This window comes from Asparagus officinalis, chromosome 4 (assembly GCF_001876935.1).
Source record: "Asparagus officinalis chromosome 4, Aspof.V1, whole genome shotgun sequence".
NCBI classification, from domain to species: Eukaryota; Viridiplantae; Streptophyta; class Magnoliopsida; order Asparagales; family Asparagaceae; genus Asparagus; species Asparagus officinalis.
The window spans coordinates 44825066-44969244 of NC_033797.1; the positions used below are offsets into that span (position 1 = coordinate 44825066).

General features: G+C 40.0%; 2 protein-coding genes and 1 pseudogene across 2 annotated transcripts; 2 read left to right on the forward strand and 1 right to left on the reverse strand.

Annotated features, from left to right (window-relative positions):
* LOC109838606 lies at window positions 35110-109476 on the forward strand. Its single transcript, XM_020407038.1, has 9 exons — window positions 35110-35390; window positions 35673-35925; window positions 87517-87654; window positions 87761-87829; window positions 87912-87983; window positions 88114-88199; window positions 88382-88477; window positions 88869-89091; window positions 109369-109476. Exons 1-9 carry the CDS (start codon window positions 35110-35112, stop codon window positions 109411-109413), a joined length of 1263 nt encoding a protein of 420 aa, XP_020262627.1. The 3' UTR covers window positions 109414-109476.
* Window positions 110495-111043, forward strand: LOC109838607. The gene has a single exon (XM_020407039.1). The coding sequence runs from the start codon at window positions 110495-110497 to the stop codon at window positions 111041-111043; it is 549 nt and encodes a 182-aa protein (XP_020262628.1).
* The window catches only part of LOC109838610, a 35790-nt pseudogene continuing 15025 nt past the window's right edge, over window positions 123415-144179 (reverse strand).

A 144179-nucleotide genomic window follows, 5' to 3' on the forward strand; every position in this document is an offset into this window, starting at 1 on the left:
CCTTATTCTGGAAGCGCTTGACGAAGTTGTCGACCGTCTCTTCGTCTTCCTGTTTCTCCTCAAAGAGCGTCCTGATTGATACCTCAGTGTCATCAACAAAGAAATAGTCGATGAATGAGCTTTCCATATCGTCCCAACTATTGATGCTTGCAGGCTTGAGAAGATGGTACCAATCGAAGGCAGGCCCGCGAAGGGTGCTAACAAATGACCGGACCATCAAAGGTTCGTTGCTAGAGATCACTCCCAAATGGGACTTAAAATAAATCAAGTGTTGAGTAGGGGAATCCTTCCTATTGAAAGGCGTGAAGTTGACCAGGTTGAACTTCACCGGATACGGGATCAACTCCCACTCTCTTGGATAGAGACATGGAATGCCAGTCTTCTTCACCTCCTGAATGGACATCAAGGCATTGATTTTACCCTCGAGGTCCTTCATCTTCTCATCCTCGCTCATATCCTTCCTTGGTTGATTTTGAGGAGGAACATCGCAGCCACCCCCGACATTTTCATCATCGATGGGTGATACGAGTCGCCGTGCGAGCACCCTTTGGTCGCGAAATTACCAAAAGGTGGGTTAAGAAGAGGATGACCAAAACACAAGAATAATTCAGTATAAGGCGAAGGAAAATACCTTCTCTAGATTATGAAGAACAAAAGATTACAATCTCTCCCTCACAATCTCACTAGAATCGATAACAACCTCTCAACTCTCTCTCTAAACCCTAATACGATTATTAGAATTTCTCTTGATCACTTCTCTCTGAGATCTGATCGTTTAGAACCCTAAAACAATCCTATTTATATGTGTGCAAACATGGATGTCAATCTTGTAAATAAACAAGCCCAAAAGAATCAGGAATCCCTGTCAAAACAGAATACAAAACGAAACAGGAAACCCAAAAATCACGATCCGGTCGACCGCCAGGCTTGGTCCGGTCGACCGGCCAGAGAGTTTTCTCAAACCCTGCATTGTGCAGGTTTTCCGGTCGACCGGCCAGAGATCTGCCAGTTTACCCTGTCCTTTTGTGTTTTGCTCCTGCTGACTTCTTTTACCGTCTTCTTTGGCTCCATCCATGCTCCTATTCCCAAGATATGAGAATCTCAATTCCTCAAGCTCCCATGAGGATCGCTAAGCTCCTGAAGAGAAGATACACTTGTATCATGGGTCCCCCCTTTAAGAACTTGAAGTCCCGTTCAAGTTAGAACTGAAACTGAGGGAACTCGCGAGCCCCTCTTCCTTTTCTGAACCACCTAGCCTTGCTAGGAATCTGATCTCGACGTCCGATCGGAAATAACTCATTCATCCCGCGTCTCGTCGTAGTCACTTCTCGCTCCAAGTTGCAATCCTTAATCGATGGCTTTTCTGGAAGTCTAATGCATAGCGAGACAAACTTCTTTCTTGCATTCACTAACCTCTTTGCTCGCGTCACCGTTCCCAAGCTTGTCTCCCTCGGAAGAGATGCCGAACGAAATATGAACTTTTCACCACCCTTGGTGAATGTATACTTCTGAGCCCGCCTCTCGTAGATTGCATATCTATCCCATAAGTACGGATTGCCCAGTATAATCTGACAAACATCCAATGGAACTACGTCGCATGTGACCTCGTCAATATACGACTCATGGAGCGCAAATCTTACAGTGCATTGATCAACTACACATAGCTTCTCCTCCTTCTGAATCCACCCCAATGGATAGGGCTTCGGATGCTTGACCGTCTTCAGACCCAGCTTCTGAACCAAGGCCTCGGATATCAAATTCTTCTCGCTGCCCGAATCAACTATGGTATCAACCAAACTGGTCTTCACTTGCAACTTAAGAACAAAGAGCTGCTCTCTCGGGTCGTCGTCCTCTTTCGTGGCCTGTTTCCCCATCATAAGATTGAGACTGCTATTAGGATCTGTCATCCCCGTGACTTCTTTCGGACCTTGAGCTATCATGTATGCCTTTTTCTCCTCCTTCTTCTTCAACCCTCTTGGTTTGAGATGAGGGCACTTCTCCCCGCACCGATCAGCTTCATGTCCTGTCTTCTCGCAGTGACTGCAAATCAGCCCTGCTTTCCCTGGATCACCCTTCTTCTTCTCCTCCTTAAACTGAGAACCACTAGACTTGCCTCCAACTTGCTTTGCATCCCCCTTTACTTCATTGCTCTTCTTTTGCTTGCCCTCAATGGCAATGGCCTTCACGCTCGCATCTGCAATAGTCTCGACCGTGAATAACCTCATCTCCTTTCGGATGTAATCGCTCAATCCCGCCATATACCATTGCCTGCTGTTGGAACTCCGTAGTGTATTCTTGAACGGTTTGATTGACCCTTTGGCGCAAGTCATACCACTTGTACCAACGCTCTTCAAGGAATCCCACCGGATAGAACTACTTTCTCAGTAACTCATTGAACTTGTTTCACGACACCACCTTCTTTTCCTGCTTGCAATAGGATTTCCACCACGTCAACGCATGTCCTGAAAGCTTCAAAGTCGCGAACACAATCTTCTCTTTTGACGAATAGCCATAAAGAGTAAAATACGTCTCCATCCGCTCAATCCAGTCATCAAGACTCTCGACATCAACACTCACATCATAAATAGGAATCTCCACTCTGAAATCAATCTTCAGATTCTGGTAAGAATTCTTACCCCCTTGATGCGGTGCAGCCTTGACGGTCTCGTCCTCCTCGTCGGAGCCTGAAAGCTCGCTCTCTCCACCGGACTCTATAGGTTTCTTCTTAGACCTAGAAGAAGATTCCCCCTTTTCGTTCCCTCCTTGGATGAGACCGACGAGTTTTGTGAGCATCGACCCTATCGTCTCGATCTGCTTCTCTAATGTATCAATCCTCGCTGAATTATCTCATTCAGCCATCTTCTCCTTCCTTAAATCCTGGACTCCTTCCAATGAAATAAGGATCTCGCCAAGCTTCTTGTATGAGGAATGAGTAAGGATCATACACAGGATGCCCCTTCACCGGATCTAGGGCTCTGATACCAACTTGATACGAGTCGCCGTGCGAGCACCCTTTGGTCGCGGAATTATCAAAAGGTGGGTTGAGAAGAGGATGACCAAAACACAAGAACAATTTAGTATAAGGCGAAGGAAAATACCTTCTCTAGATTACGAAGAACAAAAGATTACAATCTCTCCCTCACAATCTCACTAGAATCGAGAACAACCTCTCAACTCTCTCTCTAAACCCTAATACGATTATTAGAATTTCTCTTGATCACTTCTCTCTGAGATCTGATCGTTTAGAACCCTATAACAATCTTATTTATATGTGTGCAAACATGGATGGCATTCTTGTAAATAAACAAGCCCAAAAGAATCAGGAATCCCTGTCAAAACAGAATCCAAAACGAAACAGGAAACCCAGAAATCGCGATCCGGTCGACCGCCAGGCTTGGTCCGGTCGACCGGCCAGAGAGTTTTCTCAAACCCTGCATTGTGCAGGTTTTTCGGTCGATCGGCATGTGTGCTGCGGTCGACCGGCCGAGATCTGCCAGTTTACCCTGTCCTTTTGCGTTTTGCTCCTGCTGACTTCTTTCACCGTCTTCTTTGGCTCCATCCATGCTCCTATTCCCAAGATATGAGAATCTCCTATCCTCAAGCTCCCATGAGGATCGCTAAGCTCCTAAAAAGAAGATACACCCATATCAATGGGACTACCCCTAGTGTTTGGTCAACGGAAGGGTTATCTACATCGAGGTGTTCATCCATGTCTGGATCACCATTTGCCCGGTAGGCATTGTTGTGACGACTAGATTCGCTAATCTGATTAGACAAAGCCCAAATATGTTGGTCACACATTTCCCTCATCTGCTGTATAGCCATTTTCATTTCAATTTTGAATGTTTCTTTTTGCTTGGCTAGAGCATCCTCGAGAATTTTGGCCATTTGCTCGGTGTTGATCATAAATGCCTCACGGAATTGTCCTGGACCAGATACCATATTATCAGAAGTAACTACAGAGTTGGCATCTGATGCTTCATCATCCGAGGATAATACTCTATTCATCCTCTGATAGTCCCTACATCTATTAGTCCCTGCGCGTAGCTGAGTTAGACGATGTGATATGAGGGGGTCAGAACAAGAAGGTCGAGTCGACTTTCCCTTATCAGTCATGTTAATTGTGACTTCTGAAAGTTTGTCATCTTGAACGGCTGATCATTTCTTGCGAAAACACCTTGGCCTGGTTTTTGACGCTTCAGAGGAAAGCCTTTGGAATATCGAGACCCTCTGTAGAGTGGTCTTGGGGCAGCTACATACTAATAATACCGCCCTGATAAGTTTGGTACACGGACAGTGAGAGTTTGCTTCCTGGGTACTTCTCTTTCGAGATTTATTCGTACCCCCAGCCCGATAGTACAACTCATCGGTATGATTGCCAGAGCAACCTATCGTGTGCTGGCACAACTTTCTAGGTATTACGTTATCATCGTCAGACGAACATGTTTCCCCCTGAGGATGCAACGCCTTGTTGGCGTTCTCAAGAGTCACACGTTTGGAACCACGCTTTCGTGAATGCGGGACCTCAACGAGCTCTTGGACAATGACTTATAGTCTGAGGCGGTCAGTTATAGAAGCTTTCCCATTATAAGAAGGCTTCAAGTTATTGCGAGAGCGTGTGCGACCCCCAGCTCGATGAGTTGCAAGGGGTTCATTCACTAGGCCTAAGCGTTCTTTAACGGGAGCTTTGCCTCAATCCTCGTGCAAAGAACCAAGGTAATCCACTATTGCTTTCTTACCTCTGGATAAGTCCACACTACCGCGGGGCTTGACCGGAGATGCGGGATTGATTAGAGCGGAGACGGAACTCGACGAAATCAAAAAAATAGGCGCGGGGGCATGTCTAGCTCGGCCTAGGGCGGTTACCTTAGGTGACCGCCAATCGCCCGGGTCACCTCGTGGTGACCGGGGGGTGGTCGGCGTCGGCTGTACCGCGGTCACCTGGGTGTGACTCATATTTTTTTGATGCTTTTGGCCGTTGTTTTGAGCTTCGGCCTCCAGACTTGGCGCGGTTTTGCTGGTTCCTTGACCACCTCTTGCTTCTGCAACTCTCAGGCCTTCTGCACAAGAATTTGCACATGTACAAGGAGTACGCAACACTTTTGGATGCGCTCCTCAAGGGTTGAATGGGTCCTTTTGACTTGGATCAACTCATTTGTTGTTGGTTTGGAGGAGAGGTCGTTTGCTCGCTGTTGAGGCGCTCGAAGCTCCTTGAATTTTAGATCCGCCTCGTAACGGATCCCATCTATCGGCTCCAAATCCTTAGCATGCTGGCGCGTGAGGCGTTGGCGTTGCCTTTGTCATGATCTCTTTAATAGAATTAGCACGCCTTCAGTACTCAACTCCTTGATTAAGGAGGAGTTCAAATCTGAAGATCCAGCATCGTTGGAGGCCGGAGGGGCGTTGCGAGGTGCATCTACTACAACAACGGGGGCGTTGATCTTCCTACGCTTGCGAGAGAGGACGATCTAGAGGAGGAGGATGACAGATACTCCTCGAACTTCTGTTGGTCGAACTCGTACTCGACCTCTTCTTCAACCGGGATCTGAATTTGAGGTTGCGACACTACAGCCTTTGTAGAGAGGCTGTTGCCTCCCACTGTGGTTGCCAGTGTGTTTGGTTCAAAAGTTATCCTTTTCATTTTCATTGAACCTATTACAATCGTTTATCTATTACAAGTTCAAAAAATAGAAAAGAGGTGATCTTTTTTATAAGATCTTCTTACACAATAAAAAATAAAAGATTACAACTTTATCAAACAACACACAACAGATGTTTATCGCCTGTTGTTGTTTGTGTGGGATCTTTGCATGTGCTAGGGTTTAGTCGTGGACCGCCGTGGATCAGATCCGGTTAATTGGAAGGCTAGAAGTTTGTTGATTCATAAAGGAAACAAGAACAGAAGTGATAATCTCGACCAAGCGAGATTATAACTCTTATTAAGATCAAGTCCAAGCCTGATCTCAAGAATGGGGGAAATAGGCCTCAGATCTCTCGAATTGCTCCTTCTTTATGCCGGAGTTTACCAAGATCTGCTAGCCTTTGCTAAAATTTGTGTCTCTTAGCTTTGCAATTTGACAACACCTCGCCCTCTTGATTAAAATTCGCGCCCCTCAGAAAGAAGGCCCTAGGCTTGTATTTATAGGGCTTCGGATGCAGGGTATTTGGATAAGAACCAGTGATTCTGCCTTATCTTCAGTCAATAATAGCCTAACCGCACTTAGATATGATATCAAGTCGGTTGGGAATCTTAGGAACGAAGAAATCCTGAGAAAACACCCAAAAACGCATTTTGGAATGTCGGCGTGCGAGTCTGGCCGTCGTGACCCGTGCCTATATGGGTCACCTCGTGGTGACCCACCCTCGTGCGGGTCACCTCGTGGTGACCCATACCTGTGCGGGTCACCTCGGGTGAGCCGTACGTATGCGGGTCACTTCGTGGTGACCCGCATAAGCGCGGGTCATTTCGAGACCTAGCCTTTTTTTGGCTTTTCCGGACTTCCGTTTTCTAGCATTTTGCGTATCTTGTCGTTTTGTTAACTTGTAAGCCTCGCCAACTTGCTTCATGTGCTCGTTAGATTCTTTACGGCCTTGGATGATCCTCTTTGGTTCAGATAATCCTCTCCGACTTAGATAATGACATTCATCGTCTTCACTTCGTCTTGAACTGTATTCAGACACCTATAGGCATTTTTAGACGCCTACACCATCAATCCAGCTATCTTATATAAAATAGGTGGCACTATCTATTTTAGTCTACTGGTTCCATTGTACATAAAATACTTGGCATCCTTATGCGAGATATAACTAGATAATAAAATTTAACAAACCATATCCTTTGTGGCATCAGATAAGCTAAAAAAATATTATCCAAGTTATATCTCTATAATGGAAGACCTTTAGATTTATATTTCTTAAAAAATTAATCTATCTACACTTCTATACAACTTTTATTATTTATTATAACTGAGACAACATGAGAAAAAATAATAATAGTTAATTTCTAATAAATTCTAAACTGTTTTATTTAATAAAAGAAATTCAGAATAATTATGGATTTATTAGTAATTTTCCATGTATTACTCTAATCTCATGAATAATTAAAATTAAACAATCTAAAACAATACAACTATGTCACATGTATAATTTAAACAAGTATTTCAAAAATACAATGATACATTATCAATCAACAAGAGGTAAATAATCTTTTCAACACAAGAAAATAAATTATACATATATATGGACTTCAGAACAAATTTTGCAACTGTTAAGGGTTAATTAGAAAATAATCATTACTTTTAGATGGGCTTTAGAACATTTTCTGGTTTAAATAGAGGGCTGAAACTAATTTTACAGCAAAAAAATCAACACTGGTGGACTTCAGAACAGTTTCTGTGTCAAATAGGGGTCTGATAATAATTTTCTAGTAAAATTCAAATTATCAGGGTTTTGGGTTTGGGTTTTGTTTGCAGGTCAGACCTGTTTTACTTAAATTTAAGTCTTAATAGGTTTGGGTTCATAGCCGTTTATGAAAATAAACCCACTAAGAGTTCATCTTGTTCAAAGAAGATCTAGGGTTTGGGCTAGGATTGTGGGATGGCCCGCCACCACCCTTGGTTAGGCAGCGGCGGCTCGCCCACTGTGACCGACAGAGTAGCTGCACCGGCAGCGACCAATCTACGACGTGTCCAACGCGCCGGTGATCACCCTAAATTTTTTTTGATGTTGTTGTGAGATCAAATCTCAACTCCTACCACCGTCTCCTCCGCTGCCCATCCTATAGGCCACAACTCTCTTGATAAAAAAGGTAATTATAAAAATTGAAAAAAAACTCTATTTAGATCAAATCTAATCAAGAATCTATATGCTTACAACAATTGAAAAAGAACAATACAAAAACTCAATTTTTTTTGATCTAATAATAAATTTTTTTCTCATGAACAGTAACTGAAGCCTATAAACAATTAAATTCAGTTTAACAAATAAAACTGTTGATGTTAAATGACCACACAATCTATTAAATGGGTTGGAAGGGGCGACCACTTCTAGTTCGAAATCTGATCTTCTAAGATATATTTGCAAATTATACTACATAAGAACTCTGACAGTTCTTCACTTTCCCCACTCAAGTTCACCAGCTGACTTGATCATCTAAGGAACAACGGGGGAGCCAGTCCCCATCCTCACACGGGTTTTTATATGTGCAGGCTTCAGCCACTCAACTCAGAACCGGGTATTAGGGGAAGGAAGCGGCCTCTCCGATGAGTCGTGAAGGCTATCAGGGCTAGAGGCATGATGGTGCCTGCCAAGTATTAAATGCGATGCTGACACATTGTCAGTGGGAGAGGCTCGAGGCTGAAGTCGTCCTCTAGCTTCGCCAAAAAGTAACGCCTTTCGAGTCATCCTCGTGAGGCATCAAATAATTGGTCGGGTGGGCTCAATGTGAGTCATCTTCGACAAGAGGGCCGACAAGTACCGCCATGCCTCAGATCGCTTCACATTCAAATCTGAGGTGATCTCTCCTTCACTGGCCGAGCGATGTGTGTAAAGTAGCTGCTGACGCATCCTCTAGCTTCGCCAAAAAGTAACGCCTTTCGAGTCATCCTCGTGAGGCATCAAATAATTGGTCGGGTGGGCTCAATGTGAGTCATCTTCGACAAGAGGGCCGACAAGTACCGCCATGCCTCAGATCGCTTCACATTCAAATCTGAGGTGATCTCTCCTTCACTGGCCGAGCGATGTGTGTAAAGTAGCTGCTGACGCAATGTGTGTAAAGTAGGTGCTGACGCAGCCGCCAGCCCATATTTCTTCACCGTCATGCTGTGCTCTGTCGAAGTGTGCAGTCTATCCTTATACCATCAGTATAAATAAGAGATACTATTTTAAATAAATGGGACGACCACTTCTGGTTTGAAATCTGATCTTCTAAGATATATCTGCAAATTATACTGCACAAGAACTCTGACAGTTCTTTACTTTCCCCACTCAAGTTCACTAGCTGACTTGATCATCGGAGGAGCCACGGGAGAACCAGTTCCTGTCCTCTCACAGGTTTCTATATGTGCAGGCTTCAGCCACTCAACTCAGAACCGGGTATTCGGGGAAGAAAGTGGCCCCTCATCAACTTCACCCCCATCCAACCCATTTAATTGACTATGTGATCATTTAACATCAACAAAAACCACACAATAATTCGGTGACAAACATTAACCCCGGGCTGTGAACAGTAATTTCGGCCGATGACCAGTGACATAAATTATCTTAATCAAAATTTTAATTTAATTCAATTAAATAATTTGAAAAAAAGATCAAAAAAAGATAATTTAATCTGATTAAATTATTATAGATTGGATTCTAAACCTACTCTGATACCATCTCTAGGAAACATAATATACAATGCAGTGAAAATTGCATATTATGTAGATTGATCAAAATTAATTAAAATATAAAAGAATACCTGAAATGCTTTTTGAATTTCTGCGATAATCTATCCCAAGATTAATATGAAATAGCTTCCTCAAGAGAAAAAGTCTCCAACTAAAATTCATTCGTCACCGAAGAGAAGCAATACTGAGAGATAAATTCTCAAAATCTATTTTTTTTATATCTTATTATTTCATAAGACTTCATATGAATCATATATATAGGATTGGACCTGCCTTATAGATTTCAATTTCAAAATAATTCTTAATTGTTTAAAACTTTATCCATAACATTTAAAGATAGAATATTATTTCCATAATAATTAGGATAGAAATAGAATGGTATTGCATGTAAACATCTTCTAATGATATTAGTGAGACCAATTGGGTCCCCATATTGAGAAACAATTATTAATCAAATTAATAATTTTAATTTAAGGGTGTGTTTGGTAATCGAGGTGTTTGTTTTTGTTGTGTTTTTTAGAAAAACACCATGCCATGGTGTTTTGTCAAACATGTTTTGAAAATACCATTTAAGTTATTATTTATAAAGCTGTGGTGGTGTGGCGGGGCGGGTTCGCGGGCGCGTGGCGGACGACGACCGTCGGCGTGCGGCCGGGTGGGGGACAGGCGGGCGATTGGCGGGTGAGCTGACGGCCCGTGTGGTTCGGGGCCAGCGGGCGGGTGTGCCGGCGACGGGCTGGCGGGCGACAGGTGGCCGGACGACATCCCGACGGGCAGCGGGCACGGGCAAACGACCGTCGGCGGCTGGTGGCCGTGCGGTACCAGGACGTGGCGGTGGCAGGGCAAGCGGGCGGTGCGGAGTTGGCAAGGCGGTATATCACTCCCCGTGGGTGGCGGCGGACGACAGGAGCGGGTGGTGGACGGCCGGAAGAACAGACCACGCCCTGAGTGGTGGCGGAGGCAACGATGAGCCGTGTGGCAGACGGGCCGGGCAGCAGTCGGACGACGGCGCGGACACTTATCTGTGAGTGGCATAGGCGAGTGACGGGTGCGCAGTGGCGGCGACGGGCGGGACCACATTGCTGAGCGACGGTGACGGTGCGGAGCGGGCGGGTCTGCGGGAGGTGACCGGACGACGGACCCGGCGAGCGGCAGTGTGGTTGGCGGGCCTGCGGGCGGCGTCGGCTTAGATGAAAAAATGGAATCTCAAAACACCTTTTTGGTATTTTGATAAAAGTGTTTATTTTTTAGATTTTGTAAAGGGTCAAGTCAAAAAAACGCCACGGTTGCCAAACGCGTTTTATTGTTTTTATTGAAAACAAAAACAGAAACGGCAAAAACGTCACGGTTGCCAAGCGCTCACTTAACAATCAAATCTCTATCCGACCAATTGTTCATAAAACCTCTTTTATAATATAGGATTAAATATTCGTGAAAAATATTATCTTACATTCAATCCCCTCTAGTATAAATTTATTTTAGGCAACTTTATTGAGCAGGATAAATCACTTATTTGCTCATTCCTAAAAATTACAATACCATGAACATAAATAAATATTATTTTAAAATATTAAAATATTTTACTTTATAAGAAAATAAACTTTGAAAAATAATTTAAAAAAACTGCCCGTCTACAGGTATTTAATATCTTCATGGGATATGCATAATAAATTAACTCATAAAAATGAGTATAATGGATCCTATTTAGATATCCATCATTTCCCTAAATGAAATCTAATAACCCAACATTTCAGGTTGTATATATAGCACTTGTAAAACAAGCTTATCCACCATATCAAATTAAGTATACTAAATTATCAAATTGAAAATAATAATATCATCAAGTCTAAGGGACCACATAACAATTAGAATTCTCTATTTCTTAGGTGACTCGTCCTAGAGAATCCAAATAAAGTCTTGTGCTACACATATCAAATATACACTTATGACATACACCTGGAGAATATTCATTCCCGGTAGCTGAGATTAACTATCACATTTCATATATCGTTGTCATTCATAATAACCTGCTATAACAAATCTATACTTTACTGGTTAGAGGTTAAGCATAAATTTAAGAAACCTCGGAATTAGATCATATCTTCAAGCAAGTGACCATCACAGTATATGATCTAACAAAATAATTTCTAAGGATAATATAACAATTATATAAAAGATACCCAAACAATATGTGCAACAATAAAACTTAATTAATATTCAATAAAAATGTATTGGATGTTTAAGGGATACCCAAACAATATGTGCAACAATAAAACTTAATTAATATTCAATAAAAATGTATTGGATGTTTAAGGACATATAACACTACTCTAGCAGTTGGTTCTCGTTGTATTAGAGGAAATATTAAGATTTCTATGCTCTATCATGCCTAAATTCCCATTATCACTGTTGTTCCTCCGTTTGCTACTGTTTGGGAATCTTTGGATTGCCCAAAACACTCCTTTGTTCTTTGGCTTGCTATTCATGTTCGCCTCCTCGCCCAAGATGGGTTGCGCTATATCGATTTGCTTGCTTTGAGCTCTGTGTTCTATGATCTAATGGTGTGATGGAAAGTCACCAACGCCTCTTCTTTGACTGTCGATACTCTATGAAAGTTTAGAACAGAGTCGTGGATTGGTTGTTGTTAGTCTAAGGGATGTAGACTCAAAGCTGGAATCAAACAAATTATTGGATAGCTGGTTTCCTAATCTGTTTTGGTAACAGGTTTCCTAATCTGTTTTGGTAACAAGATTCTTAATCTATTTTGGTAACATGATTCTTAATATATTTTGGTAATATGTTATTAGGATTCCTAATCTGTTTTATTTTTTGGTTTTAGAATTCCTAGTCTGTTTTGGTTTTAGGTTTTCTATATATATATATGGAACACCTTAGAAGAGATTAGACATCAGAAAAAGAGGGTTTTGAGAGAATTCTTCAAAGAGATCTCAGAGAGATTAGATCCTATTTGTGGGCATTATAATCTTCTTCAATATTAATCAAAGAATTGTGTGGTGTGGCTCCCGAAGACGTAGGTACGATTGCCGAACCTTGTTAAATCTGGTGTGTTATTTCTTGTTTACTTTCCTGTAAGTTTTTTATCTTTTATTTGCTGTGATTTTTCCTACTTTTCTACTCTCAAACACAAAGTCTGGAAGGGTAAGGGTTTGATTTGATTATTTCGAATCCCTAATAGCTGGTATCAGAGCTTTGTTCATAAGGATTGTGAGAGAGTCATGGCAGAGGAAAGCAAATCTAAGATCGAGAAGTTTGACGGTTCAGACTTCACCTACTAGAAGTCACAGATGGAGGACTATCTATACCAGAAGGACTTGTATCGCCCGTTTATGGGCAAGGCTAAGGGAAAGAAGAAAGAAGATTCAGACGAGAATTGGAAGATACTGGATAGGAAGGCTCTAGGGTAAATCCGGTTGTCGCTCTCCAAGACAGTCGCACACAACATATTGAAGGAGAAGACGATGGTGGGGTTTATGAAAACGCTCGCAAAGATGTACGAGCAACCGTCTACCGCAAACAAGATGCATCTCGTCAAGACACTCTTCAATCTCAAGATGGCAGAAGGACGCTCCTTCACAATGCACCTCAGCGAGTTCAATACATTGTTGATCAACTCATCTCTGTAGACATCACATTGGATGATGAAGTGTAGGCCCTATTGATTTTATCGCAGTTGCCAGCTAGTTGGGTAGGTTGTGTGACGGTAATCAGCAATTTAGCGGGAAAGGACAAGTTAAAGTTGGGCGAGGTTGTTAGCATGATTCTATCCGAGGAGGTTAGAAGAAAATCATCCGAATCAGAACGTTCAGGTTCAGCCCTAAATTTTGAGCAAAGAGGTAGAAGCCAGAAGAAGGGGAATCAGAACAGAAATCGGTCGAAGTCAAATAAGAAGAGGTCAAACTCGAAAGTTAGGCCTATCAAAGGGAAGTGTTGGAACTGTGGTCAGGAGGCCATATGTCTTCATCTTGTAAAACACAAAAGAAGGATATGAATGAGTAGGAGGCTCATATCGTGTAGGATGCCTTGCTCCTAGCTATGGACAGCGATTCTGATTCTAGGTCATCGACTCAGGAGCCTCGTTTCACGCCACTGCTAATAGGAAGCTTCTTCATAATTATATAGCAGGGGACTTTGGGAAAGTATACTTGAGGGATAATGAACCCTGTAGTATTATTGGAAGAGGAGATGTGCAAATACAGTTGAAGGGCTCCAAGTGAAATCTGAAGAATATGAGGCACGTACCGATGCTGAAGAGGAATCTTATTTTGGTTAGCCAGCTTAAAGCAGAAGGTTATATTTTGACATTCACTGGGGATTCGTGGAGGATCTCAAACGGTACTATGGTTGTTACCCGAGGTAACAAAACATGAACTTTCTACCTCACCTCACATGCGAGTGACACCCTCACAATTGCAGCTAGAAAAGAGAGTACAGATCTGTGGTATAATAGATTAGGACACATAAGCGAGAAGGGGATGAAGAACCTACATTCACAGGGAAGCTAACCGGCATCGATTCCGTAAAAGTTGGTATTTGTGAGGACTGCATCTTTAGGAAGCAGAAGAGGGTTAGTTTCTAGAAGGATGGAAGGCCACCTAAAGCTCAGAATCTAGAGTTAGTTCATACTGACATATGGAGTCCAGGTAGCGTGTCTTCTCTTGGTGGTTCAGAATACTATGTCACCTTCATCGACGATCACTCGAGGAAGGTGTGTGTATACTTTATGAAGCACAAGTTAGAGGTGTTCGGGATCTTTAAGAAGTGGAAGGCCATGGTGGAGAACGAGACAGATCTGAAGGTGAAGTGTCTGAGATCAGATAATAATGGAGAATACGAGCTGGAGGAGTTCAAGAGGTTCTGTGCTCTAAATGAGATTCGTTTGGAGAGAACTACTCTAGGGACGCTGTAACAAAATAGCGTTGCAGAGATCAGTCGTGAAGGGGTTCCAACAGTGGGAATGAGTAGACTATACGGAGATATTTTTCCCCGTTGTGAAGCTCACCACCATCAGAGTGGTGTTGACCTTAGTAGCTGCAGAAGATCTCTACCTTGAGAAGTTAGATATGAAGACTGCCTTTCTTCATGGTGACTTGGATAAAAAAAATCTACATGAAGCAACATGTTGGCTTCATTGAAGAAGGAAAGGAAGAGATGGTGTGTAAGCTCAAGAAGAGCTTGTACGGATTGAAACAAGCCCCGAGACAGTGGTACAAGAAGTTCGATAACTTCATGCAGAACAATGACTACAGAAGTTGCAATTTAGATCATTGTTGCTAATTCAAGAGGTTTGAGTTTAGTTTTATCATATTGTTGTCTGTTGATGATATGTTAGTTACAAGACCGAGTTTAGAGGAGATAAATAACTTGAAGAAGCAGTTAGCAAATGAGTTTGCTATGAAGGATCTGGGTGCAACGAAGCAGATTCTAGAAATACGAATCAGTAGAGATAAAGCTGAAGGGACGTTGAGGTTGAGTCAAGCTGAATACATCGATAAGGTACTTCAGAGGTTCAATATGCAAAACGCTAAGGTTGTTAGCACGCCCCTTGGAAGCAAATTCAAGTTATCTGAAGAGCAATCGCCAAAGACAGATGCAGATAGAGATCATATGAGCAGGGTGCCATATTCTTCGATCATTGGGAGTCTCATGTACATGATGGTTTGCACGAGGCCGGACATTGCCCATGTAATGGGAGTTGTGAGTAGGTTTGCAAGCAATCTAGGGAATAGCATTGGGAGGCCGTGAAGTGTATATTGCTCTACTTGAGAGGGACTACAGACAAGCCACTATGTTTTAGGAGTAAGGAGTTAATACTGCAGGGATACGTGAATGCGAACTTCGTCGGTGATCATGATACGAGGCAGAGCACCACGGGGTATGTTTATACCTTGGCGTCGATAGCACTGAGTTGGGTTTTATGTCTGAAGAAGATTGTAACTTTGTCTACAACTGAAGCTGAGTATGTCGCGGTGACTGAAGCAAGCAAGGAGATGATTTGGTTGAATGGGTTCCTGGAAGAGTTGGATCTGAAGCAAGAGAGATGAGTTCTTTATTGTGACAGCCAGAACGTTATACATCTTGCCAAGAATCTAGTATATCATGCCAGAATGAAGCACATCGATGTACGATATCATTTTATACGTTGATTGAGGACGGAAAGTTACATCTAGAGAAGATTTTGAGGAGTTAAAATCCTACAGATATGTTAACGAATGCAGTGACCATTAACAAACTGGAGTTGTGCGCAACTTTAGTTGGCCTTCACGTATAGGAGATGAATGCGGAGCCATACCAGGAGGATCTCCGGGATCACCGGGTTGATGATGATTGAAGAATGGATTTTTTCCGTGTAGGAGGATGCTTATGAAGAAGGGAGAGTTTGGGTGAGCTCGTTGATTGTGCTTTGGTCTCCAAGTGGGAGATTGTTAGTCTAAGGGATGTAGACTCAAAGCTGAAATCAAACAAATTATTGGATAGCAGGTTTCCTAATCTGTTTTAGTAACAGGATTCTTAATTTATTTTGGTAACAGGATTCTTAATCTGTTTTGGTAACATGTTATTAGGATTCCTAATTTGTTTTGTTTTTTGGTTTTTGAATTCTTAGTCTGTTTTGGTTTTAGGTTTTCTATATATATGGAACGTCTTAGAAGAGATTAGACATCAGAAAAAGAAGGCTTTGAGAGAATTCTTCAGAGAGATCTCAGAGAGATTAGATCCTATTTGTGGGTATTATAATCTTCTTCAATATTAATCAAAGAATTATGTGGTGTGGCTCCTGAGGACGTAGGCACAATTGCCGAACCTTGTTAAAACTGGTGTATTCTTTCTTGTTTACTTTCCTATAAGTTTTTTATCTTTTATTTGCTGTGATTTTTCTTACTTTCCTACTCTCAAACAAAAGGTCCGGAAGGGCAAGTGTTCGATTTGATTGTTTAGAATCCCCAACAGTTGTGCTTTCGATGGAGGTCCTGCAGTTAAAATTCTGTTGTTAACTGTTTCTCTGATTTTTTGAGATATCAAGGTTGCAGTGCTAACTGTATGTAGTGCTTAACAAGCCTATTAGCATTAACTTTGACTGTTGTATTTGTTGTTTGTGATTATTATGTAAAGTTTAAACCCTGTTTTTGGGCTAAAAACTCTCTTGTTTTTTTTTTGTATTCTCAGATTTCGGCATTCTGAGTATCATGATGCACATGCGCTCTAAAATCTTCCTATTTGGTGAATGAACAAAAGCTCTTTTATATTAGGTAGAAAAAGAAAAAAAATCTACACTGTAGTACTGGAGATCAGTATACTTTTTTAGGCTTCGTTTGGATACCATGGTATTTTTCTTATTGTGTTTTTATAAAAAAAATATCATAGTGTTGTGTTTTTCCCTTAAAGTGTTTTCAAAACACCATGTTGAGTGTTCTTGGTCAACACTAGTTTAACCCATTACAACATTAGTATTAAACATATTATTAATATATTATACATTAATTATAATAAAATCTATTATATTATATATAATATATATTATTTTAAATAATTATATATTTAATTATGTTGGTATATCAATTTGTTATTGTTCTATATTATATTACTATTTTTATAATAATGTTATTTTATTATTAATATAATGTTATACTATTATTAATATAATATAATAAAATAATATTATTCATATAATATAATATTATTAATAATGTTAATATTATGAATAAATTGATACATTTATAATTATTTTTAATATTATATATACATTATAGTTTCTAATATGTTAGAGTTTGTTAATAATACTTTAATAATATATTAATAATTTATGATATAAATAAATATTATTACATTATCAATATATTATTTTTACATTAAAATTTGTTAACAATAAATTATTTTAGTATTAAAATCATTTTTACTTTATAATATTATATAATATATTAATATTTTATATAATATATTACATTTACTACAGATATATATTATTAAATATGTTAGTATTATATAATATTTATAATTATTTAGTATTAAAAAGTATTTTACTTTTATAATATATTATATTATTTATTATATAATATATTAACTTTACATATTATATTACAATTTACTATACAATATATTAATATAAAATTATTATTATATTATTATTAAATATGTTACTATTATATAATATTTATCATTATTAACTTATTATAATTTATTTATAAAAAAGTTAATAATTTATAGTGAATATAATATTGCTATAGTATTTATTATATCATTATTATTATTATTATTTATCATCTCTAACTTTATTATTATTTTTTATTAGTTTATTTATATATTATTATTAATTATTATTATATAATACATTGCCAACATATTAAATACTAGTATTTAATATGTTGTTATATTATTATATAAGATATTTTAGTTATTATATTCTTATATTATTTTATAAATATTACTAATGTATTAAATTAACTATAATATAATATAGTATGGTATAGTATAATATAATAAGCATGTTGATAATAACTATATATTAATTATATTTAATATATTATGTTAGATATCATATTAACACCTCCTTAAACTCAAAACTAAAACACCAAACTTAAAACACCTAAAATGTATTTTGAAATAAGTGTTGTGCTTTTAGTTTGAGAATGATTTAGCTCAAAAACACCATGGTTTCTAAACGCATGGTGTTTTGTTTTTGGCAAGAACATCATGAAAACAAGTAAAACGCCATGGTATCCTAGCTTGCACTCAGTTGTAGTGTATTTATATATCTTGTGCGAATGTCGTATATATTATTGTTTCCGGTCTTTGGCAGGGGTGCCATGCCCCCCCCCACCCCTCCACCCCACAAGATTTATTTTTTTAATTTTAAAAAAAAATCAAAGAGGCTAGGTGAAATCCATTAACTTTGTTTGCTTGTGCCCCCTTATGACATTTGTTTAGTTTGAGTGTAGAACAAACCTACAGGTGAGCTTGAGATGACGGTGACCTGTCACGGAGAGCTCGTGGTAGGCGAACTCGTGGTGGCTGAGCTCCACTCCTGTCGAGCCAGACCCAGGCGAGCTCGAGAACCCCACGTAGGTGAGGTCGTGGCTTCAGGCGAGGTCTCGACGAGATCTGCAGGCGGGCTTCGGGCGAGGAACGACGTCAGGCGAGCTTAACGCAAAGCAGGCGAGGGCGAGCTCATGGATCTGCTGGCGAGCCCAAAGTTAAGCGTAGGCGAGCTCGAGAACTTTCCGGCGAGCTCCTCGAGTGTAGGTGAGCTTCTCACAGGCTGTCGACAACCTGTCGACAACTCAACGCTAGGGTTTCCCTATAAAAGGGAAACCCAGAGTCCTAGCCCCCATTGCTTCTTCTCTCTCTCCTTGATGTGTTCTCTCTGGCGGTGGAAATTTCTCTCTCTCTCTCTCCGCTCTTCTCTTTTTCTCTCCAGCACTCAGGGATTTAAGAGGGGAGGGATTTAAGAAGGGGGATTTAAGAGAGGAGTTGACACTATAGCTACAATGTTGGTATTGTATTTATTAAAAGATCTCAAGTTTGAGATCTGCTCTTGCATTGTAATTTCTTGTTAATTAATACGAAATTAATTGTGTGGCTCCCGAGGACGTAGACAAGTTTGCCGAACCTCATAAATCTTGATGTATTTTTCTCTATACTATATTTCTTGCTGTTAAAGGGGTTTAGCGTAGCCCCGGGTATTCCCTAACAACTAGTATCAGAGCCTAAAACGATCTAGAGAAAGTCAGATTCAAGTTAGAGTCATGGCCGCAGATGAAGAAAATGTGAGATTAGAGAAGTTTGATGGATCGGATTTCGTATTCTAGAAAATGCAGATAGAGTGTTATCAGTATCAGAAAAATTTGTATCAACCTCTCTCAGGGAAGAAGCCGGAGGGTATGAAGGAAGAAGATTGGAATCTTCTAGACAGAAAGGCCCTCGGGGTTATTCGTTTGACGTTAACCCGCAATGTTGTTTTTAACATTACAAAGGAAAAGACCATGGCGGGTCTTATGATAGCACTCTAAAATATGTATGAGAAGGCATCAGCCTCAAACAAAGTTCATTTGATGAGGTGGTTATTCAATCTGCGAATGACGGAAGGTGCATCGGTAGCACATCATCTCAATAAACTCAATACAATCACGACCCAATTGAGTTCAGTATTGAATTTGATGAAAAAGTACGAGCGTTGATCCTTTTGTCTTTCCTACCAGAAAGCTAGAATTCTACAGTCACAGCTGTGAGTAGCCCGTCGGGAAGCAACAAGTTGAAGTTCGATGACGTTTGTGATCTAGTTCTCAGTGAGGAGATCCGACGGAGAGAGTCGGGTAAATCAGTGCAAGAGTGCATAGAAGGAGTAGTAGGCAAAGGCAGATGCAAATGTTTCTTCCACCTCAGGATGAGATGATGCATTGATATGCTCTTTGGAGAGCAAGGAGGAGTCTTGGGTGTTGGACTCTGGAGCATCATTCCCTACTACTTCTCAAAAAGAATTCCTCGAGAAGTATATTCCCAGAAACCTTAGAAATATATACTTTGGTGATGACCAACCATGTGCCATTTTTGGCAAAGGTATAGTGAAGATTAAGTTAAATGGGTCAATATGGGAGTTGAAGGATGTCAGGTATATTCCCAACCTGAAAAGGAACTTAATTTCAGTAAGCCAGCTGGCTAGTGAAGGCTGCACTATGACTTTCCATGATGATGATTGGAGGATTTTAAAAGGCGCAATGATAATTACCCGAGGCAGGAAGACTGGTACCCTGTATATGACAGCATGTGCATATTATTTGATCTCAGTTGTAGCAGACAATGAGACTTCAAAGCTGTGGTATCAGAGACTCGATCATATGAGTAAAAATGGGATGAAGATTATGCACACAAAGGAAAAACTCCCAGGTTTACGATCAGTAGAGATTGATATGTGTGAAGAATGCATACTTGAAAAGCAGAAGAGATCCAGCTTTCAGACAAGCGGTAGAACCCCCTATGAAAGAGAAGCTAGAGCTCGTTCACTCAGATATTTGGGGACCAACCACCACCATGTTCATTGGTGGGAAACACTACTTCATGACTTTTGTTGATGATCACTCTCGGAAAGTATGGGTCTACTTTCTGAAGCATAAGTCAGAAGTATTTGAGGCTTTCAGGAGAAGGAAAGTCATGGTCGAGAATGAGACTGGTCTGAGAATAAGGAACTTAGAACAGACAATGATGATGAGTATGAAGACACCAAATTCAAGAAGTTTTGCTATGAGCACGAGATCAGAATGGAGAGGACCGTGCCCGGCACGCCTCATCACAATAGTGTAGCCGAGCGGATGAATAGAACATTGACAGAGAGAACCAGAAACATCCGTATGCAGTCAGGTCTACCGAAGTAGTTCTGGGCAGAAGCAGTCAACATAACAGCTTACTTGATCAACCGAGATCCATCGGTTCTATTATAGCACAGAATACCAGAGGAGGTATAGTGCGGAAAGGAGGTAAGCCTCTCACATCTCAAAGTTTTCGGTTGTGTACCTTATATGCATATTAGTGATCAATGTAGGAATAAACTTGATCCCAAGTCCAAGAAATGCACGTTCATCGAATATGGTGAAGATGAGTTCGGCTACCACATTTGGGATAACGAAAACAAGAATGTGATTAGGAGCAGAGATGTGATATTCGATAAGAAGGTGATGTACAAGGACATGCACAAGACAGATGACTCAGAGAATGAGTCAACATTTGTAGATGCAGATGATGTCTCGAGTAACCTTTTGGAAGAACCCAATACAGAAGGTCCTCAGCCAGAAGAGCCTATTGGACAAAATGGCGCGTAGGAAGCCGACGCACCAGCTCCGATATTGAGAAGATCTTCTCATCCTCCTGTGCCTAACAATAGATAATTGAATTATATATTACTGATAGATGGAGGGAAGCCTAAAAGCTATGATGAAGCTTGTCAGAGTGGAGATGTGAGCAAGTGGGAGCTTGCCATGAAAGAAGAGATGAAATCTCTGATCTCCAACCAGACATGGGAACTAGCTAAGTTGCCCATGGGGAAGAAGGCACATCACAACAAGTGAGTGTATCGAGTGAAAACGGAATAGGATGGTTTCAGAAGATACAGAACCCGACAAGTTGTCAAAGGATTTCAACAGAAGATCCAAGAAAGGAAGAATCCAACAGATATGTTGACAAAGGCAATGACCTTTCAAAAACTGGAGTTGTGCATAACTTTAGTTGGCCTTCATACATAGGTGATGAAGGCGGAGACACACAGGAGGAGGTGTTTGTTGGAATAGCCTGCTGACGGCGGTTTGGTCTCCAACTGGGAGATTGTTAGTTTGAGTGTAGACCAAACCTGCAGGCGAGCTTGAGACGACGGCGACCTTTAGATGAGCTCATGGCGGACGAGCTCTACTCTAGTCGATCCAAGACCCAGGCGAGCGTGGGCGAGTCAAGCAAGATCGAGAGCCCCATGCAGGCAAGGTCGCGGCTTCAGGCGAGATCTCGATGAGATCTGCAGGTGGGTTTCGGGCGAGGAAGGACGCCAGGCGAGCTCAACGCAAAGTAGGCGAGGGTGAGCTCATGGATCTGCTGGCGAGCCCAAAGTTGAGCGTATGCGAGCTCGAGAACTTTCAGGTGAGCTCCTTGAGCGCATGTGAGCTTCTCATAGGCAGTCGACAGCCTGTCGACAACTCAGCGCTAGGGTTTCCCTATAAAAGGGAAACCCAGAGCCCTAGCCGCCATTGCTTCTTCTCTCTCTCCTTGACGCGTTCTCTCTGGTGGTAGAAATTTCTCTCTCTGCTCTTCTCTTTTTCTCTTCAGCACTCAGGGATTTAAGAGGGGAGGGATTTAAGAGAGGAATTAACACTATAGCTACAGTGTTGGTATTGTATTTATTGAGAGATCTCAAGTTTGAGATCTGTTCTTGTATTGTAATTTCTTGTTAATTAATAAGAAATTAATTGTGTGGTTCCTGAGGATGTAGGCAAGTTTGTCGATCCTCGTAAATCTTGGTGTATTTTTCTCTATACTACGTTTCTTACTGTTAAAGGGGTTTAGCGTAGCCCCGGGTATTCCCCAACAACATTAACTTTGTTAACTTGGCCCCCCAACCATCAGATTTTGGAAAAAAAAACTTCACCTACCTAAATCAAATCACATTCAATATTTCAATAAACAAAAATAAAACAAACTTTTAGGCTAGAAGAAGAAAAAAATTAGAGGCACAGGGCATTCTTATGTTTCCTCTTTCTGTAATTCCCTATCATAGCCCTCACCCAAAATCAATCCTAACTGATACGGGTGTATCTTCTCTTCGGAAAAACGATCCTCATGGAAGCTTGAGGATAGGTGATTCTCTTGATATCTTGAGAATCGAGGCATGGTTGGAGCCATAGAAGATGGGAAAGAAGTTAGAAGGAGCGAAACGCAGAAGATCAGGAAAACATGGTTTGGTTCTGGCCGGTCGACCGCAACACCCATGCCGGTCGATCGGAATCCTGCACATGGCAGGGTTTTGGAAACGAGCTCTGGTCGGTCGACCGGACCATGCTTGGCAGTCGACCGAATCGCGATAATTGGGTTTTCCTGGTTCATTTTGGATTCTGTTTTGACAGGGACTCCTGTTTCTTTTGGGTTTGTTTATTTACAAGATTGCCACCACGTTGTAAACCCTATAAATAGGGATTGTTTAGGGTTTCTAAACAAGAGGTTAGAGGCCAGATGTAGATCTAAAGGGTTTTAGGTCTAAGTGAGATCCTGATCGAAAGGATTAGGGTTTAGATGTGAGGACCTTAAAGGGGACCTTAGAAGGAGAGAAATTCTAATAATTGTATTAGGGTTTAGAGAGGATTGAGAGATTGTTCTCGATTCTAGTGAGATTGTGAGAGAGGGATTGTAATCTTTTTCATACTCATAATCTAGAGAAGGTATTTTCCTTCACCATATACTGAATTGTGCTTGTGTTTATGTCATCTTCTTCTTAACCCACTCTTGATAATTTCGCGATCAAGAGTGCTCGCACGGCGACTCGTATCAAGTACGGGTGTATCTTCTCTTCGGAAAAACGATCCTCATAGGAGCTTGAGGATAGGTGATTCTCATGATATCTTGAGAATCGAGGCGTGGTTGGAGCCATAGAAGATGGGAAAGAAGTCAGAAGGAGCAAAACGCAGAAGATCAGGAAAATAGGGTTTGGTTCTGGCCGGTCGACCACGGCACCCATGTCGGTCGACCAGAATCCTGCACAGGGCAGGGTTTTGGAAATGAGCTTTGGCCGGTCGACCGGACCATGCTTGGCGGTCGACCGGATCGCGATAATTAGGTTTTCCTGGTTCGTTTTGGATTCTGCTTTGATAGGTACTCCTGTTTCTTTTGGGCTTATTTATTTATAAGATTGTCACCACGTTGTAAACCCTATAAATAGGGATTGTTTAGGGTTTCTAAACAAGAGGTTATAGGCCAGATGTAGATCTAAAGGGTTTTTAGGTCTAAGTGAGATCCTAATCAAAGGATTAGGGTTTAGATATGAGGGTTTCGAAAGGGACCTGAAAAGAAGAAAAATTCTAATAATTGTATTAGGGTTTAGAAAGGATTTAGAGGTTGTTCTTGATTCTAGTGAGATTGTGATGGAGAGATTGTAATCTTTTGTTCTTCATAATCTAGAGAAGGTATTTTCCTTCGCCAAAACTGAATTGTGCTTGTGTTTCTGTCATCCTCTTCTCAACCCACTCTTGATAATTCCGCGATCAAGAGTGCTCGCACGGCGACTCGTATCAAGTTGGTATCAGAGTAAACAGATCCTGCGAGGGGGGCATCCTGTGTATGGTCCTTACTCTATCGCAATACAAGAAGCTTGGCGAGATCCTTATTTTTCTTTGGAAGGAGTTCAGAGATTAAGGAAGAAGAAGATGACTGAAGTCAACAAAGATGGAGGGGCTCGAGAGTTTCCTCAGCTAAAGTTCTAACTTGAATGGGACTTCAAGTTTTCTAAGGAGGGACCCATGATACGGGTGTATCTTATCTTCGAAAAAACTATCCTCATGGGAGCTTGAGGATAGGTGATTCTCATGATATCTTAAGAATGGAGGCGTGGTTGGAGCCATAGAAGATGAGAAAGAAGTCAGAAGGAGCGAAACGTAGAAGATCAGGAAAACAGGGTATGGTTCTGGCCGGTCGATCGCGGCACCCATGCCGGTCGACCGGAATCCTGCACAGGGCAGGGTTTTGGAAACGAGCTCTGGCCGGTCGACCAGACCATGCTTGGCGGTCGACCGGATCGCGATAATTGGGTTTTCCTGGTTCGTTTTGGATTCTGTTTTGACAGGGACTCCTGTTTCTTTTGGGCTTGTTTATTTACAAGATTGCTACCACGTTGTAAACCCTATAAATTGGGACTGTTTAGGTTTCTAAACAAGAGGTTAGAGGCCAGATGTAGATCTAAAGGGTTTTAGGTCTAAGTGAGATCCTAATCAAAGGATTAGGGTTTAGATATGAGGGTTTCGAAAGGGACCTGAGAAGGAGAGAAATTCTAATAATTGTATTAGGGTTTAGAGAGGATTGAGAGGTTGTTCTCGATTCTAGTGAGATTGTGAGGAAGAGATTATAATCTTTTGTTCTTCATAATCTAGAGAATGTATTTTCCTTCGCCAAAACTGAATTGTGCTTGTGTTTCTGTCATCCTTTTCTCAACCCATTCTTGATAATTCCGCGATCAAGAGTGCTCGCACGGCGACTCGTATCACTAACTCTCCCCGTTTCTCATGGTTTGTGCGTCCCAACCAACATTCTGTTTAATTTTGTCAGCATTGAGAAACAAACGCCCTAATATAGTGTCAAACCAAGTTTTTTGTATTCTCGTATTTCTTTTTTCCCCTCTTTTTGATAGATGCTTTATTCTACTTGTTGTGATGTATTAATATAATGATGGAGAATTTTATTTAAACCCTAAGTTTTATTCTTTGTTCATCATCATCAAAATTATTTGTGGTCTTTTGTTCAACATTTTTTAAAAAATTTGAAGTCTATCCTATCCAGTGGATTTAAAACTTTGGACAATTGATATATTTTCTTCTTCTCGCTTGATTATTCACTGTGATGTTGTTGTCGTGATGAAACATGTACTTTCATGTATATCTTTGTTATGTGTTGCTGTGTGATGTATAACAAAATAAGTTACATCGTATTTGTAGAATACTTTATATTCTATAAATATTATGCCTACTAAGTCACCACCTGTGAGCCGAGTGTGACATATTTATACTTTTTCTAGTAGTTACTACTCGATATAATCTTTTATACATTTGTCACCCCCTGTTGTGCACAGCGGAACTCGAATCACACAAATAGTGCATGAACAAGAATGAAGAAGATCACAACTAAACACAAGCAAAACACAATCACCGCAACAAGACAACGAATTTTTACGTGGTTCGGCAAGTTGCCTACGTCCACGGGAAAGGAGGGGGGAGTTCTTACTATTAGAAATTAAGAGAATACAAATAGGATTACAAATCTCATCAAAAACCCTCAAACAAAGCTCTCTAGATCTCTCACAAATCCTCCCACAAATGTTACACAATACTCTCTCAAAAGGCTGCTCAAATCGTGCTCAATTAACCCTAATTAATCATGTTTAGGGTATTATACAAACAACAAACGAAATGGGTCAAAAACCCAAAGCCAACTGCAGACCCGACTCGTGGTCGACCGACGCATCCAACGATCGAGACCAAAAACCACTACAGGGTTTGACCGGTCGACCGCAGAACTCATCACGGTCGACCACGAAAAGTCTAGAGAATTTTTTCTGTTGCGTGCACGTTTGCGGTCGACCACCGCGCCATGCGCGATCGATCATGAAACTTCCAGGTTGCCTCCTGCTTGTTTTCTCCTGAACTTCGTCGATGTTTCTATAATTCTCCACCTCGACGAACATTTTACCAAAACTGAGCTGACACCAAAACATCCAAATGTCCCACTTGTTGCGTCCAGGATAAAGTGAAAATAACCCATGATAACGGACTCAATCCACAACAAGTCGGGAACCCAAACGAGAGCTCAAACAATCTCTCCCCATCAAAATCAACAAATCCAACCGGCTACATTGAAAAGACTGCCTACATATCCTCTTGCCCAAGGAATCAAGCCGAACGTAGTTCACCCAAATGGCCTCCAAAGGCCCTCAACAATGAAGAATGTTCAATAGCTTCAAACAATGACCAAATTTCACACCTGAAATAACTTTGGTCAACATATCTGTAGGGTTGTCCTTCGTGTGGATCTTCTCTAATATGACGTCTCCATCATCCAAAACATCACGAACAAAGTGGAATCTGTCATCAATATGCTTCATGTGTGCATGATAAACCTGGTTTTTTGCCAAATAGATAACCGACATGCTATCACAATATACCTGAAGGGTCTCCTGTGCAATCCCTAAGTCCTCTAATAATCCACGCAACCACAAAGCCTCATTCATAGCTTCAGTCACCGCCATATACTCCTCCTTTGTAGTAGAGAGAGCCACTGTAGACTGAAATGTACATCTTCAACAAACTGGTTCTCCCACCAATGTAAAAACATATCCTGTAATAGACCGACGCTTGTCAAGATCCCCCACATAATCTGAATCTATATAACCAATACAATCCTGCTCATTCTTCTCACTCTTTTGAAAAATCAATTAAACATCCACGATGCCTTTAACATACCGTAGAATCCACTTCACGGCCTCCCAATGATCATTCTCGGGGTGACATATTAGCTGAAAGCTTGAAGTGGGAAGCCAATGGAGTGCTAACTGCTTTTGCATTACCATCAAAGCTGAATTTCTTCAACATCTTCTGTAAGTAACTCCTTTGTGAAAGCTTCAATCTCCCCTTCACCATGTCTCTCTCGATCTCCATACCCAATATCTTCTTACCTTTTCCAAGATCCTTCATCTTAAACTCAGATGATAGCTCCTCTTTTGACCTTCGAATAGCCGAAGAATTGCTGGAAGCAATAAGCATATCATCAACATATAATAGAAAATATATGTACTCACCATCCTGTAGCTTGTGCATGTAAACACATAGGTCATATGGGCTCCTCGTGTATCCATGGCCAATCATGAAGCTGCCGAATCTCTTGTACCACTGTCGCGGCGATTACTTCAAACCATGAAGAGACTTCTTCAGTACACAAAATCTTTATTTCCTGCAGCTTTGAATCCCAATGGTTGTGTCATATAGATTTTCTCATCTAAATCTCCGTGTAGAAAGGCTATCTTAACATCTATCTGGACCAAATCCAAATCCATCTATGCCACCAATGCTAATAAAATTTGAATCAATGAATGCTTCACAACGGGTGAAAATACCTTATTGTAATCAATGCCCTCAAGCTGTACATATCCCTTGGCAACCAATCTGGGTTTGTACCTAGTGTCCCCAATAGAAGATCCCTCTTTCTTTGCATATACCCACTGCAACCAATAACTTTCTTATCCTTAGGTAGCTTTGTAAGTTCCCAAGTATCGTTCTTCTGAAGAGACCACACCTTCTTCTCCATAACTTCCCTCCACCTGATTGAATCAGAGCTAGACTCCGCCTTCCTGAATGTAGAAGGAACCACAGCATCAACGATCTTTACTGATAATGCATATGTGACCATGATATTATTATATCTGGTTGACCGACGAATCATCCTTCTAGGTCTATTTGCTATAATGGACTCCTGAACATAACCCTACTCCTGAGTCTCACAATCCACTGTATCCTCTATATGGCCGGCTATCATCTTATCTCCTCCCAGTATCATCTCTGTAAGAGTCTTAATGGATACAATGCTATCTGGAGTGGGTGGAGTCACATCATCCTCCACCTACTGCGATATCTCTTGTATCTAGTCTTCCTCCACCTACTGAGGAACTTGATGCCTCATCATGTACGCCTCATTAAATGTGACATCACTGTTAATAACTATCTTCTTGTCCTGTGGATCTTATAACTTGAAGCCTTTAACTCCTTCTCTAAATCCCACAAACACTGCTTTCCTCGTCCTCGGATTCAATTTGCCATCACTGACATGATAATAAGGAGGACACCTAAATATCCAAAGTGACTTATAGTCACTAGCCACCAAACCAGACCAACGCTCCAAAGGAGTCTTTCCCTGTATCGCAGTGCACGACAACCTATTCACGAGATGGCTCGCATAAACTAACGCCTTGGCCCAAAAAGATCTAGGCAATCCACTCTGTGTCATCATATATCACATCTTCTCCAGCAAGGTACAACTCAATCTTTCAGCCACCCCGTTATGTTGTGATGTCTCTCGAACTGTGAAGTATCACCTAATGCCGTGATCCCGACAAAACTACAGAAATGGATCACTCTTATACTCTCCATCATTATCTGAACTAAGAGTCTTTACCTTTTTATATGTCTGCAGCTCCACTTTCTTCTTCCACTCCATAAAAATATCCATGACCTCATATTTATGCTTCATAGGGTATACCCAATTCCTCCTAGAATAGTCATTAATAAAAATGATAAAATAGTTAGCCCCACCAAGTGATGTGTGTTTGGAAGGGCCCTAAACATCTGTGTGAATATAATCCAATATATTTTGGGTGTTATGAATAGCGGTGCCAAACATCACTCTAGTCTTCTTTCCAAGTACACAATGCTCACACAGCTCCATCTTGCAGGTCTTAGCATCTTTTAATAGCCCCTATTTCGCCAATGGCTGTAGGGACTTATCACATGTGTGTCCTAGTCTCATGTACCATAGGGTGGTAGTATCCTTCTCTGTAGTGATAGAAGCTACCAGACCCCTTATAACTATATTGCCCTTCAAGTAGTATAGGTTATTTTTCCTGACACCTTGCATCACCATCATAGAACCCTTTGTGACCTTCACTAAAACATCCTCTAAGGTCACCCGATAATCTGCTGCCTCCAAAGTACTAAGAGAAATGATGTTCTTCGTTAACTATGTCACGAACCTCACTTCTTTCAACTCCCTAACCACATCGTCATGCATTCTGATCCGGACTGAACCAATGCCACCAATAGGGTATACATGATCATTACCCATAAGTACGACATCCCCTTTTTCCAGCTCCTCAAAGCTGGAGAACCAATCCCTCCTAGGGTAAATATAATATATGGCTCCCGAGTCCAACATCCACTCTGTAGAGTCGGCATAGCAAATCGACGGTGGTACAGGACACGAATAGCCTGAAGACTCTGAATCCGAATGTTCACCAACAGCTTTTGCAACATTCACTTCTGAAACTTGTACAACTTTCCATTTGTTCTTCTCGGCTTTATCCTTCAACTTTGGGCAGTCAATCTTTCAATGTCCCTCTTGTTTACAAAAACGATATTGATTTCTACCAACACTCTTATAGGAACCTCTATTCTTCGATTTTGAGCGGTTGACTTGGCGACGCTTTGGACTACGGCCTCGAACTGCTAATGCATCTCTCGATACCTTCTCGAAGGGTTCGCCATCACTCTTCCTCAATTCATAATTCACCAACGCTGAGGTCACCTCCTTGTAACTAACAATAGTTCTTCCATTAATTATAGTGAGAACAAACGTACCATAATCATCCTCCGGCAACGAACACAATAGTAGCATCGCCTTGTCTTCATCCTCAACCATAATATCTACATTGGCCATATCTGAAAGTAGCTTAGCGAAGTTGTTTACATGCTCCCTAATAAAAACTCTCATCTTCATCTTGAACTGGTAAAACCTCTTCTTCAAGTGAAGCCGGTTCTCAATGCTCTTTGTAAGATACTTCTCATTGAGCGTTTCCCACAATCTCTTCGCCGACGTCTTGTTCATCACATCATAAATAAGATCCGGCGTCAAGCATGACCGAATAACTCCACAAGCTCTACTATTCATCTTCTTCCAAACCTTGTCCTCCATATCAACGGGTTTCTCTTGTAACTCAAGAGTCTCCTCTAAATTCTGTGTATCCAATGCATCTATCATCTGGCACCTCCACAAACCGAAATTGATCTTGCCATCAAACTTTGGAATATCAATCTTCGTATTATTGATGCTCAGACCTTGTATCGCCTTCGTAAGAGACGAACCTGATGTGCTTGTTTGTCCCATGTTGTCGATCTATCTCTCCAAATAAGAATCCTACAACGAATCCTTCGATCAAGCTCCAAGCCAAACCCAAAGCTCTGATACCACTTGTTGTGAGCAGCGGAACTCGAATCACACAAATAGTGCACAAACAAGAACGAAGAAAATCACAACCAAACACAAGCAAAACACAATCATCACAGCAAGACAACGAATTTTTACGTGGTTCGGTAAGCTGCCTACGTCCACAGAGCAAGGAGGGGGAAGTTCTTACTGTTAGAAATCAAGAGAATACAAATAGGATTACAAATCTCACCAAAAACCGTCAAACAAAGCTCTCTAGATCTCTCACAAATCTTCCCACAAAGGTTGCACAATACTCTCTCAAAAGGCTGCTCAAATCATGCTCAATTAACCCTAATTAATCATGTTTAGGGTATTATACAAACAATAAATGAAACGGGTCAAAAACCCAAAGCCAACTGCAGACCCGACTCGCGGTCGACCACCGCGACACGTGCGGTCGACCGGATCCAACGATCGAGACCAAAAACCACTACAGTGTTTGGCCAGTCGACCGCAGAACTCATCACGGTCGACTGCGAAAAGTCCAGAGACTTTTCCCTGTTGTGTGCACATTTGCGGTCGACCGCCGCTCCATGTGCGGTCGACCGTGAAACTTTCAACCGCTCCATGCGCGGTCGACCGTGAAACTTTCAAACTGCCTCCTGCTTGTTTTTTCCTAAACTTCGTCGTCGTTTCTACACCCCCTCCCAAAACTTGAAATCCTGGCTCTGCCACCGATTGTTTATCTTTGCTTCGTGGTAGATATATTTAGGTTTTTGAACGTATGAGGCCGATTGATAAGGTTTGACCTTGTGCATTTTATACATCAAGTCTAGTCACATGCGTGTGTACATATTTTGGGATACGTGACGGGAAAACCGGTATGTTAAATGAGAGCGATATTGATCATAGGATTATATATGTTGCCTTGTGCCATAGGAATATGTAGAAAGTAAAGCGTGTTTGGCAAATTGTATAAAATTGGGCCAACATTGATCTTGGCCCAGGCTTAAGCTAAGCTGGTTCTATTTTGAGCCAGGAAAAGATGATTTAGAACCATTTTACCAGCCCATTTTAACATAAGAAAAATTGGGGCGCCAGTTTCGACCAAGTTTTTCCCAATCAAATTTCTTCTTAAAATTGAACTAAACTTGGGCCAAATTTAAGTGACTGCCAAACAAGCCCTAAGGCATTATTGTACTGGCTTTTGGGATGCTCATCCTAAGGTGAATCAAGAACCAAGTCAGCGGTTTGCAAGAATGAAGAAGAAATAAAGATGCTTGAGAGACTTGGGTAATGACTTAAGTTAATCTAGAGTCCTTCGCTTATCTATGCTACTGCCATAAAGGGGCAAGATGATATCATAAGCTAATTTTCAACGAAGGACAATTTTACACATGCTCACAATTTGACCTGATTGTCTTAATGCATTGAATATATTGTACCAGCTTATATCGATTTAGATGCAGTTGGTGCAAGGCAGAAGCTATTTTTCAACGAGAGACAACGCCAAATTTGATGGAGGGTCCATGCCCTATATCTCTAGTGGGTGCTTTTGCTCAGAGCAAACTTGCCTCTCTGATGTATAATCTCAATTATTAGTTCTGGGACTCAGCACGTATTATATTTGGTTCCTTGGTCGTCGCAAGGCTGGAGGCACGTGCACTTGAGAGGGCACGTGCTCCTCCCTACAAGCTCGTGTTTTGTCTTATTTTCACAGTCAACTCTTAATTAGCTGTAATTTGATGATCCTGTACCCACCTCCGAGACTACTTAGCGCTAAACAACCAACAACCACGATTCGATACCAAAGCCAAACACTCTAGCCAAAACATCTTCGACGTACCCTTTCTCCGGCAACCCAACTCCCTTCAACTCAAAGCCCAAAACATGAATTGGGTCCTGACACTGGTACAAATGGTGGCATTCCAGACGGAATATTCCGTCTGGAATAGTTAAAAAACTGTCTGCAATAGCTATTCCAGACGGAATTCTGTCTGGAATAGCCGTCTAGTTAGTTTCCGTCTGGAAAAGTTTAATCCAGACGGAAATTCCGTCTAGAATACATTCTAGACGGATTATTCTAGACGGAATTAAAAACCGTCTAGAATACATCCTAGACGGATTATTCTAGACGGAATTTCCGTCTAGAATAATACATCCTAGACGGAAAAAATTTCCGTCTAGGATGAGTATTCTAGACGGAAATTTCCGTCTAGAATAGTCATCCTAGACGGAAATTTCCGTCTAGATGTTTTTTAATTTTTTTAATTTTTTTTTCAAAAAAACAAGTATCCTAGACGGAATTTGAGCATCCTAGACGGAATTTCCGTCTAGGATGCTATGCTACAGTGGTTTTTTTTTTTTTTTTTCATCCTGAGTGTAACATAAGGACACAAGCAATGCATCAATATATGTACAAACTGATCAATATATGTACAAACTGATCCATAAGGACACAAGCAATGCATATATATAAAAGAGATACCAATAGTTGAGTACTAATTAGAACAAGCAAAATATGACTCATAGCCTATATTGAATCTTCGCGCAAAAAAATCTACCTCAGGTTTGAGATCGCGATGAATGATTCGGTGAGCATGTAGCACCTCCAGTCCCTCTCCTGAAATAGCAGATCTCATAACAAAGTAAAAAAATTTCACAGGTATTATAAGCAACCGTAAGTGGTTGTTACTTAGGAACTTGCATGATCTAATAATTGACAAATAAAGTATGGAATATGTTGCACATATGACAATATTAATATGGATGCAAGCTAAACAAGAAATGCTATCATAAGTACGAGTAAACTGTTGAAATCTGAATTATTTCCCAACAAAATGGATAATATGGCTAGAATTTGAGAAAACTCCAGTCAATATAAACAACTTAACAATGATGAGCCATCAAATCTTCATGAAATGGTAGGAATTCTCCAGCCAGGGAAACTTACGAAAAAGGAAATGAGTTAACATTAATCATAATGGAGGACAGGTAATGACACAAAACCACGGTATATGATAATTTATGTAAGAAACTCAAGAATAGACACGAAACCACGGTTTATGACAACAAAATGGATTTTTTTTTGTGGATACATAAGCACATTTGTTTGTAGTTATTAGAATAACTAGATACATCAAGATAATTATTATGGAGTCAAATTTGTGAACCATATAATTATGCTTCAGAATAAAGCAATCGAGCAAACACCAAAGAGGAACAATATATGAATCTATTTCTCTTCGTACATTTATGGAATACCTTACTACACATGTTTCAGAAGGTAGCTCCAAAATGTACGACGTTAAGAAATTAATCGAGTTGTCGCAATTAGAGAAGTTGTAATCTCTTAATCAATTAACTAATTAGCAGCTTCAGAATCTTAAGGATTATAATTCAAACATGGCAGACTGAAACATACAAAGAGTCGCTTCAGCAAAAGGTATAATAAAACAGAGAGAGGAACCGCATACAACACAACCCGATTTGTTTAATTTTTAATTCTCATATTAAGACTCCAAGATAACTTTAATCAACCACACGTAATCTTTACAGCTGATGATGCGATCCTAAGCCAATTTTATCATCTAGTAATGCTTTTTTTTAGCATCTGAGAACGTTCTTTTGTCAGATTGCTCCGTAGATTATATAGAGAATAGAGTTACAGGAGTGTGTGATCCCACTCGGCTATGAGTCATATTTTGCACCAGGAAACAGAGATTCAATATAGGCTATATATGAAACCTCATCGTTAAAATTTTGGATTATTTGATGATACATCCCCCCAAATCAACAAGTAAATATCTACTGGATATAACTGTCAATTAGTTGCTAACCAGAAGATTTTCTCCACAAAATTAAATATCTACTGAATATTTGCATCATTACTCCACAAAATTAGTTGCTAACCAGAAGATTTTCTCCACAAAATTAAATATCCACTAAACCAAGTACTGTATCCAGAGAACTAACCCGGTTTATCTGGTTTCAAACATGTTTGTCAGGATTCAAAGCTCTTTTCCTGTAAAAATATGGAGCTGAAGTTTAGTATCAGATCAGTTGTACTGATTGCACTTACTTGGTAGAACACCATGTCTCTATGAGTATCCACAATTCACTAGAACGGAATAAATAATCACGTTTTCTTTTGAAATTATCTCTGTTAAACCCCACTCCTTTTATTCAACCAGGATCCAAATTATTGTTCTTTTAGGTTTATAATTCTACTCCTGCTTCCCAATTTCTTCGTCATTACCACCCCCCCCCCCGTCCACGGCCACGACACCACTCTCCCCATCTCCCTCGACGAGATGCTCGTTCACTGCCGTGTCGTTGCCCGCAGCGCTACCCGCCCTCTGCTCGTTGGGGATCTCTAGCGCTCGGCGAGGTGGCCGGCGATGGAGGAGGAGGAGGGGGCCAGGCGGCCGCCATGGTCGTCCACGGCCACGACACCACTCTCCCCATCTCCCTCGACGAGATGCTCGTTCACTGCCGTGCCGTTGCCCGCAGCGCTACCCGCCCTCTGCTCGTTGGGGATCTCTAGCGCTCGGCGAGGTGGCCGGCGATGGAGGAGGCGGAGCGCGCCAGGAGGGGGGTGGGCTCCAGGGAGAAGGTGGAGAAGGCGGTGATGATTTGGTGGGGTTGTAGGGGTCCTCGTCTCCGTCGCCGGAGCGTTGCGCTTGCCGTAGCCTGTGAAGGGGACGAGAGGGAGGAGCCAGAGGTTGAAGAAGAGGGAGAGGATTTCGATTTGGGGGGGGATTTCAATTTTGGAGGGTTTCTTAATGTTATTTTGGGCGGAACTTTTGGGTTGGGAGGGGGAATTTCGATTTTGGAGGGAGGGAACTGGTGTTTATTTCTTTTAATACGAGCCAAAGTATTTTAGACGGAAATTTCCGTCTAGGAGTTATTCTAGACGGAAATTTCCGTCTAGAATGCTTAGTTATATTAAAAAAAAAATTAAAAATATAAAAACCGTCTAGAATATTATCCTAGACGGAAATTTCCGTCTAGAATGTTTTATTCTAGACGGAATATTCTAGACGGAAATTTTCCGTCTAATTTAATACAAACTAGACGGAAAATTTTCCGTCTAGAATATTCCGTCTAGAATAAACGATTTTCTACTAGTGTGAAGACGAGCTTAAGTGAAGAAAGCCAGAGCCAGGGCCGGGACTTGAAGTTGAACGGGCTGGTTGATTTCTTGTATAATGATCTCCAACACTTCTTCGACGACCGAGGGATTGACCCCTCGATCTATGATGACCGGGTCAAGTTCCGCGATCCCATCACCAAGTTTGATAGCATTGGCGGCTACCTTTTCAACCTTCGGCTATTGAAGTTTTTTTTCGACCCGAAATTTATGCTTCACAGTGTCAGTCAGGTGATTTTTTTTCCGCTACCGTACTTACTTAGTTGTCTCTTTTTGTTCTTTAATTTATTAGTTTCCGTAAGCTTTGTTAGTTTCTGTGTGAGAGATCCAGAAACAATCCCCCCGGCCCCATCCCCAAAAGCATGTATTCTCCCCGGTACAAATTAAACGCAAAAAAAGAAAATCAAATGCAACCTATATAATAAGTTATACAGGGTGTTGAGAAAAGAAACATCTTGCATGTTATTCTGATCATTGAGGAGGAATATCCTTTACGTTACGAATATTGTTCGTAGGACATGCATAGAAGGTGGTATGAAATTAAAAGAAACCTCTATAACAAGGGGCCGGGGAAAGTTTGTAGTGATGGGATGGATCAGATGGCGCAGCGTTCGACGGGCAATGGATGTGGGCAAACACTGCGGCGAGCGACGAGATCAACAGCATAGGGTAGGAATCCATTGACGTTAATGGAGAAAACTCGCGCGGTGGAGATGATGAGCGTATTGTAAGAAACCAGTGGCAATGTTGATGGAGAAAACTCAACAAGGACTATATCAATGGCGTGTGAGAGAAATCTATGGGCATCGATATATGGAGAAAAAAACTCAGCAACGACAAGATAGGTGGTGAAGGATAGCAATTCAGAAACATCAATGCACGAAAATCTAAACGGTTAATGTCGCCACTGTGGAGAAGCTGAGCTCATCACCAAAGCCTACGCGCGCAGGAGTTGCACTGAAATAGTTCTGTGTATGGGTGCAAGGGACTTTTAAGAAGTCACCGACATCAAAGGGGTTCAATGTCACAATAGAGAAGGCGTGAGGGGGAGGACATTTTCCAGAGGATGCCGATAAGGATGCGTGAACCTCGTACTGGCGTCCGCGACAGGGACAGATAGTATAAGGCCGACTCACAGGCGGAAATTAATTTATCCGTGGGGGATAATCCATCGCGACCAAACTGTTTATTTTCTATTAGTGGCTAGTAGACTGTATCGATCTAGTATATAAAGAGTGGGTCAGGTAAAAGATTTTAGGAGAATTTTTTTTGGAATAGGGCGGTTTTGACAAATATTTAGCAAAAACGTCTGTTTTGCTAAATGTTTAGCAAAAACGTCTGTTTTGCTAAATGTTTAGCAAAACTGACCTTTTTTTGTCATGCTCGCCAAGACTGGCCAAAAAGAGGTCGGTTTTGCTAAAAATGGGTTTCGAAACACGCTGGACTACTAGTCTCATGTGTTTAATGGCCGCTAATCGGCCCCCTAAATGAGAATCAGATAACCCACGGGGCTAATAGTCATGTGGGTTTTCTGTTGCTTACCAGAATATCCACGGGACTACTAGTCCCACGGATTTTCTTTGCACAGTAGAAAATCCACTGGACTACTAGTCCCGTGGATTTTGCAGAAACCCAAAAACCTACACAAAACATACACAGATTCATACCGACATATGTCCTGCATATATACAATATTTTATATGTGCAAAAAATATAAATCAACCTCATATATATTGCTAAACAATATAATTCTTATATAAGTTAAAAATAAGAAATAAACATAAATTAAAACACACTTAATCAATTTACAACATCATAGCACAATAGATAAATCTACCTCCTATACATTTCCATACGCCAAAATATTTCAAACAAATCCAAATGGATCAAGTATATTTATTTACAAATAGAGTTTAAGTAGAAAATCCAATAAACTATCACATACAACCTAAAACTCCTTCCCTCTCCCGTTGTCATCCTCTTTGCACCCGCTTAGATCATCGGCATCCTCCTTCAACTTGAGCTTGTACGTGCTCGCTCTCTGATTGCGTGTGGGGCTGTGACGGCCCAGCTTCATTGTCGTGCGAGCAAGATTCACCTTGTCTTCATCGGCATGCATATAAGACATCCTCCTCATGCACCATCTGCTCATGACCATCATGCCGATCCTCATGAGTTTGATGAAGAGCTATATAAACTCTCTGCATTATCTGCTGCAATACTGATACATGTACAAAATCTCCTCTTGTAGTAGCTATGCCCTCATTTGCAGTGCCCTTTATATCATCCATAGCGTCTATCTGCAACTATGTAAAAAGGTATATATAAGCGACCAAAAGCTAACAAGGGATTAAAAACTAAAAATGGATGGAAAGTTATTTGAAATTTTGTAATTTACTTACCTATTCTCTATCATCTACACCCCTTGGTACGTATCTTGCTTGTTGGAAACGTATCTCGAGTTTGTCGACTAGATGTGTGGTTTGAGTGATTATCCATCTTCTCGTAATCCCTAAATAACAGTTTATATAATTTGTTTCCTCCATCAGAGGATAAAGCTGCTCGACGATACTGAAATGCCGATCATTCCATCTAGCGATGTATTGACGATGCGCATTTGCCCAATCTATTTGTTGCCCACCATTGGATGTCTTTCTCTCTATTTTTTCTACTTCTTGTGGAGTGCAATGTGCCAAACTAAGCTGCCTAAGAATGTGATCCGGCACATGCATCTCCATACTTTCAAAGCCAATGAGAGGAACTCTTGCTCTCCATATACGGTGCCCCTCCATGCAAATCAGTGGTAGACGAGGTAGGTGAGTCCTGTATGGCTGTCACTCAAACTGCAAAATATTTCACATATTAGTAACTCTATGAAATAGATCGATAGCTTAAATTTTCTTAAATTAAAATTCAGTACCTAATATATTTTCATTCAGTTGAGTTCTCCTTTGTAAAAATCTAACTGTCTTGCCAGGGTCCTATCATACCATTTTTAGATATTCCATCTACGTTAACGATAAAAGGTTAGCATATAATACCATAAATAAAATTCAAAATCAAGTTTGCTTTAATTAGATTTGAAATTATTTACTTGCAGCCTAGTGGAATCTGTCCATCTAAAACTCGTGTCTCACATAATCTTGGTTTCAAAACCAATCTCTCCCACGCCCAAACTTATAATAATGTCAAACAACCATTGATCTCTTTATTTTGCCTAAAAGTAACTTTCGACATTTCCCTATACAGGTATGCTAAAACAGCACACCCCATGATAATGTACAACATGTGTCAAAGTTTCGGAGAACTGGTAACCACCTATCATATTAAAAATGCATTTAGTTCTATTAAATTAATTATTATGAAATCAAATAGTGAAAAAACTCTTTTATCATTAACATAAACTAGCAAAGATGACCAAAAAAGTGCATTATATGAATAACAAGGTCTATTCAATTAATATTTCCATATGTCGTAAAAGGATATTTTAGATGAATAATTTCTGGAAATAGTTAAATGTTGGGAATAATTGCATTACCTCAAATACATTTTATCTTTACTTTAATCAGAGAATGGAAACGTCCTAAGCATGTGCAAAATATATACAGGAGTGTGTTGCTGGATTGTGATTTGGGATGCATCTTTTGGCAATGGGTGTGAGAAATTTTTTTTAAGACGGTCTCGGTAACGAGACCGTTGGCTCCCACTGTGGTCGCCAGCTTGTTTGCGTCAAAAGTTGACTTTGTCATGGAATTCATTATATCTTCGGTCGATTACAACAAATTCAAAAGAGATAGTCTTTTTATAAGACTTCTTTTACACAACAAAAGGAAAATTATAACTTTTTAGAAACCAACGCAGGATCGTTGTTTGGATCGCTGCTTGCGTGGGATCTTTGCCTGTGCCGGGAGCGCTTTGACTCGTGGACCACCAAATCACAGATTCTGATTGAATCGTGAAGGGTTTAATGATTCTTCCTTTGTTTATCGAAGTGAGAATTTGAAATGATATCTTATCAAGGTAAGATAGTCGTTCTTCTTAAGATCAAGTCAAAGCTCGAATCTCAAGGGATGGCCAGAAGCTCAGGAACTCTGCTCTCTCTGCTCCAAATTGTTCAAAACGATCAGCCCCCTTTTGTAACCATTGTCCCACTACCTAAATACCATCCTTTTATGATGTTAGTGGGTCTCCTTTCAGTTTGTAATCATCTCCCCACGTTTATGGTTGATCTCAAGTAGTTATGAAGCCAAAAAACCGTCAAAAAACATGTTGTAACCAACTCTATGACCGAGACAGTGAAGTCTGTCTCGCACTTCCGAGACAGTTTGTACTATCTCGGGTATTTTGGCTCTAACTCCCTCGTATGATATCGGAATGAGATGATCCAAGATGCGTTGGAAAGCTGACGAAGAGATCTACAACTTTTGTCTTTTGACCTTCCTCAGATTTGGTGCGAGACAGTCATGACTGTCTCTCATTCCGAGACAGTGAAGTCTGTCTCGCACTTCCGAGATAGTTTGTATTGTCTCAGGTATTTTAGCTCTAACTCCCTCGTACGATCTCGGAATGAGATGATCCAAGATGAGTTGGAAAGCTGACGAAGAGATCTACAACCTTTGTCTTTTGACATTCTTCAGATTTGGTGCGAGACAGTCATGACTGTCTCGCATTCCGAGACAGTGAAGACTGTCTCGCACTTCCGAGACAGTTTATGTTGTCTCGGGTATTTTGGCTCTAACTCCCTCGTCCGATCTCGGAATGAGATGATCCAAGATGCGTTGAAAATATGATAAAAAGATCTACAACTTTTGTCTTTTGACCTTCTTCAGATTTGGTGCGAGACAGTCATGACTGTCTCGCATTCCGAGACAGTGAAGTTTGTCTCGCATTTCCGAGACAGTTTGTGTTGTCTCGGGTATTTTGGCTCTAACTCCCTCGTCCGATCTCGGAATGAGATGATCTAAGATACGTTGGAAAGCTGATGAAGAGATATACAACTTTCCATAAGAAAAACACTCATAGAGTAGATGAGACATACATGGTACTTCGCCATTTTGTGGATAAAGCACAACTCCTGGTTGAGTTGTTCCTTTATCGTTTAGCATGTTTCACAGACTCGTACGCTTCGCCGACTTATTTCGTGTGCTTTTTAGCTTCTCTATAATATCCGATGATCTCATTTGACTCAGATAATTCTCTTTGACTCGGATAGTAACATTCATCGTCTTTTTTTATCTCGAGCTATATGCGAGAACCTATAGGCAATTTTTTATGCCTACAACTGCTACGTCTTTGAGAGTAATAGTTGACTCGCCGACACGTAGATGAAAAGTGTTAGTCTCTGGCCTCCATCTACCCATCAATGCATTGAGTAGTTCCCAAGCGAGTTTTATTCATCGTAGCCTTGAGCATGTGAAAAAATCATCTTGGGCTACTGAGGCAACCATACACTCATCCTCAAGTGGCCAATGCGTATGTTCGAGGCTATGATCAACCATAACTAGCTCTGGTCCTCTCTGCACAACAATGATAAAAAATATTAGCATATAGCAATGAAAAATAATATGGGAGTATAAAAGAAAAAAAATTATGACTTATAAAACTTATTCATGCATGTATGCCTCAAGAATCGTTACCTTTGTAAATGACATAATCTTCAAATGGTGCCGTGACTGATCTTAGAAGACGTCATCACTAACCAGCCTGGGAAGCAAAGAGTATATACTTGCACATATAATTAGTACGATATTAGTATTACATGCACATATAATTAGTAAGCATAGAGGTCGTGTCGCTTGTCTTTTGTACTGAGGTGGTAATAGACATTGTCCATTATAAGCTGGCCAATAACGACTATCATCAAGAGGATGAAAACCCTCCTTATAAGCCTTTCGATAATGATTCTTTGAATACCAAGTTGAGTAATACCGATCATAAGGCAATCTAGCACCATCATCCTGATTAGAACTAGCCGCTACAACATGTTCACATGGTAATTTTTATAACTGTGGTATATTACAATTACAACTGCACTCCCAGTCATAGAGATAAACAGTGTAAGTACCTTCACAATATTTAATCTCACATTTATTATCACTGAATAGACTAATTCTACTTGATTTTACGACCACAATCCTTTTCTACAGAATACTCTCATTTTTTGGAGTGTAACCCGTCGTCCACCTTGCACAATCACCACATCTCTTATTAAAGTATACATTTAATCTATAAAACATCATTGCAACCAAGGCTTGAATTGGTATAGCTCGAGCACCCTTGAGTATGCCATTGAAACTTTCAGAGCAATTAGTTGTCATCATACAATAGCACACTCCACCATCTTTACATAATGTAGGCTGTCTAAAAATCATGATAGATAGTTGATCCCCCATCAAACACCGATGATGGAAGTTACAATCTGACGACTTCCAGAAGGCTACAATTTAAGGACTTTCACGTAGAAGGCTACAATCTGACGACCTTCACGACAACAGATGAAAGCTCTAATTCAACAGCATTCACAATCAACATCGGGAGTTACAATCTGACGACTCTCATATTTTTAAGGAGCCAAGACGACGATTATAAGAGGACGACCTGTGCGTTTTCAGCCTTTAAACAGGCTCAACTCTGCGTTTTCAGTCTAAAACGCAGAGTTCATCTCAAAAACAGCACGACCTGTGAGTTTTCAGCCTTTAAACAGGCCCAACTCTGCGTTTTCAGCCTAAAACGCAGAGTTCATCTCTAAAACAGCACGACCTGTGCGTTTTCAGCCTTTAAACAGGCCCAACTGTGCGTTTTCAGGCCTAACTCTGCGTTTCAGGTCCAGAAACGCACAGTTCGGGCCCAGAACGCTGTTTTCAGCATTTTGACTCGTTCAAAGCACTAACAGAACGGTTTCAAAATCGTTTTCCCCACGATTTGGGGAGCTGTTTAAGAGGGGGCGGTTACACCCCACTCAACCCATTGAGGAGCAAATTAAGGGGGCAGTTACCACCCGTAACCCCCTATAAATATCAAAAACTCAACTGAGTTCAGATCCTTCTTTTTGGGGGGCAGCAAAGAAGAGATCTTCGGCTAGCTTCTGATCGGATTTTATCTCATCAACAGAGGGAGATTTGGTCAAGGGCTTTTGGGATCTAAGACTTAGCAGCAAAGGGGGAATTTCTTGGAGATCGGATCATTCTCCAACAGAGATCATCTTCAAGATTGGCAACAGGAGCATTCCCTTAGCTTATAACCGATTTTCGGTTCAAATCAACTCTTTTTTAAGAAGTCAAACTCGTTCAGAGTTATCAACTCGATCAGAGTTCAAAACTTGCTCTGCAAGTTCTTCTAAAACTCGTTCAGAGTTATCAACTCGATCAGAGTTCAAAACTTACTCTGCAAGTTCTTCTAAAACTCGTTCAGAGTTATCAACTCGCTAAGAGTTATTTTCAAACTTGCCACGCAAGTTCTACACAGCGTCGAATCGTGAGGAGAAGACTATGTTCCAGTGAATCAAGACGGTTGGATCGTCAACGGAGAGCAAGTTCGACACAATCAATAGAAGGAGACACTCCATCGCTACCAAGAAGAACCCAGTTTTAAACAAAGGGGAGAATCAAATTCATTCTCCTCTCTTTTGTAATCGGAATCCGAATTGTAATCGATTTTGAGAGAAATACAAGTCAATTTTTCTTTCTTTGTCTTTTTACTGCAAATTTCCAACAAACAAAAAATAGCGACTCCGCTGGGGACTAGCTTCTCTGACGAAGAAGTGGTGGCGCAATTCGACGTTCATCTCACTGGAACGACCGTTGAAACTCTGATCATCGAGTTTGATCAAGCCAAGTACGAGGAGGCCCTCTCCTCCGGATCCCTTAGCCCCAAGGTTATGCGCAAGATCCACAAAGTTTCCGAGGAGACTAAAGCTCCAGATGTAGCCAACTCATCTAAAGACTATCTCCCATGGGGGTTGCACTGTTCATACAGTCCCCTCCCTAAAGGAGAAGACTCGACTTCGGCACGACTCCAAAGCCGATCCTCCAATCAACGCGAACTCCGCGTTTATGAGCCTCAACATGAGCTCTGCAAAAGCCCAGCTAAACGCAACTCTCAGGAGTGCGTTTCAGAACTCAAACGCAACTCTCAGGAGTGCGTTCTATCATTTAAACGCAGACATCAAACCTGCGTTGATCTGGCTGAACGCAACTCTCAAGAGTGCGTCCCAGAACCAAAACGCAACTCTCAGGAGTGCGTTTCACAAACTGAACGCAACTCTTAGGAGTGCGTTTCAGAATCCGAACGCAGATCGCAGGACTGCGTTTCACTAGCAAAACGCAGACTTTGGTCTTGCGTTAATCAAGCTAAACATGACCCTCGTGTTCCTTCTTTGGAACATGATGTGATTCGTCGTGTTCAAAATGATCAACATGGATTTAAAATTCATGTTTTCCAAGAACCAGTCTCATCCTTTAACGGACAGGGGGTTCCATCTTTACCCTCACACTCCGTGAGAGGTTCATCCCAAGTCTCTGACTTGCGGGAATTGCTGTCGATGTTCAATCGACCGACGAATGTAGTTTTGCTCAATAATCGACGACATCCTCACAGGAAAAAGACTTTAGAGGATGAATACCTTGGAGTCACTTCTAACATGGTTGGTAGAGGGAGATCATCAACCCTTAGTTCTGACGAATCAGAGACAGATCGTTCTCCAAGCGTCAGAGAAATCACTAACGAGTTTGAAGGAGTCTACCAACGCACTCGGACGCGAACAGGAGCCATTCCCCCTGTCAACTATCAGAGTTTATCCAGAGGAACTAATTCCGATGGTGAACACTCAGCCATTGCGGAGTCCCAATCATCAAGCTCTTTCGTTGGGCATGAGAGCTTCGCCCACATGGCAGAACATTCTGAAGACCTTTCAAAGAGACTTGATGAACAGGAGGCCATGCTCAAATCTCAGCAGGAGGCCATCAATGAACTCATGACCATGTTGACTCAAATCGTCGCAGACAATGCCAAATCTCAGGAGACAGATTCGCCGCTTAGGCAAGAATCTTCCAGGAGAGGAAAAGCATCTTCATCCCGACCTCACACAAGCAAAGGGAAGAGAAAAGTGGTTGATGATGCGGCTTCTAACCAAGAAGCCCACAGCCTGGAGTCTTCTTCTGATGAAGGAAGAGAGACTGAGAACGAGCAGAATCTTCAGTTTGTCAAAATGGAAGAATTGGAAGCCCGCCTCAAAGCCATTGTTAACAGAAGCGAGCTCCAAGATGAGGGAGTTATTAGGCCCTATCCTACCGAATGGGATGCAGCCCCTTATCCTCCAAAGTTCGAGGTCCCGACGCTACAAATTTTTGACGGCACGGGATCACCAAACCAACATATTTATCATTTCAAGTCACAGACTGGAAATATGATATCAAACGACGCCATACTGGTTCGATTGTTCATTGGCACCCTCAAGGGAATTGCCTTTGAATGGTTCAGGAAACTGTCTGCGGGCTGTATCCAAAAGTGGGCGGATCTAGAGAGACTCTTCCTGTCAAGATTTTTTGAAGAGGATGCAGAAGTCTCCATCCATACCCTTCTCGCTACTAAGCAGAAGAAGAGGGAATCAGTCAAAGCCTTCGTCAAAAGGTTTCGAAATATGGCTCTGCGTTGTCCGACAGGTATGACACAATCTACCCTAGTACAAACCTGTCGACACAACTTGCAAACCGACCTCCTAGCTCGAATAGGAGTTGCAGAATGCCGTTCCTGGAGATAACTAATCTCTCAAGGCGAGCAGGCTCAAAAAATCATTGCCAGGATCAAAGCTGAAGAACAAAGTAGGCATGATCAGCCCGAGCAATCAGACCAAGCCCAATCTTCTCCTGAGCAACTGGACCAGGCTCACTCTTCCCAGCCACTGAAGCGTCAATCCTCTTCAGTAGGATGGCGGGTCCAACAACTATCACGTTAACAGTTACCTCTGATAGTCAAACTCATCAGATAATGGCCTACCTGGTGATGTAACTCTATTCCGACTTCATGGATAGTGCCTCACTAGGTGATGTGCCTTGTCTACCTCTGTTTATTCCCCTGCTAAGTCTTAATCAAGACTGGGGGTTGATTACTTGGAATCCACTGGATTAAGAGTAACGAATCTTTCACATCGTCGAGTTAACATTACACTTCTGACGATCATAATCCCCACAGAGTATGCATTCAGTTTGCATCCCTCCCAATTTGTCACGTTAACAATACACCTCTGACAAAACCTACTTATCAATCCTCGTCAATAGGATGATAAGTCCCCAAGGTTGCTCCAATCGCAACACAAATTCTTGTCACGTTAACAATACACCTCTGACAACCCACTTATCAATTCTCGTCAATAGGATGATAAGTCCCCAAAGTTGCTCTAATCGCAACACAAATTCTTGTCACGTTAACAATACACCTCTGACAAAACCCACTTATCAATCATCATCAATAGGATGATAAGTCCCCAAAGTTGCTCCAATCGCAACACAAATCCTGTCACGTTAACACTACACCTCTGACAAGATCAACTTATCGACTCTCATCAATAGAGCGATAAGTCCTCAAAATTGCCCGATCGCAAATTCTTCTTGTCACGTTAATATCACACCTCTGACAAAATTCACTAATCGACTCTCTTCAATGGAGCGATAGGTCCACAATCCACAAACCCGTCAAGTTAACACCACACCTCTGACGACCAAATCAACTTATCGACTCTCTTCAATAGAGCGATAGGTCCATAAAATACTGTTAGGTTAACATAACACCTCTAACAGTCACCCCCCCTAATGAACTTGTTAATCCTTTTTTTTTAACAAGAATAGCAAGTTTTCATTATAAAATCCCCAGCGGATTAAAGATTTTCTAGAATTATCCTAGTGATAATAAAGAAAATTTTTGAATTTCACTTTAAGTGAAAAATCATGCCAAGTTAATACTACATCTCTGGCACTTCCAACTTTCTTTCAGTGTTTCAAGTAACATGGGAAGAAACAGCACCAAAAATCCATGCCTTCACGCAGGGGGGACTTTATCTCGATCCCTAATTAGAGATAAGTCTACGCCTAACACGCGTTGCCGGTTAATCTTTCGCCTAAAAAAGACACCAGGATTCATGCCTGGGGGAACCTATCTCGACCCCTAAACAGAGATAAGCCTGCATCTAACACATGCCGCCGGGTGGTTCGTTCCCGCGAAAATGACCAAGTCTACGTATTCAACATCGTAGCACCAAAATCCATACCTTTCACGTATGGGGGACTCTATCTCGACTCCTAATTAGAGATAAGTCTACATCTAACACATGCTGCCGGGTAGCCTATTCCCGCAATAATAGCAAAGCCTACGTATTCAATATCGTAGCAGGTCGTTATTAATAACGCCAAAATCCATGCCTTACACGCATGGGGAATTTTATCCTGAATCCTAAGTAGGGATAAGTCAATGTCTAACACACGTTGCCGGTTAGTCTTTTACCGTGAAAAGGACATCAAAATCCATGCCTCACACGCATGGGGGACTTTATCTCGATCCCTAATTAGAGATAAGCCTACGCCTAATACGCGTTGCCCCGTGAAAATGACAAAGTCTATGTATTCGAAATCATAGCATCAAGTCTAAGAGGATTCATTCTCTTAGCACAACGTTACATGTGGAACGGACCTAGATAATTCACATGCTAGCCCGACTCAAACGGTAGTCGGTAAAGGCTTATCAAATCCGTTGATGGCTGAGGGTTTGCCAAAAATCCTACGCACGTTTGCAGGCCCATCAGCTTAATGGATGTGAGTCGAAACTTAAAACAGATGCGCCAAAGACAAGTCTCAAAGACTTAGTCAAAAATGCACGGAAGCCACTTCCATGTCTTAAGTCAAAACGTTGAGATCAGACCCGTGATGCAAAAACCGAAAGCCGAGGGTCCACCCCCACATTCCAGAAGCAGGATTATGGCGCATACCTTCACACAGGTCCTGCGTGGAAAATCCCTTCAACCAAGCTGCCTTCGAAGCGAGTGCAGAGAACAACTCCTTTGTGACAAGAAATCAACAGCTCCAAGATCAGAGTTGAGATCCAAAGTATTCCGAAAATTCGTCCCAGTCAACCGTGAACTTTCAAAAACTTTGGAGGGGGTTCTGTAGGCTATCTAAAAATCATGATAGATAGTTGATCCCCCATTAAACACCGATGATGGAAGTTACAATCTGACGACTTCCAGAAGGTTACAATTTGAGGACTTTCACGTAGAAGGCTACAATCTGACGACCTTCACGACAACTGATAAAAGCTCTAATTCAACAGCATTCACAATCAACATCGGGAGTTACAATCTGACGACTCTCATATTTTCAAGGAGCCAAGACGAAGATTACAAGAGGACGATCTGTGCAAAGCTCTAGCAAAAGAGACTACAAATTGACGGTCTCTTCATATTAGAATGCAGATATCTCTCAAACCGTAAGGAATTTGGCAAAACAGAGAAAGCGAACCGAAGCCTTCGGCTAGGTTCGGATGGCCCCGTCTCGTCGAGATAGCCGATTTTCATATATAATTCGTCTAATTCCGACTTACGGTTTGAAAGTTATGACATGTTCTTCGCAGCAAGTTATGTTCTGAAGTCCGTCTGCAAGACTGGACTTTATAACATCAAAACGCAGAGTTACGGCCCAACTCTGCGTTTTCAGCCTAAAACGCAGAGTTCATCTCTAAAACAGCACGACCTATGCGTTTTCAGCCTTTAAACAGGCCCAACTCTGCGTTTTCAGCCTAAAACGCAGAGTTCATCTCTAAAACAGCACGACCTGTGCGTTTTCAGCCTTTAAACAGGCCCAACTGTGCGTTTTCAGACCTAACTCTGCGTTTCAGGTCCAGAAACGCACAGTTCGAGCCCAGAACGCTGTTTTCAGCGTTTTGACTCGTTCAAAGCACTAACAGAATGGTTTCAAAACCTTTTTCCCCACGATTTGGGGAGCTGTTTAAGAGGGGGCGGTTACACCCCACTCAGCCCATTGAGGAGCAAATTAAGGGGGCAGTTACCACCCGTAACCCCCTATAAATATCAAAAACTCAACTGAGTTCAGATCCTTCTTTTTGGGGGGGCAGCAAAGAAGAGATCTTCGGCTAGCTTCTGATCGGATTTTATCTCATCAACAGAGGGAGATTCGGTCAAGGGCTTTTGGGATCTGAGACTTGGCAACAAAGGGGGAATTTCTTGGAGATTGGATCATTCTCCAACAGAGATCATCTTCAAGATTGGCAACAGGAGCATTCCCTTGGCTTATAACCGACTTTCGGTTCAAATCAACTCTTTTTCAAGAAGTCAAACTCATTCAGAGTTATCAACTCGATCAGAGTTCAAAACTTGCTCTGCAAGTTCTTCTAAAACTCGTTCAGAGTTATCAACTCGTTAAGAGTTATTTTCAAACTTGCCACGCAAGTTCTCCGCAGCGTCGAATCGTGAGGAGAAGACTACGTTCCAGTGAATCAAGACGGTCGGATCGTCAACGGAGAGCAAGTTCGACACAATCAATCGAAGGAGGCACTCCATCGCTACCAAGAAGAACCCAGTTTTAAACAAAGGGGAGAATCAAATTCATTCTCCTCTCTTTTGTAATCGGAATCCGAATTGTAATCGATTTTGAGAGAAATGCAAGTCAATTTTTCTTTCTTTGTCTTTTTACTGCAAATTTCCAACAAACACATAACATCCATCGATCTTCGTATTTTGGCTTCAAGTTTTGTTCAATCAAGTTGTGTGTTTCAACTAATAGGGACTTACTTTTATCCCTACAATACTTATATACTAGTATGTCGGCTGCATACCTGGCTTGCCACAATAGATTTGTTAAATTGATCTCTCCGTGTTTTTTCTTAAAATTATCTCTTATATGCCTCAAGCAATACCGTTGATGATGTGGTTCTCCAAACCCCTCGTGCAAGGCCAGTGGAATTTCCTTCATCCGGTCAGAAATAAAAGTAATTGTTCTACGACTTTGAACAATAGGGATGGATATGCTAATACATTAAAAAACCACTTCCAACTCGATGTGTCCTCTACCTCAATCACTACAAAGGCCAATAGAAATAGCCCACCATTTGCATTTACACAGGTCACAACCAAAAGCACTCCTTAGTACTGTTGGCGTCAGGAATAATTTTTGTTGTAAAATTCATTATAACTATTTATCGATTATAATGAATACAAAAGAGTGAGCTTCGTACTTTATAAAAGTACTCTTTATAACAAAAATCAAATTACAAGCTCCTTAGAAACAAACGCAGGATCGTTATTTGGATCGCTACTTGCGCGGGATCTTTGCCTGTGCCGGGGGTGTGTTAGCCTGTGGACCACCAAATCACAGATTCTGATTGAATCGTGAAGGCTTTGGGGATTCTTTCTTCGTTTAGAAGCAAGAATAGAGTCAGTGAATATCTAATCAAGGTAAGATTAACACTTTTCTCAAGATCAAGTCAAAGCTTAGATCTTAAGGAACCTCCCAATTGTTTAAAGGAGATGAACTCTCCTCAATGCCCTTCAAATGCTCTTCTCATCCATCACCCTTTTATAACCGCCGTCCCACTACTTAAATACTATATTTTTATGAGGTTAGTGGGCCTATTTTCAGTTTGTAACTATCTCTCCACGTTTATGATTGATCTCAAGCAGTTATGAAGCCAAAAAAACCGTCAAAAAACGTGTTGTAAGCAACTCTGTGGCCGAGACAGGGCTGTGTGTCTCGCACTTCCGAGACAGTTTGTATTGTCTCGGGTATTTTGGCTCTAACTCCCTCGTCCGATATCGGAATGAGATAATCCAAGATGCGTTGGAAAGCTGACGAAGAGATCTACAACTTTTGTTTCTTGAGCTTCTTCAGATTTAGTACGAGACAGTCATAACTATCTCGCAGTTCCGAGACAGTTGTGACTGTCTCGCACTTCCGAGACAGTTTGTGTTGTCTCAGGTATTTTGGCTCTAACCCCCTCGTCCGATATCGGAATGAGATGATCCAAGATGCGTTAGAAAGATGATGAAGAGATCTACAACTTTTGTTTCTTGAGCTTCTTCAGATTTGATGTGAGATAGTTATAACTGTCTCGCAGTTTCGAGACAGTTGCGACTGTCTCGCACTTCCGAGACAGTTTTTATTGTCTCGGGTATTTTGGCTCTAACTCACTCGTCCGATCTCGGAATGAGGTGGTCCAAGATGCGTTGGAAAGATAGCAAAGATCTCTACAACCTCCCATAGGCAATACACTCATGGAGTAGGCAAAACACACATAGTACTTCGCCCTTTTGTAGGCGAAGCACAACTCCCTGTTGAGTTGTTCCTTTATCGTTTAGCGTGTTTCACAGACTCGTACGCTTCGCCGACTTACTTCATGTGCTTTTTAGCTTCTCTACAGTATCAGATGATCTCCTTTGACTCAGATAATCCTTCTTGACTCGGATAGTAACATTCATCGTCTTTTCTTCATCTCGAGCTGTGTGCGAGAACCTATAGGTAATTTTTTATGCCTACAGATACCCCCTCCAAAGTGTTTCAATCTCATTCTTTTAAAAAAGGCTGGAATACTTTAGATATAATATGCCTGGCAGTTAATTTGTTAACTTCTTTAATTTTTAGTCTATTCAGTATTTTTTTATCGCATAGCTGAAATTTTTTCGGTATTGCATTTATCACTTGATCGTTGTCAAAATCTTGAACTGAATCTGGCGTGTTGATTTTTGAATTAGCTCGTTGTAGGCATCTAAAAATGCCTATAGGTATCCACACACACAGCTCGAGACAGAGAGAATGTGATGAACTCCATTATCTAAGTCAAAGAGGATTATCCAACGCCGACCAGCCAATCAACGAACTATTGATGACGTGGCCCGCATGCTCAAAAGAGGATTATCCAACGCCGACCAGCCAATCAACGAACTATTGATGACGTGGCCCGCATGCTCACCGGTCACCACCAAGTGGCCTGCGCGCTCATCGGCCATCAAATCAGCGAACCAAGTGGCCCGCACGCTCATCGGCCACCGTCAAGCTATCCATGCGTTCACGAAATGAATCGGGAAAGCGTACGAATCAATGAAATGACGAAATATGTGTACCGACGGAACAAGTCAAAGTCCAGAAGACCAAGAAAACCGCTAGCAGTCGAGTCGCATCAAAACGGCTCGGCCGCGGCCTATAGCCCAGTCACCAAAGGTGGCTCGGCCAAGGCCGAGCCATCAGATGGCTCACGGCCAGTTTTGATCCAAAATCGGTTTCTTTCGGTTTTCGCAGTTTATTTCGGGATTTGTTTGTTCATGGGCATTCCAACTGATCTGATACAATGGTTAGGCTGTTTTTAACTGAAGATAGAGGGGATCCCTCATTTTGATTTAAGAAAACCACCAACCAAGCCTATAAATAGGAGCTCGGGTGTTCATTTTTGAGGGGGAGATCAAGAGAGCGAGATGCTGCCAAATTGGAGAGTGAAGCCATGAATTTACAGCAAGGGTTAGCAGATCTTGGCGATCTCCTGTGCATAAAGAGTGGAGTTCGAGAGATCCGAGACCCGTCCCCCCATTCCTCCGGATTTAAGCTTAGTCTTAAATCTCGAGAAGAGTCGTGATCTCGCTTGGTCGAGATCACCGCTGCAGCTATTACTTCCTTCGTAAAGTAAGGGCTTTGATTCCATAATCTGTCAACAGGATCTGATCTGCGGCGGTCCACGGATATTAACGTCCCCGGCAAAGGCAAAGATCCCACGCAAGCAGCGGGTGATAAACGTCCGTTGCGCTGTTTGACAAGAGTTGTAATCTTTATTTTTATTGTACAAAAGAGATCTTATAAAAAGATCGACTTTCTTTCTTTTTGAACTTATTGTAATGGCTGAAATTGTAATGAGTTCGTCACCAATGAAAATATCAACTTTTGACCCAAACAAGCTGGCGACCACAGTGGGAGCCAATAGCTTCGCTACAGAAGCTATCGTGCCACAACCACGGATCCAGATCCCGGTTGAAGAAGTGGTCGAGTACGAATTCGACCAACTGAAGTTTGAGGAGTATCTGTCGTCCTCCTCCTCCAGATCCTCTGCCCCTCACAAGCGCAGGAAGATCAAAGCCCCCGTTGCTGCAATGGATGCACCTTGCAATGCCCCTCAGGACTCCAACGAAGCCGGATCTACAGATCTGGACTCCTCCTCAATCAAGGAGATAGTTGCTGAAGGCGCGCCAACCCTATCAAAGAGGGCACACCAAAGACAACGCCAACGACTTGCACGCCGACTTGGTAAGGCTTTGGAGCCATTTGGCGGGATCGGCTATGAGGCGAATCTGAAATGCAGAAGGCACCGAGTGGCCAAGCAGCAAATGAATAGCGTATCCTCCAAGCCAACAGCGAATGAATGGATCCAAGTCAAACGGACCTGCCTAACCCTCGAGGAGCGCATTCAGAAGCGTCGTACCTTGATTGCGCACGCCCGAATCCTCGTGCAGGAAACGCAAAAGTTAAAACAGGAAGAGGTGACCAAGAAGCCACTAAAACCACGCCAAGTATGGAGACCAAAGTCCGAAACGGCGCCGAAAAAAAGTCAAACAGCCTCCGAAAATTATGAACCAGCCTTGGCTGGATCGGCCAAAACCGAGCTACCAAATGGTGGCTCGGCCAGGGCCGAGCCACCATTGGGTGGTTCGCATCTGAACCACTCCGGTTCGGTTCGCCTTACGTTCAGGTCACCTTCCGCGGATTGTTTTGAGTTTCCGACGGCCCCTATTCCTATCCTAATGGATCCCGCACTTCCGGTGGAGCCCCACGGCAATGTGGACTTATCCTGTTTCGAGATGAAGATGGCGGATCGCATGGGTCCTTTGCACGAGGATCAAGGTAAAGTTCCGATCAAAGAACACTTAGGTCCGGTGACTGAACCCCGAGCGACTCATCGAGCTGGGGGTCGCACACGCCCTCGTAACAATTTCAAGCCTTCTCATAAAGGGAAAACTCTAGTTTCCACTCGCCTAGAGGTGTGTATCCAAGACCAGGAGCCCGTTGAGATCCCGCGCTCCCAAAAGCGTGGTTCCAAACGCGTGACTCTTGAGAACGCTAATAAAGTGAAAAACTCCCTGAAAGAAATGTATTCATCTGACGATGACAACGTTATATCAAGGGAGTCGTGCTAATACACGATAGATTTCTCCGGTCGTCTGACCGACGAGTTGTAGTATCGAGTTGGGAGTACGAACAAGTCTCGGAAGAGAAATACCCGAGAAACAAAATCTCACTGCCTGTGCGCCAAATTTATCAGGGCAGTATTATCAACATGTAGCTGCCCCAGGACCGCTCCGCAGAGGGTTTCGGTACGCGAGAGGATCTCTAATGGAACGACCGAGTCCAAACAAAGGCGTTTCCGCAAGAAATGATCGGCTGTTCGCGATGACGAATTCTCAGGAGTTACCGTCAATATGGTAAACAAGGGAAAGTCCCCGATGGTTCCAAATGGTTCTAACCCCAACTTTTCTCCAGGAAGAAGATTTAATTCGAGAATAGCCCAACTGATGTCTCGACTCCAGCTGGAAGCAGTCGAACCTAAACAATCTGCAGTCACAGTTAATATGGCTGATAGAGGAAAGTCAATTCTGTTAGACCCTAGAGGGGGGTTGATTAGGGTCTTATGCTAATCTAATCCGATTTTATGCCAATTAAAACTAATAACAAGTTATCCTAGCAAGTATGAAATACAACAAGATATATGAGCTAGGATAAGCAATATGAACAACAAGAAATATCCTAGCAATGAGATATAAGCAATATATGTGCAAGGATATATAAACTAATCCTAGCAATGAGATATAAGCAATATATGTGCAAGGATATATAAACTAACACAAAGGTGATATAATCAAGCTACAAATATGATAGGGCAATATGAAGTGCAATACACACAGGCATTATAAGATATGCATACAAGAACAAGAACGGCAATGCAAAAACAAACAAAACGATATGATTACGGAGTTTGGTCTAACCACTTGACCTACGTCTCCGCTCCTCACCTCGAGGAGATCTCCACTATCATAACCGGGTTTTCTACGTTCACCCGAATAACGTTTACACCACACAATACGATTTTCTAGTTTACCAAAAACTCTATAATCAACACTCTTGCAATCCTACTCTACACCCTCTCAAGTGTTGAAGTAGACGTGTCTCCCTCAAGTGCTCGGTTACAACCTCTTCCTAGGTTCGTCAACCGATGTCACTCCTCTTGGGATGATCCCCGACTCTCACCACACACTTCTCTCGGTGTACAAGTGTATTACAAAGTGAATCTCACAATATGGCTCAATACAGTAAATGTTTGTTCTCTAATATGAATGAGAACACAATGAAAGCTCACACTCAATTATTACAACTCCCCATAACCCAAATTATACTATGAATGTAAATACAATAAGCTCAATGGTTGTGCGTGTAAGCAATGAGATAATAAAATCAAATCTAAACTCAATATAAAAACTAGCTTTAAAGAATGATAATCAGCAATGAGATAATAAAATCAAATCTAAACTCAATATAAAAACTAGCTTTAAAGAATGATAATCAAATAACTAAGCAAATGTAAAGCTAGATAAGAGTTTAGAAAACTTCTCAATAGAACAAGAGTGGTGGGAGAAGAGTTGGATGCTCAAACACTAATAGATGATCTCCTTAAGCTCTTGTGAAATTGATTTCTCAAGATCAAACTCTCAAATGCTTAAAAGCTTCTTAAAACATACAAAAACTTAAACCCTTCTTTGAAACTTTTTTAAACTTGTTTAAAACACTCTCTTGGTAGTAGAAAATAGTTATGGCAAAGGGTTATATATAGGTTTGAAGAAACCAACCCCAAAAACCCAAAAAATCCACTAAAAATCAAAAATCAGCAAGTTACCGTTACTGTGCAACGGTAACATTGGCGGTCGACCGCGAGAAGAAAATTACAAAAACTGCTCTCTGGACTGTGTACGGTTGACCATCACGGTCGACCGCACTGTATCACGGTCAACCGTGGCGATCGACCGACCGCACTGTAGCAACAGTGCACAATCATTTTCCAGTTTTTGACAGTTCTGGAATTTTACGTATCTGACTTTTTAAAATCAATTAAAAATAGTAAATCAACTCCAAAAATCATGAAATTTTGAGAGACGGTTCTAGACATGTAGATGAACATGTTAGAGAAAGAATTTATGGAAAATCACTTCCCAATTGAGATAAATAAATATTTGAACATAGATAAACAGTTTCTAAAAAACTGCTGAAAATACGGTTTTGTAAATTCAATTGGGCACAGTAAATCAACTCCAAAAATAGTAAAATTTTGAGGGAAGTTTTTAAACATGTAGATAAACATGTCAAAGAAAGAAATTCTTGAATATCACTTCCCATTTATGAAAACTCATCTGTTTTGTAAAACATGCACGAACATGTGCACGAACAAAAACATGATTTTGTAAATTCCATTAAACATAACAAATCAATTCCAAACTTGATGAAACTTTGCGAGATGGTTATAAACATGAAAACAAACATGTTAGAAAAAAAATTTCTCAAATTGAATTTCCATTTGTGAAAACTCATGTATTTTACAAGTGTGTCCAAAGCATGAAAACCCAAAACCATGCATGTATATATATAACTATATATATACATAGAAACCAAATACGTGTGTGCATATGATATTGAGCTTAAGGTACTTAACACACATAATATAAAATCTAATCTTCATTGTAGCTCAACTTGGTACACGTGCGGATGAAGCTTGAACTTGAATCTTTAACTTTGAATAACGTTGCTTCACTCCACAATTCCGCCAACCTCCATTGGATATGATCGTTGAATGCTCTATTACATCCATCCTCCAACTCGTTGTTTGTCTAGAATAAATACGAAAACACAAACACTAGACAAACAACATTAGAAGTAAATTGTTTGTTAAACATCATCAAAACAAGAAGGCCAACAAATTCAACCCTCTGGTTCTGACCATCTCATATCGCACCATCTAACCCGTTTATGATCGGGAACCGTTAGACAAAGAGACTGTCAGAGGATGAATCAAGAATTATCCTCGGATGACGAAACGTCAGATGCCAACTCTGCAGTTGCTTCTGACAATACGGTATCCAGCCCTGGTCAATCCCGCGAAGCATTCATGATCAATACTGAGCAAATAGCCAAAATCATCAAGGATGCTTTGACTAAGCAAAAAGAGAACTTCAAGTTCGAATTGAAAATGACCATGATGTGGATGAAGGAGGAGCATGACCAACAGATCCGAGCCTTATCGAATCAACTTGGTGAATCCAACCGTCACAATGTTGCTAACCAAGCAAATAGCGATCCAGACGTGGATGAATACATTAATGCTGATGACCCTCCCGTTGACCAGAACGCTGGGGGTGGTCCCACTAAAAACAACAACGTTGGGGATGGTCCCACCGAAAACAACAACACTGGGGTAGCCCCACTGTTCCTCTTAAGAATCGTCCAAAGCCCGATACGAGTGATGATAAGAAAATAAAAGATCTCGAGAGCAAAATCAACGCTCTGATGTCTGCTCGAGAGGTGAAAAGGACCGGCATTCCATGTCCCTATCCAAAAGAGTGGGATTCAATAGCGTGCCCGGTGAAGTTCAACCTAATTAACTTCACGCCGTTTGGCGGGAAGGGTTCACCCACACAACATCTGATCTACTTCAAGTCCCACTTGGGTATGATATTCGGCAATGAAGCCTTGATGGTTCGGTCATTCGTCGGCACCCTTCGCGGGCCTGCCTTTGATTGGTATCGTGAAGCCTTGATGGTTCGGTCATTCGTCGGCACCCTTCGCGGGCCTGCCTTTGATTGGTATCGCCGTCTTAAGCCTGGAAGTATCAACAGCTGGGACGATATGGAGAGCTCATTCCTCTGTAACTTCTTTAATGATGACACCGAGATATCCATCAGAACACTCTTTGAGGAGAAACAGGAAGACGACGAGACGGTCGACGACTTCGTCAAGCACTTCCTGAATAAGGCGATGAACTGCTGAGATCCGATCATAGAGGAATTCATCCTACAAACTTGCCATAACAACCTCTCTTTGATGTGTTGGAAGTTATGGGAATAGCACCCTCCAATACCTGGAAAGATTTGAAGACGCGCGGAGAGCGGGCTGAACGATTCCTCAGAAGGAAAAAGACCGAAAGAAGCCAACAGTCAATGCCTGTGGTTGCTAGTGATAATAATCAGACGTCACAACAACAACCTCAAAAGCAGCAAAGGGCTCCAGATCCGAGACTCCAAAAAGAGTACTCTTTTAAGGATGAGGAAGTTCCAGATATTTTCGAGTACCTCCTGAATAACGGGGAGATTGAATTACCACCTATTAAAGATCAGGAGGGAGTTGAGAGGATTACAAACCCAAACTACTATGCGTATCACAGGAGGGTTCTCCATCCTACTGAGGTTTGTTTTGGTCTAAAGAACAAGATTCAAGCTTTAATTGACTCTGGCGCCGTAAAGCTAGAATAAGCCGAATGACGGCGCAACACTCCGAAGAGTATACGAGTATAAACTGCTTCTCAACACTCCGAAGAGTATACAAGTATAAACTGCTTCTCAACACTCCGAAGAGTATACGAGTATAAACTTCTTCTCAAAACTCCAACAGGTATATGAGTCTAAACTATTTCCTTTCTTTCACGGAAAGTTCCTGGAGAATTTTTATACATAATATTCTTAAGGATAACCCGGTCATGTAACTGAGTACAATGTCGAACCCAGTTTGCAAAGAAAGCTGGGGGTGGATAATTCATGTAACGAAAAGTTTCCAGAAGAATGTTAAATATAATATTCTTAGGGATAATCTGATCATTACGAATAAAGTGATAAACACTAAACTCCTACTGTGATTTCCGAACACTTTTTTGCTGAGACGATATTCGATCACTTCATTGGATCAATCTTCCCTCACAAAACTCCCATTGGTGTTCGATGACTCACAGTCTTCCACCATAAAATCCCTCACTGATTAAATTTATTGACAGTGGGTCCACTAAAATTCTTTCTGGTTTAATCCATTCAAACTTCCGCCATGTTCGTGTACTCAACACTTTCATTATTAGAGTCCGGATATAATGCTTGGAATTTTGATCTGTCCATCCTTGACGAATTATCAAATCCCTTCGTGTTAAGTCCTTATCACTTAACACCAGGAACCCCCTTTGAGTGATTTGTACGAATCAACACTTCCATTGTGATTTGTACTCCCACTCCATCTTGGTCAAACCTTTAAACAGTTAGGCCACAACCAAAATCCCCTCTCGATTCCTTCTATGAACGAGAGATCCACAAATTGAACGATCAAACCTTTAAACAGTCAGGATCGTCTCAAATTTCCATCTTGGTCAAACCTTTAAACAGTTAGGGCCTCAACCAAAACCCCTCTCGATTCCTTCCATGAACGAGAGGTCCATTTTCAAATTGAGCAATCAAACCTATAAAAGTTAGGATTGTCTCCAACCTCACTTGATCAAACTTGCATATAGTTAGGACCAAGATCGAGTCATCACTTTTGATAAACGAAAGACTTTAACCTTTTCCTTTTCAGCCAAACCTATAAAAGTTAGGGCCGAAATCGGAACTTCACCTCAATAAATGAGGAACTCTTTTCTTGGATCAAACAACCAATCCTATAAAATTTAGGGTTGCTTGAATCCTTCCGATTCTCGGAGTGGAGATCCCACTTCTAGTTTCATCTTTCCGGATTTTGGGGGTGGAGATCCCACCTCGAGTCTCTTTTGCAACTAGAAATAGAATATAAAATTCTTTCTTTTTAGTATTGGGAGATAGAATATAAAATTCTTCCTCTCTTATTTTTGGGTTCGTCTTTACCCTAAACAAGACCTGGGGACAGAATGTAAAATTCTTCCTCTCCAGCATTGGGTTTGTCTTTACCTTGAGAAAAGACACAATTCTCAACTTTAAATCCATGCACTTCATGCATGGGGAATTTTATCCCGAATCCTAAGTAGGGATAAGTCAACGTCTGACACGCGTTGTCGGTTTAGTCTTTCACCGATTGAAAAAAACACCAAAATCTAAGTCTGGGGACTTTCATCCCGAAGCCTAAGTAGGGATAAGTCAGCGTCTAATAGCGTTGCCGGTTAGTTCTTAACCATAAAAAGAATAAAAGCCCACATATTCGACATTGTGACAGTTGTTATTAATAACACCACAATCCACGCTTTACACGCGCGGGGAATTTTATCCCGAATCCTAAGAAGGGATGACCCAGCGTCTAACACGTGTTGCCGGGTAGTCTATTCCCGTAAGAAAGACGAATTATACGTATTCAATATCGTAGCACTAAGAGAATTAACTTTCTTAGGACAACGTCACATGCGGAATGGACTTAAACAATCCGCATGCAAGCCCGATTCAAATGGTAATCGGTAAAGGCACGTCAAATTCGTTGAAGGCTGAGGATTTGCCAAAAATCCTAAGTCTATGTCTAACACACTTCGCTGTTTAGTCTTTTCATAGTAGAAAGACGAAGTCTACGTATTCGATATCGTAGCACTAAGAGAGTTAACTCTCTTAGCACAACGTCACATGCAGAACGGATTTAAATAATCTGCATGCTAGCCCGACTCAAACGGTAGTCGATAAAGGCTAATCAAACCCGTTGACGGTTGAGAATTTGGCAAAAATTCTATTAATGCGAGTCATTGACGTACCAACACCATTAGTTGATCTCGTGACTTAAGCATAAGAACCATTCATGCAGATGAATCAGCTTTAACAGTTGGTCCTGTAGTCCTAACATTTGGGACGGCCATGCTCCAATACCTTAAGAGCTTACACTGTGTAGACTCCAGCAAACGTACGAGTATAAACTGTGTTAACGTCGGTCAACGCGTTACAGTAAAGATCGATGTCGGTCAACGTATCAGCAATCTTACCAAAATAAGGCAAGCGATGATTTTAGAGATTTCGATCGGATTTAGATATGAATTTCTGACGAAGATTATCAGTTCAAAGTCAACTCAATGACACGAGCTAAGTTCAGAAACTTACACACCAAATTCAATTCAAGATTTCAACGACGGTCAGACGATAAACACAGCGCCAGAAGAACTTTATCTATTAGACAAAACACTGAATAGGCTGAAGGCTGAAGAAGTTAAGAATTGAAGTCAGCTACAGGTCCTTTGACACCGACTGAAGGTGGGGGCCTATCATATCCAAAGCATTCCAGACTCCTCTTGACACCGACTGAAGGTGGGGGCCTATCATATCCAAAGCATTCCAGACTCCTCTATAAAAGAATGAGTCTAAAATACTTTGGAGGGGGTATCTGTAGGCATCTAAAAATGCCTATAGGTATCCACACACACAGCTCGAGATAGAGAGAAGGTGATGAACGCCATTATCTAAGTCAAAGAAGATTATCCGACGCAGACTAGCCAATCAACAAACTATTGATGACGTGGCCTGCATGCTCACCGGTCACCACCAAGTGGCCCGCGTGCTCATCGGCTACCAAATCGGTGAACCAAGTGGCCCGCACGCTCATCGGCCACCGTCAAGCTATCCATGCGTTCACGAAATGAATCACGGAAGTGTACGAATCAACAAAATGATGAAATATATGTACCAACGGAACAAGTCAAAGTCCGGAAGACCAAGAAAATCGCTAGCGGTCGAGTCGCATCGAAACGGCTCGGCCGCCAAAGGTGGCTCGGCCAAGGCCGAGCCATCAGATGGCTCACGGCCAGTTTTGATCCAAAATCGGTTTCTTTCGGTTTTCGCAGTTTATTTCAGGATTTGTTTGTTCCTGGGCGTTCCAACTAATCTGATACAGTGGTTAGGCTATTGTTAACTGAAGATAAAGGGGATCCCTTATTTTGATTTAAGAAAACCACCAACCAAGCTTATAAATAGGAGCTCGAGTGTTCATTTTTTAGCGGGAGATCAAGAGAGAGAGGTGCTGCCAAATTGGAGAGTGAAGCCACGAATTTACAGTAAAGGTTAGCAGATCTTGGCGATCTCCTGTGCATAAAGAGTGGAGTTCGAGAGATCCGAGACCCGTCCCCCCATTCCTCCGGATTTAAGCTTAGTCTTAAATCTCGAGAAGAGCCGTGATCTCGCTTGGTCGAGATCACCGCTGCAGCAATTACTTCCTTCGTGAAGTAAGGGCTTTGATTCCATAATCTGTCAACCGGATCTGATCCGTGACGGTCCACGGATATTAACGTCCCCGGCACAGGCAAAGATCCCACGCAAGTAGCGGGTGATAAACATCTGTTGCGCTGTTTGACAAGAGTTGTAATCTTTATTTTCATTGTACAAAGGAGATCTTATAAAAAGATCGACTTTCTTTCTTTTTGAACTTATTATAATGACTGAAATTGTAATGAGTTCGTCACCAATGAAAATATCAACTTTTGACCCAAACACTCGTGTTGTTGGGTTGATGTTGAACTAATCACCTTCATTGGGAGTTTTTATCTGAGTCACGATTGAACTCCCTGAATTAATTCCTTGAACTGACATTTCATTCTGAGCCTTGTTTCGACGGAATCATCGATGCTTTGGCTGGAGTAGACTTTCGTTGCAACGTGTTGATTGGCGTTGGGACATGGCAAGCCCAAGTGTAGAGACTGTAAGACCAATTATTGATGTCAGCTCATCTGCCTATACGGAGTTTCTCCTGGCATGGACCGTTATACATTTGTCGGTCTTTTACTTAATCACAGGGGGATTTTGATTGTAGAACCAGTCATTGGAGCTGATATGACCATAATCACTGGAGAGGATTTTTTGATGCTGTCTTGTGTGCGCGAGATAGTATACCCTACCTCGTGTGTCTGAGGCGGGTTCAATTGTCCTGCTTGAAGAAAGGTGGCCTTCGGGCTGAATTTGTATCTTCCTTGAGTTTGACAGAGCTTAAACTTTATTATGATTACTTATCCTATTCGGAATAAATAAATATAATACTTACAGGATTTTTGGCAAACCCTCAGCCATCAACGGATTTGATAAACCTTTACCGACCACCGTTTGAATCGGGTTAGCATGCAGATTGTTTAAGTCTGTTCTGCATGTAACGTTGTGCTAAGAAAATAAACTCTCTTAGACCTGGTGCTATGATGTTGAATACATAGGCTTAGTCTTTCTGCGGGAACGGACCACCTGGCAACGCGTATTAGGCATAGACTTATCTCTAATAAGGGATCAAGATAAAGTCCCCCATGCATCAAATATGGATTTGAAAATGTTGATGGGTTACGTCTTTTTGGTGAAAAGATGAACCCGACACTGGAGAGGAAGAATTTTATATTCTATCTTCTGGTCTCTTTTTTATTGGTAGAGATAAACCCGATGATAGAGAGGAAGAATTTTATATTCTATCTCCTGGTCTCTTTTTTATTGGTAGAGATGAACCCGATGCTGGAGAGGAAGAATTTTATATTTTATCTCCTGCTGCAAAAGAAACTCAAAGTAGGATCTTCACATTGAGAATCCGAAAAGGCGAAACTAAGAGTGGGATCTCCACTCCGAGAATTTGAAAGATTTTGATAACCCTAACAGTCGGAAGGTTTGATTATCTAATCTGAAGGTGAATTTATCGTTTATCGAGATGAAATTCTGACTTTGGCCCTAACTGTTTAAAGGTTTGACCATGTGGGAATTTTGAAACAACCCTAACTGTAGGAATGTTTGACCAAATGTGGATTTGAGACGATCCTAACTGTTTAAAGGTTTGATCGTTCAATATGTGGACCTCTCGTTCATGGAAAGAATCGAGAGGTGATTTTGGCTTTGGACCTAACTGTTTAAAGGTTTGACCAAATAGGAGTTTGAGACGATCCTAACTGTTTAAATGTTTGATCGTTCAATATGTGGACCTCTCGTTCATGGAAAAAATTGAGAGGGGATTTTGGCTTTAGCCCTAACTGTTTAAAGGTTTGACCAAATGGGAGTTTGAGATAATCCTAACTGTTTAAAGGTTTGATCGTTCAATTTATGGACCTCTCGTTCATGGAAAGAATCGAGAGGGGATTTTGGTTTTGGCCCTAACTGTTTAAAGGTTTGACCAAATGGGAGTTTGAGACGATCCTAACTGTTTAAAGGTTTGATCGTTCAATATGTGGACCTCTCGTTCATGGAAAGAATCGAGAGGGGATTTTATCTTTGGCCCTAACTGTTTAAAGGTTTGATCAAATAGGGATTTGAGACGATCCTAACTGTTTAAAGGTTTGATCGTTCAATATGTGGACCTCTCGTTCATGAAAAGAATCGAGAGAGGATTTTGGCTTTGGACCTAACTGTTTAAAGTTTTGACTAAATAGGATCTGTTTAAAGGTTTGATCGTTCAATATGTGGACCTCTCGTTCATGGAAAGAATCGAGAGGGGATTTTGGCTTTGGACCTAACTGTTTAAAGGTTTGACCAAATAGGAGTTTGAGATGATCCTAACTGTTTAAAGGTTTGATAATTTAATTTGTGGACCTCTCATTCATAGAAAGAACCGAGATGGGATTTTGGCTTTGATCCTAACTGTTTACAGGTTTGACCAAATGGGAAGTGGGAGTAGGGTACAAATAACAGTGAGAATGTTGACTTGTACAAATCACTTGGTGGGGGTTTTCGGTGTCAAGTGGCTTGGATTTAACACGAAGGGGTTTGATAATCGCTATGGATCAACAGATTAAAATTTTGGATGTCGTGTCAAGACTTCAACAGTAGGAGTGTTAAAGGCTTAGATACAATAGGAGTTTGAATGGATTCAACCATGAAGAATTTTGGTGGACCTACCGTCAATTAATTTAATCAGTAAGAGATTTTGTGGTGGAGGACTGTGAATCATTAAGCACTCCACAATTACTCTGTGGGAGTTTCATGAGGGAAGATTGACCCGATGAAGTCATTGATTCTCATCTCAACGAAAGAGTGCTCCGAAAGTCATAGTAGGAGGGTTTTAATCATCTTGTAAATGATTAAATAGCCACAGTGGGAGGTTCTTAATCATGATTAATAATGAATTATTCTGATGATTGGTTTTCATCTTGAATAATGAATTGGTTTTGGATTATCCTTAAAAATACCAAGTGTAGTATTCTCTAGGAACTTCCCATTGGAATGAATTAAGGTATTCCACCCCTAGCTCTTTGGTGAATCTAAATCCAATTATATTCGGCCATATTGTTGGGTTATCCTTAAGAATATTAAGAGTAATATTCTCCAAGAACTTTCCGTTATTGAAAATAAAGGAAGTAGTTTAACCTCGTATACCCGTCGGAGGAAAAGGAGAAACAGTTTATACTCATATACTCTTTGGAGTTACATGGAGAAGCAGTTTATACTCGTATACTCATCAGAGTCATATGAAGAAGCAGTTTATACTCGTGTACTCATCGGAGTTATAGAAAACAGTTTATACTCGTGTACCCAATGGAGTAAAGGTCGTCTTTATTTAGCTTGTTTCGCCGTTATGACGCCGGAGTCAATTAAGACTTGGATTTTGTTTTTGAATCCAAAGCAAATCTTAGTGGGATGAAGAATCCTCTTGTGATATGCACAGTAGTTTGGATCCGTAATACTCTTAGCTCCCTCCTAATCTTTAATAGATGGTACTTCGATTTTGTCGTTGATGAGGAGGTATTTCAAGATAACTGGAACTTCATCATCTTTGAAAGAATATTCCTTCTAGAACTTCGGATCGGGAGTCTTCTGTTGCCTTTGGAGTTGCTGTTGTGATGTTTGATTGACATTCACAGTAGTTTCAGATATTGTCGGTTGGCTTCTTTCAGCTTTCTTTCTTTGAAGGAAGCGTTCAGCTTGTTCGCCACGTAGTTTTAACTCTTTCCAAGTTGCTGAAGGCATGACCCTCAGGGCTTCCAGGACATTAATGGAGAGATTGTTGTGGCATGTCTGAAAGATGAACTCCTCTATGACAGGATCTCTGTAATTTATTACCTTGTTACGGAAGCGCTTGACAAAATTGTTGACTGACTCTCTGTCTTTTTGCTTCTTATTCAGAAGGATTCTGATTAACACTTCAGTGTCATCATCGAAAAAATTACTGAGGAACAAACTTTCCATATCATCCCAGTAGTTAACACTCTCAGGCTTGAGACGTCGGTACCAATCAAAGGCGAGCCCACGAAGGGTGCCAACGAATGACCGAATCATTAAAGCCTCATTTCCAGAGATCATGCCCAAATGAGACTTGAAATAAATCAAGTGCTGAGTAGGCGACCTCTTTCCGTCAAACGGTGTGAAGTTAACCAGATTAAATTTTGTCGGGTATGGAATTGAATCCCATTCTCTTGGATAGGGACACGGAATACCCGTCTTCTTTACTTCCTGAACAGACATCAAAGCATTGACTTTGTTTTCAAGGTCTTTTATTTTCTTTTCCTCATCTTCATCTCTCTTTGAGTAATGTTGAGAAGAAATAATTGGGTCACCCCCGGTGTTATTAAGAGGTGCAATTGAACTACCCCTAACATTGTTGTTGGGAGGATTCGTTGAACTACTCCCAGCACTATTGTTATTGGGAGGTGTTGTAATATCCCAACCCTTGAGAGGGTGATGTGATTAGTATTGATAGATTTGATTGGAATACTCATATCACCAAGATGCATCTTCTTTTCGGGAATCTAACTCTTAGAAACTCCAAAGTTAAGCGTGCTTGGCCTGGAGAAATTCTAGGATGGGTGACCCCCTGGGAAGTTTTCCAAGGAGCGCGTGAGTGAAGACAAAACGTGCTGAAAATACATATGGTGGTTTGTGAGGCCAGTCCATTAGATCTAATAGCATACCGACTCTGGGATTCCGGGGCGGGGCGTTACAGGTGTATCAGCCATAATGACTTCATCCACTTCTGGATCACTGTCATCTACAACATTCTGAATGCGACGACTGGATTCAGCTCGCTGACTGGACTCAGGTGGTTGAAGCCGTAGAGCTTGCAATTCTCTCATTTGTTGGATAGCCAACTCCATCAGCGTCTTCATCTCAGCTCTAATTTCTTCACGTTGCTTGGCTAGAGCTTCTTGAAGCATTTGAGAAAACTGATCAGGAGTGATTGTGAACACTTCTCTGGCTTGCCCCGTGCTAGATATTGTATCATCCGAAGCGATCACAGAACAAGTGTCCGAGAGTTCATCCTCCGAGGACATTCCTTCATGCATTCTCTTGTAGTCCCTACGCCTGATAGCTCATAACTGGAGTCGAGACATCCGTTGAGCAATTCTTGGATTGATTTTTCCTCCCAGAGAAAAGTTAGGATTTGATTCACTTGAATGCCGCTTAGATTTTCCTTTATCAGCCATGTTGATGGTGACTTCAGGGAATTCATTCTCTTGAACAGCAGGTTTCTTGTGGAAACATCTCAGCTTTGGCTTTGACATTTCGGTGGAAAGTCTCTGGAATATAGAAACTCTTGGCGGAATGGCTTTAGAGCAACTACATTCAAATAACACTGCTTTAATAAGCCTCTCACATACACGATAAGGACTTGTTTCTCGAACAGTCCTCTTCTGTGATTTGTTTCCACCCTTAGTTTGATAGTACAACTCGTCAGTAAGATGACCAAAGCAACCTATCTTCTGTTTTTGTGTTTGAACCTTGTTGACATACCCAAAATGACTTGTCGTCGCCTCTGAGTGATCCAAGGTTATATGTTTAGATCCACCCCCTTGCGAGTATGGAGTCTTTACAGGCCTTAAACGAGAGGAAATCGGAGTTTTTCCCTTCCTGGGATTGCTTCGTCCTGATAGGAGGATACTTATGACCCCCAACATAAGAATTTACTCGGGATTTGTTCATCGGACTCAAATGTTCTTTGGCTGGGGCTTTGCCTCGATTATCAGGTAAAGGACCAAGGCGATCCGCTATTATGATTTTAAACTTTGACAGGTCAGGGTTGACCTAAAGCTTCACTGATGGTGTAGCAGATGTATTTGGAGTAGACAGACGAGGAGCGGATATCGACGGAGTCGAAGGATTAGCTTCGGGGGCTGTTCTTTGGGCGAGACACTTGCTAGTGTCTCGAATAAAGTCTCTTTGGGCGAGACAATTGAGACTGTCTCGGACAAAGGCTCTTTCAGCGAGACAGTCTCCACTGTCTCGGCCAAAGGGCTGAGTCTTGACGGTCTCCGAATGCTGATTTTGCATAACTTTGGACTTTGGAATCCAAACTTTGCGAAGTTTTGGTGGTTCTTTGGCCACCGTTTCCTTCTTACTTTCTTGTATTTGTCGCACCAGGGCTTGGGCACGAGCGATGTTTGCACGACGCTTCTGTAAGCGTTCCTTAAAGGTCGAACGAGCTCTTTTGACGAGAACTCATTCCTCTGTCGTAAGTTCAGCAAAGATGTAAGTGGTTTGTCATTGAGGCGACTGGACCACTTGATGTTTTCTTGACTTTAGGTCCGTATAGTAACGAACCCCGTCGGTTTGTTCCAAGGACTTAGCCATTTGACGAGCGTGGCGCTGATGTTGTCTCTGACGAGCCCTCTTCGTCAGTGCCGGTAGGCTTTGATTCAATGACTCCTTAATTGGAGAAGAGTCATTATGAGCAGATGTGTTGTGAGTAGAATCCTCAGCAACAATTAGACGAGAGTCTTCACCCGTAGCATTTGACAGCATCGAAAACTTGAAAACCTTCTTAGAAGACTAAATCATCCTACATTTGCGAGGCAAAGAAGATTTTGCAGATGAGGATGACAAATACTCCTCAAACTTTGCTTGGTCGAATTCGTACTCGACCGTAGATTCACTTGGTATCTTGATCGGCTGCGACATGACGGTCTCAGCAGCGAGACCGTTGGCTCCCACTGTGGTCGTCAGTTTGTTTGCATCGGGAACAAGTTTTATTGTAGAATTCATTAGAACTATTTATCGATTATAATGAATACAAAAGAGTGAGCTTCGTACTTTATAAAACTACTCTTTACAACAAAAATCAAATTACAAGCTCTGTAGAAATAACGCAGAATCGTTATTTGGATCACTGCTTGCGCGGGATCTTTGCATGTGCCGGGGGTGCGTTAGCCCGTGGACCACTAAATCACAGATTCTGATTGAATCATGAAGGCTTTGGGGATTCTTTCTTCGTTTAGAAGCAAGAATAGAGTCAGTGAATATCTTATCAAGGTAAGATGAGCACTCTTCTCAAGATCAAGTCAAAGCTTAGATCTTAAGGAACCTCCCAATTGTTAAAAGGAGATGAACTCTCCTCAATGCCCTTCAAATACTCTTCTCATCCATCACCCTTTTATTACTGCCGTCCCACTACTTAAATACCATATTTTTATGAGGTTAGTGGGCCTATTTTTAGTTTGTAACTATCTCTCCACGTTTATGGTTGATATCAAGCAGTTATGAAGCCAAAAAAAAATCAAAAATGTGTTGTAAGCAACTCTGTGGCCGAGACAGGGCTGTGTGTCTCGCACTTCCGAGATAGTTTGTACTGTCTCGGGTATTTTAGTTCTAACTCCCTCGTTCGATATCGGAATGAGATGATCCAAGATGCATTGGAAAGCTAACGAAGATATATACAACTTTTGTTTCTTGAGCTTCTTCAGATTTGGTGCGAGATAATCATAACTTTCTCGCAATTCTGAGATAGTTGCGAATGTCTCGCACTTCCGAGATAGTTTGTATTGTCTCGGGTATTTTGGCTTTAACTCCCTCGTTCGATATCAGAATGAGATGATCCAAGATGAGTTAGAAAGATGACGAAGAGATCTAAAACTTTTGTTTCTTAAGCTTCTTCAGATTTGGTGCGAGACAGTCATAACTATCTCATAGTTCCGAGATAGTTGCGACTGTCTCGCACTTCCGAGACAGTTTGTATTGTCTCGGGTATTTTGGCTCTAACTCACTCATCCGATCTCAGAATGAGGTGGTCCAAGATGCGTTGGAAAGCTTACGAAGAGATCTACAACTTTCCATAGGCGATACACTCATAGAGTAGGCAAAGCACACATAATACTTCACCCTTTTGTGGGCGAAGCACAACTCCTGGTTGAGTTGTTCCTTTATCGTTTAGCGTGTTTCACAAACTCGTACGCTTCGTCGACTTACTTCATATGCTTTTTAGCTTCTCTATAGTATTAGATGATCTCCTTTGACTCAGATAATCCTCTTTGACTCGGATAGTAACATTCATCGTCTTTTCTTTATCTCGAGCTATGTGCGAGAACCTATAGGTAATTTTTTATTCCTACAAGTACTTGTCATATAAATCGGTGCCATCAATGCTCAAGAGGGGACAACAAAATGAGAGCCCTTTGATAGTAGGTCCAGATACCTAAAATATTCGCATGAACCTCTCCACTCTCAGTGCATTCTCTTTAACAATATTTTGTATTCAGTACCCAGATTTTTTTTCTCTTAATTGCTTCAAGATATTACAGAAGTAATTCATAAGATTTTTCCTAATCTCTAAAGATTTTAGTCAACATCTTCCTCCGTGCATCATAAGCTTTATATTTAGATATAGTTATTTTTCTCATATCATATACTCTTATAATTATCTGACTTAGAGTAAGATCAAGTTCTCACCTTACTTGGGGCATAATTAACTTCAATATATAAGAGGAAGTTGCTACCTTATTATCAAAATTGACAGTCGGATTGCAACATGTATAAAATCCACAACAACTAGAGATCATAAATTTCCCATTAGATTTTTCCTAGCAGCAGCACTAAGCTTCTATGGACACTTTAAATTTCTTTCATCTTGAGCACTTGCATACTCATCTTGAGCTTTCTTGTTAAAGTAGCACTTTACATGGTAGTTGGTCGGATTAGTTTTCACCTGCTTGAATTTGACCAGATTCTTGATTGACCATTCATATATAGCGAAAACCAATATTTTCTTATTCTCGAATATATCTCCTTTTTGAAAGTGAAGTCCTCGGGTCATTCGAAATTAGAAATAATCTCAATGAACTCAGCTTGTGAGATATTTATCCACTCCTCATTTTAAAACTCTTTAAGCAACGGTTCTTTAGACTCCACATAATCATTGTTTACGCAAAATTCATCCGTCCGATGAGCGTCTTCATTGATTCCTCCAATTGCACGCTGCATGCCATCAATATGTTCCTCTTCTTCAGCATCTTCAGAATCACCATCTGCATCCTCATTCTCTTCTACAATAGAACCAACTGGTAAATTATCCGTAACATGACCCGAAGCATTGTAGAACATATCACTTGATGTTACATAATGGAAAGACCCTCTTAAATGTTGTAGTTGAGTCCATATCATAGCACTCAAGTCATTTTCTAAGTGTATGATACTTGGAGATGAAATCAATTAGTTCGAGTTATTTTCTAAGTCAAACATGCGGGAGAACTTTCCAAGAGTATATGAAACTTGTGCAACACCAGATATTAAAATTTTTTTCAATGAACAACTCAATTGAGATTTGATTTCCGCAAGTTATATCATGTCACTAATTTCTTGATTATTGGTGATCTCTATAGAAATTAATCTTTTTTATTTATTGGACAATTACAGAAGACTTTAGTTGCATACTCTGCATGAGTAATTCTAATAGCTCTATATATTTGCTCTATCATTTCATCAAAGTTGTAATTTCTAGATAACATAAATATATTTTTAGATCCTCCCTCATATATAGGCATATTATTCATTCCAACGTGCATTTTCCCATTGAATAAGTAAATAACCGGTATTCTATTCGCCATCGGAACTAAAATATTAACATTCATCATATGTAAATTATCTATATTATTCTTAAATTAAATTTTACATATCTTATTTCTAGTTAAACCTTAGTTGAAAGACCCTATATATCAAATTTAATCAATCAAATTTAATCTATCAAATTTTAACTAAATCCTATTGTTTATCAAAATTTAAAAAAAATATTCTAAACATAGACTTTTTTCAAACTACAATTGTAAATAAAAGATAGAGATAAAATTATATAAAATTAAATTTTTTTTTTACCTTTATGAAGTCTTGAAATTCGTCGGTATTGGAGAGGTTAGATGGTATAGGAGTTCAACAATGTCGGAGTGAATCAAGAGAGAACTTTTGGGAAGATCCTCATTTGGATTTGGAGAGAAGAAGAGTGAGAAAATTGAGGGAGAAGGAGGTGTTGTGGGAGAGGATGAATGGGTTGGGGTAGAGAGATTGAGAGAGAGAGATTAGGGGATTCGATTTTTCTTGAGGGAGCAAAGGGAGAAAGAGACTGGGGGTGATTTGACTATGCCCTAATTTTTGGGCGCAATTAGTCAATATAGGCCTGACAAACCAATGAGACTAATAGTCTTGTGGGTTTGCGGGTGACAGAGAGGGAAGTCTCTGTAAAACCCATGAGACAAGTAATCTCGTTCGTTTTCTGAAACTGTTCAGAAAATCCACGGGACTATTGGTCCCATAGATTTTATGTGTCTAGTTTAGACACCGATTAACGACCAGTGAACACACGGGACTAGTAGTCCCATGTATTTTGAAACCTAACTTTAGCAAATCCGGTCTCTTTTTGGTTAGTCTTGGTGAGCTGGACAAAAAAAGATTGGTTTTACTAAATGTTTTTTCAAAACCGGCCTATTTCAAAAAATTCTCTAAGATTTTAGGACACCAAGGGACCATTAAGGACCACATGGAACAATGGTGCAGCCATGCATGAGTAGGATCAATGGATCTAACATTAAACCACTAAGGTAGTTGAGTGGGTCCCAGAAGCACCGAAGATGCGAACAATTAACATGACACAACCTGTTGCGCCAATTATGGCTAGACCCACGTAATTCTATCGTTCGTGATGTACCCCTTAAGCATTATGTGTGTGTGTGTGTGTGTGTTTTTCCCCCTTGAGTGTTACGTCCACTCGACTTTGATCAGTCACGACCTCTCAACTTCAAACACCGCTACCTCAATCATAGCCTCCAATCTGAGCACCAGTACACCCAATCAATGACAGCTCGCAGCGGCTATAATCTCTGCCAACCAATGACATGCAACACTAGCATCTCTCACCTCTGCTAACCCCTCTCTCTCCCAACATCCACCAATGATAGTGGGTGTGTGTGAGGTGTTCGATGGAATTCCCAAAAGAATCCCCTTCGTATTGTTTCTGTCCAAGCACTCATTGGACAGCTACAACCTCGCCCCGCTCTGTCCACTCTACCACCAGACAGCTGCAACCTCGCCTCTTCCTTTCGTCCATGTTATCATTGGCCAGCAACAACCACGCTCCCTCAGATCACCAGGCAGCTACATCCTCACCCCCCCCTCTATTTTAGGTATCATCGGACAACTACAACCTCGCTCGCCTCTGTCCATGCTATCATGGGACAGTTACAACCACGCTATATTTGTCCACGCTATCACTGGACAACTATGACCTCACTCCATTTGTCGAATCCCTCTCCGAACAAAACCACAACTTCACCACATGCAACAAACAAGCAAATGATTATGCCTCTCTTTCCTCTTGGCAAACTGTCTGCTGGTAGACCCAAATATAGTTTGAGAGGGGGCGTTAAACAATATAGGTAGACACTTCTATTTTTATTTCTTTTAATCCCACATTACTGGGGATACTAGATCTGCTATATAAAGACATCAACGTGAAAAAGGATATTATCTCTTTCTCTCCTGTAAACTCTATTCTTATCATATACAAAATATAATTCATGTACTCATATTATCGTTCCTTTTTCAGAGAATATGAGATAGCTTGGTTCAAACTGCTGGAGAGTTTAGCATTGTAAAATGGAAGGATAAGTATATCCAATCCATTGTGTCTTTAGATGTGTTCTTCAGTTCTTTTTTCGTATGCATGATACATATGTTTGGCTGCATGATATCTACAGATTTTATGTAGACGGTGTTATGAATAATAGAAGAACACTTTGTTGGGGAATTTTAGTCTCCCCACCTACTATGATCTCCGCAACTCGAAACCTAACCCACAAACATTAAGATAGAAAATAACCACAATCAAGATGAAAGACCACCGAGATTTACGTGGTTTGGTCGACCAACTACGACCTATGTCCACGGGAAACAATACGAGAAATCCACTATGTATCTGGGAGGACTACAAGAGGAACCACTCAACTCTCGTCTCTCAATCTCTCCACCTCACATACATAATCAACTCTCATATTATCTCCAAAGTCCTCTCCTTACAATCTTTCAAACGGACAAAGACTGCGGAACCCTCTCCCAATGATGTAATCTTTTACACGGACAAAGACTACGAAAGTCTCGCCTCTCGCATAATATTCTTGAATCAGGCTACACCCTCTACTAATCCTAGATTACAAGAATATTGGCTCTCTCTCCTCTGTTTGGTTTTTTCTCCAACAATAAAAGAATATATATAAGAAAACCAAAACCCTATCTCTAGCCTAACTTCCTAATTAGAATATGATTCAAACTCCTAATCATAATGAAACTCAATCTCCTAATCATGATAGATCTATAACCCTATCTAATTCTCATGAAGTTATACAAAGAATCAAAGACACAATCCTAATAATCTCCATATTTGATTTGATTCTCAAACTCCCTTGAATATATATCATCGTCGTCTTGAAACTTTACCTCTCCTGCTAGCGTCTTCTATTCCTTTCGCACTTCAAATCGAAGCATCTGCACTCAACTGGATGCCCCTATGATCCACACTTTCATCGGTCTCGCTGTGGTGCCTCCACCTCTCTTATGCGCACCAAGAAATCTTTACCACTGTAGGGTCAAAAAATTTAAGTTGATTGATTCTCATGTTTTAAGAAAACTGGGTTCGATCACTTGGTACGAAACCCTTATAATCGCTCACACTCTCTCTCGATTACAGATGATAATTCAGCTCCTCCTTGTTTAACGTAGGCTCTTGGTGGCTAAAGAATGCTTCTCTCGATGCTTGAGTCAAGCTTGCTTCCTGTTGATGATCAGAACAAGATCATTGAAGCTTCTGACGTTCGTTAGACTGCTAGAATCGATGTTCGAATCCTAGATCTATACGCAGAAGTTCTGATCTCTGATGATTCTCGAAGTCCAAATTGCCAGAAAAAGTCCTTTTTTCTATAGCGATCCATAGTTATTTATAAGGTTTAAGCACGTAACCGACGTGCTATGATCACAGGTAGAGGGGCGTATCTACCTCCTCCAAATCAGTGCATGCCGTAATGTGCTCCCGAAGATTAGCCCTCGTGGCTAACTAAGTCTTCAGAGCCATTACAGCTAAGTCTCATGCGGATGACGACCCTCGTCTTTAATTAAAATAGAGTTCGTCAAATTGGACGAGCCCTGATACACAGCAAGGTTCGTCTTACGAGGCCAACTTTACAGTAAGCAAGCTTTTTTCTGACGAATTTTGTCTTCACTGACTTCATCTGACGAACTTCATTTCACTAACGAACTTCATCTTTGATAGTTGGTCCAACTGCGTAGTAAGTCTTCACTGAGCTTCGAGTCTGACAACAAGCTTTGTCGAGCCTCGTTTTCAGACAATGAACTGTGAACCTCGTTTTTCACTGACAAGCTTCGCTTTTTTATGTTAGGCTTTGCTACGTGGTGCCCCTTGTTCATGAAGTGGGTTTTGATCGATGAGCCTCGTTGAGGTTCGTCTTCTTAATCACTTTCTTCATGGTTCGAAGTTTGGCATTTTTGAATACCTACAAAACCCCCTTCAAAGTTTTCAGACTTTCATTAGATTGTATGTAGTCTGAAACACTTTGAATACTTATAGGCATCATGAGCTTGTAGAGTTTATTTGACAAACTTAGCCTTGTCACGAACTTCATCTTCACTCCAAGGTTCAACGTGGATATTGCCCTGAGGTTCATCCTGGAGTTCATCCCTCTATACGAGCTTTGTCAGAATAACAGTCACCTGACACATTGTGGCTTCGTTAGCAATGCTGTTACGCATCTTTACCAAACCCAATAAGTGGTCGCCAAATGGTGTTTCAAGATCTCCGTGGATCTCGTCCGTAGACCTTGTTGGGAAGGGGTCTTATCCAACGATCTTAACTGAAGATTGTGGCCCTTGATTCAACATCGTCCCGCCCCTATATATAGGGTGTCATCATATAAGAAGTTTTTCTTCTCTTCGTCATTTGGACTGTCGAAACTTCTTCTCTTCCGAAGTTTCAATCTCTCTTTCTTCACAAGCTCTCCCACCGAAATCAATGGCCCCCAAAACTGCCGTAGACAGAAGCAAGGGTAAGGGCAAGAAGGTTGTATGTTCTTCATATGAACTCGCTGTTCTACCTGCCATCTTAGGTAATAGATCTAAACGCATGATTTGCGTTATGAAAGAAATCAATCCTGTCTATTTTAGACTTGGGTTTCTTGAGGGAGATGAACAGTTTCTCTTTTTTTGAGATCAGATTCATCATAAAGATGATGTCCTTTTTGATTTGGGGAAGTTCGTCATCATGATCAGTCTCATCTTTTGATGAGTCTCGTTTGCTGATTGAATCTCACATGTCCAACTACATTAGCTATTCTGACGAGGGTCTTCCTTGAGATTTAAGACTTGAAGTACAAATCTTATCACTTTGATACAAGGTTGAATGTGAACTTTATCTTGCATTTCAAATCTTCATATCTTCAATCGAGGTTCGACCTTATGAACTTCGTTAGTCTGAAGTTGTGAAGCGAGGTTCGAACTCCTCTCAATTGAGTCTCAGAATTTCAACTCAACTAGAGAAGTGACCTTCATTATATCAGACGAGGTTTAGATCAATCACAATTGAGTCTTAATATTTAAGCTCAATTAGAGGAGTGACTTTCGTCGTATCGAGCTTCGAAGATGAGGTTCAAATTAGCATTAATTGTGGCTCCAAGTTTGATCTCAATTAAGTAAATGACCTTCGTCATAATAAGCTTTAAAGATGAGGTTCAAACTAATTTCGATTGAGTCTCGACATTTGAGTTTAATCGAAATAGTGACCTTCGTCACTTTTGACTTTAGGACGAGAGTAAATCTCGTTGAATGATGTTAATCTAATTTTAACAGTCATCAAACTATTGATCAACATGGAATCGTCACTTCGTTTCGTCAGCATTAAGTATTTGGTACTTAATACGTCGCTTCGAGCTACGTTTTCGTTGACGTTAATTACGAACACAATTAATTGCGTTCCTTCATTTCCAACACCCTTTGGCGATTCGGTGCTCGGGGATTCGTGTAACGGATCCCAGACGCTTAGTTGACTTCTTTGCCTATAAATAAGCAATCGCTTTTCAAGAAGATCCATTTTCTTCTTCTTTGAGCCTTGTTTCAAAATGACTCAGAGGAGTCTCTGCCTTTTAATGTTCTCATCTTTATCTCCTGTAAAGTTTCAAGCTTTCTTGTCTTTGATGGTCGTCGCCTGTGAGGTAGGCAAAACTGATGACGCCACTACTTCAGGTAACATTTCTGGTCCTTGACCTGATGGTTGCTCTTGCTGTTTGAAAGTTTAATGAGGTTCAGTCATTTAACAGACCTCAAGTTCTCATTTTATGCAATTCTGACCCATTGATCTTTGTAGTGGCTTGCTCGTTTGGGGATTTCTCAATCTTTCAGAACCGAAGTCAGAATATACTTCAACAACTTGTTGGACTTTTGAATGTAACCCTGAAGAGATATCCCAAGTTCAAGCCTGTTTATTTTTTTGACATGTCATGCACGCCAAAGCATGCAATCCTTCATCTAGACTTTGGGCTATGTGGCATCTTGACAGATACAGTGAAGTGCTTCTTTTCACAAGAGTCAGCAACAATGTTAGAGTTGTTTCCTCACTCTGTAACTCATCCACGTTCTGCGAAGATGGGGGAAGTGTTGATCATATGATTAGAGCTTGTGGTGTTTCTATTAGCACTCAGCTTACCCAAGTAGATAGGCATGTGCTACAAGCACCAAAGTTAAAAGTTAGGCATAGGGAAGACTTTATGCCAAGGAACAGAAGATGGAACTTTAACAACAAGAACTGAAGTTCAACACTATTGGAAAAGACTTAATAAGTTGCACAATAAGGCCTTGCCGAAGGTCGTTGAAAGAGCTTGTAATCGAACCTCGCAATGTAGTTCGGAGATCGTTGAAAGAACTTATAGCCGAACCTCGTAGTGTAGTTCGCCTTTCTATATTTGTAATTTCAGCTATTATATGAATAAAATCAAATATTTTATCCACATATTGTTCCCTTCTTTTGTGCAATTGAAAATTTTTAACTTAGAATTTTTAGCAAAACCTCAGCTATCAACAGACTTGAGTTGTTCTTACCAACTACCATTTGAGTTGAACTAGCCATACTTTTCCCCTTAGTATGATAAGTTATCAAAGAGTTTCTCTTAGACTTAAGCGCTAAGATTTCTCTTCTATCCATAGCCCTTTTAGACTTTAGATCAGATGTATGATAACAAAGTTCAAGTTATGACTAAGTGTTAAGAACAAAGCTCAACACATAGCAGGTTCGTTGGAAAAACGAATGTCATTTATGAAAATGACGATGTTGGGATATTAAGTTATTTAATGAAGATAAAGGCACCTCACTTGGTAGGTCCAAGTTAGAAAACGAACGTCATTTGGGTTAACGACGATGTTAGGAAAATTATGTTGTCCAGTGACTTAGGAGTATGATGATAATGATGGAAACAAAGACACATTACTTGGTAGGCTAATGTTTGGAAAATAAACATCATTTAAGGTAATGATGATGTTAGGAAGATCATGTTATTTAGTGACTTAAAAGTATAACGACGATAATGGAAACAAAGACACATCACTTGGTAGGCCAATGTTGGAAAACGAACGTCATTTGGGGTAATGACGATGTTAGGAAGTCATGTCGTTCAGTGACTTAAAAGTATAACGACGATGATGAAAACAAAAATACATCACTTGATAGACTAATATTGAAAAACGAACATCATTTGGGGGTAATGACGACGTTATGAAGATCATGTCGTCCAGTGACTTAAAAGTATAGCGACAATGATGGAAACAAAGACACATCACTTGGTAAGCCAATGTTAAAAAATGAATGTCATTTAGGGTAATGAGGACGTTAGGAAGATCATGTCGTTCAGTGACTTAAAAGTATAACGACGATGATGGAAATAAAAGCACATCATTTGGTGGGCCAATGTTAGAAAACGAACGTCATTTGGGGTAATGAAGACGTTAGGAAGATCAAATATGGTAACACATCACATAGTAAGTTACTATTGGAAAGATATTTTTAAACAAAAATTAAACATTGACTATAATAGGTAATCATTAATATGATAGTTTTATGGTCCCACTATCCTATTGAAGAGGATTAGCGAGGAAAATTTGGAGGGGATGAAGTAAGGAAATCATTACCTCTATTTGCTTCTTCTCTTGCTATGAGATGCGTTTGACCAAGGGGGCTATGGGTAACATTTCTTCAGAAATTTATCATTGGTAGGCATCATGAGTTTGTCACCATCTTGAGTGACGAGACGATATGCTCCATTTGAGTAGACAGTTTCTACCACAAATGGTCCCTCCTATTTTGGTTTGATCTTCCCTCTCTTTTTGGAGTTTAGAATCATTGGACGTCGGACAGCGAGAACTAAGTCACCTTCCTTGAATGTGCGATATCTAACCTTTTTATCAAATACTCTAGAAATCTGAGCTTGATAAAATTCGATGTGTTGTTGAACCTGTAGTCGCTTTTCAACTAGCAACTCTAGTTCTTCGAGACGTCGGCGATAATTTTCTTTTGTTGTCATGCTAGTTGTAAGTTCTATCCGCAGAGACGAGATTTGGATTTATAATGGTAATACAACTTTACATCCATATACCAAAGAGTATGGTATCGCACCTGTCGACGTACAAACCGTTGTGCGATAAGCTTATAAGCTTTGACCCAACTTCTCGTTCCAGTCTCTTTTGTTCGTCGAGACCACTTTAGTGAGAATTATGATGATGGTCTTGTTGAAAGCTTCAGTTTGCCCATTAACAGCAGGGTTATAAGCTGTTGAGGTCAAGTTCCTGATCCTGGATTTATCGTCGAATCGGATGAAGGCTTGGCTAACGAACTGGGGCCCATTGTCATGGATGATACGTCTCGGGACATCATATCTATATATGATGTGTGTTTTAAGAAATTAATAACATCACTCGTCTTCACTTCTCTCAGTGGGATTGCTTTAGCATATTTAGAGAAATAATCAGTTATCGCTAAAATAAAGCGATGTCCCTTGGAAGAGGATGGGGTTATTGGGCTAACAATGTCCATACCCTATGTCTCAAATGGCCATGAAGTGGCTGACGGGTGAAGATGCTCGGGCGGCTGATGCATGTAATTAGCATGTATTTGGCAGGCGTGGCATCGTTTGGCATAAGCAACGGCGTCTTGTACCATGTTAGGCTAATAATTACCCATCTGCGTAGTCGGTCCTACAATTTAGGGCTGGGCTGATGAGCTCCATAGATGCCATCATGAGCTTCCTTAAGAGCTTCTTTTGCTTCTCTACTTGACAAACAGCGAAGCAATAGTCCGTCATACGACATTCGGTACAAAGTCTGGGATTGGACATCATAGTAGAATCTAGGTGCTCGTCTATGAATAGATTCTCTTTCCTTGATGTTTTTGGGCAATAAGCCATATAAGACATAATCAATGATCGAAAATCACCAATCTTTAGGTTCGAGCATTGCAGGCTTATCTTCAACTGCGTTGATCTGCAATGCATACTTCGACTTGAATAATTATCTGCTTGTTACCGTTATTTGTCGGGTAGCTCTTTTAGGTAGAGCCAATGTGATCGCAAGTGACGCCAATGCGTTGGCATAGGTATTCTTGAGACGGGGTACATAGTCAACATAGAAGCTTTCAAAGGAATCGGCCAATGCAATGGCTGTGGTATGATAGGGAATGAGATTCTCATTCCTAACTTCATATTCACCCTTCATTTGATTAACAATGAGCTGCGAATCGCCATATGCTTCTAGGTGCTTCACTCCTAGCTGTTTGGCTATATTAAGGCCGACCAACAAAGCGTTGTATTCGGCTACATTACTAGAACACGGCTCTGTTAAAGAAACAGCTCGTGGTAACATATGATTTTGTGGGGAAATAAAGACTACCCCCACTCCGGCAATAACTTGACCAGTAGGGCTTACTCTCGCTGTGCCATCAAAGTATAATTGTCATACATACTCTTTAGAAACAACATTAGCTTCATACGTCTCATCCGGCATATCTTGGTACAATTCGACCTTCCCTTTCAATGGATAGTTGGCCATAAGATTAAAAATAGCCTGACCTTTCACTGCCTTTTGAGGTTTAAAGTAAATATCATATTGGGAGAGCAATAATGCCCATCTAGCAAGTCGTCAGTTCAATGTACCGGGTTGTGTCATGAATACCCGAATAGGATTGATCTAGGAAATGACATGTATAGTTTGTCCAATCAAATAATGTCGCATCTTTTGAACTGTGAAAACCAGTGCCAAACATTCTTTCTCAATAAGAGTATAACGAGGTTCAACACCCGATAAAGTCCTACTGAGATAGTAGATGGTTGTTCATGGCCATTTTCGTCATCTTACGCTAAGAGTCCTGCCAAGGCATGATCTGTAGCTCGGATGTATATCAAGAAGGGTTTACCTGATATCGGCGTGATCAACACAAGCGGATTAGAGAGATATTACTTAATCTCTTCGAATGCTTTCTGACAAGCTTCATCTCATACAAAGGATACCCCTTTCTTTATTAGTTTTGAGAATGGTTGGCATTTGCTTAATAGGTTGGAAATGAACCTGCGGATGTATGCCAATCGTCCTTGTAAACCCAAAGCTCCTTGAGATTTCTAGGAGGTGACAGCTCTCGGATGGCTTTGACTTTGACTGGGTCAAGGTGAATTCCTATAGTGCTTCCCTTGTTGATCGGGATAAGTCTCGTTATCCGCCAACGCTTCCCGTAGAGCTTTCTTTGTTGATCAGGATAAACGTAGAAGCTCAAACATGATAATCCTTACTGGGATGTTGGCTAGCTAAGCCAACATATCAAATCGAAAGGATCTTTCGAGCTCTCTGGTGCATCCTTCCTGAGTGTTTTGTTCTAACGAAGTTCCTCCACTTTGGGATCACTGAGAATCGCTTGTATTTGTTCCACCACTTCTTTCCCTGGTTTAGGTGGTGCAACTGCTGTTTCAAGGTATTTCTTCAAATACTCCTTTCCTCCGCGTGTTCCTGATATCTGTGCAAGTTATGCGGTGAATGCTGCCAGCTCATCTTCAGAACTGCTAAGTGACACAGTTTCAACTCCCTCGTATGGGATGGCTAAAACAGCATTGCAAGATCTTCGTTTGACTTTAGGCTTCTTCGAGTTTACCGATGTCCACTGCTCGTCCACTAGTAAGTCAGGATGAACCCACATGACTTCACCTTCAAAGATGGTGTAGGGGACCATTCCCTTCTTTTTCTTCTAATGAGAGTCAAGGTTTATGACCCTCGTCTCTGCTTGGGGAATTAATTTCACGCCATCTTGGACTTGCACCTCGGTAAAGCCTCCGAACTGTAGCGAGACCATATTTACAGATACCTTCTTTTGCTCAGCTTGAAGGGTCATTACACCTGCATCTAACAAAGTCTGGATTTTATCCTTCAGGATGTAACAGGACTTGGTTGGATGATGTATCATCCTGTGGTACATGCAATAGTTAGGATCGTTGGTCCTTGACACTTCTTCTCTCCATTTCACCTTCGGCAATTTGATCTTCTTTATTTTGATCAAAGATGTGAGGATGGAAACCATATATTCATCTTTGAAATCGTACTTTTTCTAAAAACGATTATCGGAAGTATTTCCTTTCTATTTTGTAGAAGATTTAGGGGATGGGGCTGTCTCAACAGCTAGAGTATCATTTCCTTTTATTTATTTTTGGGAGTTATAGTTGTCTTTACCCCCCCCCTCCCTTCTTAGGTTGGGATTCCTGAGGTTCTTTAGCATCCATCCTCTTGAGCATGTTCTCTACCTGCTCTCCTGCCAAACCAAATCTTTTCATGAACGGGCTTTAACAATGCCCATCTTAGATAAGATATTGATAGAAAGATTGCTGCAGCACATCTCCATAAGAGTAGCTTCGGAAACCTGATCACGCGAATGTAACGATCGATTTCTGAATCTCTTAACAAAGTCGCTAACAGACCCTATCTTTTTCTCCTTCTCGGCCAATAGCGTGGCCATGGACACCTCAGTGTCATCATCGAAGAATCGAGCTAGGAAAAGCTTCTCCAAATCCCTCCAACTTTTGATTGACACGGGCTTGAGTCTGCGAAACCATTCAAAAGCTACCCCTTTCAGGATACTAATAAACAGTCTAGTCATAATGGAGTCATTACCCACTATGTGTCTAGTCTGTGCCTGGAAATAATAGATGTATTGGGTAGGGGAACATTTGCCATCAAATTGTACTAGATTGAGTGGTTTAAACTTCGGGGGATATGGGACGGTGTCCCACTCGGCTGGATAAGGCCTAGCTACCCCCAGGTCTTTGAAGTTTCCTTGGAGCTTCAATGCGTCAAGTTGCTTCTAAAAATCCTTCAATTTTTGGTCTCGTACTTTCGTATGAGGATTGGACTCAGCTTCAGAGGATTCGGAATGAACCCTTATGACATTTTCCTCTTCGTTGTCTTCATCATTGCCATCTTGATGTCAACGGCTGTTCTCTTCATCAGCGTGTGAAGGTTACCTAAGCCTTGATCTTGAGGCTTGGGGATAAACTTTCTTCTTTTTCTTTTCTTTCTCCCCGAGTATTTTCTCTACCATTGCTTCCAAGTGTCTGATAGACTCCTGTTGTTGATGGATGGTTGATTATTACTCTTCCATCTGCCTCGCCATGTCTTCTTCACTTCTAGCCATGTGGGCACTTGCTTGTTCACTTTGATCAGTGTTAGAAGGCTGTGAGGTTGCAATAACTGAGTTCTCAGGCTCTTCCTCAGCCTCATCTATGATGCCCGCTAATCATCGGTAATCAAACGGGATCACCACACTAGTACGAGTATGAGTGTGTTGATACACCCTCTGTCTTTCGATAAGCATTTCACCTAACCCTCGAGAGTATTCAGGATCAGAAGATTCAGAAGAATCAGCTGAGGATTTGCTCTTACCCTTACTGACCATGTTAATCGTCACTTCAATGTGGTGATCCTTGGGTGTTTGTTTCTTAGGATGAAAGCACCTTCTTCTTAAAGACGAGATCATCGATGGCTCAGTCAACCATTCGAAGACTGAAAATTATGTGCTTACTCTCTACATGGGCATTGAGAAAGTACTGCAGAAATAAGCTTCTCACAGCAGCAATGAGAGTGTATCTGATTTATACTGCGATTGCGTGTGAGATAATCCCAAAGGTCACTAGCAGGATAACCCCCAGCTGACTCTGTCATCTTAGCCTTACCCGAGCGAGACCCTCTGAATGATAGAGGTTGACGAACTTGGGTAGGTTGAAAAACTCTTCCATTAATGTGACAAGGTTCGTTGATAGGACGGGCTTGACGAGTTTGCCTTTTCGATTACTTCTTAATTTGAGGTTTTTTTTCTTAACGAACCTCAGTATGAACCACTTGTTGAGTTTGTTGAACCTCTTTTTGAGGATAAGGTTTGTGTTCTGAGCCTACTCGGGTATGAGGATGAGGTCCGTCATTTTGGCGTTCCTCAATCACTTGACCCTCGTTAGACTTGTTGACCTTGGGCTGGTCAGCTCTCAGTCGATAGTGAGAACCTTCTAGCGAGACCAAAGCTCGAGCCCTACGACGAGCTTGGTTCTGGCGTTGACGTTGTCGAGCGCGTCTTGACAGTGGACCAACAGGAACTTTTGTCTCAGCCGAAGCTGGGCGAGGTTCGTTATCAAAAGCCATAGTTTGGCTAGTAGAAGCCGAAGTTCAACTAGGTTGCTTGACAACCCATTTCTTAGCCTGACGGCTAGTTGCTGGAGCCTCCTCTTTGAGGGGCATAGACTTTTCCTCGAGGTTAACTCGAGTTGAATCATCAGAAGCCACTTAGGCTGAGATCTCATACGAGACTCGACAGCACTTACGTACCTTCGTGGGACTGGATGATCCAGAGGAAATAAATTCCTTGTACTTGGTCTGGTTAAACTCGATGACCAGGGTCTCAAATTTAGTTCCCATTGCAATCTTATCTGACTGCGCCACCATCAATTCGTCAGAAAGAATGGCTTCTCCCGCTGTGGTTATCATCTTCTGTAGGGTCAAAAAATTTAAGTTGATTGATTCTCTTATTTTAAGAAAACTGGGTTCGATCACTTGGTACGAAACCCTTACAATCGTTCACACTCTCTCTCGATTACAGATTAAGAGAAGATTAATTCAACTCCTCCTTGTTTAACGTAGACTCTTGGTGGAAAAAGGATGCTTTCCTCGATGCTTGAGTCGAACTTGCTTCTCGTTGATGATCAGAACAAGATCACTGAAGCTTCTGATGTTTGTTAGACTACGAGAATCAAGGTTCGAATCCCAGATCTATACGCAGAAGCTCTGATCTCTGATGATTCTCGAAGTCCAAATTTCCAAAAAAAAGTCCTTTTCTCTGTTCCTTTTCTCTGTAGCGATCTATGGCTATTTATAAGGTTTAAGCATGTAACTGACGTGCTACGATCATGGGTAGAGGGGCGTAACTGCCTCCTCCAAATCAGCGCACGCTGTAATGTGCTCCTGAAGGTTAGCCCTCATGGCTGACTAAGTCTTCGGAGCTATTACAACTAAGTCTCATGCGGATGACGAGCCTCGTCTTTGATTGAAATAGAGTTCGTCAAATTGGACGAGCCTCGATACGCAGCAAGGTTTGTCTTACGAGGCCAACTTTGCAGTAAGCAAGCTTTTTTTCTGACGAATTTTGTCTTCACTGACTTCATCTGACGAACTTTGTTTTCACTAACAAACTTCATCTTTGATAGCTGGGTCCAACTGCGTAGTAAATCTTATGACTTTACTTTTATGGAACCTTGTCTTCACTGATGAGCTTCGAGTCTGATGACGAGCTTTGTCGAGCCTCGTTTTCAAACAATGAACTGTGAACCTCGTTTTTCACTAACAAGCTTTGGTTTTTGATGTTAGGCTTTGCTACGTGGCACCCCTTGTTCATGAAGTGAGTTTTGATCGACGAGCCTCGTCGAGGTTCGTCTTCTTGATCACTTTCTTCATGGTTCAAAGTTTGGCATTTTTGAATGCCTACAACCACCTCTGACATTAGAAGGAAATCAACCATGCTTCTCCTCCTAACTTGAGCCTGACAATAGCCTCCCCCTACTTATTATCCTTGTGCTCCACCTGCATCGCCCATCTCAAACTATATCGGTACACCTCTTGTACTCCACGCTTCGAGCTAGATGCCTCCATCTCCTCCATCACTTGGCTTGGACCGAATATGAGCGCTCATCATCTTTAAGTTCAATGTTGCCATCTCCATCAACATGTGTGTCACTCTATCGTACCTGGTTGCAAGCTCCACCTAATCTAGCATTGTCCTCCTCGAGTCTACACACCAACCAACTCATGCTCTTGCGATGACTCTGAATAATTATATGACGATAACTCTACTGTTAGAATCACATCTGATTCTCTACATCAGTGTCATCTATCGCAAATTTGTTTGCCCTGTCTGCCATCAGATTTGTCTTACCGTTGAATAGCGGAATATCAAACTTCGGACCCGAAGAAGTCAACATCCTCTAACCATAATTAAAATTCAAATTAGTTACTATAGAGATAGAATTTGATAAAACCGTTGTCAAAAACGAACTCAGCACATCGAAAAACCCTAGGAACGATTCCTGGATCACTAAAATCCCCCTCCAAATCCTCGATCAAAAGACAAATCAATTTGCACCGTCGGATTTGATTTAATAGTTTGTAAGTAAATCCTCACCCATGTGAACAGTGTTCCCGTAGCCAGTACAGTATTTCCTACTACACTATAATTTTTCCTCTTCATCTTGATTCTTGTAACGCCGTCGATTTTTACTTTTGTACGACGTCTATCTTACGAACTCACTCCCGGATCCATCACCATCGCTCTAATATCACTTGTTGGGGAATTTTAGTCTCCTCGCCTACTATGATCTCTGCAACTTGGAAGCTAACCCACAATCAATAAGATAGAAAATAATCACAATCAAGAAGAAAGAACACCGAGATTTACGTGGTTCGGTCAACCAACTACAACCTACATCCACGGGCAACAATACTAGAAATCCATTATGTATCAGGGAGAACTACAAGAGGAACCACTCAACTCTCATCTCTCAATCTCTCAACCTCACGTACATAATCAACTCTCATATTATCTCCAAAGCCATCTTCTTACAATCTTTTAAACAGAAAAAGAATGCGAAACCCTCTCCCAATGATGTAATCTTTTTCACGGACAAAGACTACGAAACCCTCGCCTCTCGCATAATTTTTGAATCAGGCTACACCAACTGCTAACCCTAGATTACAAGAATATTGGCTTTCTCTCCTCTGCTTGGTTTTTTCCTCCAACAATAGAAGAATATATATAAGAAAACCAAAACTCTATCTCTAGCCTATCTTCCTAATTATAATAGGATTCATGAAACTCAATCTCCTAACCATGATAGATCTCTAACCCTATCTAATTCTCATGAAGTTATACAAAGAATCAAAGACACAATCCTAGCATACACTCTTGGTTGATGATTCTTTGATTCATGATCATATATATTTATAACAATGAAATAAAAGATGAAAAATTCACCACTATATCCTACTATATTTAATATATTTCATTCTAATATCAACAGACAGGGCCTTATGAAATTACAACAAGATGGACAATAGAAATGACACCGGTTCTTCTACCGTGGAAACCACAGTTCGTCGTCACAGGTGTATCTATCATGGAGATCAACCCTAACAGTCAAAAGTTCTGCACTCTCGTGGTAATTTAAAGCTTCAACTCATTCACTCGTACTTTTATGTGTACAAACTAAAGTACTCTTTGTTTCTGGTAACAAAAGTTGGCATTTGTTCTTCTTTATATCGTAGGATCACTGGGATTCTGTAGAAGACAATGATTATTTTTCTTTGGAAGGTTTCATAGATGTCATGAAGCAGGTAACTAATTAATTAATTAGAATCACCAAAGTTCCCAGGTTTTTGAATGTATATACCTAACTTGCATATATTTCCACTTCAGCTGCGAATCTACAAGACTCCTGACTTGCAATTGCCAAAGTATCATGTCCTGAAAAGATGTGCAGCATATGAGGTGTATTATGTGATGTTCTTCAACTGCTATAATTTATTTAAGTAGAGCACTAATTAATTATCATGTGTCAGTCTCGCAAGAAGTGTTCAAAAATTAATTAATTAATCTGAATATCTTTATACTGTCACAGGTGAGGAAATATGATCCATTTATGATGGCTGAGACAAAAGGGGATAAGCTCTTTGGGTCATCCGGTGATCTTGATGAGGTTGTTGGGTGAGAGACTTTCTCTGTTCATATTGGTATAATAAAATTTTGTATCTTGATAACTACTTTTTCCTCTATGTATCAATTAATGTTCTCTGTTCATATTGGTATGATACATTAATTTTGTATCTTAATAACTATTTTTCTCTCACCTTCAATTAAGCTATGTATCAATTAATGTGTGGTTGAAGGTACATATTTGAAAAGAATTCTTCCTTGGAGAAGATCACAATGAGCATTCCTATCTCTGTTCAGATAGTTCTACCAATTAACAAAGAGCTGGACAAGTAAGACGTTCTGCATCAATTAATGGTGGTATTAACGTGGCATGCCCCTGTATTCTGAATATATGAAACATAAATACTATGTTAATCATAAAGGTGATCAGAAGAAACAAATAATTGCCAGAAAGATGCCCCGTAGTATTGTTGTTCTAAATTTACTATCTCTCTAGTTTTGTTGCAGATAGACGACTCACTATCACGTGGTGTACTGGTAAAAAAATTGCTATTACTCTTAGGCTGAAAGAGTAAAAAAATTTCACTCGGTCTATCTGCAACAATAAAATAAAACAATGATATTACATGGTGTCTATCTGCAATTAACCTCACTTTTATCAGAACAAGAAACCGAGGTAGTTAATTTCTTTTCTAATAAATCAAAGTTCATCTGATCCAGGTTATTAGCAGATCCTACTACTGGCACGGTTAAATTAATAAAAGTGGAAGGGGGAATCGTTGCAACAATGAAATTTAGTAGGAAAATCACTGAGGAGCTTGTCCGTAATAAGGAGAAGGAACTACGTTTTGCATTACTTAAAGCTGGTCTGAAGCCTCAATCTCCAAGCGGTTGCATGTTAGCTTGTTATAATGATCCTATTCGGTCATGGAGCTTTCTAACGGTGAGGTTTCTCCTTCATCATCAAGATACTTATATGATTGTGATTTGATATTGCATGCATGCATGTTTCTCTCTTCCTCGATCTCTCTAATTTGTATTATTGGCTTGTCTTCAATATTATATTTGTTCGCATTTTATTTTTCTAGCGGCAATGTTCATGCTCATATTAGCCCTTGAAGAAATGGAACGGTAGTGGAAGAATAATCTAGAGTTAGTCCTTGTCATTGTTAGTTTTTATTATCGATAAGATATTAAATTCTTTTTGGCATACTAGTGATTTTAATCTTAATTTAAGGGCCCACAGTTTGGTTGACAGAAGTATTAGAAATAGGAAATAGACTAAAAAAGTAGCTCCTTAGAACCATGAAGTAGGAAGTTGGAAAAAGTAATATCTTTTTTTATTTGTTTTGCATGCTCTATGAAGTATTGGAAATAATACTTTCTCTCTTTATTTACTTTTTTTCTTTGTTTGTTTGTTTGTTTGGAGATCAATGAAAAATTGTTGGAAGTAACTAGTTAGAGAGATGCTCTATTGTTGGCCTTGATTTAGCCAATAATAGAGACTTTGGAGGATTTGTAGATCAGAGGTAGGCAGGAGAAGAGAGTTTAGAGAAAATTGGGGAGAAGTTGTTCTTCTCTATTTTCTTCATATGTATAATATTACATAGCAAAGTCATTTAATCGTGTATATCATTTTTTGATCTAATCTTAGCCATTCATTTGGCTCTTCAACCAACTACAACATATGCTAGTCATATGACCCATTACAACAACTACATAACATTGACTCATTTGACTCATTGCAACTACATAGCAGACACTTAAATAACTTAGCAAATGATAAGCTAATAAAGCATAATAGCTTTTGACTCTTCCCTTTAATGCTTTGTCCTTGCACACCCATAAGCTCTCTTAAAATACTCAAATTTATCTTAGGGTAGTGCCTTATTGAAGTTGTCCGCCACTTGGTCTTGAGACTACAAATACTTCACTTGATCAACTTATCCACCTTCTACAACTTCTTGAACAAAATCAAACTTAATTTTAATGTGCTTGATATGGTAAATTGATATGGCGAATTTATTGTAGCAAAAATCATAGTGGCCTCCTCTTATTTGTCACCAATGTTTCAAGTATCCTTCTCAACCATATTACTTGTTTGCTTGCCATAGTGACCGAAACATATTCGACCTTGATAGAAGATAATGCCACTATCTTTTCTTTGATTCCGTGAAAATATGTCAGATCCAAGGATGCATGCATAGTCTGCTGTATTTTTCTGCTCAATCACTATCACAAAACCTAAATAACTTTGGCTTGATCAGAGGTAGGCAGGAGAAGAGAGTTTAGAGAAAATTGGGGAGAAGTTGTTCTTCTCTATTTTCTTCATATGTATAATATTACATAGCAAAGTCATTTAATCGTGTATATCATTTTTTGATCTAATCTTAGCCATTCATTTGGCTCTTCAACCAACTACAACATATGCTAGTCATATGACCCATTACAACAACTACATAACATTGACTCATTTGACTCATTGCAACTACATAGCAGACACTTAAATAACTTAGCAAATGATAAGCTAATAAAGCATAATAGCTTTTGACTCTTCCCTTTAATGCTTTGTCCTTGCACACCCATAAGCTCTCTTAAAATACTCAAATTTATCTTAGGGTAGTGCCTTATTGAAGTTGTCCGCCACTTGGTCTTGAGACTACAAATACTTCACTTGATCAACTTATCCACCTTCTACAACTTCTTGAACAAAATCAAACTTAATTTTAATGTGCTTGATATGGTAAATTGATATGGCGAATTTATTGTAGCAAAAATCATAGTGGCCTCCTCTTATTTGTCACCAATGTTTCAAGTATCCTTCTCAACCATATTACTTGTTTGCTTGCCATAGTGACCGAAACATATTCGACCTTGATAGAAGATAATGCCACTATCTTTTCTTTGATTCCGTGAAAATATGTCAGATCCAAGGATGCATGCATAGTCTGCTGTATTTTTCTGCTCAATCACTATCACAAAACCTAAATAAAATGTCAGAATACCCACGCGAGCTTGGAATACGAATGTCAGATTGACGTTGTTGTTGTACTGTTGTTGTAGAAACTGTACCCGTAGGAACCCTAAAACCAAAAGGTTTTGAACCGTAAGGTTATGAGATCGAGGAGATATTTTGCCTTGACCGAAAGGTCTTATAGATCAAGGAGATCTGTGATGCCCCTGGGTTCACACGAGGCTGCAGTCCTCGGTGAAACCAAGAATGTCAAACCTGCCATGCACCACACCGTGCAATAACATGTTTCACCATCACAATTAACATATCTCTAGTAGAGTCAACAACAGGTGTAGGTACAAAAGCAAGTAATAGATAATGCAAGAGGTACTGATGAAATGAAAGAGATCAAAATGATGTTTCATCATCCAACATATAGAAATACAAAGTCAATATCTGAAATGAATAAACTGGAGTTCTTATCAAATCTCAAATACAATAAGTCTGAGTAAAGGAAATAAGGCACACAGCCTTTACAACATCTAGAATAAAGTCCTCAAACATCTAAACAAAGTCTACAGTGGAGCTCCAAAATAAAACATATCTAAAAATAGTCAGCTGAACACTAAAGCGTGTCGCTTTTAACCTGCGACTCTCCGGACTCCTGGCTCGTTACCTGAAAGGGGGAGGGACAACGAGCGTCAAAGCGCTAGCGAGCAACATCACAACCAACCCCAAGGGAAAGGACTCGTTGTATACAGAAAATACAATTAATACATAATAATATAAAATCATTTGTCCTAACAACAATGGGTTTTGGTATTTAGGAAATTACAACACGAGCGTAGGTACGTCGAGCGAAATAATCCAAACAAGGAAACCCTCATGTATATACCTTGTATCTCAAATTGTAAATCCCTAAATACTAAACCTGAGGTCTAATACAAGAAACAATAAATAAAACAAATACAAACCCGTCTCTACCGATAAATGAAATCATGACAAGGCCACCACAAGTGTCATGCAAACTCACATGAGTATCATGTCCGAAAACGATTAAGTGTCCAAAACATAGACTATATAAATTAAACGTCCAACCCATAGACTGCATGAAGTAAACGTCCAACTCATGGACTGAATATAACCGTTGTCCAACGCATGGACCGGATGTGACCGTTGTCCAACGCATGGACCGGATGTGACCGTTGTCCAACGCATGGACCGGATGGTAATGCATATCCAGCACGAGGATTAAATAGCAATGCATGTCCAACACGAGGACTAAGTATAGTGAATATCCAACACGAGGACTAAATATGAACTTTACAAAGTGTAAGTGTCGAAAATATATATATATATATATACACAAAAGATACACAAGGTCTCATGTCACACGTGCCTCGATGTGCGGATCAGTACTTGTGTCAACAGTCGACTCACAGGTATAGATAACTCACTAACATAATAAACTGGTGTCAGAAAATTGAGGCGAACACTTACACATACGAAAAATACACAACAAATCAACAGTAGCCAAATCTGTGCGGCGGTCGACCGCAGAGACCATTCCGGTCGACCGCTCATAGAGCCGAGATTCACTGGGCTCAAAACTGAGCGGCGGTCGACCGTTGAGGTCATGCCGGTCGACCGCTCAAAGAGCAGAAGCTTTTCTGCTGGAAACATCTCAGAGTGGTCGACCGACGCGTCCACCGCGGTCGACCGCGAAGCAGACAGAAGCCCAGTTAGGGTTTCTGTCGGCTTCGAAACTCATTCAAAATTTGGTAATTTCTATACTAACCTAACTTTAACATTTCAATAATGCTCACAGCGGTCGACCGCCGCGTCCGCTGCGGTCGACCGCGAAGCAGACAGAATCCCAGTCTGGGTTTCTGTCAGCTTCGAAACTCATTCAAAATTTGGTAATTTCTATACTTTAACATTTCAATAATGATATATGGCAATAAACACAAGCTTATACAGTTAAAACCTCATCCCGAAAATCCCAAATTTTTATCAACACGATTTTGAAATGTTCTTAAACAATAAAAATAGATTTATCTCTCATAAAAACGTTTCAGATCGAGATCTCATCAATTAAAAATCATTAGTGAACTTTTTAAAACTAAAATATATGATTCTCACATCTTATGCCATAAAGATCTACGTTATCTACATAAAATACGATTTAGGCTCAATAAAACCGGATTAAAACCCAAATTTAAGCATAAAAACGAAAAGGGGTGAAGTTGGGCGAGATGTTACTCGCCTCTGATGAGAAGAGAACCCTAGATTTGTAGGAGGATGATCCCTATCGCTGAACACCGATGAATCTCACGAAATTCCACCGAAAATCCTTCGAAACGCCCCAAAAACGTCAAAATCCGAGCTAGGGTTTAGAGGGGAGAGAGAGAGGGTGGCTGAGGCTATTAGGGTTCAATAGAGGGTTCTGAGAGCTTCAAAACGAGTATATATAAGTGGGGTAACAACCGGGTTTGGTATAAACAAAACCCGCCGGAAACAGAACTGGCAGAACCAGGTTCGCTGCGCGGTCGACCGCAGCGACCACGGCGGTCGACTACGCAGGTTCCTGGGTCATTCTCAGACTGGGGTTCGGTGAAAAGGCTATAACTTTCTCGTCTGATCTCGGAATGAGGTGATCTAAGATTCGTTGGAAAGATCTTGAAGAGACCTACAACTTTGATCTTATACACCTTTCCAGATTCTAAATAAATCAGTATAAAAAACATAGAAACTCTCAACAGGTCAAAGATCTCAGATTATCACCATTTGCCTTTGTGCATGTTTTGTGTATTTACACTCATATATTCACAAATATACATTAAATTGATCTCAAATCAATTCCTATCATACTCAAACATCAAAATACATTATTCTCATCATATAACATATTTATAATTATTTATCACTCTATATTCAAATTTTCGGGGTTTTACAGACCCGGCGCCAGAAATCTTAGCCGAATGAAATTCGGAAATCATACGCATCTCGCAATATGAACTTCTAGATGAACATATAGAAATATTTATACCTAACAATCTAAAATGGTAATACTTCCGCTCGAACCCTAATCTAGTGGAACTAGTACTTCGGGTGAAAAATCCAAACAAGGAACCCCCCATATATATACCATATGTTCCAAAAGATTAAGAATTAAGCAGAAATATTCACATTCTAGTGTTAAATATAAATATAACCCAAGATGTAAACATAATATAAAACACATATCATAAAAATTAATTTACCTGTTCGAACAGGAGTGGGTAGTCGCGACGCATGACCTCATCGCGCTCCCAAGAAATCTCCTCAATGCCTCCTCGGTTCCACTGGACTTTCACCAAGGAAAAAAAAATATCTTGTTTCTAAATTTTCTTGTCTTCTCTAGCAAGTATATAAACTAGGATTTCACTCGTAGTCAAATCATCCTGAAGCTAAATCTCCGATGCGTCCAACACTCGCTGCTGCTCTTCATCATGTAATTGTTTCTTGAACATTGAAACATGAAACACTTTATGTACTCTGGACATCGATGCTGGAAGGTTTAGTCCATAAGAAACAGCTCCAATAAGCTCTAAAATCCGGAACGGTCCAATATATCTCAGATCAAGCTTTCTCCGCCTTCCGAATCGCTGAACATCTTTTATAGACGATACTTTCAGCATAACTAACTCTTCAAATCTGAAACTCTAAATGTCCTCATTTCTTATCCGCAAAGCTCTTTTGCTGACTCTGAGCGGCTAGAACATGTTCTCTGATTTATGTTACTTTCTCAGTAATCTATCTCATAAGCTCTGGCCCAAGCATTAAAATATCCTCCTGCTCTACCCAATATATAGGCGATCTGCAAGGCCTCCCGTACGATGCTTCATACGGGGCCACACCAATTATCACTTGATAACTGTTATCATAAGCGAACTCTATCAGTGGAATATGATTCCTTCCATCTACCTTGAAAGTCAATGACATAAGTCCGCAACATGTCCTCCAACATCTGATTTTCTCTCCGTCTGACCATCCGTCTGTGGGTAAAATGCACTACTGTAAGATGAAGATACTGCCAAGTGAAATCTTGATTCTTCCACAAGTGAGGAGTGAATACTGAACCTCGATCCGATACCATCGTGTCTGGAACTCCATGAAGTCAAACTATCTACCAAACAAATATCCTCGCATATGCCTCGGCGGTATAAGTAGTCCTTACTGGAATGAAATATGCTGGCTTCATTAGTATATCCATTATCATCCAACCAGAATCATTTTCTTTCTTCAACTTCGGCAACCCTATAATAAGTTTGATAAAAAGGTCCGCCCACTTCTATTTCAAAATGGGAAAAGATTGAAGTGTTCCTACCGGTCTCTAATGTTCCACCTTCACTTACTGACAGGTAAGATTCTTAGCTATATACTCTAAAATCTTCCTATGCATATCACTCCACCAAACGTGTCTCTTTAGGTCTTTGTACATCTTAATTATTCCTGGATGTACAGAATCACGAATTCATAGTTCTCAATAAACTAAATCCACCGTCGCTACCTCTGGTTTCTAGGAGAAAAGATACTTCAAACTCTGCTTGATAACTGTTGTTATAAGAGAACTCTATCAGTAGAATATGATCCTCCCAGTTGACTTGGAAGTAAATGACACAAGCCCGCAACATGTCCTCCAACATCTGATTTACTCTCTCCGTCTGACCATCCGTCTGTGGGTAAAATACACTACTGTAAGATGAATATACTGCCAAGTGAATCTTGGATTCTTCCACAAGTGAGGAGTGAATACTGAACCTCGATCCGATACCATCGTGTCTGGGACTCCATGAAGTCAAACTATCTACCAAACAAATATCCTCGCATATGCCTCGGCGGTATAAGTAGTCCTTACTGGAATGAAATATGCTGGCTTCATTAGTATATCCATTATCATCCAACCAGAATCATTTTCTTTCTTCGACTTCGGCAACCCTACAATAAGGTTCATAAAAAGGTCCGCCCACTTCTATTTCGAAATGGGGAAAGATTGAAGTGTTCCTACCGGTCCCTAATGTTCCACCTTCACTTACTGACCGGTAAGACACTTAGCTATATACTCTGAAATCTTCCTATGCATATCACTTCACCAAACGTGTCTCTTTAGGTCTTTGTACATCTTAATTATTCCTGGATGTACAGAATCACGAATTCATAGTTCTCAATAAACTCAATCCACCGTCGCTGCCTCTGGTTGAGTTCCTTCTGGGGAAAAGATACTTCAAACTCTGGTGGTCGATGAACAACTCAAATTGCACTCCATATAAGTAATGCCTCGTGACTTCAGTACAAATATCACTACTGCTAACACCAAATCATGAGTGGGGTAGTTCTGCTCGTGCACCCTAAATTGTCATGAGGTATATGCTTCTACCCTCTGAGTCTGCATCAAGATACCTCCTAAACTTGCCAATGATGCATCTGTGTAAACAACGTACGTCCTGTCACTGCTCGAAATAGACAAAACCGGTACTGTAGTCAACTTAGTCTTTAAAGTATCAAAGGCCTTCTGGCACTCTGTGTTCCAAATGAACTGTACACCCTTCTTCGTATTCAAAAAGTCTAGGATGAACTTCCTGTAATAACCGGCTAACCCAAGAAGCTTCAAATCTCTATCACCATCTTCGGTGGTTCCAAAACAAGAATTGCTGTAAACTTAATCGGATTCACTGCCATGCCCTCTTTGCTGTTGACGTGGCCGAGAAATCTAACTTCTAAAAACCAAAACATGCATTTGCTGAACTTGGTATATAACTAGTGCTCCTGAAGAGTCTGCAATGGTACTCGTGTTCTGCCTCCGATCTCAAAAATATGAGAATATCAAACTGGCCCATGAAGGGAGGGAAAAACCTGGATCATCACATTCATGAATATCATGGGTGCATTAGTCAACCCGAATGGCATGACCAGGAACTCGAGAGAACTATATCGAGTAAGAAAGGCGGTCTTGGAAATATCAATCTCCCTAACCCGCAACTGATGATAGTCCGAACGAAGATCAATCTTCGAGAAATACTACGCACCCTGCAACTGGTCAAACAAGTCATCAATCCTAGGTAGTGGGTACCTATTCTGGATAGTGACCTTGTTCAACTCTCTATAATCTATGCATAATCTCATACTATCGTCCTTCTTCTTCACGAAGAGGACCGGCACGCCCCACGGAGAATGACTCCGGCGAATAAAACCCTGAGCTAATAACTCATCCAACTGGGTCTGAAGCTCCCTCATCTCAGCTGGTGCCATACGATAGGGTGCACGGGATATCAGGGCTGTGCCTGGATGCAACTCAATGCAAAACCCCACCTCTCTCACTGGAGGTAATCCAGGTATGTCCTGAAAGACATCCTGATACTCTGAGACAACTCTAGTCTCCAATAACTCAGCACCCTGATCCCGTCGCATCACCTCCTCGATGTACGCCAGAAATGACTCCGCAAGTCGGTTGCCCTGAGAGGCGGCTACAATCATCTCGGACCCGTCGGACGCTCACAACTTGACTGTCTTCGCAAAGCAGTCAATACTAACATGGTAGGAAGATAACCAATCCATACTAAGGATGACATCGAACTCGGACATATGAAACACTATCTAATCGACTATGAACTCTGATTCGTCTAAACTGACGGTACACCTCCTACAAACGCTCTCCAGAAGCGATAGCTCTCCTAAAGGGGTGAAAACAGAAAAAAGGGGTGTCTAGAGGCTGAGCTACAAGCTGGAGTCTAGCCATAATTGCATGCGATATGAAGGAATGCGAAGCTCCCAGACCAAAAAGAATACGGGCGGGAAAGGAATTCACAAAGAACGTAGCTCCATTATCATGCGGAACTAATGCATAAACTCTGCCAGTAGTCGAAAACTGCTCTGCTGCTGGTGCTGGAGAATATGGGACAATCTGCCCCTGGGAAACCTCCTGAACTGCTAGAACCTGCCCTTCAGTCTTCCGTTGCTGCTGAGTTGGATCATTTCCCTTCTGAGCTCTTGTTGGTGCACTGCGGCACTCTAATGCCTTGTGTCCGACCTTGCGACAATTAAAACAAGATCCTCGGAATTTGTGCTGCTGCCTTTCTCTATGATCCTATTGGGATCCCTTCTTATGAGGGCTCTGCTGCTGCTGCTGAGGTCGATATAAGGGTCTCTTGTTCTTACCCTTGTCTCCGATGTGCCCTCTCTCAGCACTCCCTTCATTGTCCTTCTGAAACTTAGCTGTCCCATTTTCTTGAGAAATGGCGGTTTCAGCTACTGGTGGTGATTTGCCACAAGCTCCTCGATTGCTGCTATCCTAGCGACTAGGGGAGCCATAAGATCTACCAGGTACTGGGGAGCCTGCTGCGGCTCGGGTGGGGTTTGCTGTGGTTCAGCCTGTTCAGATCTCTGAGTACGTGACATATCATATTCTGACATCTCTGCTCAAAAGAAAAAAAAAGTTTAGGAGTCAAAATAGACCTCTATAAATAGCGTATCACAATACAATTTTCACAACATAGAGTATTTCATAAAAAAAATATTCTCGAATTTTGAGATATACGTAGATATCGTCCTCACTCATACTAGGAAATCCTTATCGGACCCTATACAAGAATCCTAAGAAACTCTATCCTAGCTCCACGACTCGACACAGGATGATCCTAAGGATACTGGAACTAGAGCTCTGATACCAACTGTGACACCCCTGGGTTCACACGAGGCTGCAGTCCTCGGTGAAACCAAGAATATCAAACCTGCCATGCACCACACCGTGCAATAATATGTTTCACCATCACAATTAACATTTCTCTAGTAGAGTCAACAACAGGTGTAGGTACAAAAGCAAGTAATAGATAATGCAAGAGATACTGATGAAATGAAAGAGATCAAAATGATATTTCATCATCCAACATATAGAAATACAAAGTCAATATCTGAAATGAATAAACTGGAGTTCTTATCAAATCTCAAATACAATAAGTCTGAGTAAAGGAAATAAGGCACACAGCCTTTACAACATCTAGAATAAAGTCCTCAAACATCTAAACAAAGTCTACAGTGGAGCTCCAAAATAAAACATATCTAAAAATAGTCAGCTGAACACTAAAGCGTGTCGCCTTCAACCTGCGACTCTCCGGACTCCTAGCTCGTTACCTAGCAAAGTCATTTAATCGTGTATATCATTTTTTTGATCTAATCTTAGCCATTCATTTGGCTCTTCAACCAACTACAACATATGCTAGTCATATGACCCATTACAACAACTACATAACATTGACTCATTTGACTCATTGCAACTACATAGCAGACACTTAAATAACTTAGCAAATGATAAGCTAATAAAGCATAATAGCTTTTGACTCTTCCCTTTAATGCTTTGTCCTTGCACACCCATAAGCTCTCTTAAAATACTCAAATTTATCTTAGGGTAGTGCCTTATTGAAGTTGTCCGCCACTTGGTCTTGAGACTACAAATACTTCACTTGATCAACTTATCCACCTTCTACAACTTCTTGAACAAAATCAAACTTAATTTTAATGTGCTTGATATGGTAAATTGATATGGCGAATTTATTGTAGCAAAAATCATAGTGGCCTCCTCTTATTTGTCACCAATGTTTCAAGTATCCTTCTCAACCATATTACTTGTTTGCTTGCCATAGTGACCGAAACATATTCGACCTTGATAGAAGATAATGCCACTATCTTTTCTTTGATTCCGTGAAAATATGTCAGATCCAAGGATGCATGCATAGTCTGCTGTATTTTTCTGCTCAATCACTATCACAAAACCTAAATAACTTTGGCTTTGCACTTTTATTTTTCTTGGACAAAATTCCAAAGCTTTTGGTACATTGAATATATCTCAACACTTTTTTGCATCACTAAAGTGATTCTTGCTTGGATTTTGCATGAACCGTGACAATAAGCTTGGAGCATACATGATGTCGGTCCGTGTAGGAATACGATACATAAGGCTCTCAATCAAGCTTCTAAGCTGTGACGCCCCTGGGTTCACACGAGGCTGCAGTCCTCGGTGAAACCAAGAATGTCAAACCTGCCATGCACCACACCGTGCAATAACATGTTTCACCATCACAATTAACATTTCTCTAGTAGAGTCAACAACAGGTGTAGGTACAAAAGCAAGTAATAGATAATGCAAGAGATACTGATGAAATGAAAGAGATCAAAATGATATTTCATCATCCAACATATAGAAATACAAAGTCAATATCTGAAATGAATAAACTGGAGTTCTTATCAAATCTCAAATACAATAAGTCTGAGTAAAGGAAATAAGGCACACAGCCTTTACAACATCTAGAATAAAGTCCTCAAACATCTAAACAAAGTCTACAGTGGAGCTCCAAAATAAAACATATCTAAAAATAGTCAGCTGAACACTAAAGCGTGTCGCCTTCAACCTGCGACTCTCCGGACTCCTGGCTCGTTACCTGAAAGGGGGAGGGACAACGAGCGTCAAAGCGCTAGCGAGCAACATCACAACCAACCCCAAGGGAAAGGGCTCGTTGTATACAGAAAATACAATTAATACATAATAATATAAAATCATTTGTCCTAACAACAATGGGTTTTGGTATTTAGGAATTTACAACACGAGCGTAGGTACGTCGAGCGAAATAATCCAAACAAGGAAACCCTCATGTATATACCTTGTATCTCAAATTGTAAATCCCTAAATACTAAACCTGAGGTCTAATACAAGAAACAATAAATAAAACAAATACAAACCCGTCTCTACCGATAAATGAAATCATGACAAGGCCACCACAAGTGTCATGCAAACTCACATGAGTGTCATGTCCGAAAACGATTAAGTGTCCAAAACATAGACTATATAAATTAAACGTCCAACTCATGGACTAAAAGTAACGAGTGTCCAACGCATGGACTGAATATAACCAATGTCCAACGCATGGACTAAATCTAACCAATGTCCAACGCATGGACTGAATATAACCAATGTCCAACGCATGGACTAAATCTAACCAACGTCCAACGCATGGGCCGGATGGTAATGCATATCCAACACGAGGATTAAATAGCAATGCATGTCCAACACGAGGACTAAGTATAGTGAATATCCGGACTAAGTATAGTGAATATCCAACACGAGGATTAAATAGCAATGCATGTCCAACACGAGGACTAAGTATAGTGAATATCCAACACGAGGATTAAATAGCAATGCATGTCCAACACGAGGACTAAGTATAGTGAATATCCAACACGAGGACTAAATATGAACTTTACAAAGTGTAAGTGTCGAAAATATATATATATATATATACACAAAAGATACACAAGGTCTCATGTCACACGTGCCTCGATGTGCGGATCAGTACTTGTGTCAACAGTCGACTCACAGGTATAGATAACTCACTAACATAATAAACTGGTGTCAGAAAATTGAGGCGAACACTTACACATACGAAAAATACACAACAAATCAACAGTAGCCAAATCTGTGCGGCGGTCGACCGCAGAGACCATTCCGGTCGACCGCTCATAGAGCCGAGATTCACTGGGCTCAAAACTGAGCGGCGGTCGACCGTTGAGGTCATGCCGGTCGACCGCTCAAAGAGCAGAAGCTATTCTGCTGGAAAAATCTCACAGCGGTCGACCGCCGCGTCCGCTGCGGTCGACCGCGAAGCAGACAGAATCCCAGTCTGGGTTTCTGTCAGCTTCGAAACTCATTCAAAATTTGGTAATTTCTATACTAACCTAACTTTAACATTTCAATAATGATATATGGCAATAAACACAAGCTTATACAGTTAAAACCTCATCCCCGAAAATCCCAAATTTTTATCAACACGGTTTTGAAATGTTCTTAAACAATAAAAATAGATTTATCTCTCATAAAAACGTTTCAGATCGAGATCTCATCAATAAAAAATCATTAGTGAACTTTTTAAAACTGAAATATATGATTCTCACATCTTATGCCATAAATATCTACTTTATCTACATAAAATACGATTTAGGCTCAATAAAACCGGATTAAAACCCAAATTTAAGCATAAAAACGAAAAGGGGTGAAGTTGGGCGAGATGTTACTCGCCTCTGATGAGAAGAGAACCCTAGATTTGTAGGAGGATGATCCCTATCGCTGAACACCGATGAATCTCACGAAATTCCACCGAAAATCCTTCGAAACGCCCCAAAAACGTCAAAATCCGAGCTAGGGTTTAGAGGGGAGAGAGAGAGGGTGGCTGAGGCTATTAGGGTTCAATAGAGGGTTCTGAGAGCTTCAAAACGAGTATATATAAGTGGGGTAACAACCGGGTTTGGTATAAACAAAACCCACCCGAAACAGAACTGGCAGAACCAGGTTCGCTGCACGGTCGACCGCAGCGACCACGGCGGTCGACTGCGCAGGTTCCTGGGTCATTCTCAGACTGGGGTTCGGTGAAAAGGCTATAACTTTCTCGTCTGATCTCAGAATGATGTGATCTAAGATTCATTGGAAAGATCTTGAAGAGACCTACAACTTTGATCTTATACACTTTTCTAGATTCTAAATAAATCAGTATGAAAAACATAGAAACTCTCAATAGGTCAAAGATCTCAGATTATCACCATTTGCCTTTGTGCATGTTTTGTGTATTTACACTCATATATTCACAAATATACATTAAATTGATCTCAAATCAATTCCTATCATACTCAAACATCAAAATACATTATTCTCATCATATAACATATTTATAATTATTTATCACTCTATATTCAAATTTTCGGGGTTTTACATAAGCATTGATGCATAGGCAAACTACTTCCATCTTCTTTCATGAATATCTCATTCATATCCAAGGGTGTCGGAATCTCATTGCAATTCTCCATTTCAAACTTCTTAAGAATGCTCTCGGCATACTTCTTGTGAGAAATGAAAACACCTTCATTTCTTTGTTCAACTTTAATATCCATGAAGTAATGAAGCAAACACATATTATTCATTTCATATCTTTTCAGCATGTCACTTTTGAAGCCTTGAAGGATTTGTATATCACTATAGGTATAAATCAAATCATCAATACAAAGAGAAGAAATAAGTACACCGGAGTTACCTTGTCTTTTGATGTACAAGGTCATGCTCCGGGTGCTTGTTTCAACTCATGCAAAGCCATCATCAACTTGTAGACTTTATTCACTCGGCCACCTTGAATATAGCCTTGATGTTGCTCCATATAGATTTCTTCTTCAAAGACTCCTTTCAAAATGTCGATTTTACATCTGACTAATGTAAGGACCACTCCTTGTGTGCCGCCAAAGCAATGAGTGTCCTAATAGTGTCATGATGGGTAACCAGTGTAAATTTTTTATTGTAGTCAACTCCATATTATTGAGAATAACCCTTAATCATTAATCTTTCTTTACGCCTTTGAATAGAACCATCTGTATTGTGCTTTGTTTTGTCGATTCACTTGAGGCCGATGACTTCATTGTTTTTGGGTTTTTCACCAATTTTCAAGTTTTATTTTTCTTAATCACATTTATCTCCTCTTGTATGGCTTGTTTTCACACTTCTTCATCATTGGCTTCTTCATAGCAACTTGGCTCCACTTATGTTGCTGGAACTAAACTTGGAGATGAACTTGAGCATGCATTTGATGATGGGCTTGCATTTAGAGATGCTTGAAGTGACACTTCTTCTTGTAAATCTTCGATTTATTTACTTTCTTTTTCTTAGAAAGTTTCCTTAACGATAACAACACCTTCTAGGAGACTCAGTTTTTCCAATTCCATGAAGCTTTCTCATTAAAGAGCATGTGTCTACTAATGATGACTTTTTTTATCTTCAAGCTAAAGAGCCTATTTCTTTTTTATTTTGTGTTATTGCCTATAAAGATGCACATTTTCTCTAGTTTTATCAAGCTTGCCTCTCTTTTCTATAGCAACATGAGTATAGCATACACAACTAAATACCTTAAAATTATTCTTCGAAGGCTTCCTTCCACTCCAAGCTTCAGATGGTGTTTTCTCTTTAAGAGCTTTTATAGGACATCTATTCATCAAATAGATCATCGGGTAGACCGCTTTGAACCAAAATGAATTTTGAGGACTCTTAGCTTTGATCATGGATCTTGCTATCTCTCTAATTGTATAGCTCTTCTTTTCGACCACTCTCTTTTATTGAGGTTTGTATCTCATAATTAATTGCCTTTGTAAGCTTCAATCTTCACAATATTTATTGAATTTTCCTGAGTTGTATTCACCTCCTCTATCACTTCTAACCACTTTGATGTAGTGTCCACTTTACCTCTCAACAAAGCTCTTGAATTTCATGAAAATAGAGAAAACTTTAAATTTGTGCTTCATAGAATGAGCCCAAGTCATTCTTGAAAAATGATCAATGAAGTTAAAAAGTAGAGGTTACCAGCATGTGATGGTATTCTCATTGGCCTGCATACACCGGTGTGAATGAACTCTAATGGTGTTGTGCCTCTCCATGCTTTCTCTTTTGGAAAAGCATCTCAGTTGTGTTTTCTAAGTGCGCACCCCTCACAAACTTTATGCTTCTCTTATACTAGCAGTAGACCATACACCATTTATGTAAACTCTCTAACCTTTAAAAATTTAAGTGCCCACATCTTTGGTGCCATAGCTATGACTAATCACTCACCTCCATCTTAAGAGCGATAAATTTAGCATATCGGAGAGTGAAATGAAATCTTCTCCATTTTGATAGTTGCCATGAAATCTCTTTGTCTCCCCTTGTCATATCTAGCACACCATATCTTAAAAGTTAAAAATATGTTCATGCTCTGTTAATTGCCCAACACTAAGAAAATTTGTATTAAGATCCTCAGAACAAGTAGAACATCACGAAAAACTTTCTCCCCTTCTTTGTGTCAATGACAATGGTGTCTTTTCCCTTTGCTTGAGCATTTGCACCATTTTTCATCTTCTCTTGAGAGGTAGTAGAAGCATTGATATCCATACAAATAGACTTGTCACCAGTCATATAATTGTTACACCCACTATCAATGAGCTATATATCATTCTTGAATTCGAAGACGCTTTGACATGCATAGAAAGTGTTGTCATCATTCTCTTTCTCTTTAGTGTAATTTGCTTGTTCATTCTCGAATCTATATAACTTCTTGCAATTGTGCTATTGAGGCTAGCCCTTGAACCAACAATCTTTTTCAACATGAGAAGACCTCTTATAAATATTGCACCGAGCTTAATTGTCGTCATTGATGCTTGCTTGAAAGTTGTTTCTTCCTCTTCCTCTTGCATTTCTTCCTCTTCCTCTTGCCTTTCTTTCACCTCAAAAAAGTTCACCATTTTTTGGCCCACCATCAATATGAGGACTTTTGGAGGCCACATTGAGCTTTAGAGCATGGTTGGCTATTACTTACTTTTTGAGTCCTTTTAAGTCACTTTTTACTCATTCTTAAAACTTCTTATAAGTATGTAAGAAAATAAGAAAGTTGTTTAGTAAACCCCTTAATTTATAAGGAAATATAAATTGTTATGTGTTTGATAAACTAATAACTTATAAAGTTGTGTTAAATATCAAATGACCAAAAAGAACATATTATTGTAACTCCATAGTGTGACTTATTAACTTATTTTACGCTAACCACAATTAATAATAATAAATTTATTAATTAATAACTTATAAAGTTGTGTTAAATGTCAAATGACCAAAAAGAACATATTATTGTAACTCCATAGTGTGACTTATTAACTTATTTTATATTAACCAGACAATTATTAATAATAATAGATTTATTAATTATTTAAAAAGTAAATAATTTATAATTAATTATCTCAAATCAATTATAAGCATTGATTAATAATATTAAGATTAATTAATTTAATTTCATTGTATTGAAATATTATTATTAATAAAAATTAGTTATCTCATATAAAAAAATATATTTGATTTGCTATCTCATATAAAAAAATTAGTTATAAAGCCTTACCTCCGCTCAAAGGTATGATTGACGTGATCCTCCCTCCGGTCGACAACCGACACCTGGCAAGCAGAAGCCGACTCAGCTGCCTGCTTGTCCTTCGTCACCGTCCTACTGTACTCGGCCAAAGTGACTAAGCTACCCTCAAAGCCCTTAGTATAAATGCAGATACTATTCGAACTTATTGGAGGTTCACAAATCTGATTCCCTAAAATAAATATTACACAATTGCAAGAACATACAATTCTTATTTTTTCCCCACTCAAGTTCTTTAACTAACTTGATTATCAGAGGTACAATGGAGGAGTCAATCCCCGTCCTCTCACGAGTTTCTACATGTGCAAATTCCTCAAACCTCACTCAAGAATTAGCCATAAAGTCAAGAAATAAAGCGACCTCACTTCAATATTTCGCAAATCGATCCTATCATGGATCCAATTGACTGTTTGATCACATAGCCATCAACAAAATATAAATAGTTATGTATTTGATAAACTATAATAACTTATAAAGTTGTGTTAAATATCAAATGACTGAAAAGAACATATTATTGTAACTCCATAGTATGACTTATTAACTTATTTTATATTAACCAGACAATTAAAAATAATAAATTTATTAATTAATAACGTATAAAGTTGTGTTAAATGTACAATGACCAAAAAGAACATATTATTGTAACTCCATAGTGTGACTTATTAACTTATTTTATATTAACCATACTATTAATAATAATAAATTTGTTAATTATTTAAAAATAAAATAATTTATAATTAATTATCTCAAATCAATTATAAGTATTGATTAATAACTTTGAGATTAATTAATTTAATTTCATTGTATTGAAATATTATTATAAAAAAATTAGTTATCTCATATAAAAATATATATTTGATTATCAAATACTAATATTGAGATTAAGTAATTAGATTCATATTAGTAAAATATTATAATTAAAAAAATAATTATTTAATAATTAAAAGTTAGTTATTTCATAATTCAAAATATATTTGATTAAAATATATATTACATTATTTGTGTTTACTAATTACTAATATTGTGATTAATTAATTAATGTCATATTAATAAAATAATAATAAGAAGAAAATAATTAAAATATATACATACAATATGCTATAATATTGTCATATTATATATTATAATATAATAATATAATAATATTATATATATTATAATATATAGTATAATAATATTATATATTATAATATATAATACCATGATAATATTATAATATATTATAATAATATATAATATGTATATATATGTACTAATAGTAATATAATAATATATAATATTATTATATATTATGTTATTATAATATATTGTAATATCATCATGATATTATATATTATATATTATATATTGTTATAATATTATATATTATTATTAATAAAATAACAATAATTAATAAATAAATTAACTAATTAATTAATAAAATTAATCAATTTATAAAAGATAATAGGAGAGTATTTATGTCTACATAAGAAAATTTCCTTATAAGTCGCCAAAAAATAAGTTGAAAATTTTCAACTTTTTTTTTGGCCACTTATAAGTAACAAATAAGTAACATAAGTGACTCTTACTAAACACAATGTTGCCAACTTATAAGTAAAAAGTTACTTATAAATAGAAATAAGTAAGTTGTCAAACATGCACTTAGATTGAAATGCATTTTAAGAGATTTTTTTTATTATACCTACTCAATCTTTACTTATGCACACTCTAAGTGGATAGATCTTTAGTTTCTTCAATAGTAGCAACAATGATATCAAACTTTTGCGGGAGACTAATCAATATTTTTTTCACATACTCTTCGAACACTAATCTTTTCTTCATAACTTTTCACTTGATTTATAATACCCATAATTTTAAAGAAGTAATCTTTCATGCTTTCATTCTCTTTTAATTTGTTTTTAAATTTTCCAACTCTCTTCTAAGAGCTTGAAGTTGACTGGTTCTCATCTTGATATTTTCTTGAAACCCCACTTTTACACTGTCCTATGCATCCTCAACTTTAGAGACTCCAATGACTCTTGGAAAATCTTCCCCAACACTGTTTGTTGAATAAAGAAGAGGGTTTTTGCATCTTTCTTCTTGTTCTCCTTTGCATTGCTAGATGGAGTGGTTGATGTATTGGGTTCTTCAAGCACATCCTCCACCAAATTCCAAATCTCTTGTGAGATGAAGAGAGTTCATCTTGATACTCTAATAATTATAGTTTTCACCATAAAACATAGAAACAGAGGGTTGACTGATGTCTGCACCCATGTTTGAGGAAGTTGCCATGAAAATCCCTCTCTAGGGTTTATTATTATTCTTCTTGAATGAGATTTGTTTTCCCACTCTTTTTGCTCAAACGCAATAGAGATGATCCACCTAAGCTCTAATATCAATTATGTTGGTTTTGATTTGGTTGACAACGGAGATTTTGGAGGATTTGTAGAGAGGTAGGAGAAGAGAGTTTAGAGGAATCTGGGGAGAAGTTGTTTTTCTCTATTTTCTTTATTTGAGTAATATTACATAACAAACTCATTTAACCATACATCTCATTATTTTGATCTAATCTTAGCCATCCATTTGGTTCTTCATATGAACTCCAACATGTGCTAGTCACATGATTCATTACAACAACCATATAATATTGACTCAATTGACCCATTAGAACTACATAACATAGACTTAAATAACTTAACAAATGATAATACGTTTAATACATATGACAAATTTAATCCCTAATTAATGCACATTTCACCTAATCTAAGCTACTTCTGACCCTTGAAGGGCGGAAACAATTTAGGAAAGAAAAATGACATGTAGGCGCCACATCAGTATAGTGTGTTCGGTTAGAAAGAGTTGGAATAACAAATATTAATGGTGTTCTAACTCACTGTATTGCAACACTCTTAAATTTGAGTGTTGTTCCAACACCTCGATTTTTGATTTATTTTGTTGCTGCAACCATCTTTTGGTGTTGCAATAACATCTAGCCAAATAATACTTTTGAAATTTAAATATTTTTGGAACAACTTGGGGTTCCAGTTACTTCTAACTAAAAGTAATGGAAGTAGATATTTCTGAGAAACAATCAAGCTAATTTGCTCAGAAGTAGCAAAAGTAACATTTGCTTTCTTTACTTCTTCTACTTTACAATTATATTCGCAAAAAAATAATAACCCACTGAGTGGTTCTTGAATTTTATTGTTACATTTCCAGTTAATTTATCTTTTACTATAACGTTACTGATTTATATTCCCATGGGTTCTTTTTGGATATGCAGAGGAACGAGGTGCTGATATGGCTTGACGATTTCACCTTAATATAATTTATACACAAGTTAAACACTTTATGATGCAAGATCATGAATTAATGATCAAATAAAGATTGGGTGAAAATTTCTGATCCAGTGGAAGAACTAGTTATAGGGTTGATAAATTTGTTATCATATTTATATTTAGATTTCTAATTAGATTTAACTTTATCTAATAGAGTATTTGATTTTATTTGTTAAATGGATATTATTCAGTCTTAAATTTTAGATTATTTATGACAAAGTTTGAGATTAAATTTTGAAACTTATGATAGGATTCTAACTCTATTTAGGAACTGTGATTTTTCATTATTTTAGAACATGATGACAATTTACGAAATAAAGTTGAGAAAATTTTTATCAGAAACATAGTTCTGGATGGGAATCTTGGGATGTTAATGTGCTGAAGGATAATAGTGAGCAACAAGTTCAAGAAAAATTGATGATGGATGGGATAGAAGAAAATGTTATTAACATGGAAAATTCAGAAGAAGATATTAGCAAAGATGAGGAATTAGTTGTTAATATTCCTTTGTCTTCTGAAGTTAGAGAAGAACCAATTGTGGAAGAGGAATCTAAAATATGTGATGAATCCAAAGGCAAAGCTATCATAGTTAGTGAAGATTTTACTGCTGATAAAGGGATATCAATTCCAAATAACTTTGAGGAAGATGTAGTTAAAGAAGATGACATTCTTATGATTCAACCTCTGAAGTCTCTGCCACCTGAAGACCCAATTTGTAATACGAAGGTGTCTTTTGTCAGAAGATGTGCCAGATTTGCTGCTCTTGAACCAATGTCTGCTTTAGATAGAGCTACTTCAAGAATGGAGCAGATTGACAATAACTTTACTCCTGGAGTCACTGGTGGTTCAGGTGAATCTTCTTCTTCTTCTGCCATGGGTTCTTCTTTTGTTCCAATTCTGTTTGAAAATTGCTCTAATTACCAGTTACAGAAATATGCATCTAAATGTGCTATTATTCTTGAGCCTCAGGAGAATTTTGATCCTATTAAAAAAGTGAGGCAGATGGAACAAGAGAGAGCTACTTTTGAGTAGACTCTGTTGTCCTTTTTTTGAGGTGTTGTTTTTGGTATCATGTTGATTACATGGAATGTCAGAGGCTTGGGGTTGGATACAAAAAGATTTGGTGTTAGAGATTTCTGTCAATTGAACAAATTTGATATTATTTGTTTACAAGAAACTAAGTTGAATACTGTTACAGAGAGTATTTTAAAAAGTTTGGGGGGTAATTTGTTTGATTGGTCTTTTGTACCATCTGAAGGCTCTTCTGGTGGAATTATGATTGGATGGAATAGCTCCAGTTGGAAGATGTTACAAGAGAAAGTTGATAAGTATGTTTTGACTGTGGTTTTACAAAGTAAAAAAAATAATTTTAAATGGACTCTTTCTTCAGTTTATGGTCCACACTGTAATAAAGAGAGGATGGTATTTTGGCAGGAGTTGAAAGATATTAAAAATACTTTTTCAGGCCCTTGGATTGTGGTTGGAGATTTTAATGTTACTTCTAATTCTTCTGAAAGAAAAGGCAAAAGTAATTATAGAAGAGAAATGGAGGAGTTTAATGATATTATTAACGAGTTGGAATTGATTGACAGTCCTTTACATGGGAGGAAATTCACTTGATCAAATAAAAGAAGGTCTCCTTCTATGGCTAGGTTGGATAGAGTTTTTTCCAACTCTGATTAGGAAGATATTTTTCCTTTTTCTAAACAACAGGGGCTCAGCAGTCAATTATCTGATCATGCTCCCATTAGTTTTGACTTTGGGGATAATCAATGTTATGTTAAAAAATTCAGATTTGAAAAAATTTGGTTAAGATCTGATGATTTCCTAAATAATGTGCTTGTCTGGTGGAGATGTGCTCCTTCAAGTGTCTCTGCAGCTAAAAACATAGTTGGTAAACTCAGGTTTATGAGGAAATGTATAAAACAATGGGTGCATTTAAATTTTCATAGTGTGAGACAACAAAATAAAGATTTATTAGATAATCTTTTAACTTGGGAAGTTTTGGAGGAGAATAGAGACTTGTCTGATGATGAGTTGATAAAAAAAAATGATACTGTTGTACAGTTGAATGAAATCTTATTACAAGAAGAACAAATGTGGAAACAGAGATCTAAAGCTCATTGGTTAAAAGAGGGGGATAATAACACTAAGTATTTTCATAAAATTGCCAATGGGAGAAAGAGAAGTAATTTGATTTCTTCAATTACTCATAATAATGTGGAAATTAGCTCTGAAGATGGTATAGCTCAGGTTTTTTAAAACCATTACAATCAAATTTTTGGGAATAAAGTTACTAGCAGGTGTCTCCTTGATTGGAATAGATTGTTCCTTGAGTTTGATTGGGGGTCCAATGACATTGAACAACCTTTTTCGGTTGAAGAAGTTCATAAAGCCATTTCTGATATGAATGGGGATAAATCCCCTGGTCCTGATGGCTTTTCTGCTCTATTCTTTCAAGTGTTTTGGGACACAGTGAAAGATGATATTATGAAATTGTTTGAGGAATTCTATGAAGGTACTTTAGAAATCAATAGATTGAATTATGCTCACATTGTCCTTATTCCAAAAAAAGAGGATTCTTCTTCTGTTAATGAATACAGACCCATCAGTCTTCTTAATGTGATATATAAAATGATTACTAAAGTCCTTACTAACAGGTTGAACACTAAGCTTGATTTGCTTATTGATCCTTTACAATCTGGTTTTATTAAAAACAGATACTTGCTTGATGGGGCAGTTGCAGCTCAAGAGATTATCAATGACTGTTTTCAAAATAAGAAAAGAGGGGGAATTTTATTAAAGCTAGATTTTGTGAAAGCTTATGATATGCTTGATTGGGATTTTATTATTGATGTTTTGAAAGCTAAAAAATTTGGGGATAAATGGGTGCATTGGGTGAAATTATGTTTACATGGGGGAATGTCTGCCATTGATATTAATGGTAAAGTAGGGAGGTGGATCATGTCCAAGAGGTACGTCAAGGAGATCCTTTGTCTCCCCTTTTGTTTGTTTTGGCAGCAGACTCTTTTACTAAAATGCTAAATTTTCAAGGAGATCCTTTGTCTCCCCTTTTGTTTGTTTTGGCAGCAGACTCTTTTACTAAAATGCTAAATTTAGCAGTGGAATCCCATCTTATTGAAGGGTTAGGACCCAATAATATGAGAGATAAAGTTCGTTGCCTACAGTATGCAGATGATACACTGATTTTTTGCAAAAATAACAGAGAACAGTTGACAGTTTTGAAATTGATTCTTTACTGTTTTGAATTAGCTTCTGGGCTACAGATTAGTTTTAACAAGAGTGTTCTCATTGCTCTTGAGAATGATGAATCATTACAACAATGTTTGGCCACTATGATGAATTGTAAAAGTGGTAGTTTTCCTATTACTTATCTTGGGATGCCTTTAAGACCTGGGAAATTAAAAAAAGATGATTGATCTCCTTTGATTATCAAAATTGAAAAAAGATTAGCCTTATGGAAAGAAAATTCCTTATCACGAGGAGGTAGATTAGTATTAGTTAATGTTGTTCTTTCCTCGATACCAACTTTTTGGCTATCTTATTTTTTATTTCCTTTATGGGTTATTGGAAAATTTGATAAGATGAGAAGAAGGTTTTTATGGAGTGGTTCTTTGGAACATAAAGGGTGTTCTAACTTGGTTATTTTTATGGAGTGGTTCTTTGGAACATAAAGGGTGTTCTAACTTGGTTAAATGGGAAGAAGTGTGCAAACCAAAAAAGTGTGGTGGTTTGGGAATTAAAAATCTGAAGGTTATGAACAAAGCCCTTTTAGGGAAATGGTTATGGAAATGGTTTGATGTTAAACCTGGTCTTTGGAAACAAATCAGTTTTCATAGTTATTTTGAAAAAAAAAACCTTGGTCTGAATTCTTATACTCTGACAAATTGCATCTTTCATATTTTTGGAAATGTATTTTGGTCAATGCTAACAGTTTCCTATGCAGTACTAGAGTGGAGATTGGTAATGGAAAATATACTTTATTCTGGTTGGATAAATGGTTAGGTTCGTGTACTCTTGCCTCATTATTTCCCTCTTTGTTCTCTATCACATCATCTCCTTATGCTTGTGTGAGTAATTTGAGGAAGTTTGAAAATGATTCGTGGAGATGGGAGATTCATTTTAAAAGGCAGTTGACAGGTGCTTTAGTGTTGCAATATCTTAATTTGATGAATCTTATTAATTCAAAGAACTTCTTGTATCATGAGGATAAAAGAGATTGGTTATGGGAGACAAAAAAGTTGTTTACAGTCAAGTCCTATTATCTTTTTCTTAATGATGGAGGAATGAGATATGATTGTATGAACTTATGGGGCCTCCCTGTTCCTTTAAAGATCAAGGTCTTAGTTTGGTTGGCTTTAAGGGAGGGTTTGAATACTAAAGATATGCTGAATAGAAAGGGTATTCAAATAGAGAAAACATGTTGTTTGTGTTCAGAAAAAGATGAAGATCATGCACATTTGTTTCTTAACTGTGAGTTTGTTTACTCAATTTGGAGATCTATTCAATTCAAGTTGAATACTGATAATGATTTTAGAATGAACTCTTTGGAAGAAGTTTGGCTTAGCTGGAGTGGTGATATTGGGGGAGAATCTAATTTGAGGAAGTTAGTGTGGATTTGCTCCCTGATCTGGTGTGTGTGGCAGGAACGCAATGATAGATTGTTTTCTAATAAGCAGAAAGGATCTCTTCTTCTCTTAAATAAAATTGTGACTTATTCAACCTTCTGGTTAGGTTCTAAAGAGATTTCTGTTCGAGCTGCTAGGTTACATGATAGGAGGAGAAAGAAAATTGCTGGGAGACTTAGTAATGATGGCGCAGCTGCTGGTGGGAGGGCTGAGCTCCAAGTGATCCAGTTGGAATGAAGCTTTTGCTGATCGTTGGTTGCGGTTGGTGGATGGTAAAGATAAGTCTTCTGATTTTGGTGATGTATATAACATGGGGTTGTATTTCGGCTTATATGTTTGCTGTGTTGGTTTTCTTTTGTTCTCTTTTTGGGAGATTATGTCTGATACTTTGGCTATGGAGGTGTGATTTGGTTTTGTAAGCTTTTGGTTTAAACAGTAGTTCATACTCTATGGTTGGGAGTATGTTCGGTTTCTGTAACAACCATCTATTTTAATTTAGCTGGCTGGAATACCTTTGTGGTATTCCATCCTTTCTCTCAAAAAAAAAGTTGAGAAAATTTTGGTTGTGAATTTTAAATTGTATGATAACATTCCAATTCTATTTAAGGAGTTGTGATTTTTCATTGTCTTAAATTGTCTTATGGGCATGTCATTTGCCAAAGAGGTGAAGCCAGAAAGGTTATATAATGTTTAGTAATCCAATCTAGCCAATTTGTCTTTTCTTTTCTTTTATATGTACTTTGTTTATTTTTTTTTCTTTGACAAATTTAGTTATTTACTTTCGAGCTCAACTAATTCTTCACCATCGTCCATCTCCGTCCACTTAAAATATTTAAATAAATAAAAGATCAAATTTCACAATCACCCCATTATTTTTGGCATTTTTTGAGATAACCACCCTTAACTACTATAAATTTACAAAACTGCCTGAAACTTGAGGGATTTTTCACATAGCCCTTAAAAAAAATTTATTCTATTAAACTCGTTAAAGATTTTTCACTTTAACCCTCAAATTAGCATCATTAAGCCAAAAAGTGTGTCATTGCCAAGTACGTGACTTAAGAAAGGCTAAAATACATCTCACCTGTCAAAAAATTAATAGAAATAAAAAAATGCTTTATTACACTTGAATATCGTATAGTTTTACCTACTTTGAACTTACATACCCTCTATTGTTTTTGGCAACATTTATATACCCTAAGGTGCCGTTTGGCAAAGGGTTAAGTGAGGGGTTAATGAGACTTTACCCCTTCTTAACCCGCTAAACACAAAAAAAATTATACAATGGTTAAAATGAGTTAACCCTCCATAATTTGCCAAACATAAAAAATATATAAGGGTTAAGCTAACCCCTCTAGCTAGAGGGATTAAAATGAGTTACCCCTCAAAATGAGGGGTTTACTATTACTCCTATTTAGAAGGATTAAGAGTTAACCCTTCTAATTATAAAGAAAATAGTCAAAATCATTGTTATTCCCAAACACTAAAACTGATCACAATGACTAAAATAAAACTTATTTAACGGGTTAATAATTTAGTCCTTCAGATTATCAAATGGGCTAAGTACATTAATCCTTCTTTTTAACCCCTCTTCCTTAACCAATTTAGTCCTTCAGATTATCAAATGGGCTAAGTACATTAATCCTTCTTTTTAACCCCTCTTCCTTAACCATTTGCCAAACGGAGCCTAAGGTTTTTAAAAAGTTCACTTTAATACACACATTTATGCAAACAAGAGAATTTTTTTGGCAAAGTGCTCACATTATGATCTCATGAAGTAGAGTCCAAATCCGTTGATAACAAATGGGAGCGTGATAGCTAACATTGCAAATCAAATTTCTATTTCCAATATTTCTTTAGGAACATGACACTTGAAAAATATAACTAGAATATTATTTTACAGAGAAGGATTGTGGCATTTACTTCGGCCAATACTATGATTGTATACCTTAAGAGTGTCTACCTAAATTGATAAGCTGTCTATGAGTAGTCCACCAACATCTTAGGTTTCACTCTCCTCGGAAGCATCCACAAGAATTGAATCTCCTGAAATACCCAAGGTCATGAGTTAGAGGGAAAGGGTAGGTCCCCCTTAGCCACACTTGCAGGTTCGATACCCATGATTCAAAGAATTGCGGGAAAGTTCACGGGTAGGTCCCCCTTAGCCACACTTGCAGGTTCGATACCCATGATTCAAAGAATTGCGGGAAAGTTCACTCGTCGACCCACCCCCACCCCCACCCCCACACCACACAAAAGTTACAATTCATCTTAAACTACTGATAGTTTATTTCATGCAGTTGAAATTAAAGGAAAAAGGAACGACGAAATACGCAGAAAGGCAAGGAAGTAGCCGCTAGGAATTTTCAAGTTGTCATCTCCAAGAACGTCACACCAATAATGTTGTGTTTTTACATTATTACATCAATAAATAACATGCTATGCATTCTATTCCTTTTCTGATAAGAAAGAAAACAAATACATCACTCTCGTACACAAATCATTTATGCTGCGCCTTATCATATGCGTACTTTATTAGATGAAGCACAAGACTTGCAGAGGGCAACTGAAAACCTATTGCAACCGATAGCCTTCCTTGAGGGAAGCTGCGTTGCAATATGATTATTTCTCTCTGCGACTCAATCAAATGTGTTGGGTGGGCGAGACGCCCACACCGCCGCGGAAGCTAAATTAATCCCGAGAGAAAACAACTCGAGCTTGAGTTTAAGCCAAACCCAAACCAACCAATACAAGCAATAAATGACTACACGGATAAAACAGTAAGTAAAGTAGACGAGACAACAGATTTACGTGGTTCGGCAAAATTATCTACGTCCACGGGAGCCACACAAATAATTTCTTATTCAACCATAAGAAATTACAAAGCTTGTAAAAGAAAATATCTCAAACTTGAGATATCTCACAACACCAACTCGTCACTGTAGTAAATGCTACAGGACTTTGCCCAATTTCTCTAGACCGAAAATTTGATTCTCAGATCAACTGAGAATTTCCGTTGGAGATAAAAGCCGCCGCCACAGAGGTAAAAATCGCCTCTGTTAAAATAGCGAAAATGAAGCTCATCAGCTCCGTGAACAGGGTTTCCCTTTTATAGGAAAACCCTAGGGCAGTTGTGGGATCCAGCTGGATCCAACAACACACAGGCGAGCTCGATCTCAGCACGCGAGCTCCCAAATCCCGCTCACGCTATAGGCAAGGTTGCCATCTCTCTCGTGCAGGCGAGATCTTGGGCGACATCAACAGGCGAGGTCGAAACCATCAGGCGAGTTCTTCACAGGCGAGCTCTTCGCCTCCTCGACCGCGTCAGGCGAGCTCCACGCCCGCACCCGCGCCCACGCCCGCGCCCACGCCCGAACTCATCGCCGCCTGAGTTCCTATCTCTGAGCTCCGCAAGTCGAGTTGTTGTTGCAGCTCGCAGGCCTCCTCATTGCCACCGATGCCGACGAGGTCGCCGACGAGGTTAGTGTTCAACAATTCTCCACCTCGTCCATCATTTGATAAACCTTAAATTTTGGACGATCACCAGAAGAACACCATGAACGCCAACCAGGCCCAAAACCAGGCCAAACCAGCTGCACCATTTTACCATGGTTGCCTACGTATCCTCTGACCGGGATCAAGATAATTGTAGTTCTGCAATTGCCCTGTTGGGCAGATCAACATAGGCTGATATGGAGCAAGTTCAGACAATGTTAAAACTTGCTACCTGTCACCACCTCGGTCAACATGTCTGTTGGATTCTCATTCGTGTGCACCTTCATGAGAGAAATATCACCTTCCTCTATGACATCCCACACAAAATGATATTTGACATCAATATGCTTGGTACGAGCATGATGAATTTGATTCTTAGATAAATGAATTACACTCTGACTATCGCACCACAAGTTCACGCAATCCTGCTCAATCCCCAAATTTTCTAACAGATCACACAACCACAATACTTCATTCACTCCCTCTGCCATGGCCATATACTCAGCCTCTGTAGTAGAAAGTGACACTGTAGCATGTAGCATCGATCGCCAACTAACTGGAGCACCATGTACTCTGAATACATAACCAGTAGTAGATCGTCGTCTGTCTAGATCGCCCGCATAGTCTGAGTCAACAAACCCATCAATCTGACATGTATCTCCACCAAAACACAGACACGTATCCGTGGTACCTTTCAAGTACCTCAGGACCCATTTCACCGTTTCCCAGTGCGTCTTTCCCGGATTCGCCATGAACTTGCTAACCACACTAACCGCCTGTGAAATATCTGAACGTGTACACACCATTGCGTACATCAAACTGCCAACTGCACTAGCATAAGGAACATGTTCCATGTGTGCCTTCTTTTCCGCTGTAGTGGAAGATTGTTTACCCGGGAGCTTGAAATGTAGGGCCAATGGAGTCACCACTGACTTAGCACTTTGCATCCTAAACCTCACGATCACCCGCTCTATATAGCCCTTCTGACTCAAGAACGATCGTCGATTCGTCCGCTCTCTTCTAATCTTCATATCCAGTATTTCTTAGCAGCGCCCATGTTCTTCATCTCGAACTCTTTACCAAGTTGAGATTTCAGTCTATCTATCTCCACCTTGTTCTTCGATGCAATAATCACATCTTCCACATACAAAAGAAGATAGATATAATCACCTCCATGAAGCTTCCGAATATAGATACAACAGTCATAATCGTTTCTGGAGAACCCATGCTTTAGCATGAAGAAGTCAAATCGCTTGTACCACTGCCGAGGAGATTGCTTCAATCCATATAGTGATTTCCTCAAATGACATACATGATTCTCCTTATCCTCAACCTTGTAACCCTCAGGCTGATGCATATAGATATCCTCATCCAAGTCTCCGTGCAAGAAGGCTGTTCTGACATCGAGTTATTCCAGATCAAGATCACTATGAGCAACAATACTCAATAGCACCTGAATAGATGTGTGTTTTACTACCGGAGAAAAGACCTCATTGTAATCCACATCCTCTCTTTGTGCAAACCCCTTAGCCACTAGCCTAGCCTTGTACCTTGTACCGCCAAGCTCGAAAGGATCCTCCTTTCTCTTATACACCCACTTACAACCTATAGCTTTCTTCCCTATGGGCAATGGGACCACCTCCCATGTTTGGTTCTTCCGGAGAGATTCCATCTCTTCTTCCATCGCAGCCAACCAACTCTCACTATCTTTATCCCGAATAGCTTCTTTGAAGGTAACCGGCTCATCATCCTTCACCGAGAGTGTGTACTTAACCAAATTTGCTTGCCCATAGTGCTTCAGAGGCTGATCTGACCCCAACTTCTGAACCCGCTTGTATGCTCGCCATAGCCTAGTGGAAGTCAAACTATCTTCGAGCTACTGTTGTTGTAATGCTTGTACATTTTCTTGCTGAACCTCCTCTTGTTCAAGCTCATCATCTTCATGATCCTCCACTTGAACATGACTAGAACCTGGTTGGTCTTTAGGTTCTATCTCAATAACCTGGGACTTAGAGGTCCCAACAGTCCCAACACCATCATTCTTGAATGCCCTGGCAATCATGGATTTCTCATCAAAGGTTACATTCTTGCTGATCACGAACTTAGAATCTTCTGTACACCAAAGACGATAACCTTTTACGCCCTTTGCATACCCTAAGAATATTACATTCTTGGCCCTTGCGTTAAGCTTTCCCTCGTTGACGTGATAGTAGGCGGTACATCCGAAAATCCTGAGTCTATCATAATCTGCATGCTCCCCTGATCATACCTGATAAGGTGTATCACCATCTAATATCGAAAGTGGAGAACGGTTCACCATGTAACAAGCTGTAACAACTGCTTCTGCCCACCATTCCTTGTCCAAACCAGCATATGATCACATACTCACTGTTTTCTCCCGCAGTATTCGGTTTAGTCTCTCCACGGCCCCATTTTGCTGTGGTGTAGATCTAACTGTCCAGTGTCTGGCAATCCCCTCCTGATCACAGAACTCCTTGAAGGCATCATCTGCATACTCTGTACCGTTGTCAGATCTGAATGTCTTCAATTTTTTTCCTGTCCTGTTCTCAACCATCGCCTTCCACTTCTTGAATGTCTCAAATACCTCATTCTTATGCTTCAGAAAATAAATCCAAGCATATCTCGAATGATCATCTATGAATGAGACAAAATATCTGGAACCACCCTTAGAAGTTGTTGAAGCCAGACCCCAACATCCGTGTGCACATAATCTAGTATCCTCTGCTCTTGTGATTGCTTGTCAGAAACCGGGCCCTGTGTACCTTTCCATACACACAGTCCTCGAAAAAATTCATGCAAGGCTTCTTCAGATTCTTCAACAAACCATCATTACCAAGCAGATCTAGACCCTTCTCTGACATGTGTGTTCACATAGGTCTCCATCACTTCCATCAGTTTCAACAGCTGCATCTCCCGTCACCATCGTACCGAAGAGAGTATATAGGTTACCGTGACGAATGCCCTTCATCGCTACTAAGGAACCCCGAACAACCCTCTTCAATCCGTTCTCTGTTACAATTTTGCAACCCCCGGAGTCCAAAGCACCAACTGAGATAAGCTTTTTTCATAAGTCGGGAACGTGCCTAACATCCGTCAAGGTTCGAACCACTCCATCATGCATCTTAATCTTGATATCACCTAGCCCCACCGTTTTGCAAACATGGTTGTTCCCTATCAATACGGTTCCACCATCAATGCTTCTGTAGGTAGTAAACCACTTCCTATTTGGAAATAAGTGGTAAGAGCAACCAGAATCAAGTATCCACTTCCCGGAGGTATCCTTGCCACCCGTGACGACATAGCATTCCTTATCGCTCCCTTCCCTTGAAGCATAGCTCGTCACTTCATTGCCTTCTCGTCTTTCAGTCTTGTTGTTGTTCTTCTTCTCATCTACTCTCTTGTTAAGACAATTGACTTTGAAATGCCCTAGTTCACCACATTTGAAACACGGTCTTTCCGCAAGATGTCTTGATTTTGATCTAGACTTTCCTCTCTTGCCTTTTCCTCGCTCATTGCCCCTTCCTCTGGCAAAAAACCCCTGCGTTTGTTCTTTGTTACCACCAGTGGCCATATCATTAGTTGTAATTTTTCGAAGATCATCCGCTAGAAGAGACGTTCTAGTCTTGTAATACCCCAACCCTTGAGAGGGTAATGTGATTAGTATTGATAGATTTGATTGGAATACTCATACCACCAAGATGCATCTTCTTCTCGGGAACCCAACTCTTAGAAACTCCAAAGTTAAGCGTGCTTGGCCTGGAGAAATTCTAGGATGGGTGACCCCCTAGGAAGTTTTCCAGAGAGCGCGTGAGTGAGGACAAAACATGCTGAAAAGTGGTTTGTGAGGCCAGTCCATCAGATCTAGTAGCGTACCGACTCCGGGATTCCGGGGCGGGGCGTTACAAATGGTATCAGAGCAAAGCCAACCGGAATTGTGAGAGCTAAGTGCTATGCGACGCAAAGTGCTACGTCGAGAGGGCGGGAGCCACCTCTTGAGGCCGTAGGAGCCACCTCTAGAATCTCACGCGGATGGTACGGTCTTGGATGATATGATTTGGCGCAACGAGGACGTTGCGAGTTTAAGTGGGGAGTTTGTAATACCCCAACCCTTGAGAGGGTAATGTGATTAGTATTGATAGATTTGATTGGAATACTCATACCACCAAGATGCATCTTCTTTTCGGGAACCCAACTCTTAGAAACTCCAAAGTTAAGCGTGCTTGGCCTGGATAAATTCTAGGATGGGTGACCCCCTGGGAAGTTTTCCAGGGAGCGCGTGAGTGAGGACAAAAACGTGCTGAAAAGACATGTGGTGGTTTGTGAGGCTAGTCCATCAGATCTAATAGCGTACCGACTCCGGGATTCCGGGGCGGGGCGTTACAAGTCTCATCCATCGATAAACTATCACCCACAAGCATCAGTGTTTGAACCAGATTCTCATAAGACTTCGACAGAGATAGAAGTAGTAGAAGTGCCTGATTCTCGTCTTCGACTGTCACCTCAATGTCTTTCAAATCTAATAAGATCATATCGAACTTGTTGATGTTTTCCCGGATTGATGAGCCTTCCTCCATCTTGCAAGTATACAATTTGGATTTTAAATAGATCCGGTTCGTTAGACTCTTCGTCATGAATGTGCTTTCCAACTTCAACCACACGCCCGCAGCCGTTTCCTCTCCATCTACCAAGAAAGCAACATCTCTCTCAAGGCATATGATAATATACGCTCGTGCTTCGAGATCTAACTCTTCTCAATCTTCATCAGACATATCTTTTGTGCTTCTTTTCTCTTCCCACTAAAGCCTTGTGCAATTTCTGCGAAATCAATGAATTTTTTATCTGCATCCTCCAATAAGAAAAATCATTCTTCCCATTGAATTTCTCGATCTCATACTTTCCAACATTAACTATTTTACTAGTAGACGTCATTCTCCGCTTGTTTAGTAAAATCGTTTCTCCCAGAAAAATTTCAACAAATATCTTGTGTGCACCACACAATAACCAAACACCACCTCAAATCAGAAGTTCTACCACCACCAATCTGAATAAGGACTCTGATACCAATTGTTGGGTGGGCGAGACGCCCACACCCCTACGGAAGCTAAATTAATCCCGAGAGAAAACAACTCGAGCTTGAGTTTAAGACAAACTCAAACCAACTAATACAAGCAATAAACGACTACACGGATAAAACAGTAAGTAAAGTAGACGAGACAACAGATTTACGTGGTTCGGCAAAATTACCTACGTCCACGGGAGCCACACAAATAATTTCTTATTCAACCACAAGAAATTACAAAGCTTGTAAAAGAAAATATCTCAAACTTGAGATATCTCACAACACCAACTCATCAATGTAGTAAATGCTATAGGACTTTGCTCAATTTCTCTAGATCGAAAAATTGATTCTCAGATCAACTGAGAATTTCCGCTGGAGATAAAAGCCGCCGCCACAGAGGTAAAAATCGCCTCTGTTAAAAACGCGAAAATGAAGCTCATCAGCTTCGTGAACAGGTTTTCCCTTTAATAGGGAAACCCTAGAGCAGTTATGGGATCCAGCTGGATCCAACAACACACAGGCGAGCTCGATCTCAGCACGCGAGCTCCCAAATCCCGCTCACGCTACAGGCGAGGTCACCATCTCTCTCGTGCAGGCGAGATCTTGGGCGACATCAACAGGCGAGGTCCACACCCAACAGGCGAGGTCGAAACCATCAGGCGAGTTCTTCACAGGCGAGCTCGGTCGCCGACGAGGTCAGTGTTCAACAAAATGACATACATCAATGATGAATAAATATAACAGTCATATATGCAACTAAATGAGCAACTCTGAAATCGACGCCGAGCAAAGTACAATAAGGATATCACCAGAGTAAAGAGGCTCTTAAAGCTCATCAAATGTGGGAATTTCTGCATCGAAACCGTGAGTGACCTGATAAGCATGTCTTGGTATTATATTCCTGTATGGGTCTTTCTCTCGCTTCTCCTTCAGATAAGAAATGCAGTTCTCTACCTCGGCCTTGACATGCAAATATAATTCTTGGGCTTTGTCCCTCTCTCTTAGATCCTGCCTCCTCCCTTCAGCAATTTCAAAGCAATCGATTAAGTCAGATTAAAATGTTATGAATATTAACACTCCTGAGTCATAACTATGATAAAGCGAAACAAATACTAACGCATGGACCGGATGTGACCGTTGTCCAACACATGGACCGGATGTGACCGTTGTCCAACGCATGGACCAGATGGTAATGCAAATCCAGCACGAGGATTAAATAGTAATGCATGTCCAACACGAGGACTAAGTTGTTGGCCTTCTTGTTTTGATGATGTTTAACAAATAATTTACAACTAATGTATTTACCCTAGGCAAACATATTAACACTCCTGAGTCATAACTATGATAAAGCGAAACAAATACTAGCAAAATGTTATCAATAAAGTTTGATACCATTCTTCCATTAGTAAGGACTAGGGAGTCGTTGCTTTTTTTCTTTCTTTCTTCTAATAATATTTCCAGGTACCTAAGATACTAGAACTTCTGCGAAATCTAGAAGGACGTGGCTTACTAAGCGAATTCATTAGGAAATTATTCAAAATTTTGGTTCACGAAGTCCTCAACGATCCCTGTATTATTTAAGAACTACTGGACTTATTCGTTATCTATACTTCAATTTGTCACAGACCGTATGTCTCTGAACCTTGCTTTATGAAAAAAGTTTGTGATTGTACACCATCATTTGCATAGCCCAGCTGTACAGGAGCAATCATTTGGTTTAAATATGTAATAATAGTTTTAGTCCTACTTATTCGAAATGCTTTACTGAAACAACAGTAGATAAATTTCCTACTTCAAATATTCCTTGTTACTGCTTAACTTTGTGATTTTTAGTTTACAGCTCACGAAAGGCCCAAATCAGGAGACCATTTACCAAAATAGAACCGCAAATTGGTTTCAAACTCATTTTGGCCCAAAAATAAGGGCCCGTTTGGTTGATATTTTTGGCCTCGGGTGTTGGGTAGAAAGCCTGCCAAAAGAGCACTTTTGGCAGGCTTTCTGCCCAAAACATCAACCAAACGGGCCCTAAACGTCATTTCGTTTATGCCCTTACAAAAGTGGGACTTAAACCTACTCCTACTGCCTTTTAATTTGGCAGTTTTTTTTGCTCTTTGTGCAGCATTTGCATTTTCACAATTTTAAGGTCTAAATGCAACCATGTACTTAGGAATAGAGATGCTCAATTAGATCCCTGCAGGAATAACAATATGGGTTGGTATTTAATTTCACATTCTGATTATGAAATGCTGGAGAATAAACAGGACCATAAGGTAGGGACTTGAATTCACACCAGAAAAAAAAAGGCCTATATATCAGCTAATAGCTATTAGAGTCTGGGGTCATAACTTCATTTTAAAACCAATGTTTTATTATCCTACTTGATTAGGGAATAAAAGTCCCACACCTGCATCCGCTTAACTCATCAATTCACCTGAAATGAGCCTCACTAGTAACCAGTTGGAGAGAAGACACATCCAACAACAGACTACAATGAAATCATTCCACATGCATAATTACTGAAAAGGAGGATTTTATCTGGTAAAAGATACATTTAGTTACACGCTGTTACATCAGAATTTTCCTATATGCTTCACCAAAGGAATAACGTAATAAGATACATTTAGTTACACGCTGTTACATCAGAATTTTCCTATATGCTTCACCAAAGGAATAACGTAATCATATACTCCCTTTAAAAGCACGGGAAAATCTTTCGGTACACAAAAACACCATTAAAATTCAAATATTATTCCATTAAGTAAGAGTAAGTTGATAAATTGATGAATTCTCTTTGGATATACATAGTATGAAGATAAGGATACAGTTTAAATTGAAATGTAAATCTAAATAAAATTATTAAATGTTAAATTTACATATGTCTACAAAATGAAGGGCGTATATGCAAAAACCAAATAAAATTAATGACACAAATAATGTCTACCCTAAACTTCGAACCCGGGAACAACGTAGACCTACAAATATACATAATGTGGATAGGATATTTACAAAATCCACCAAACAAATTAAAGAGACAAAGGTTATTCTCAAAATTATAAAAAATTTAAGAAAAATAGAAATCATAATCCCTTTAAAAGCACGAGTTCGGGAAAAGCTTTCTATAGTCAAAATTACTTTGTACTATTTTAAATATTTAATTTAAATTATAATCTATCCTAATCATACTTATATCCTATCCTAATACCCCTTGAAATATATATAGCTCAACAATTTAAATAAGATTAATAAAATATATGAAACAGCTCTGTAGTATCAGTTTATTACATAAAGCATTACAAACAAAAAGCAAAAAGTTTTAAAATTAGACAAAATACTCTCAAAGTTTAAAATTACACAAAATAAAAAGCTAAAAATTCAAAGGAAAGAATAATTGTGTGATATTCTTTCATTAAGATATATAAATATAATTTATAATTTAAGATTTACTATCCCTTTTCAGAATCTGAAAATAGTAAAGTTGATACTGGTAAAATAATAATAATAATAACAAATTAAAAATATCCAGTTAAAGAATAAAAACTTAAAAAATATATGATAAATTAAAAAATTAATATTATTGTATAAATTAAAGTAACTACATATAATTTTATCAATATGTTAAGAGCAGCAAAAATACATAAGTATCATTAATTAATAGAAGACTAAATCGTAAAAAACTAATAAAAGACTATAATATAATAGCTTAACATCAATTGATTATAATTTATAAATATTGATCTCTAATGGTAATAATATTTATAGGGGAGTTGATCTTATGTCAACTTAAGTGGATGTCCACCAAACTTTTTAACCACTCATTTATATATATAGAAAAACCTCTTCATATCTTTCATGGATCCTTGGGCAACATCAATGGCTAAAAAGTTTGGTGAACAGTTTTTTGCTATCCACTTAAGTTGACACAAGTTTTGCTCTTTATATGGTAAAAAAGTATAAAGATTTATGTATGAAGAATTATTAGAAAATTTAGAGATATTCAAAAGAACCAAGCGGTTTTCATTTCAAATATAATTCGAAACATCCATGAATCACTTCAATTAACACTAACATAAGTTATATTTATCAAAGAAACACCGACTGAATACCCCCAGAAGAATATATTGAAGAACTTTGTTCCAATTAAAGAAACATTTTTCATGAAAGATAAAAGTAAAATTACTATGTCATGACTTCACGTAGCAAAAAATATAAAATCTCTATCTTTCTTTTTCTTATATAGTATCACTACCCTGTGTGTGACTTTATTTAGGAGTATGACCACTAACGAATGATCAATTCTTAAAGACAGAATCAAAGATAATTATGTAATAGCACTATTAGAATTCAAGATCTCTAAATATAAAGGTAGTATATTTCATTACTAAAATTCTTATTAAATGCCACTAAATATAAAATTCACCTTATATCTATCTCAAATTTATAGAGGAGATGTGCATGTCATCGTAGATTGCGTCAATAATATATATCAATCTAAAGATACAACTTACTGAAGAAAAAACAGAATAGTAAATAAACCAAGCAAATATCCATATAACACCGTAAAAAAAACTATTACATTTTAAAGCCAATATGCAACACTCTTTTAGAGTAAGCTATCAAGACAAAATCATCTCCATTAAGGCTCTTTATAAATGCAGCAGAGATTCAAATTACTAATATATACAAACATTATAACATTTGAAAGATGTATGATCTTAGAAAACCTACTCTAAAATTCATATAATTAAACCTAAGAATAATTTACCAATATGCAGACACACTATCGCACCTTTAAGGCAATGATAACTACCATTTATAATAGAGTTGAGCAGTGGTTCTATGTTTGCAAAGGTTATAACAAGAAAGTGGATAAAGATGTTAATAATAAGTTTCCAGATGATATATATTGTAAAATCGTCGATGATGTAGTACCAAGGTTAGGTAATATCCCTTCTTCATGAAATAAATATATTAAAATTAAATATTAATATTATAATCTAAAGAAAATTGACAATGAAAAATATAATGTACTTAGTTCAGATCCTCATAGAAAATGACACAGACAAAGCAAAAATAACATTATGATACAATAGAAATTCTTATTGGATGCACAACAGAAAAATTCATTGCAGAGAAAAAGAGGTAGCTCCTAACCTTATTTAAGTAATAAATTAAAAGCACAAAAAAATTTATATATATGAAATTAACATTTATTCTTATTAAAATAGAAAAAAATCAAAGTTTGTATTATCAGAAGTTTGTGTTGAACATAAAAAAAATATTCAACTTTTTTGTGAATTTAGACGAGAAGACAAAAGATGAATGAGCCCAAGGAAAGATAACATGTTTCAGTCTCATATCACAATCGCTATAGACGATGAAGACACTACTCTAGAATTGCACAGGAAAAAGATAAAGATAAAGAAGGATGGATCTCGACTCGATAAAAAATAAAATAGAAGCAAAAAAAGATAATGCTTTGTGAATTGTTATAGAATAGTTTTATTTTTTTTAGTAAAATTAGGAATCTTTAGAAGGGATTTTCATAAACTATTTTTAGTGTTTTCATATGCATATGTGGATGCTTTTATCATATAAAAGTGTACTAGAGTTAGAATTAATCTTTAGTTTATGATTTTTTTTCATTAACTATTTTCTGTCATTTTAGCTCACTTTAAATCAATCATCTTGGTTTGTTGGCTTTATTATTCATCTTCCTTTTATAATAGTATTCATAACACTATACTTCCTCAGGTCAAGCTCGGTTTCATGCCGATCGAAATGAAATTAAAATTTAAATTGGCTTTAGATTATATTTATATCCTGACAATTCAACTATCTGTTAGATCTACATCATAAAACTTGAGATCTAAAACCATATAGCCATGATTAATTCAAAGAGATTAACAAATAATCAAAAAGAGCGGAAGCTTATACCTGAATCCATGGATGAAATCTTGATTTGGGTTTTGGATCTTCTAACCTTAGGGTTCTCTCTAAAACCGAATTTCTCTAGCTAGATGGGGGTGTAGAGAATTAGAGAATGTAACCCTAGGTTAGGGACCATAACCCCTTATTTATAGATGTTGTACTTTTGTAATTTAGCCCCTCAATAAATCACAATTACAACCTGGTATCTGCACATATAACCCCATGACTTATTTAAATACCAAATTAACCCAACTTAATTGATCACTTTAGTGGGTTATCCTGAAAGATAGCAATACACAATGATTAATCATATGTGTCCACAAATAGATTTATTAGATTAAATCCAACAATCTCCCACTTGGGCACCATATGATTCCTTAAATTATGTATAACCTTATGAGCTCAAAATTGCTATCACTGAAAAGGTATTTCCGAACAATCTCGTCCATTGACTATATCAATATAGGATCAAAGCGGCATTCGTCACATTTATCGTGACTCGACCCATCAATGGTCACATATACCAATACAATCAAACGACATAGATCAATCATGGATGTGCAGCATAAAAATTACATGCAATGTGATCAGTACATGTCTATTTTCAACTGGTCCTCCTTAGTGAGGTCAAAACCAAACATAATGTAACAGAGTGTCTTAACTGAAAACTTTATTCTGATCAGACAATACAAACAAACATAAAGCACCACAAATACAAACTCCCACTAAAACATAATATCCTCAAATAATACCACACCCATATGAGCAGTATGCTCATGAAAGACCTTAGGTGGCAATCCCTTAGTAAGAGGATCAGCTAACATGGAGTTTGTCCCAATGTGCTCTATGGATATCTGTCCACTCTGTACCCTTTCTTTCACAACCAGGAACTTAATGTCAATATGTTTTGACTTAGTTGAGCTCCTGTTGTTATTGGAATACATTACTGCAGATTTATTGTCACAATATAGCCTTAGTGGTCTTTCAACATTTTCCAAAATGCGCAGTCCCGTGACAAAATTTCGCAGCCATATTCCCTGATTGGATGCCTCATAGCAAGCTACAAATTCTGCTGCCATAGTGGAGGAAGCTACTAGTGTTTGTTTGACACTTTTCCATGATATAGCTCCTCCTGCTAACATATAAATGTAGCCTGATGTAGACTTCCTGCTATCTTGGCATCCAGCAAAATCAGAGTCCGAATACCCAATGACCTCTAATTTCTCTGATTTTCTGTATGTGAGCATGTAATCTTTTGTTTTCTGAAGATACCTCATAACCCTTTTGACTGCTATCCAATGATCCATACCAGGGTTGCTTAAGTATCTGCCTAACATCCCAACAATGTACGCAATATCCGGACGCGTACATACCTGAGCATACATTAGACTTCCTACAGCCGAAGCATAAGGAATCTTCTGCATTTCCTGAATTTCAAGGTTACCTTTAGGGCACTGATTGAGACTAAACTTGTCTCCTTTAGCAACAGGGGTGTCACCTGGTCTGCAATCTTGCATGCCAAACCTTTTAAGTACCTTATCGATATAGCTCTTTTGTGATAATCCAAGAATACCCCGAGAGCGATCTCGATGTATCTGGATCCCTAATATAAAAGAGGCGTCCCCAAGATCTTTCATCTCAAAATTCTTTGATAGAAATCTCTTGGTTTCGTGCAACATGCCTATATCATTAGTGGCAAGCAAGATGTCATCCACATACAGAACCAGAAAAATATACTTACTCCCACTGAACTTGTGATATACACAGTCATCAACAATGTTCATCTCAAAACCGAACGAGATAACTATTTGTTGAAACTTATGATACCATTGACGAGGAGCTTGCTTGAGTCCATAGATGGATTTCCTTAATTTGCAAACCATATTCTTTGGGTCTCCTGACACAAAGTTTTCTGGTTGCACCATATAAATCATCTCATCAATGTCTCCATTGAGAAATGCAGTCTTAACATCCATCTGATGTAACTCAAGATCATAATGAGCAACAAGTGCCATGATTATTCTGAAAGAGTCTTTCGATGAAACCGGAGAGAAAGTCTCTGTATAATCAATGCCTTCCTTTTGAGTATAGCCTTTAGCCACAAGACGCGCCTTATACCTCTCCACATTACCGTTTGCATCCCGCTTGGTTTTAAAAATCCATTTACAACCAATTGGTTTTGCACCTTCTGGCAATGGGACAAGTTCCCAAACCTTATTGTCTTGCATAGACTTATACTCTTCATTCATGGCATCAATCCACTGTTGAGAGTTAGAACTTTTCATGGCCTGAGAGAAGTTGATTGGATCATCTTCTAACATTCCACTACTTTCCTCATGTTTATGTTTATATCACCCTTAGTTTCATATCCTTGCATATAACTCATAATATACCTCATTGCTAGGATATATCCCTTGTTCATATTACTTATCCTAGCTTACATATCTTGTTGTATTTTATACTTGCTAGGATAACTTGTTATTAATTTTAATTGGCATTAAATCGGATTAGATTAGCATAAGACCCTAATCACCCCCCCTCTAGGGTCTAACATAAGTGGGAAGGGTGTCCAACACGAGGACTAAAAGGTAATGCTTGTCCAACACAAGGACTGAGAAATGGTGAAAATATCGCTGAGATACATAGTGAATTCTACCTATATCAATTCACAATCAAATCAGTGTATATATCCACAATTGGTACCCTCAGGTCATCTATCATGCCTGGTTACGTAGTAAGACTAAATACCAATGTCAGATAGTCCAGTCAAACTCTCAAACATGAGTGAAATGTTCAAAATACACCAAACAAGGTATATACAGCAGATACATCGGCGGTCGACCGCACACTGGTACGCAGCTGTCGGTCGACCAGTGCGACCTCGCGGTCGACCAGTGCGACCTTGCGGTCGACCGACAGAACGCTGCGGTCGACCGACGAGGTCGTGCGGTCGACCGCGGCCCTAAAACGAGCTTGGCGGTCGACCGCACCAGTCGACCGCCAAGCGGACAAAAACCCTATTTTGGGTTTCTGTCAGCTGCTAAACCTGTAAATTTTCTCTCTTGAGTTAAATCAGTAATATTGCACATAAAATTTTCCATGAAACAGATAAATAAAGCAAGTTTACACATTTAGAAATCATTATCAAGATCCCAAAACATGGTTAAACATGATCTATGTACAGTTAATCAATAAAACAGGGTTTTTCTCCTTTTAAAACGTATTCAGGTCTAAACCTCCATAATAAAATTCATTGGTGAGCTTTTAAAATAAAGAAAAAATCTGAGTCTCATATCATGAGCCATAAAGATCTATTTGCTATTCAAAAAATACGATTTTGGCTCAATAAAACTCATAAAAATCCAAGAGAAAACTATAGAAAACAAGGGTGAGGGATTGGGCGAGATGATACTCGCCTTAGGTGCTGACAAATGCCCTGAATGTGGTCCTCCTTCGATCTGATCTGCAAACTCCCACTGCAACTCCTTCAACTTCCCAAAAATCACCAGATCCAGCTAAGGTTTTGAGAGGGGAGAGAAAGGGGGCTAGGGTTTTGGATCTCAGGTCTGAGAGAGGCTCTCTCGGGCAAAATAGCTTATAAACCCCCTTACAAACCCGACCCGAAACCCTCTAAGGCCAAAACAAAAATCCGTAAGAACCCAAACCTGAAACATCTCTGATCGCTGATCGGTCGACCGCACCGGTCGACCGCCACGGTCGACCGCGTCGGTCGACCGCTCAGCACAAAAATGCCTTCTGTTAGGCATTTCACATGCTGGCCATATATCACTCGATTTCTCTCACTTATAAACACATGTTGGGTTCCCAAACCCTGATAAATATGTACATCATATATATATATGGTTATTTTTTACAAAAGAAAGATTTATTACTGTTTATTCACACAATTTCATTATAAAATTTTGGGGTTTTACATTCTTCCCCCCTTAAAAGAATTTCGTCCTCGAAATTCGGAAATTATATAAATCTCGAAATATGAACTACTAGATAACATATAGAGATATTTACACTTAACGATCAACCTGTCTTCTTCTTGCACACAGTATGAAATGAGCTCATTTAGAGTCCATTTCTCCTTTTGACAGTTATAACTGACCTTAAATTGGTTAAACTGTGCAGGAAGAGACAACAAAACCAGATGCACTAATAACTCGTCACAAAGATCGAGTTTAAGTGCCTTAAGTTTTGAAGCAATATGAGACATTTCCATAATATACTCCCTGATATTTCCTTTGCCCTTATACTTCATTGAAATCAAGCGAGCTAAAAGCGTGCTTGTTTCTACCTTATCGTTTTTCGCAAAACGCTTCTCAATTTCGGCAAGGAAATCTTTAGCCTTAGTAATCCATTAAGGTGAATGATCATAAGACTCATGCAATTTGAACGCTCCCACTTCTCATGCTCCTTCTTTGCATCAGGAGTGCTCTTGTCCTCCCTGGCAAGTATACAAACCGGAATCTCAATAGTAGTCAAATCCTCCTGAAGCTCAACCTCTAGTGCATCCAACACTCGCTGCTGCTCCTCATCATGCAAGTGTTTCTTCAGCATAGAAACATGAAACACATTGTGTATACTAGACATCGATCTTGGAAGATCTAGTCTGTATGACACAGCTCCAATGCGCTCTAAAATCTGAAATGGTCCAATATATCTCGGCGCAAGCTTTTCCCGTCGCCCAAATCGCTGTACGCCCTTCATAGGCGATACCTTCAGCATGACTGAGTCTCCCACCTGAAACTCCAAGGGTCTTCGTCTCTTATCTGCATAACTCTTCTGTCGGCTCTGAGCGGCTAGAATCCGCTCCCTGATCAATGCTACCTTCTCGGTAGTCTGTCTCACCAGCTCCGGTCCAAGCATCAAGCTGTCCTCCGGCTCGGCCCAACATATCGGTGACCTACAAGGTCTCCCGTACAATGCCTCATACGGGGCCATCCCGATCGTCGCTTGATAACTATTGTTATAAGCAAACTCTACCAGTGGAATATGATCCTCCCAGCTGCCTTGGAAGTCAATGACACATGCCTGCAGCATGTCCTCCAACACCTGATTCATCCTCTCTGTCTGACCATCCGTCTGGGGGTGGAAAACACTGCTATACGATAGCCTGCTGCCAAATGAGTCCTGGAAACTCCTCCAAAAGTGTAAAGTGAAAACCGATCCCCGATCCGATACGATCGTGTCCGGAACCCCGTGAAGTCGAACTATCTCACGAATGAAGATCCTCGCATAAGCCTCGGCTGTATAAGTGGTCCTCACCGGAATGAAGTGTGCTGACTTCGTCAATCGGTCCACTATGACCCAAACAGAATCATTTCCCCTCTTCGACTTCGGCAACCCCACAATAAAATCCATGGAAATGTCTGCCCACTTCCACTCTGGAATGAGTAAAGGCTGAAGTGTTCCTGCCGGTCTCTGATGCTCTGCCTTCACCTGCTGACAAGTAAAACATCTAGCCACATAGTCTGCAATCTCTCTACGCATACCGCTCCACCAGAAATGTCTCTTCAAATCCTTGTACATCTTGGTGGTTCCTGGATGCACTGTGTACCGAGTACGGTGTGCCTCATCAAATAACTCCCTCTTCAGCTCTGCGCTGGCTGGCATAACCAATCTACCCTTCATCCGTAGACCTCCATCAACTCTGATGGTCCAATCAGTCTTAGGCTCTTTGGAAATCTCCTCCTTTCGGATTTGAATCCAAGAGTCTCCCAACTGAGCTCTGACAACTTTGTCACTCCAAGATGGCTGCACTGTCACAGCTCCCAAAAATGCTCTGGTTCCTCCAATCTCGGGTCTAAAATCAAACTGGCTAAGGGTGATAAGATCCCGATGTAGTGAACACCTCAAAGCTGAAATCTGATGTCGACGCTTCCTGCTTAAAGCATCTGCTACGACGTTCGCCTTACCCGAATGATACTGGATCGCGAACTCGTAGTCCTTAATAAACTCAATCCATCTCCTCTGTCTCTGGTTGAGTTCCTTCTGGGAAAAGAGGTACTTCAGACTCTGATGGTCTGTGAATAACTCAAACTGTACCCCATACAGGTAGTGCCTCCAAGACTTCAGTGCAAATACCACTGCTGCCAACTCCAAATCATGAGTGGGATAGTTCTGCTCATGCACCCTCAACTGCCGTGAGATATAAGCTACTACCCTCTGAGTCTGCATCAATACGCCTCCTAAGCCTGCCAATGATGCATCTGTATACACAACAAATGTCCTGTCACTGCTCGGAATAGTCAAAACCGGCGCTGTAGTCAACTTAGTCTTCAAAATATCAAAGGCCTTCTGGCACTCCATGCTCCATATGAACTATACACCCTTCTTCGTAAGGTGTGTAATAGGTGCCGAAATCTTCGAGAAGTCCTGAATGAACTTCCTATAATATCCAGCTAAGCCCAAAAAGCTGCGAATCTCTGTCACCGTCTTCGGTGGCTCCCAATCAAGAACTACCGTGACCTTAGCCGGATCCACTGCTATACCCTCTCGACTAATGACATGGCCAAGAAATCTGACTTCTGAAAGCCAAAACTCGCACTTGCTAAACTTTGCATACAGCTGATGCTCCTGAAGAGTCATCAATGCTATCCGTAGATGTTCCTCATGATCCGCCTCCGACCTCGAGTAAATGGGAATATCATCGATGAAAACGATCACAAACCGATCTAAGAAGAGACGGAACACCCGGTTCATCAAGTCCATGAATACCGCGGGTGCATTGGTCAACCCAAATGGCATGACCAAGAACTCGAAAGAACCATATCGAGTAAGAAAAGCGGTCTTGGGAATATCCATATCCCGAACCCGCAGCTGATGATAGCCAGAACGAAGATCAATCTTCGAGAAATACTGCGCACCCTGCAACTGGTCAAACAAGTCATCAATCCTAGGTAGTAGGTACCTATTTCGGATAGTGACCTTGTTCAACTCTCGATAATCTATGCATAATCTCATACTACCATCCTTCTTCTTACGAAGAGGACCGGCGCGCCCCACGGAGAATGACTCCGGCGAATAAAACCCTGAGCTAATAACTCGTCCAACTGGGTCTGAAGCTCCCTCATCTCAGCTGGTGCCATACGATAGGGTGCGTGGGATATCGGGGCTGTGCCAGGCTGCAACTCGATACAAAACTCCACCTCTCCCACCGGAGGCAAATCCAGGTATGTCCTGAAAGACATCCTAATACTCTAAGACAACTCTAGTCTCCAATAACTCAACACCCTGATCCCGTCGCATCACCTCCTCGATGTAAGCCAGAAATGACTCCGCAAGTCGGTTGCCCTGAGAGGCGGCTACAATCATCTCGGACCCGTCGGACGCTCGCAACTTGACTGTCTTCGCAAAGCAGTCAATACTAATATGGTAGGAAGACAACCAATCCATACCAAAGATGACATCGAACTCGGACATATGCAACACTATCAAATCGACTATGAACTCCGACTCGTCTAAACTGACGGTACACCTCCTACAAACGCTCTCCAGAAGCGATACCTCACCTAAATGCATGTGATATGAAGGAATGTGAAGCTCCCGAATCGAAAAGTATACGGGCGGAAAAGGAATTCATAAAGAACGTACCCTCAACTACGGCTGAAGCTCCCGAATCGAAAAGTATACGGGCGGAAAAGGAATTCATAAAGAACGTACCCTCAACTACGGCTCCGTTAGCTCCATGATCGCGTGGAATAACTGCATAAACCCTGCCCGTGGCTGAAGACTGCTCTGCTGCTGGAGCTGGAGAAAATTGGACAATCCGCCCCTGCGGAAACTTCTGAACTGCTCGAACTTGCCCCTCAGTCTTCTGCTGCTGCTGAATTGGACCATTTCCCTTCTAAGTTCTTGTTAGTGCACTGCAGCATTCTAATGCCTTGTGTCCGACCTTGCGACAGTTAAAACAAGTTCCCCGGAACTTGTGCTGCTGACGTACTTTCTGATCCTGTTGAGATCCCTTCTTATGAGGGCCCTGCTGTTGCTGTTGAGGTCCAGACAAGGGTTTCTTGTTCTTACCCTTGTCTCCGACGTGCACTATCTTAGTACTCCCTTCCTCGTCCCTCTGAAACTTAGCTGTCCCATTTCTTTGAGAAATGGCGGTTTCAGCTACTGGTGGTGGTGGTGGTGTAATGTGATTCGCCACAAGCTCCTCGATTGTTGCTATCCTAGCGACTAGGGGAGCCATAAGATCTACCAGGTACTGGGGAACCTGCTGCGGATTAGGTGGTGTCTGATGTGGCTCGGGTGGAGTTTGCTGTGGTTCAGCCTGTCCAGATCTCTGAGTATGTGACATATCATATTCTGACATCTCTGTTCAAAAGAAAATAAGAGTTTAGGAGTCAAAATAGACCTCTATAAATAGCGTATCACAATATAATTTTCACAACATATAGTATTTGCACAAATACTTTAAATTTATACAAAATAGTTGTCATAAAAAAAATTTTCTCAAATTTTGAGATATACGCATATATCGTCCTCACTCATACTAGGAAATCCTTACGGACTCTGTACATGAATCCTAGAAAACTCTATCCAAGCTCCACGACTCGACACAGGATGATCCTAAGGATACTGGAACTAGAGCTCTGATACCAACTGTGACGCCCCTGGGTTCACACAAGGCTGCAGTCCGAGGTGAAACCTAGGATGTCAAACCTGCTATGCACCACACCGTGCAATAACATGTTTCACCATCACAATTAACATCTATCTAGTAGAGTCAACAACTGGTGTAGGTACAAAACAGGTAAAAGACATTACGAGGAATACTGATGAAATGATAATAGTCACATAAATATCTCATCATCCAACAACATAGAAGTACATAGTCAAGATCTGAGTAAATAAACTGAAATACTTGATAAGTCTCAAATACAAACATCTGACAATAAGGAAATAAGGCTCACAGCCTTTACAACTTCTAGAATAATACCCTCAAATGTCTAACCTCACTACAGTGGAGACCAAAGAAAATAATACATAGCTAGAAAGTAAAGCTGAACACTAATGTGGTCCGCTATCAACCTGCGGCTCTCCGTGCTCCTGGCTCGTGACCTGAAAGGGGGAGGGGCAACGAGCGTCAAAGCGCTAGCGAGTAACATCACAACCAACCCCAAGGGAACAGGGCTCGTTGTAAGGGAATAGGGCTCGTTGTATAAGAAAATACAGATAATATATAATAGATCTAAAATCATTGATCTAACTAAAGAGGGTCTTAGTATTTAGAAATTTACAACACGAGCATAGGTACGTCGAGCGAAATAATCCAAACAAGGAAACCCTCATGTATATACCTTACATCTCAAATTGTAAATCTCTAAACACCAAACCCGAGGTTCTAGTGCAGAAACAATAATAAAAAGAATAACGCAAACACCAGAGCATAATTACAGTGTGGTGATATAGTCAACGTAAATATCACAATATTTATTACATAAATATTGTGTCAATACCTTCATAAGTGTGGTACAAAATTTGCATAATCAGTATGTTGTGAAATGTGGTACAATAATCACACGCAGGAAGAAGAACCATGTCCGATGCAAGGTCCAACTATCGTAGTTTTCCAAACTCATGGAATAAATGGCAGTTGTCCAACACGAGGACTGAGAGGGATTATAGTCCAACACGAGGACTTCTTATGGATTATAGTCCAACACGAGGACTGTAGGGATTTGCATAAGGCCGCCACAAGTATGTAGTGAAATCTACTTATCAGTTTTCATAACCAAATCGGTATATGTGTCCCAAATTCATACCCTCAGGTCATCTATCATGCATGGACACATAGTGGGGCTAATAACTAGGTCAGATAAACCAGACAAAACCCCGAATAGGAGTAAAAATACCCAAAAACACCAAATCTGGAAATCTGCAACAGAGGGGTCGGCGGTCGACCGATACGGTCGACCGAACTCTGATACAAATCAGGACGGTCGACCGCCAGGAATATCGGTCGACCGACCAGACATCGCGGTCGACCGAAAAATGACGCGGTCGACCGAAATCAAATAGCGGTCGACCGAATAAATGACGCGGTCGACCGAAGCCCTGACTCGAGCTCAGCGGTCGACCGCGTCGGTCGACCGCCGAGCGAACAGAACCCTACCTGGGTTCTGTCAGCTGCTAAAACCGCTTGCGCGGGTCGGACCAATCCGACCCGCACAATTGCGGGTCGGATTGGTCCGTCCCGCAAAGTTGCGGGTCGGACTGGTCCGACCCGCACAGTTGCGGGTCGGACTGTTCCGACCCGTACAATTGCGGGTCGGACCAATCCGACCCGCGCTTGCGCGGGTCGGTTTGTCCCGTCCTGCGTTCGCGCAGTTTTGTCGACTTTTTCCTTTTATGTTCTCTTTCTTCCGAGACTTGTTCTTTTCGCGTGTTTGGTCGATTTGTTGACTTGTATGCTTCGCCGCGAGACCGATCGTCGAATGCGCATTGCTTGTTGATCGATACGCGTTGACTGATCGGCGTGCGCGTGTTGACCGACGCGCACGAGCTGACCGACGCGCACGAGATGATTTGACGTGCGCTGACTGATTAGCGAATTTTCTTGACTCGCCTATTCATTGCTTCGAGTTTCATGCGGGCTCTCATAGGCAATTTTAGACACCTACAGATACCCCCTCCAAAGTGTTTCAGCCTCATTCTTTTATAGAGGAGTCTGAAACGCTTTGGATATGATGGATCCCCACCTTCAGTCAGTGTTAAGGGACCTACAGATGATTCCGATTCTTGACTTCTCCATATCTTAGCATATTCTGTGTTTTATCGAATAGCTAAGATTTTCCCGGTACTCGATTCTTGACTTCTCCATATCTTAGCATATTCTGTGTTTTATCGAATAGCTAAGATTTTCCCGGTACTGTGTTTATCGTCTGACTGTTATTGAAGCCTTGAACCGAATTTGGTGAATAGATTTTTGTTGATGTGTCACTGAGTTTTTTTGGATTAATCGCAACGCGTTGACCGGTGTTGACTTTAGGGTTTCGAATCGATCGATGTTGACTCTTCATCGCAACGCGTTGACCGACGTTGACCTAGGGTTGCGCGTTGACCGGCGTTAACCCTAGGGTTTCGTGTTAACCTAAGGAGGACCAGTTTATACTCGTGTACTCCTGGGAGTTTCGGGAATCAGTTTAACCTCATGTACCCGTGTGAGGTTGCCAGGTTATCCTTAAGAATTATTATATGTAATATCCTCCAGGAACTTTCCGTCAAAAGTGGAAAACAGTTTAGACTCGTGGTCGCTAATTGGAGTTTGAATTTCGAATATTCCGATAATAGGTGAAAAATCACGAAATCACCCAAAATATAAAATTGGGTCTCGAATATTCTGAAAATAGGTGAAAAGTCACAAAATCACCCGAAATATAAAATTGGGTCTCGAATATTCTGAAAATAGACGAAAATATCTCAAAATTATTTAGGAGACGGAATTGAACTCCAAAAATTCCAAATCTGAGTGAAGATGCCACCAAATAATCCGGGAAACGAGGTTGAACTCTGAACGTTCCAAATATGAGAGAAAATGCCGCGAAATTATCCGAAAGATGAAATTAAACTTTGAAAATTCCGAATCTGAGTGAAAATGCCGCGAAATCACCCAAAATTTAGAATTGGGTCCCGAGTATTCTGAAAACAAGCAAAAATACTACGAAATCATCCGAGAGATGAAATTAAACTCCAAAAATTTCAAATACGGACCAAATCAGACGAAGATACAGCAAAACGGGCGTCAAAAATGGGTGACCCGCGTTCACGCGGGTCAGATGGATCCGACCCGCGTGATCGCGGGTCGGATTAATCCGACCCGCGAGCACGCGGGTCGGTCTCGAGTCCGACCCGCGGAACGCGGGTCGGAAGGGGGAAAAATCCCCGACTCTTCTGTTCTCCCTTCTTCAAGTTCGGTCCCAGGTGCTATCCCCTCAAATTTCCGGTTCCTAGGTCCCCCCTCTTAAATTTTTCAGTTTCTTTTCTTGAGTTCCAGTTCTTTGAGAGCTCTTCTTCCTCAAGAGTTCTCAACAAATCAAAGCTCCTCCCCTTAAAACCCATCAGCTCCTCTTCTTCCCACTTGGATTCGAGCAAAGGAGAAAATTCCAATCTAGGGTTTCGGCCAATTGAACTCTTCTTCCCCTTCAACTCCAAGAGCTTGGGTAAGTTCTCTCCTCATGACTTCTACTCCCTTGCTTTGATTTCAGTTAGTTCCTCATGCTTTGATTCAATGTTTGAAACCCTAGTTCTTGGATTTGGGCAAAAACCGAAATTTGGTTGAACTCTTGTGCAATGGCCGAATTTTTTGGCTTTTGTTGTGTTCATGATTTGATAACTTCAACCCTAGCTCTTTAATCTTGGAAGAAAACCGAAATTTGGGTATGGAATCTGAGAAATTGGCCGAATTTTTTGAATCTTTACTCTTGAATTTGTGTAGAGAACCGAATTTGATGGCAAAAAACTTTTTGTTGGCCGAAATTTTTTCTCTTTTTTACTGTTCATGGCCGAAGATCGTACTGTTCATGGCTAAAAAATTTTTTTTTGACTGAACCTGTTGATAATCACATTTTATTATAATTTTATACCCTTATTATCTATTTTATATGAATAAATATACTATTAATAATTGTTGTTAGATAAGTTTGCACGTAAACGAATGGAAATATAAATAAATATTATTAAATGTAAAAACCCCTCAAAATCTCTCTTCTTTATTTTTGTAGCATTTTAGAAGCACATTGAAGCAAAAAGCCAATAGAACCGGACTGCTGGACTTGGTTGTAGAGGCTTGGAATTTCAAAATCAAATATGGACTTGGATGCAAATAGTTGGAATGAAGTGGGCTTTTATGCAAAGATTCAAATGATCGGATTTATTGCTGCTGAGATGTGGACCGAATTTGGCTTGGAAATCAAATGAAATATGCTTTGATTTTTCTATGGGCCAAAGAATTGCTGCAGCATTGATTTTTCCATATGCTTTGATTTTTCTATGGGCCAAGGACTGAGCGCGAATTCCGACGGTTACAAGAGTTGAAGACTGTTGGTAGCTCAACGTACATAGCCATTTGGATGGAATCTCGTCTACAAGCATGGCACGACACTCGGGCTTCGGCTGGACTTGAGATTCAAATGCAACAAAGTCGGGTGGATCAAATGGAGGCCTTGGCTATCTTGGGGATGGCGAAGGATGACTTGGAGCGTTCACAAGTTGTGATATCCGGAAAATTGGATCTCTCGAAACAGAAGTTAGCCAAGATCAAACAAGAGGCTGCGAAAACATTATCCCTCACCGATGAATCCTTCAAGGTTGCATTGCAGTGTGAGCTTGAGCGAGCTTATACAGAGGAATTGACTAAACTTGAACAGCAAGCCTGTAGTCACAAACTTCATGTAGATTGATTGTAACTCTTGTACCTGCAAACTCAATTTTATTAATAGAAAATATGTCTTTTTCATTCATTATGTCTCATTTATTATGATGTCTTACTCCGTATGGAATAATCAACCATAATACTTGTGGTATTTTTGGCAAACCCCCAGCCATTAATGGGTTTGATGAGCCTTTACCGACTACCGTTTGAGTCGGGCTAGCATGTGAATTATTAAAACCCGTTTCACATTGCGCTAAGAGAATTAATTCACTTAGACTTGGTGCTATGACTTTGAATACATAGGCTTCGTTTTTCTCGTGTGAGTAGACTAAACGGCAACGCGTGTTAGGCGTTGACTTACCCCTTCTTAGGCTTCGGGGTAAATTCCCCAGATTTAGACTCTGGTGTCTTTTTCAATCGGCGAAAGACTAAACCGGCGATGTGTGTTAGACATAAACTTTAGGATTTTTGGCAAACCCTCAGCCTTCAACGGGTTTGATGTGCCTTTATCGATTACCGTTTGAATCGGGCTAGCATGTGAATTATTAAAACCCGTTTCACATGTAACGTTGCGCTAAGAGAGTTAATTCTCCTAGACTTGGCGCTATGCGTCTGAAGTACGAACGCGAGGTTCGTCTGAAGTACGAACGCGAGGTTCGTCTGAAGTACGAACGCGAGGTTCGTCTGAAGTACGAACGCGAGGTTCGTCTGAAGTACGAACGCGAGGTTCGTCTGAAGTACGAACGCGAGGTTCGTCTGAAGTACGAACGCGAGGTTCGTCTGAAGTACGAACGCGAGGTTCGTCTGAAGTACGAACGCGAGGTTCGTCTGAAGTACGAACGCGAGGTTCGTCTGAAGTACGAACGCGAGGTTCGTCTGAAGTACGAACGCGAGGTTCGTCTGAAGTACGAACGCGAGGTTCGTCTGAAGTACGAACGCGAGGTTCGTCTGAAGTACGAACGCGAGGTTCGTCTGAAGTACGAACGCGAGGTTCGTCTGAAGTACGAACGCGAGGTTCGTCTGAAGTACGAACGCGAGGTTCGTCTGAAGTACGAACGCGAGGTTCGTCTGAAGTACGAACGCGAGGTTCGTCTGAAGTACGAACGCGAGGTTCGTCTGAAGTACGAACGCGAGGTTCGTCTGAAGTACGAACGCGAGGTTCGTCTGAAGTTCGAACGCGAGGCTCGACTGAAGCACGAACGCGAGGTTCGTCTGAAGTACGAACGCGAGGTTCGTCTGAAGTACGAACGCGAGGTTCGTCTGAAGTACGAACGCGAGGTTCGTCTGAAGTACGAACGCGAGGTTCGTCTGAAGAACGAACGCGAGGTTCGTTAAAAAATTGAGCTTGACGCTCACCTGAGTTGAACGCGAGGTTCACCTTAGAACGAACGCGAGGTTCGTTAAAATTGAGCTTGACGCTCACCTGAGTTGAACGCGAGGTTCACCTTAGAACGAACGCGAGGTTCGTTAAAATTGAGCTTGACGCTCACCTGAGTTGAACGCGAGGTTCACCTTAGAACGAACGCGAGGTTCGTTAAAATTGAGCTTGACGCTCACCTGAGTTGAACGCGAGGTTCACCTTAGAACGAACGCGAGGTTCGTTAAAATTGAGCTTGACGCTCACCTGAGTTGAACGCGAGGTTCACCTTAGAACGAACGCGAGGTTCGTTGAGCGCGAAGCTCGGTTAAAATTGAACGAACGCGAGGTTCGTTTGAGGTAACCACCTCCTTAATTTTCGCCATGAACCCTTAGGGTTTCAAATTGAAACCGCCGCCGTCAAACCCAAAAAATCTTTGATTTTTATTTTCAAAACAGATCCAGAATTGGGAAAAATTGAAGAAAAAATCAAAGAAAAATCCAAAAAATTCCAAAAGGTTACTGTTCACCGGCGATTTTTTCAGTTACTGTTCATCCAAAAAACTTTTCATTGCTGTTCATCCGAACCCAAAAAATTTTACTGTTCATCCGAACCCAAAAAATTAAATCTTTAACCAGAGATTTAAGATCAAAAACCCAATAAAACTTAAATCCCTGAGAATTAATCAAGGTGGCTCTGATACCACTTGTTAGATCTACATCATAAAACTTGAGATCTAAAACCATATAGCCATGATTAATTCAAAGAGATTAACAAATAATCAAAAAGAGCGGAAGCTTATACCTGAATCCATGGATGAAATCTTGATTTGGGTTTTGGATCTTCTAACCGTAGGGTT

Bases quoted from the DNA above. Each gene is read 5' to 3' on its own strand.
- LOC109838606 (XM_020407038.1), top strand. From the start codon at position 35,110: ATGGAGGAGGCGGAGCGCGCCAGGAGGGGGGTGGGCTCCAGGGAGAAG. The intron at 87,655-87,760 runs GTAATTTAAAGC...TTTATATCGTAG, and splicing joins AAAAGTTCTGCACTCTCGTG to GATCACTGGGATTCTGTAGA. The intron at 88,200-88,381 runs GTGAGAGACTTT...GTGTGGTTGAAG, and splicing joins GATCTTGATGAGGTTGTTGG to GTACATATTTGAAAAGAATT.
- LOC109838607 (XM_020407039.1), top strand. From the start codon at position 110,495: ATGTTGATTACATGGAATGTCAGAGGCTTGGGGTTGGATACAAAAAGA.